Source organism: Neolamprologus multifasciatus, chromosome 7 (assembly GCF_963576455.1).
Source record: "Neolamprologus multifasciatus chromosome 7, fNeoMul1.2, whole genome shotgun sequence".
In the NCBI taxonomy this organism is placed as follows: Eukaryota; Metazoa; Chordata; class Actinopteri; order Cichliformes; family Cichlidae; genus Neolamprologus; species Neolamprologus multifasciatus.
The window spans coordinates 21,423,250-21,567,428 of record NC_140445.1 but is presented as its reverse complement, the minus strand read 5'-3'; the positions used below and the strand labels follow the sequence as shown (position 1 = coordinate 21,567,428).

At 38.8% G+C, this 144,179-nt stretch overlaps 1 protein-coding gene and 2 long non-coding RNA genes across 3 annotated transcripts; all 3 read right to left on the bottom strand.

The window, feature by feature from the left end:
• Positions 1 to 22,969: 22,969 nt before the first annotated feature.
• Positions 22,970 to 135,641, bottom strand: brinp1 (bone morphogenetic protein/retinoic acid inducible neural-specific 1). Its single transcript, XM_085165276.1, has 8 exons — positions 135,170 to 135,641; positions 104,524 to 104,791; positions 79,924 to 80,114; positions 69,709 to 69,878; positions 52,079 to 52,184; positions 38,395 to 38,631; positions 34,342 to 34,564; positions 22,970 to 27,654 (listed from the first exon to the last, which is right to left on the bottom strand). Exons 2-8 carry the CDS (start codon positions 104,739 to 104,741, stop codon positions 26,514 to 26,516), a joined length of 2,286 nt encoding a protein of 761 aa, XP_085021402.1. The 5' UTR covers positions 104,742 to 104,791; positions 135,170 to 135,641; the 3' UTR covers positions 22,970 to 26,513.
• LOC146514203 (uncharacterized) lies at positions 49,229 to 52,072 on the bottom strand. Its single transcript, XR_014874917.1, has 2 exons — positions 50,923 to 52,072; positions 49,229 to 50,878 (listed from the first exon to the last, which is right to left on the bottom strand). It is a non-coding gene; the product is annotated as an uncharacterized LOC146514203 (long non-coding RNA).
• Positions 81,290 to 104,517, bottom strand: LOC146514202 (uncharacterized). The gene is made up of 2 exons (XR_014874918.1): positions 81,488 to 104,517; positions 81,290 to 81,360 (listed from the first exon to the last, which is right to left on the bottom strand). It is a non-coding gene; the product is annotated as an uncharacterized LOC146514202 (long non-coding RNA).
• Positions 135,642 to 144,179: the final 8,538 nt, after the last annotated feature.

Genomic DNA, 144,179 nt, shown 5'->3' with positions numbered 1-144,179 from the left:
TTGCCTCCCCTGCTTCATCTCATTAACAAATTTGGACAACTCTCTGGTTTCACAATTAATTGGGACAAGTCCATTTTTATGCCATTGGCAGATGGGCTCGACTCTAGCTTCATCTCTAGCTTACCTTTTAAAACCACCAGCAGTCACTTTAAATACCTAGGTATTAACATTCCCAGAAACCGTAAGCTGCTATTTAAATTGAACTTTCAGGTACTTATTGATAGTATTAAAGCTAAGATAGATAAATGGACTCTTCTCCCACTTTCTTTAATTGGACGTGTCAATATTATTAAAATTGTAGTACTTCCTAAATTTATTCATCTTTTCCAAAACATACCCATTTTTCTCACCTCATCCTTTTTTAAAACTATCGACTCTATCATTTTGTCTTTTATCTGGGCAAATAAACCCCATAGAATTTCAAAGGCACACTTGCAGAAACCCTCCTCTGAGGGCGGATTAGGCCTCCCAGTTTTCAGGCACTACTATTGGGCTTGCAATGCCAGAACGTGGGTTTTCTGGGAGAGTGTTTCAGCTGTTCCTGCTGTTCAGAAGGGAGGCGGTCCTTCTTGGCCTTTGATAGAGGCACACAATGCTAAATCAATTTTTGGTACATCACTTTGATGGCATTCTGTTTTCTAAGCCCAACATACATACCAAACTTTTAAGTAATGATTTTGTCCTAGGTCATTCTCTTAGGATCTTAAAGCAAGTTAGGGGTGCTTTGTGCCTTCCAGACCTATCCATTTTTTCTCCCATAACTGAAAACCTTTCTTTTTCACCTGGCTTGATGGACCCTGTGTTTAAGCATTGGTCAGCATTAGGTCTTCACACTATTAAGGATCTCTACATCGACACTTGTTTTGCTTCATTTGCTCAGCTGCAATCAAAATTTATGCTCTCCTCTGCTCATTTATTTAGATACTTACAAATTAGGAATTTTGTTAAACACTCTTTTACCCATCTGGATAAGCCCCCTGCTCATAGTGACTTTTATGATTATTTGATTAAAAATCCCACTTCCAAACACCTAATCAGCCAATTTACTACACTTTTTACACTTATACCACCTACTAACCACATCAAGGATGCTTGGGTTAAGGACTCGGAAGCAGACATATCGGATGCTTTGTGGGCCAATGGGTTGAAGAAGTTTAAAGAATTCTCTGTTAATGCCAGACTACAACTTATACAGTTCAAGGTCCTTCATCGTTTGCATTTTTCTAAAACAAAGCTATGCAGCATTTTTCCGTCTATTTCGTCTTTGTGTGACAGATGCAAAGCAATGGATGGAACCCTTGGTCACCTTTTCTGGTCTTGCCCCACACTCAGGAGTTTCTGGGCAGAGATATTTAATATATATAACCGGATTTATGACTTAAAATTAGAGCCGGATGGTGTACTTGCAGTGCTAGGCTGCTCCCTAACCTCATTGGCCCTCAGACGTCCTCTTCAGAAAGCCTTAATGTTTGGCATGATTGTAGCTAAAAGACTTCTTAGAGCCTGGAAATCACCATCTCCTCCATTGTTCAGGGTTTGGCTACGTGAGATGATTGCTTGTTTTATATTGAAGAGGTTCGTTATCGTTTGGCTGACACCCATTTTAAGTTTGTCGAAATCTGGGGCCCTTTTCTCAATCATATTAATGGGAATTTAACATAAACTTTAACCCATTTGACTGCACTTTGTGTTTGTGTGAAACTGCAGCTCTGCCGGACCCTGATTCCTTCCTGGACATGTTTCCCACATCTTCTGGTCTTAGTGAACTCTCTGTTGCCCTGTCTAAACTCACACAGAAGATCATCTTCTTTGGACAATGGTGTTTCTTTTGAACTTTCTATTTGTACTGGCTAACTGGTGTATTTTTATTTATTTATCTATTTATTTATTTATTTTGGGTTTTTTTTCCTTTTCTTTCCTGTTTTCCTGTTTGGGTTTTTGTTTTTTTTTGTTGTGTCTTGTTTCTGATTTTTCTTTTTTTTCTGTGCTTAAATGTTATTGTTTTTGAATCTTATGTCCTTTGTCTGGTGTGACGTTATGTAACTTTGAACTTAAAATCTTATAAATAAACATTTTTTAAAAAAATTCTTAGTACAAAGACTACGCTTACAAAATTATGAACATGGTAATAAATCCGGTCAATTTCTAGCAAACCAGCTAAAAATAAATAAAGAAAAAACAACTATATGTGCTGTTCAAGATTTACCTGGGAACACAATATATGACCCGAAACAAATAAACAACAGGGATTTCTATAAAACGTTGTATTCACCACAAATAAACCCATCTAAAAAGGAAATTGATCAGTTTTTGGACAGCATAACTCTTCCAAAATTATTAGACACTCAAGCAATGGCACTGGATTCGCCACTGATGCCAGGTGAACTCTAGGAGGCCCTGATAAGCATGCCCAATAATAAGGCTCCAGGTCCAGACGGCTTTCCTGCAGAATTCTACAAAGAATTCTGGATGATTCTAGCACCAGTTTTTTACAGAACGTTGTTGGAAATCAAAGAAAAGGGCAGACTTCCATCAAATATGAATTCTGCAAACATTAATCTCCTGCTAAAACCAGGAAAAGACCTTGTATATCCCTCAAGCTATCGTCCAATATCCCTTATAAATGTAGACCTTAAAATAATCTGCAAACCTCTCTCAAAGCGATTAGAGAAAATAACCCCCCTCTTTATTCATCCTGACCAAACTGGTTTCATAAAAGGTAGGCACTCATCAACAAATACACGTAGATTACTTAACCCTTTAAGACCTACCATAGAACCAAGGCCGCCAGAGCTTACTTTATATTTTTACATGCTGATGCCATTTTTGGGAGCATTTCAAGTTGCTATGCATCAATACAACTGTTATAGCCCATATTTTAATAATATGTATGCATTAAGTCCATAGTAACTACATTAATTGCAAAAAGTGCAATAAACTACCAACAAATTGAAAATCATTTTTGTTTTTTTTTACATATATTTCTACCTGGAGAAATTTAAGAGGTTTATCCCTCAAAACTTTAAATACAAAAAATAGTTTACAACAACAGGAAATTTATTTTGAGTGTCTTCATAGTTTTATTTTTGAGATACACCAATTTTTATATACTGCAGGAAAAACGAAAAACAATCCTATGATGCAAATTTGCAAAGAAAACAGCATGTGCATCAAAATAAACTATTTTAAGCAGTGCAATTCGAGTTCTAAGCATCCCAGCAACTATTCAGAAAAGCATAAAGTCAAACATGACTTATAAAAACACCAGTATAGGCTATTAAGGCCTACAAGTAAAAAAACTACATTTTCCGCGAAAATGACGTCACTTCCGGTTTCGGGCAGGTCATGGCGGACATGCAAAAGTTCGCGCTGACGTCTATTCCAATGTAGGAAGTGTTATGAACAGCTGATCGGATCGGCAAAGCGTGTTTCTGGAATATTATGTTTTTGTTGCTGCAAGTGCTTTTTATGCAGTTTTTGCAAAGCTATATGTGGAAGGAAACTGTGACCGAGGACAAGCTGATGGCATAAGATGTAAGTACAACTCCTCCGGTTTCATATGCAAAAAAAATTATTGCGCTAGCTTACGTGGTTGCAGAGCTACCGGGATTTAAAAATAGTTACGCAAAACAGAGCGTGCCCGCTCCGACCGGTTTTAAAGGGTTAAGAAGCTTTTCCTTATTTGCTTGATAACAATTAGCCTGATCTTTGTTGCTCACTCTATAAATGTACTTGCTGTTACACAAATAATACACATTGGCAACATAAACTAAGCATAAGTGTTTTTGTTGGCAACTGCTCTTTGACATGCAATAATTTTCTTTGACATTCTTACTTTTATTTTCCCCTACAATTAGCTACAAACATAGCTTTACTCTTATCTGAAATTAAGTGTTGTTAGCTTCCAAAACTTAATCTGTGAAGATGATGACAGATAACTTATTGATCCCAAAGGAAATTTAGAAATACTTAAGTCACAAATAGCGTACCTTCTGTTGATAATATTTTGATTTGAACATAAAACTTAAGTCTGACCTTTTGAAAAAACTTTTCACAAGTAATATACCTCTCTCAAAGCATATTTCCATGATACAGATGATTTTGAAACAATGTTCATACTTCTGCTACTTATATACTTATTCTATAGATAGTTACACAATGACCAGATAACCTTCAATTCCGTAAGCCCTCGATCGTTCGCGCTGATGTCTGTTTCAATGTGGGAAGTGTTACGAACAGCTGATCAGATCGGCAAAGCGTGTTTCTGGAATATTATGTTTTTGTTGCTGCAAGTGCTTTTTATGCAGTTTTTGCAAAGCTATATGTGGAAGGAAACTGTGACCGAGGACAAGCTGATGGCATAAGATGTAAGTACAACTCCTCCGGTTTCATATGCAAAAAAAATTATTGCGCTAGCTTACGCGGTTCCGGTTGTACAGGGATTTAAAAATAGTTACGCAAAACTGAGCGTGCCCGCTCCGACCGGCTTTAAAGGGTTAATTTGATAGACTACTCATACAGTAAAAACATCGAAACTACAATATTTTCTTTAGATGCAGAAAAAGCATTTTACAGAGTTAACTGGAAATTTCTATTTGCAACTTTACACAAATTTGGTTTTGGAACCTCTTTCATTAACTGGTTAAAAATATTATACAATTCCCCAACAAATGTGTCAAAACAAATGACCAAACATCCTCCAGCTTCTGTCTCCTGAGGGGCACCAGGCAGGGATGCCCACTCTCCCCTTCACTGTTTGCAATTTTTATTGAACCACTAGCAGCAGCAATTAGACAGAATTCAGTAATTAAGGGCATAAAATGCAAGAACGTGGAACATAAAATCAGCCTTTATGCGGATGATGTGTTACTTTTTCTCCAAAACTCACAAACCAATATCTCTGGGGTGATTGAATTGATAAACTCTTTTGCAAGAATATCAGATTACTCAATTAACTAGTCAAAATGTACAGTCCTTCTGATTAATTGCTCCTTCCATAATTCTTCTTCTACACCACTGCAATCGGGAAATATAAAATATTTAGGTGTTAATGTTTCTCCCAAGCTTGCAGATCTAACTAAATTAAACCATATCCCACTTTTAAAGAAAGTAGAAGGCGATCTGGCTAGATGGAAATCTCTACCCATATCACTCATGGGAAGGGTCGCCACTATAAAAATGATGGTCTTACCAAAAATAAATTATTTATTCTCAATGATCCCAACTAAACCACCACAAGATTGGTTCAGATCTCTAGATTCATATATGTCCAAATTCCTTTGGAAAAATAAACCCCCACGTATAAGCTTAAAAACACTACAAAAGACCAAGGATAAAGGAGGATTTAGAACTACCTAACTTTCAGCACTACTTCTTAGCCAACAGGCTTCAGTTTATCTCAGGATGGCTAAAACGTACCTTCTTAGATGAGCCCTGGCTAGATGTAGAACAAGCACTTTGCAATAATCTAGAGATTTCAGACCTACCATTTATCAGCTCAAACATCCAACAACATGAACGCTTCAAAAGCATCAGCATCAGCTCTTCTCTGACAGCATGATGGGAGTTTCTAAAATTAAATTCATTAATCCCATGCAAACGTACACCTATCTGGAACAACCCTGACATATTACAAAACAATAATATGATAAACTTTTCAGATTGGAGTGGTAAAGGAATCAAATACTTTGAACATATATTAGAAGGAACAGAATTTATTTCATTTGACAGACTAGTTACACAATATGGGATCAACAAGAAAAGATTTTTAGAATATCAACAAATTAAATCCATAGTAAAAAAGAAATTTAAACCCGGTCAAGTTGAACTACAAACACCACCAAGTGTGGTACAACTTCTTACTCTTAATACCCCCAAATTGCTTTCCAAAATATACAGAATGCTTTCTAAAACAGAAGAATCAATATCACTTCCTATTGCAAAATGGGAAGCGGATTTATGAGTTAACTTAGACCAAAACTTCTGGTCTCAGATATGCTTAAACACCTTTCATTTAATTAGAACTCCCAATCTTCAATTAATTCAGTAAAAAATACTACATAGAGTGCACTATACAGGTCATCGGATGTTCAAGATGGGCTTTACGTCTACCAACAACTGCTCACACTGCCAAACCAATTCACCGGACAGTTATATATATACTTTTTCTCTCTTGGCTCTCGGAGGAGGCGGACGCACTTTTTCTCCTCTCCTCTCCCTTATCTTCCCTGCTTATGTCCTTGTCTAGTCTCGTGTTTTTTTGTATTACTTTCCCTGGAACACTCTCTCACAGTCTGTTTCTAAAACCTAAAGAGAATTATGGATTTGATCAACTGGTCTCTGAATGCTATTTGACACCCTTTTCTCAACGAGAAGTCTGGGCTCGGGAGAGCCCGAGTGCCCTGGAGGGACTTTCCCTGCCGGATACACGATGGACAGGTGGCAGAAATGGAGGGCCGTGTGCCTGGCGGGACTGTCGATTGAGGACGCTGAAGATATCTACCTATTCGGAACCATGATAACAGGGTTCTTGCTGATCGGAGCTGGCTTGGCCCTGGCTTATCGGAGAATTAAGACAGGGGAACCGGCTGTTCAAACCTCCCCAAGGCTGCCCGCTGGGATTGAAACGACGGGACGAGGCGCAACTTCTCAGAACGGGCTCATTGAGAGCAGCATGGTTAAGACCTTGGAGACGCTTACAGCTGCCGTGAATACTCAAAATAACACCTCTGAACATATATTGGGTTACATCAAGGAGAGGCCTGCTCAAAATAACACCTTTGAGCGAAAGTTGGATTACATCGTAGAACAGACGTAGAACGTCGTGAGTTCTCAGAATCGGCTATCTGAGCAAAAGAATGACAACACCACGGAACGGAAGTTTGATACCATCATGGGGAAGCTCGCGGTTCTCCAACGGGAGATTGAGAGACCAGTGTCGGAGTGTGAAAGAACAGCTTTGAAATTCTCATGAGTTGTTGCAAAAGAAAAATTACCATCATAATCCGGCTACCCCTTCGGCGCCAGCTGTGGGCTCAAGGCTGGAGCCGAAAAAAAACTCCCTGATAACGACTGTGTTGAGTCTGTTCCTTCCCGTTCCATGCAAGGCCACCTGGGTTGGCTGGAAGACTGTTTACTTAGCCTGGCAGGGCGAAGGACACTGTCTCAGCTGAATTATGGACACGCACACACATACATATACTGATACTGATAAGCACTCACTGACGCATCACCCTCCCTACCCTGGATCCAACGCCACCTCCAACGCTTAGCTCCCCTCTGATGTGGACATCGGGTCAGCTGGAGGCGCAGTCGAAGATTTCAGCGGTCCCAGATCAGATGTACACACTGGAACACTTTCCCATGTTGTTTGTCTGTGTTTATTGTGCTATGGTGTGTTGATATCTGTGCATTCCTGTATTATTCTTTTGTGTTACACATTTTGATGTTCTTTTCCCCCGCTACCTAGCCTGACCTGTCTCCCCAATGTGATGTTTGTGTATTGTATGTACGGTCGGCAAGGTCTGTCATCTCGGTTGTGGGCAAAAGACCTGCAACTGACAAATAAAGGCTATCTCATCTCATATCCACCCTCTTTGGTTCTGTCCACCAGTTCAGATGCTGCCCCTGGGTGGGTCTGGGACGGGCGTGGGGTTCTGGGGGTGCTCCATCTCTTGGCTGCGGCCCTGGCTGGGCCTTGGGTCCTGGTTGGTGTGTCGCCGGGGTTGTGGGTGGGCAGGTGGGTGTATGGGGTGCCGTCAGTGCATCGAGCCACCTGGGGGGCTCTTCAACTGGTGGGGGAGGCTGTTACATCTTGCAGGAGGTCTCCTCTCTACAAGAACTCACTCTGTAGGAGGGGGAAGATATAGGAGAGGTGGAGGAAGATCCCTGCCTGGGCGTCTATTGTCTTGTGTAGTCTGGAAGATGAGTGGATGACGGGGTGGGTGCAGTTTTCTCTGTGGTGGGGTCGGGTGGGCTGTCCTGGGCTCTGTGGGGCTGGGCGGTGCTGCTGAACTGGGCCCCGATCCAGATGGGCCTGGGCCCCCTTTCCCTGGTGGGTTGCAGAGTATGGGGGTGCCTACTGGGGTCAGCGGGGGAGCTGGCCCCAGGGAGGGGTCACTTGCCCCTCCCTTCCTTCCCTCCCCATCTCCAGCTGCCTCCCTCTTCCCGCTCCACCACAATCACCCACACATGCAGGGCCTTGGGGTAAAGGTGTGTCACCAGGGTGCAGGGGAGGCATCCCCCCCTCTGTCCCCTTCTGGCTGCCTGTGTGTCAATTTTATCCCACAACCTAGATATTCACATTACTCACACTCTCATAACACATACATATAGGACCTTCGGGGTGGGCACGCTACACGGAATCCAAAAGACCATCAGGGTGTACAACCTCACCCCTGGCATCGTTGCCCACCTCTCAATTTTAAATACACGTAGACATTGAGGGCTATCAGGAGGGGCTATGCGCTTACCTGCTGCTCTCTGGCAGGTAGCTCCATGCCCTGCTGGGTTTTAAATGCACCTTAGAACACACATGCATCAACCCTACATATGAGCGGGTGGAGGGGGGTTTGGAATCTTCACACACCCCCGTTCTCTGCTGCCTGTTGGAGCGGGGGGGTCTAGGAGGAGGAGTTGGCCGTCCGATTGGTGTCTGGAATGTGGGGCCTCCCTGCTGCTGCCGAGTCGGGGCAGTCTGCTTCTCTCCACCTCAGGGAAAAGGGTAACACTACCTGGGTCTGGGTGCAGTTTCCCACTCCAGGGGCAAGGGTACCTAGACCTGGGGCTTAGAGTACGCTTGGGGAGTGTGATTGTGTGTATAGTGTCTATTTATGTCTGTCTCCACATTGGATGAGTGTTGAGTAATTGCATATGAGAGCATGAGGGTGGGAATGGATGTTTGTATCTGTTGTGCCTGTTTTTCTGTGTCTATATGTCAGGTCAGGTATCAGACGCCACCTCTCTGAGGACATCTCAGGCCCTCCAAGGTATGGAGGCCTATCTCCCCCCACCACTTCCCCTGCCAGTGGCAGACGCCCTCAGACATCGGTGCATTGGTGGTTTTTTGTGTCCGGGGATGGGCGTCCAGGTACACACCGGCTCACTCCTGGTGGCTGCTTGTCGGGGCCTGGAGCCTGGGGCTTGCTTGGGCCACTTCGGGGGTGGGGTGCCCTCGGCCTCTCGGCCTGGGGCTCGGTGACTCTGACACAGCTGGCTGCCAGCGGAGCTCACGGGCACGTCACTGCAACCCCCTCCTGCCTTCTGCTCCACGGCTGCTGAGTGACCCCTCATCTGGGACTCTCCTCAGCTCTTTCTGGGATAGTGGCGCGGCTGCCCCTCTGTTGGTCTTCCTTGTCTCTTGTGTTCTGAGAGCCTCTGGATGTCTGGAGTCTTGATCTCCTCCATACCTGCTTCATGCCCTGGAGGACGGGGCTGTGGCTCCCCACACCCTCTAACAGATCATTACATGAAGGAACCTTTAAATACAAGCGCGTTCATGCTCACAGATGTACACACTGGTGCTCACACACACAAACTACACCCTTTTTGGCTCCTACCTCAAAGCACACTGTGCGCTGTCGATCTTACGTGCTGCACAATAATGTTTAATATTTAGTATTTACTGTTATATTCCCATAGATCATTGTGATGTTGTTTATTATATTGCTCTTTTTTTTTCTTCTGCTTGTTTTCTCTTTTTTATTTCTCAACAGGTGATCCAGGTGATTGATATATGTATTTTTTGTCTGCTTATTTTGTTGGTTTTTGTGGTTTACCCTTTATCACATTTCCTCTTCCCCGCTGTTTTTCTTTCCCTCTTTCTTTCTCCCCTTTCTTTTCCCCAGTCAAGTCTGTCCCGTAATTAGCAAAGTGAAAATAAAATAAAATTGTGGCGGACCACTAGAGGGCTCCACTCACACCCACTGTTGAGGAAGTGTGTTCCTGTGTTTTGTGGCGCGATATGTTCAGTTGATGTTGGAGACTAATAAAGAAGGAGTGAGAACTGAGAGCTCTGTGTCGTTGATGCTTACCTCCACATTGGTGACCCCTGACTCGAGCATGCAACGGGCCGCAGATAACGCAGACTCCGCTATGGATGCATCAGCGGCCGCCGGACCTCCGCCTCCTGTTGCAGCTACGTTTGCTGTGGCGCTGAAACTGCCGGACTTTTGGCTCCATGACCCCCCGTCATGGTTCGTAAAAGTGGAGGCTCAGTTCGCCCTTTGCGGCATCTCAGCTGACGACACAAAGTATCACCATGTGGTGGCCTCGCTCGACCCGCTGGCCACCCGTCGCGCGATGACGCTCCTCCGGGACCCACCCGCCCAAGGGAAATACGCCGCCCTCAAAGAGCTGCTTCTTCGGCGCTATGCCCTCTCCGATGCTGAACGAGCCGAAAAGCTCCTCAACCTGTCGGGCTTGGGTGGCGGTACCGCGCTCGAGCTCATGGAGAACATGCTATCGTTGCTCGGGCCGGATGACGGTGGATTCCTCTTCGCCCACCTCTTCCTCCGCCAACTACCGGCCGCCGTGAGAGCTGTCCTCGCAAACTCCCCGCTTCTGCCTGCAAAGGATTATCGCTCCCTGGCTGAAGAAGCGGATCGCATTTTCCTGGCTAGCCGCACTTTCGACGTTCACGCCCTGGCTATGGACTCGCCGGCGGCACCTTCCACGCCTCCACCTGCCTCCCCCGGAGCATCCGCCCCCTTGCTGACGGCAGGGGTTGCTACACGCCGGCACCGCGGAAAGAGCATCTGTTTCTACCATCAGCATTTTGGCGACAGAGCGCGTCGCTGCCTGCCGCCTTGCGCTTTCACGGCCCAGGGAAACGGACCCGCCAGCGCGCCGTAGCAGCCGCGACCGCTGGCAATACAGAAAGGCTGCTATTCATAGAAGACTTGCGCTCCGGGAGACGTTTTCTCGTGGACTCCGGCTCCCAGAAGAGCCTCCTTCCCCCTACCGCTGCCGACGGACTAGCAGCGAACTGTGGGCCGCAGCTCATCGCAGCTAATGGCTCTCCCATCAAAACGTTTGGGGAAAGGTTGGTGACTGTTTGTTTTCATGGCCGGGATTTCCAGTGGAACTTTGTTGTTGCCGCTAGCTCTGTACCTATTTTAGGTGCTGATTTTCTGTGTGCTCATGGACTGCTTGTCGATGTTGCTAACAGACGTTTAATTGATGCTCTCTCGTTTTCTTCGCTACCCTGTTTTACTCGGGCCGCCGAGCCCCTGATTCGGGCTAATGTAGTGACCTCCGGGGATGCTTTTCAGCGTTTGCTTTTAGAGTTTCCATCGCTGTCTGTCCCTAATTTCTCTAGCACGGTAACGAAGCATGGGGTTGAGCATTATATTCCCACGGTCGGGCCCCCGGTGTTCGCGTGCGCGCGCCGCCTCGACCCCGCGAAACTGTCCGTCGCTCGGGAAGAGTTTGCAGCCATGGAGTGGCTTGGCATTGTACAGCGTTCGAACAGTGCATGGGCCTCTCCGCTTCACATGGTGCCCAAATCGGACGGTCGGTGGCGGCCATGCGGAGATTTCCGCCGTTTAAATAATGCCACGGAGAATGACCGTTACCCCATCCCCCACATTCAGGATTTTTCTGCCAATCTCGCCGGAACGTCGATTTTTTCTAAAATTGACTTGGTGCGGGGGTATCACCAAGTTCCCGTGCGCGCCGAAGACGTTCCTAAAACCGCTGTCATTACCCCCTTCGGCTTGTTCGAGTTTTTGCGCATGCCGTTTGGCCTGAAAGGTGCCGCCCAGACCTTTCAGCGGCTGATGGACTCCGTTTTGCGTGGGCTGCCGTTCGTTTTTGTTTATCTGGACGATATATTGGTGGCCAGCTGCTCAGCGAGCCAGCACGAGTCCCATCTGCGGCAGGTTTTCCAACGTTTGGCAGCGCACGGCCTGATTATCAACCCTTCCAAGTGCCAGTTTGGATTGCCTGTTCTGGATTTCCTCGGGCACTGCATTTCCGCTGAAGGTGTGGTTCCGTTGCCCGACAGAGTCCAGGCTGTTTCGGCTTTTCCGCGTCCCACGTCGGTTAAAGCGTTGCAGGAGTTCTTGGGGATGATAAATTTTTACAACCGCTTTCTCCCCAGAGCTGCCCACCTGCTACAGCCACTCTATGCTGCCTTAAAAGGTAAAACAGCCAAAGATCCGGTTGACTGGCTGCCGGAACGCGTCCATGCATTTTCCGCAGCCAAGTCTGCGCTGGCTGACGCCGCCCTGCTGGCCCACCCGTTTCCGTCGGCGGAGATCGCGTTGACCACCGATGCGTCCGACGTGGCAGTGGGTGGGGTGTTGGAACAGCGGGTTTCAGGTCTCTGGCAACCGCTCGCCTTTTTCAGTCGTACGCTCCGGGATGCTGAACGCAAGTACAGTGTTTTTGACAGGGAGTTGCTGGCCCTGCACCTCGCGACACGACATTTTCGTTTTTTCCTCGAGGGTCGCAACTTTACTGCGTACGTTGACCACAAACCTTTGACGTTTGCAATGTCCAAGGTCTCTGACCCATGGAGCGCACGCCAGCAGCGCCAGTTGGCGGCTATTTCAGAATTTACCACAGACATTCAGCATGTGGCTGGTAAGTCCAACCACGTCGCTGACTGTCTCTCACGTGTGCTGGTTTCTCCGGTGTATGTCGGCGTCGACTACGCTGCCATGGCCGCCGAGCAACGTGCTGACCCGGACGTCCTTGCCCTTCAGTCAGCAAAAACGGGCCTCGTGCTGGAGGACACCCCGGTGTGGGACGGCGGTCCGTGCCTTCTTTGCGACGTTTCCACCGGCCGCCCCCGCCTGGTGGTTCCCCTTTCGTGGCGTCGTCATGTTTTTGACTCGGTGCATGCCCTCTCTCATCCCGGCGTCCGGGCCTCAGTCAAGCTGGTCAGCGCCAGGTTCGTTTGGCCGGGCCTTCGCAAGACGGTGAAAGAATGGGCGGCGGTTTGTATCCCATGCCAACGCTCGAAAATCCACCAGCACACACAGGCACCCCTCGAACCTTTCCGTGTCCCGGGTAGGCGTTTCGATCACGTTCATGTGGACCTGGTTGGTCCCTTACCGCAGTCACAGGGTTTCACGCACCTTTTGACTGTGGTGGACCGCACGACCAGGTGGCCGGAGGCGGTACCCCTGGCGTCCACGACAGCGGTGACGGTGGCCAGAGCATTTTTGTCAACATGGGTTTCCCCAGTTTGTTTCTGAGCTTTGGTCTGCTATGGCTGACGGCCTGGGGGTCAAGGTCCACCGCACCACAGCATACCACCCGCAGGCTAACGGGATGTGCGAACGGTTTCACCGGTCACTTAAGGCCGCGCTCCGGGCTTCCTTAACAGGTGGCGACTGGGTCGACCGTCTTCCGTGGGTTTTGCTGGGATTGCGTAGCGCGGTTAAAGAAGACCTCGGGGTTTCCCCGGCTGAACTGGTCCTCGGCCAGCCTCTCCGGGTCCCCGGGGAATTCTTACCTGAGACCCCTCCCCCATGTTTCAATACCTCTTTGTTGCCTTTTCGCCCCCCAAGAGACTCATTTCCTGTTCCTTGTCCTGTGCACCACTGCCTGCCTGACACTTTTGTTCCGGGTTCGTTGGACTCTGCTCGTTTTGTTTTCGTCAGGCACGATGCTCATAGGACTCCGCTGCGTCCACCATATGACGGGCCATACAGGGTTCTTAAACCAGGCAACAAACATTTCATTTTGGACTTTGGCGGTCGGCAGGAGGTTGTCTCTGTTGACAGACTTAAGCCTGCACATGTTATGCAGGAGGATCAGGTGGTCCCGGCCCAGGCCCCTCGCCGCGGCCGCCCACCTGCCACCGGGCTGATGGATTCTGTTTTTTCCCCCAGGAGCGACCCAAAATCAACAGAGTCCGAGTCGTCTGCAGCTTTTTCTGACCGCCAGTGCCAGCCTCGCTCTCGGGCTGGGTTGCCCTCTGTCAGTTCCCCACCCCCCCCCCCGGTTCAGCCGTTCCGGCCGTTTACTTAAGCGCCGGGTCCTGGACTAGTTCTGCTGGGTGTTCGGGGGGGGCATGTGTGGCGGACCACTAGAGGGCTCCACTCACACCCACTGTTGAGGAAGTGTGTTCCTGTGTTTTGTGGCGCGATATGTTCAGTTGATGTTGGAGACTAATAAAGAAGGAGTGAGAACTGAGAGCTCTGTGTCGTTGATGCTTACCTCCACAAAATAAACAATAAAAGGTGAATCAAATAGACCATTACGGCAAGGCTGGGATGGTCCATTTAGTAAAGTAAATCCGTTGGGCATCTTTCTTCGCCTTTCGACAATAATTCTGATGGCAAAAGAGCCAAATGGGACAGGCAACAACAACAACAAGAAAAAAAAACAGTGGATAAGGTGCACTAATAACTACTTGTGGGCAAATATAAAAAATGGAATTTGGCAGGTGGGGGAACCCATGGTTTTAGTTGTGCAGTTTGAGAAAAAGAGTCAGTTAGAAATAAGTCACATATAGATTTGTGACTTGTCACATATAAAATATTTTTCTTTGTGTTGAGATAAACCTATTCTTTATTATTTAACAAGCTTAAATTCAAATTATTGGTGTCTATTACCCTTGATATAACTGTACATTGAAAGTGGGAGGTTAAATAAATCAGTAAGCTCAAAAAATCCCCTGACATATGGTGTGTAGGGTGGCATACGGGAATGTTTAAGTCACCAAGAATAAGAACTCTGACTTAAGAATAAGAATAAGAATTGCTGCATTTTGGGGGGTCTATAAACAAAAACACAAAACAAACGAACAATACTTGACCTGCCAGCCCATTGTTCCTTCATTGGTGCTAGTTTTAGTCATTATGCAAATGTTCTGTTTATAAGGTTGAGGAAACCTGCAGTCAGCTGAGACTGAAAAAGTCACTTGGATGAGTGACAAAACATTTTTCCCACTGAAAACGCTACATCATGATGAATGGAATCAACTTTTGGGGATTTACTTACCTGGATGATTGAGCATGCATCAAAACGAAAGGAACAATACCAATAATCATAATGTTAAGAATTTTAAGTGCAGTAAAAATACCTAAGGAAACAAAAGGACACTTAAACCATTCCTTATTAAGAAAAAATGCTAACTCCCCACCTTCAGCAGGCTTGAGAAAGATGGAGATCAATAAATTGTGCAGAGGAAGCAGCTAGATCTTGAACTTAGAAGGGCAATTCTTTTTTTGTGGAATTCAGAGCAACCAGAGTAGGAGTACAACAACAACTGATGTGACTTAATTTAAAAATATTTGCTCCCTTAGGAGGTCTGGAATAATATGCTCAGTTATTGCAAACTGGGATTATAGAGACAAGAGCAAGGATAGGCAGCACAATATAAAGGACTGGGTGGCTAAATAGAGGCACATATGAACCTCTTAGCATTTACAATGCAAAAAGAGTTCATGGGGATAAAGGTAGCTGATGCTTGACATAAAGGTAAATGCCTATACTATCTTGCTATCATGATTATAGCTTGTGTATGTATGTCTGTATCTACCCCTATCTCCTCCTAAACAGAGGGGTCAATCTGAACAAACCTTTGCACAAACATCATAACACAAACAGCAATTATTAAAATCTATAGTTTAAAAAAAGATTTGTTTTAACTTATTTTGATTTTCAGATTTATTTCATCAGGATATTTTAACCATCCCACTGTAAATTTGAGGGTCTCTGCTTGCATTTCTTTCATGTGTCACATTCAACATAATACTGTCTGTACTTAATGGTTACCAAAATGTGTGTCTGCAACAGAACTGCATCGCTAAATTTTGTGTCAAATTGTATTTTTATTTGAAATATTTTGTGGATGCTAATCATTTTTATAATATACATAATAGATATTCAGTGGAGGAAACAATAATTTAATACCCTGCTGATTTAAAGAACACTGTCCCATAGTCAAACACAGAAGTGGAAACAAGATGCTTTGGGGCTGCTTTTATTCTAAGGGTAGAGGATGACTTCACACTATTGAGAGGCTAATAGATGGGACCATGTACTGTAAAATCTTGAACACAAACCTCTTTCCCTCACCCAAAACACTGAAGGTGGGTCACGGATGGGTTTTCCAATATGACAGTGACCTAAACCATATTGCCAAACCAACCAAAGAGTGGCTAAAGAAGAAGCACATTCAGGTCATGGAGTAGCCTAGCCAGTCTCCAGACCTCAGCACTACAGAAAAAGTGTGGAGAGTTGCTAAGCGACAGGCAAGAAACCTAAAGTATCTGGAGAGTTTCTGTAAAGAAGAGTGGGTCAACATTCCCTCCTGAGATTTGTGTAAACCTGGTGGTCAACTATAAGAAATGTCTTACTGTTGTGCTTGTCAACAAGAGTTTGTCCATCAAGTATTAAGCCATGTTTTACTTGGGGATGAAATATTTATTTCATTCACTGACATGCAAAATAATTTATAACTTTTATATAATGTGTTAATAACGATCTCCCAGCTGTCTGCGTTTCAAATGAAAATTAATTACTATGAAGGCAGCAGCTTGAGGTTAAATGATCAGCCTGCAGGTAAATGATCAGCCTGCAGGTAAATTTAGATCGACAGACAAGATGTGAATCCAGCAGGGTAGAATGTGTATTAAAACCAGAGTCTTACATTTCCATGTAAACATTCCATTTCCATTGCCATTTGTATTTTCATTCCATGTAAACATATTACATGTATATATCATTCTGTTGTAAGGTGCCCAGCAGCAATATTTTTCACTTTGTGAGTTTATGTAGTGGTATAATGGAGAATAACTAGATAAACTAACCATACATGTCTATGCCATGATTGAGCAAAGTAACCAAGGTATTTCTAATGATCAAGTGACCAGTGATGAGAGTTGTAGCATGAGGTAAGCATGGTTTAATGAACTTGGACCTGGTCAGCTTTGTGAGGAATTCAAGCGGGGTGACTCCCAGCACTAGGGTCAACCCCAGAGACAGTTAACTTCAGGGTTGATCATTGGCAGGAGTTACCACTGGGTTAAATAGACATTTTAATCTTGCTTAGCACCTCGACCCTTTTAACCAATGAGACAGATCGCAGTGGTGGAATATATTTTTTTTTTTACTCATTCCTTCTCCTGTCTGGATGATGTCCATGGTTCTGAAGCACTAGGTGTGAAACGGTTCTAGGCATTAGGATTAGGAGCCTGCAAAATTGGACCACGGTCTTCCTCATGGATTGATGTGACCATCAGTGACTCGGATTATGTGTTTAGTGAAACACATAACCCCCTAACCCTAACCAACCCATGGATGTGTGGTGATAGACTGTAAAATGCTTCTACAGCAAAGAAAGAGTCAGCAATAGTTCATTCTCTAGGATTTGGCAGAGGATGGAGATCCGATGGTTTTCTCTGTCAAACAAAGGCATCCAGAACAGCCAGGAGGAGAGGTGAGCATTGGTACCAGCAGACTCTGCATGGCCTATGAGGCAAAATCTCTCTTTGTTTACAGAGTAGTCAACAACCAGAAATAGAACCACACAGTGGTTAACCACTAACAAAGAGAGTGTGTTTAAAAGCTAATTAATTGAAATGTTAGTTTTAGTATTAGTTTACAAACTATTTTATTTCAAACTTCAAAACAATGAAAGGTAAGTAGAATTAATTGGACAGCGGCCCAGTAGCATGACATGACTGCCCACATGTGGCATGCTTAAGGGACCCAAATAAAATGTTGCTAAAACATTGGTTGCAGTCTCCTCAATGGATATTTCAGGTTTCAAACCAAACTAACGGGTGTCTTCACTGCATTTTTTTTTTTTTGCCCACACTTCCCTCTGGTCTGCATTCGCAAGGAATACTGATGCAAAGGAGGTGCCAGTGAGGAAGTGCTCCAGGTGTAGTGATGGTGGGTAGAGAGGCCAAATGTTTACTTCACACCAAATAGCAAAACTACCTATTGAGGTGATATCCTGGCCTGCACAGATACATATATAAACATTTCCTGTAGGGGCCCTAGAGGCAGCCAGATCCTCTGAGAGAATGAGGGGCATCAGTGCATCATGGTCCATTTCCTGGTACCATTATTACCAGTACTGGGTAGCACTTCTCGCGTATTCAAAAGAGGTGTGAATGGTTGGTCTCAGTAGACACAAGATACTTTTACATTATTATACATTAAATCTGTACACCAATATGTGATATGGGAAATACAACCTGCATTTCTGTGTCACTTTTGAAGTGGGTGATTTGATTAGTTATTACTGAAGCATATCACAACTCCATTTACATGCAGTGCATTCCTTCAGTTAATATTGTTGTCAGTTTTGGAATTATTCTCAAATGGTACATGGCAATCTTAGGTGCATGCAAATACTAATATTCAAGAGAAAAGTTTAAAAACTGGAGTTTATCGTTTTGACTGCCGTTAACCCTGTTTTAGGAAAATGAGACTGAGCAGAACAGAAATACTCATCAAAGGAAACATTCAGGTACTGGAGTTGGCCATTGTGGGTGTTGAGGAGATGGGGGACCAGCACCCTTCTCCTGAATCCTTTTCTCTTAGGCAACAGGAGCTAGTGCGCTTGGCACCCTCTTTGCAGTTGTCTTTAATTTTCTTCTTAGAAAAGCATCTCAAGAAAGAGAGTTTTCTCTTTTGCTTTTTCTGAAATATAGGATCCCAAAAAGATGTCTGTAGTAGTAAACCCAACACTTCTTAGGACTGAGTGTGGCTTAAATACGATACAAGGGCTCCCTGGAGAAAGGACAATAATTACTGACTCCAATCAATTAAGGGTCTGTGACCTTTTAATAATTTGGCAGAAAGCATCGGCTGTCTGAGGTGGCCCAATTCCTCAGCAGTGTCAATATGACACTCAGTGTGGGATCTCACCAACAATGACATAAAGGTCATACACCCTGCTGTGCTCCAACAACTGAGCATCGTATAGATGAGACATCAGGCACATATCAGGCCACTTATTTTTCTTGGTCCCACATACAAATACAAGCACATTCAATGAAAATTATGTGCGACCTGGAGTTGGAAAATTAAGCAACCAAAATAACTTCAGTAACTACATCCATAACATTAAGGCTGCCTCTCCACAGTATTCAAATATTACAGTTAGAATCACAGTGTAGTCTTTTGTGACTTATTTAGACTGCTTTCTTAGAACTTATATATTCCTCGTTCAATTAGGTATAACCCAGAGAGACAGGAGGAAAGTGACTTAACCAAAATTACCTGGATATGTTTTTTTTTATGTTGACTTATTTATTTATGAATTTTTAATAAAGTAGCCTGGAATTTTCTGTGTGGCTTGAGTGCAAAGCTCTTTGGAGTGTGTCCTGTAACTGTTAGAACAGCTGCTTCACTTACATTGTATTTGAATCAAATTATCTTAAAAGCTTTCCTTCAGTTTCATTTTGTAAAACCTATCCTTTTAGTTCAAATCACAGACTAAGATGGCAGAACAATTTCTATAAAGGAACAACCTGTGGTGAATTAAACAAATATATCTTTTTGTTTAAAAACATGTCGTCCTTCCATACCTGCTGCAATCTTGCAACGCAGAAATTACAAAAAAAAAAAAAAAAGATTATGTGAATAGCAAATTTTAGAGTTGTTGTGTTAATTCCTTTTAAGATAATGACAATAGCTATAGGAAATATTTAAAAAATGGCTAGCAACTCACATTCACACATTTTTTTGTGATTTTAAATCCATTTTTATCTTTGCAGAATTTCTAACTCTCAGCAGGAAAGTTTTTCCTGACTGTAACTCTGTCCATCAAAAATAATTTTATTCCATTGGGTCTTCCATTCCAGAGTGAGATAAGTGACTAGGTGGATAATTAAAAACGTCCAACTTTGAGGCAGCTACTCATTCATTGTCTGAGAGTGTGCAAAACTAGCTGTTGGTGGTGTAGATAAGACAGAGATTACAAAGCTGGAAAGCAAATGAGGCATTTTAGGCAGTTTTCTTTTCTATGTCTTTTCCTCTTGTGTGTGTATGAAAAAACAACTTTGTGTGGAATTTAAGCTTGGCAACTTTGAAGACTTGTAGCATGCAGAAAACACAATAAACTAAATGTAAAGTGTCCCAAAGCAAACTATAGGCTCTTTAAACTTGGATTTTTTATTTTTTTGAAGCCATGTTTACTAGGGGTGCAACGATACTCGTATCGATATCGAACCGTTCGATACAGTGCTTTCGGTTCGGTACGCATATGTATCGAACGATACAACATTTTTAATTTATTTTATCAACTTTCCTTCTGACGATGCTGTCTGTGTTGAGCGCTCAGTGGATCTGCGCTCGACAGTGCAGCCTAGGCGGAGTAGTCGAACACAGATTCACTGAGCGCAGGGCAAGCTAGCGAGACAGAAGCTAGGCTAGTTGCAACATGGCAAATTGAACCTCCCCCACCCTCATTCAGATCTGGCGTTTGGAACTATTTTGGTTTTCATGTGATGTATGACCCTGAAGGTAAGCGCGTCATGGACAAAAGTAAAACAGTATGTTGGATGTGCCAGCAATGCTCAATTGGTGGGAACTAGTGTGTTAGCGCAGTTAGCTCGTTAATGTGTTGACGTCTTCCAGCCCCACTCATGAGGTGATCCGCGGTAGCTCGTTAACGGAGATTTGCCGTGTTGTGACGTTAATGTCATTTCAGATTAACGCTGACAGCACTAGTGGGAACACAACCAATATGACTGCACATTTACTCCGACATCATCCTAGTGCAAAGACAAGTGGAAGCAGACAAAAACAAGCAGGCATGCTACAAACTTTACCCGAGTCATTTAGACAGCCGTTAGCACATGATTCTCCTTATGGGGACCTGATATGTTTAATATGCTGCTGAGAATATAGCCCAGGAGAAGCGTATAGTATAGCTTTTATTTTGGAAAGAGACATTTCTCCATAATAAACTCTCTTTTCCAAAGATGAGTGATTCCTCAATCAGATACAGGGCTCGCAAAATCGCTAGCCCGACGTCCTGGGGCTTTTTTCCAGTCGGGCTACCAAAATCTATCTCTGCCCTGCCCGTCGGCCTATCGTAGGAAGGAAAACTATATGTCAATGCTTTTGCATTCTTTCGGAAATGTAGCTGGGTAATTATGTCATTGGCATCGGCCACTGTCAATATGTGACATACTGAAATTGCGTTTGAATTTGCGCTTGTTTTTTGCTTTCACTTTGCAATCGCGTGAACTGTGTATAGAAAGCGACAGTACTGATTGGTGAGTGATGATAATTTGCGCACCAATTCCTCTGACATCGTCTTATCAATCGTTAGCTTACTATGCAAACATGACAAGTGAAATCTCCCGCAGCTTAAACATGTGAGAGGTTGATCGCGCAGAGAATCGCTGAGCGTTATGTGAGTGCGTGTGTAAAAGCAGCAGGATATATATTTTAGTTCTGCTGAGCCAAATAAGACAGGTCAGGGTGAAGAAGTGACAGCCAAAGAAAAGCTAACCACAAAACGGAAAGGTTATGACAAATCAGACTATAAGGAAAAAAGAAAGTGCAGCTTTATGGTTTCATGGACAAAAGAATTTCTGTGGCTGCAATATGACGAGCTAAATAACCAGGGCTGCACATAAGTGGTCCGCAGGTGCGCATTCGCTGTCAAAATAAAAACCGGCACAAGATAAGAAGTTGCAACGCGTGTTTGCATACATAAGATTTTCAGGAGGAGGACAGACATTTGTTTAGAACTCTTAAAGATGTCGAAGAAGCTCCTTTAAGCAATTACTGTGATGTTCCTCCACCTCCAAAGAAATGTCAGAAGGAGTCCGAACCACAAAAGAAGCGCGTATTCTCGGAAAAGTGGTTGCAGGAGGTGAGCTGGCTTCAAACAAATGATGAACGCACAGAGATGTGGTGCAGAATGTGCCGTGAAAATTTAATAAATGACAAATTAATAAAAAGGCATGAACATTTTTTTTGTATCGAAAAAATATCGAACCGTGACACCAAAGTATCGAACCGAACCGAACCGTGAATTTTGTGTATCGTTGCACCCCTAATGTTTACCAGTTGCTTTATGTGTACTGAAGTATATTAAAGACTATTATTATTACTCCTTTTTCTCTTAAAGTGAACCACTAAATGCAAGGACTTGGAGCCTATCACTAATTAGTTCTATGTTTAGAATTTTGTAAATATATGTATTTGTAATGCATTTTTACCCCGTGTCATATCACCTTTGACCTCTGACCTCTCTTTTAAGGTCAATAGATTGATATGATAACAAAGAGGTAATAATGCCATATTTCTTACTACCATTCTTTGCAATGACAACATATAAGCACGTATAAGGGATGTATAAGGATTCAAAATATCATATTACTTTGAACTTTTTCTTAAAGGTCAAACAAAGTTAGACTTTCATAAAATGTCTTTATCCTTAAAACTATGCCTGAAGCACTATTGTCTTTATTTGTATTAGCATCATTTAGGATGATAAATATCTCAAAAAGCTGCATTCAAATATCATGTTCCATTTGATCTCTGATTTCGCTTTTACATTTCACATCTGCCTTTCTTTCAAGATTATCACAGAATTTTTATTGTACTACAAAATTCTTAAAGTACTTTTAAAAGACCAAAGAAAACTAAATGAATATATACAAAATACAATACTATTCCCTTAAAGGTTTTTTTTCTTAAAAGTGAGACTGCATCTTCTATGCTTTTGTGTGGTCTCACAGAGGCCTTTAACAAATCAAACCCAAAACATTTTCTACCAACTTTGTGTTAGCACCACTTTTAGCCACAGAATGCTTTTACAAAAGTTCAGCAGATGAACACACCAGTTTGATTTGTATGATAAGAGAAAAAAAAAAACACTGAGGTTAAGCAACAAGCAAACAAAAAAATAAAAATGTAGCCAAACAAATAACTTATTATCCAGCCGTTCATTTACCATTGCAACTATGGCAAAACTAGGTTACTTTAAAGATGTGCAAAAAACTTCATATAGGAAATTTGTACAAACAAGCATTGCTCTTCTTATTAAATATAGCATTTTAATGAGAAATAGATTATTATATGAAACATTCATTTAAAATAAGCTGATAATGATCCCAAAAGAATAGCAAAATAAGTACATAGGCAAGGTATTAGGTGTAAAAATCATTATCAGACATATCCATGGATACATATACAATAAGCAACACTGTGGTAGCATAATGCCATACAAGAAAATGTGCTTGTTTTATAGATCTTGCAAGTGGTTCAAAACGAAATTTTAATATACACTTTGACAATATAAAAACAGTCATAAATGATCATGATTCTAATTAGATACATAAGACATGAGTGCCCTGTACTTTGTGCTAATGTACTCAAATGGAGGGCCTTTTTGAAGTAGTCTTTGTATTCCCTTTCAATACTGTTATATTTTATAATATTGTTACTGTAGCAGAGCAATGTTACTGTAACAGTGTTCATATTTACAGATATATTGTACAGCAGGAGACAATAAATATCCACCATTACTTTGAGTCATCTGTTGTCTCTGTCTGGTGGTCAGCTTCCCCACATGCGCACACCTGACGGTGTAGCTGCCAGGAGGACAATAAAAGAGTATATTTCAACATGTATGGTCTTAAATTCTGAAAGTAATTCAGTGTCATTCTTCTGTTTAATATCTCAAAGTTTTACTCCAGGTCTAAACATGTTAAAGGGATCAATAACAGGCACTTAATAATAATAATAATAATAATAATAATAATAATAATAATAATAATAATAATAATAATGAAATGGAGACAATTCATTTGGATAGTCCAATAATGATGCTAAACAATCAAGAAATGTGTATATATGGGGCCATTTTGGGGCATCACCTTGTCAGCCTCAGCTCTGTTTGATATTTGCCTAAAGTTTTCCACATGCATGAAAATATGCCAATGATGATATTCTCCTGACATCACTGACAATCACAAATGGATGCCTAGTCCATTGTTGCTATGTACGGGCATCTGGAGTTATATGATTTAACTTCTTTTATACAGAAACTGAAAACGTTAGATAAACCTTGGAGAACAGTAGACTGAATTATGGGATTCTGGTCAATTCTGAACATATGTGATTCTGCTTGAGTTTGCTCTGAACACACCATTACCATGTGAACATGAACTAACTGACCTAGTGCTACAACACAACTTGTTTTTATGACACAGCCTCGATTAATTCACCAAAACAGAGCAAAGGCTGACAAGCTGAGCTGTTGTTATCCAAACTTATACAAATCAACCTATTCCGCTATTAACAATTATATCTCCTGAATGTAATTTTAGTTTGTAATAATGCTTTATAGTCAGTTGTGATTAAAAAAAGAAAAAGAAAAAAAAAAGCACCTCCCAGGCAATAAACATGCTTCACAAGACTGGCAACATAATAAGAAAACATACGAATAATCTTTGTAAAACAAAGTTAGATGAGATACTGATACTATTCAAGTTGGAATTCTGAAGCAGTGAAATCTAAAGCTGAGTAAGTGTAATGACATGTTAGTCCAGGGCTTGGTTTAGGAATTACACCTTCATTGTCGTTGTCACCCAGATGAAAATCATAACTCATTACCACTGTCTACACTTACGACTGACCCCATAGACTAGTGTCATTACAATGTAAGAACCAAGTTAGGTTAAAAGAACATATAATTGAACTAAAGTACTAATACTGCTAAACTATCTACATCAAGAGACTAGCACATAAAAAAAATAATATTAATGTTGGCGGAACACTTGGAAAAATATGGATTTTTGACAGCTTTTACACCGGGAGGAATGGTTTTTTTTCTGTTTTTGTTTTATTTTACAGAGTTTGGCTTAGATGACAGCAACTACTCAATGTCCCCCGTTTTTTTTTTTTTTTTTTTTTCCCGAAAATGGCCAGACCAACTTGGTTGTACAACATCTTTGTTAACAAACATCCAAGCAAAGGACTAGACCTACAAAAAGTTAACAGTAGTAGAAATATTTCAGCATTGGATTACCCAAATAAAGTTTGACCATTAATACATAGGTAGTGTTTTATATTTCATTTGGATGATGAGAGTTGTTGATGCTTCCAGCAACATGCAAAAAATGTTATTGATTTCATATCGCAAAAGGAAAACAGACATTTATACACATGGCCATCAAAAGCGTACAGATTAAACACTGCCAAAAGGGTATTTTATACTTTAGTATTCAACCATTTCTTCATATTTTTCTTTTTTTTTTTTTTCCCCGCTGTGTAACAACATGAAAAATCAATGGCTTTACAAGACATTCCTATTCAATATAATATACACTCTCCTCTGTCAACTTCCCTTTTGCTGTGCTCTTATCTGAAATCAGCTGAGGGACTAAAACAAAAACATATAACTTGAACATTTTTTCCATGTGTTATGAAGTGAATAAAGGTTATGAACTTACTTTACTTTATGTCTACCTCAGGGAAGTGTATGGCTTTAAATTGTCTTGCAAACGTGCCTGAATGATGAATGCTTACATTTTTCTCTTGGTGCTGAAAAGCTCCACAAATCAGCAGTCACAACATGTACATTTTGCAAAGCTGTACAAAATAGCATTGATTGTTAAATCTTCAGACCACAATATTGCACTCACGCACCAGGAGGTACTGCCTTGTGGAAAACACAGCTTGAATTTCAAACACGGGAAGAAGCGCTCCAAATGCAAGAATTAGCAAAGACTGGAGTCAATCTCAAATGACACATTCAATTAACAAACAGCAATAAGCATCAAGCCAAATAATAATAATAATAATAATAATAATAAAAAGGATATACACAAGCGCACGCTCTCGCATACACACACATTCAACCACATATGTATATATAAACAGCTGGCTTTTGTTTTGACATGACTATCCATTACTGCCCTGCTGTGTGCCTTATGTGTCAGAACAATGACAGAGTGCCTCATAACTCACAAAGAGCAATGCAGATTCACCGTGGGTCTGAAATGTAATAAAGTCTATCAGTAATGTGTTGACTACTTACTCACTAGGGATACTTAATCCTTACGATGTATAAACATTTTGAATATTAAACTGTCGTTTAGCTCATTAGCTAGAATGAAGTGATATCTGGTCTGCCCTTGTGTTATCATTATTTCTTTTAAAAATGTTTTTTTTCCTTTTTTTTCAATAAAGAATGGCAGTTTCAGATGTAACCTTTGATCCCTCAGAGTAAAATCAAGGCCTCTTTTTTACCAGTACATAAATGTCATGTTTTTTGTTTTGTTGTTTTTTTTCTGTCTCTTTCTCATTTTAAGTTCTTTTAGGGATTTACAGACATGCTGGGACAAATATGATACAGTCCTTATAGTTGTTTCAGTATTCTTCTTAATATGCCAGAAAAGCTTTTCATCACTGCCTTTTCCTTTTTCTCTTTAAGAATTATGCTTACAAAGTTAATATTACATCAAAAGGCAGAAAAGGTCAAAAAATGAAAAAGAGAAAAAAGTAAGAGTAATATACCCCCATAGTTCATTTGTCGGGTGTTTCTGTTAAATTTGCTGTCCTTATGTGAATGTTCAACAGAGTTTAGCAGTCAGGTGATCAGACTGTTTTAATATCTCTGTGCTGTACATGTCCAATGCATGATTCACTCGAATCATCTCGCTGTTGTTGAGCTTGAGCCTATGCTTTAGCATACAAGAGAAGAGGTCCAGCTGGGGTTTGCCAGGTGCAGAGGGAGGCGCTAGACGGTTTATCCGATCCCTAATGTCCAATAAGAGGAGCATAACAGATGAGGAGGAGTAAAACTGTGTACCTTGTGTGTATGACTGGTTAACCTGCTGCACAGCACTACGAAGCAAGTCTGCATTAAAGCGCAGGCTGTAACCAAAAACTTGGATATCAGAAATTTTTATGTAGATCTGGCGCTTGTTCGGGTCTGCAAGGTCCACCGGGCCCTGTCCTGTATCATTGCGGAGGCCAGATGGGACCTTGGCACGACTACGCAAATAAATGTGCACCGTCTCAAAGAAGGTCTTCCACCGGTTACCCAGTACAAGAGTCCAGTTGAAGCACTGGGAGTTCTGCAGCCGTACCTTTTCCCAGCGTGGGTAACCATGCTCACCAAAGGGCATGCTCCAGCCTTCAGAGTGGCTACCACTAAATGGGTTGACATAAACAAAGAACATGGGGTCAATGCTGCTGTTTCGCATCTGGCAGATCTTCATTGATAAACCAATTATCATGTGGAGGTAGTCCATCCTGTTTTTGTTACTTTTGAGAGTCAGGGACATGCGCTTACGCCAGCGTGGGTCAAAGAATGTCTCTAGTCGGATCTCATTACTAATGAAAGTAGTATGAATGTACAAACGTGAATCCATTTTCTGTAACAGGTATTTGAGCTCCAAGTCCTGAAAGTCCAGATCAGTTTCAAAGCTGATGAACTGCTCGCTACGTTCTGAGTCCACATTCTGAGGTTCACAGCGACCACGATACAACTTGTAGCCCTTGTTGCATGAGCCACATTGTGAGATGTTTGCCAGGCTGCACATGGCACAGCTGTTGTTTCCACCTATGACACATGGTATGGGTCGCTGGCACAGTGTGACACCTGTGTGGCACACACACGTCCTTTGGCTCTCCAGGAAGGTCCCCCAAAACCCATTCTCATTGCAGTACAGGAAAGACTGAACCCTGTTGAGCCACTGCATCACAGATCTAAAGAGGCAAAAGACAGAAAAAAGGCATAAGAGCATTAGCAGTGATCAGGAAATTTTAATCTCAATCTAGTGTGACAAGAACAGCGAAAAGAACGCACACCAGTAACCTTTTAAAGTTAAAATGTATACATGTTAAATTCTCATCAGGAAAAGAAAGTATATTTTCTCTCCAAGAAAAGGCCAGCATATTAAAGAGAACCCCGAGGAGCTGATGGAGTGAATGAGGCATGTGTGAGGCATAATTTCACCCTGGTAACTTGGGTTTGTCTTCCTCAATAGGACTATTACTATTTTCACTTAATTTTGTATTACTGTTTGACTTCTACATTACATTTTCACTTGCTGTTTTTGATTAACTAAATGTACTTTTTTGGGTTGTGAAAAATATCATTGCTAGAGTTAGAACAGATACATTCGTAATATTAACTCCAATTGATCTGATATAAGACTAGAAAATGTGTTTGCTTTGCAGCATAATTTACAGTGCCTTGGGGTTGGATAGGGACATAATTTTTAGTAGATAGGGCCGGTTATTTCCCTTTTCCCTTTTTCCCGTGGAAAGCATTGCTTGATATTCCTGTCTTGTCTTTGCCCCCCACCAGACATCCTTCCTTGTCATCCTGACAGTACTGGAACTTCTTTTCTGACTGTAGAAGATGGAATCTGAATTTTGATTTGAGAAAGTATTGCTGGTCAAGGTTAGTTTGACAAGTAAATTATTTACTTGTCAAACTAAGTACTATTTAAGTACTGACAATGATATATGACATTGCCACAAGTGATACCATAACAAGAAAAGATCAACCAAAGAGAACAATGGAAGCACATACTTTGATTTCTCTATAATGAGCTCCAAACTGAGAGAGATAGATAGATAGACAGACAGACAGACAGACAGACTTTATGGCAATCCCTCATCAACATACAATGACACATAACATTTCTTTCCTGAAGAATGCTGTAGAGGCATGAACACAAAAGTAGGTGAATGGGTTAGACAAAGGCGAAAAGGAATAACGATATCTGGTCAAAATGGCAGAGTAAAATAAGGAATACCAGATATAATAAAGAATACTTCTGACTCGAGTCAGAAAACAAACCCAGCAAAGACCATGCAGGTGGAAAACCCAGGATCTTCTCCAAAGCAGTAAATAAGCTGACTTGTCGTTGCAATTCATACAGCATACTACTTCCTTGATGATGTTTGGCTGAATTTTTTAAGCTCTCTTGGTCACAAAATATTCTGCATGGTGCAAAAGGTTAGCTGAATCTGTGTTATTTTGATAAGAATGCCTTTGTTTTCCTAAAATACTATACCCGTGTCAAAAATCTGTATAAATTTGTATATCGGAAAAAGTCCTTAGCAACTCTTCATTTCTTCACATTTTGCTTCCAAGAAAGCAGTCTTGAGCAACAGTTCTTCAGGCTTCCTGAAGGTCTTTCAAAGGTTTATCTGTAGACATTGCCTACTTTTTTGATCAATTTAGTACTTGGAACTTTATTTTATGTACTAATTTCAGAGAAATATTTCACTTTGTAACTGTCTACAGGAGATAAACAGCAGCTATAAGCCATGTCCCTAAGAAATGGGAAAAAATCCAGCAAAGACACAGGACCTGAGAGATGCATCTGGCCCTTCAGCTGATCCAGCTACTGGTCGCTGAAGCCTCATCAGAAATGGCCTCAGTGGAAGGGTGGCTGTCAAGAAGCCATTCTTCAGGAGGGAAACAGGGAGAAAAGGCTGAGGCATGCCAAATTACACAAGATCGGTGGCAACAGGTCTGATGGAGTAATAAATCAAAATTTAAAATGTTTGATTCAAAGTGGAAATATGTAGAATGGTGGGTGTCTACAGCCATATGTAAAACACAGTGAAGGCTATGTCATGGTTTGCACCTCCAGGCAGCTGTTGTGATCTGGTGCTATATAAATAAAATTCAGTTGAATCAAACTGAATGGCTTGGAGCTGCATTTCAGTCAGTGGTGTTGGGAATCTTGTCAAAAATTCCCCAACACCACAGAACACAAAAAAGCACCATCAGATTTTAATTCACCATTTAATACCATCTGAAAACATCTGACTGGCAACAGCTTCATTTTCAGCATGACATTGATCCCAAACATACTGCTCATGCAGTAAAAGCATACCTGGATAGATAAACACACAATAGAACAGTCAAGGATTGGCCTCTCCAGAGCCGGACCTCAGAATTAGCAGTGTGGGAACAGCTTGACAGAAAATGGAACAAAAGGTAGCTGACATTCAAAGAAGAGCCTTGGAATTTCCTTCAGGAAGCCTGGAGGACTATTTTTGAAAACTGCTTAAACATTAGAAAACTTGCGTAGTTCAGGTTGTGTTAAAAAAAACCCTGTACAATACAAACTCTATTTTGCCTTGTTTACGGTATTTTTCATGTATGATCATACATGTTTCAATAAATTGTTCCAGGTGTTTCTTGTTTTCCAACCAAAATATAAAGAAATGAGCGTTGGGTAAAAACTTTAGTACAGTATTGTATACTGTATAAACTCGTCATGTCAAATAAAAATCCTATCAGATATTCAGAATATCTGTAAGTATATGTTAATAAGAAATGAGATGTGTTCATTTTCCTGTCTTTGTATGTATAAATGTGTTTATTGTTTGGGTTTATGTAGCAAGCACTAGTAAAGGGACAACGCAGATCAAAATGTATTAAATGTTTTGGTAAGTTAATATTAACAAGTTTTTATTATCATTACTTGGACTCAGAAATAAGTAGACCTTCATCCTTTCAGACTGATTATCACCAGCTATAGATAAATATCCCCCTCTCCTTTAAGTTATATGTGTATGTGTTATGTTTGCATTTCTGCACTATGAATGTTTGCGTGATCCCAAATTAGATTACAGATTTTACTTCACGTTTTCACATCTAATCTCCTTTTCTCTCACTCCACCATATTGCAAAAAACACGCAGCCACAGCCTTCTCATAAATTACCAATCTAATATCATCTTTGTATTACATATTGGTATTTGCAGCTAAGATACTGATATTAGATTTGTCTTATTAGCGTTAACAAATCTAATGGAATGATTTCCCTTTCTCCCTTTCTAATCTTTCACTGAGATACTTGTAATTTAATAGCATTAACTCTGCTGTCACATTGCTGTATTTCTCCTTCCCAACAACAGGTAGCGCCTCATAATGCTCAATATTAAAAAGTAGTTTATGAAACTTTTGTCAGTAGCGTGTCATTTGTTTTAATTGTTGACAGACAATAAAATGAGAATGAATGTTTAGTCATTTGTGATGTTTGAATTTATGCTTACTTGTTATATTTTATGATACAAATTTAGTAATTAATTAATTATAGTTACTAGTTACTTCTTCAAAAAAGGAACTGAGTTAGTAACTGAGTTACAAGATTATAAAAGTAATTAATTACTTGAAAAGTAACTATTGCGTTACTTAAAAAAAAATGTTTTAACCCTCTGGGGTCCAGGGTATAATTGGCCATTTTTACTAACTTTTGATTTGACCTCTACCTTTCACCTTTAAAAACTATTTACTTTGCCATGTTTGGTATCATTCTTTGCAGCACAACCTCACGTGTCTGAAGTTACAGTTATGTTTTCATTTTGACATACTGTATTAACACAATTGATCTGAAAGCAGGCAAAAAACATAAAATCCGAGTAGAAAGTTATATTTTTACTGTAACAACCACAAACATGTGTAATGAATCATATTTCATAACTTTAAATGCAAATATAAATTGACAATTTTAAAATCCTATGTACAAGTTTTGCAAACAACAAAGTTGTTTGCAGCCATTTACCTTACCCCTTTTTTAAATAACCATTTCAAACTATTTACATAACAATCAGGTGTTCTCCATTAAATAAGATGCCACACAAATTATTTGTGCCACTCCAAAAAATAATTTCTGTCCACTATAAAAGAGAACATCACAACCTGATACCTGCAGGTCTGACAGCAGCAGGTGTATCACTCCTGTTTTTTACCTGGAGACAGCAGTCGCCTCATTGTTCTGACACACAACACAAAACTATCCACAACACTACACACTAACTACACAAGACAACACATTAACTACACACTCCAAACACGCTAAATGTCACAAATCTCTCACATCTCCAAACTCACTCTCTCTCTTTTTCTGCTGTCTTTCTCTCTCTCTCTCTCTATCTCTCTCGCCGTCACTCCTGAAACTTCCCCCTCTCCCTAAACAACCAAATTTTTTCGATTGGTCGACATGGTGCATTTTTCCACCAACAGGAACGGGCTGTTTTTTGGTTCATTTTTTTTTTTTTTTTTTTTTTGCTCATAAGCAGAGAGTGCTTGCTAGCGCTGTCCATAGACAGTAAAAGTGACGAAATGATTGAGGAAAAAACACCGCGTATATATTGTTTATCATGACTCTGGTTTTACGTGGCCTATCCACACAATTTAAAAACTGGTATATATCACCTTGTTGCTTTGTCATCTTGAAGTGGTCATGTGATTGGCTTACCACGACTACTTTATTCTTCCTCAGTCAAACAGCAGCACTCATGCGATTGTTTTGCCCCCTAGCTCGAGGTGTTGTGCCAAAAAGTAATTGTCTGCCAGAAAGTGATAACTGCCCGCGGGGGCCCGCGCAGCTGCTTAAAGCTGTAGCATCCAGATTTATTTCAGCTACTTTCGTGCAACTGATATAAGATGCGGTAAGCTGAAGACAGCTTCAACCGCCGTTATTCCTATCACTGGTTAAAATGTATCAGGTATTGCGTCATAATCCTGATAAGCGACAGTAACAATTACCTGAAGTATATTCTTTGTCAATTTTATGCATTTCACTGTTATTAAGGCTTCATAATGAAGATTTACATGGCATGACAAAGAACAAAAGTGAAGTCTGAATGCACTACCCTGCATCTTAAGCCTGCATCTTAAGCCATCTCAAGCCATCTTAACCCTGCATCTTAAGCCATGCAGGGTTAAAAACCATTTACCGTGATCTTTTCCTTAACCTAACCAAACAACTAAACTAAAGAAAAGCAAAAGTGAATCCTGACTAGATGTATATAAAAAAGAAATACAATAGTAGTGAAAAAAGCAGTTCCAGGTTTATTCAGGTTCACAGTCCAGCCACCCCCTCATATGCTTTTAAACAATTGTAAACTTTAACTTAATATCAGCTGAAATAATGTTTATAGGATTTGTTAACCTTTCACAAACTATTAACTGTTAACCTTAATTTATCAGTTACATATTGATGATGGGTATTATCAAGATTTACCTTCGTTACACTGAATCATAGTTTGGTAAGGTTAAAAACATTCTGGGTTAAAAGCAAGCTTGTACAAATACAATTCTTTCTTCAGTAAAATATCTCGGAGGTTGATGAACACAACTCTCAAAGTAGAATAATGCAAAGTAGCAAGTGGATCCTTCCCACTAGGGGTCTGATATACAGTATGAACTGGAGAGGGGCCAAATGATCTCTCACAAGGGATGTGTGTTGCTGTCATTTCAAATCCCGATGCACCAGTTTTTCATCTCTGGAACCAAGCAATATAGTTTTTTTTTCACATCTTCATCAACTCACAGCCTCACTGACATGAAGATGCGTTGGAACACATCTTAAACACACAGGCCTTCAACTTTGCCTCAGTCTCTTCATTGACTGATTATCTGTTATAGTTTGACTGGAAAAAATGGAAGGACTTGAGTCCTTGTTGGTAATATCTTAACGGAAAGGAAAATCTTAATGTTTTATATATATATGTAGCGCAAATGCACACGGTTATAATAAAACTAGATAATTCCTCCATCTGATGCAAAGTTGTCTTACACAAGCAAGCAAATAAACATGCAGCTCTTATTTCCAGTGCCATCAGGCACTCTTGATGCATACTCCATGGACAGGGAAGCGCATACTGCAGCTCTTTGATAACACTTCAGAACAAACCTTTGCCAACTCTCACGCACAAATGTGGGTGTGCTCTTTTTCTGTCAGTGACAGTTGACAGCGGCTCATTTTCAGACCACTTAAATGAATATTTTACGGATTCTGTTTCCATTTATGTGGTGACATCCCCTACACATAACAGTTTTGGGGGTGTTTCATGTGGAAGCCAGGAACTTTGCATATTTTGCATAGTGTTTTCTGATATTTGCTAGAGTGGATGGTTGAAAATTCCTGGCATTTCATGCAGCGCTGACACAATGGCATATCCGCAGCAAGGCTCTTAAGCTGCAACTGCAGTAGGTGGTGACAGATGTGTGCAATGACCTATCAAGAAAACTCCCACAGCTATTTTTCCCCCCCCTTTTAGATTGCAAAGTGAAATACAAGAGTGAGGTAGAGTGTTTTCGGCATGTGCAAGCCTCAGCACTAAGTTGACTTGATGGACAGAAACAACAGAACCATAAGTTAAAATGTATAATGGATGTCATCCTCACTGTGCACGCTTCAAGGAGCACCAAATAAAACAGAACCCATACATCAATCCAAAAGGGAAATTTCCCTGAAAGATGTCACTCCTCTGCAAGATACATTTGAATATCTTCTTTTACTTTTAAAAAAGCAGATATCCCAAAAATGTTAAGACCAGAAACAGCACCTTAGGCTTGTCCGTGTAAATTCATAGCTAATTTTGAACAGAACATTGAATTATTATTTTTTTTACCCACCTCTCCCTAGGCATCTGGTGGTTGGGATTGTGGTGACAGCGGATGCTGAGGCTGAAGAGCTTGCGGGCGGTGCGCTGGATCTTCAGTCGCTGCACCTCCAGGGAGCTCTGAAGAAGCCTGTAGCGGGCCTGCAAATCCCAGTCGCTGCCCCAGAGAAGATGCACACTGCTGATGGGGAGGAAATGAGTGGAGGGCAGCCTCTTCAGAAATGACTTGAACTCATCTAGGTGACAGAGAGGGAACCGTTAAAAGAACAAAAATCAACAAAAAAACAGCTGGAGACAACTGTTATTGTAATATTTGCAACAAAGTACATTTTATAAGTTATAGTTTCCAAGTTTATATCTTCAAACGTGAGTTTTGACATGTTTTTTTTTCATGTCTGTACTTTGCTTTTTGTACTTCGACTGCTGTGAGTATCTGAAGAGAAATGAGACTCTCAGCGCAGTAAACACCCTCTCACTCTGTGCTCCCCGACACCTTTTCAAGATTGCTGCCTCAACAAATTTGTTCCAACCAGTGGTGATGATTGTCCTTGTGTCCCTCTTTCTGCCTCTAATAATTCTTGTTTGTCTCCTCCATAGACAACTGCTGTTTTCAACGATAGCTTCAATTTTTGGCAACAATGAGCATGAAGATGCTTGAAAAATACAAATGGACAAAAATACACATGGACAAAAAGGCTTTTATTTGGCGTGCTAATCAACTGAGTCAGTTAATTCAGATTAACTCATTGTTCATCCATCCTTAATACTAAGCTCATTAATTAAACATTTTAATTCCTACAGTTTAAACTGAATACAGTTCAAAAGTAGACGAACAACAAGAGCAATAATTTTGCATTTATAGTGTTTGTTATAAATGCAAAAAGTTTGTTAAAGCTATAAACTTGATGCAATAGTCTACCATGAAAAGTATGACATAAATATTATTGGACACAGTTAAAAACTTTGCTCCACTCTGTTCGTGAACAACAAATCCCATATTCAAGAGATGCAGTTGTACAGCTGAACCCTCCTGCAGTCCTCCTCAAGACAGTTTAACAGAATTAACCACAGTTGAGAACCCCTTTTCAACCATTGCCGTGAAATGTCAGAATTTCCTCCACCCTCCACACAGGCATATCAGAGCTCCTTTCCTCTTCTTCTTCAAAGAAGCCAGATTTCTTCTCCTCCCCTGTTTTGAACTTGCCATATCCCTCCACCCAGCTTTCAGAGATGTCAGGTACCTCCCTTTTCCTAGAAAAGCCGGGTGTCTCCAGCACTCAGTATTCAGATATATCTGATTCTCCCACCAAAAAACATCGCTTTTATTGAGTCACTCCCAATGCCAGTTTAATAGTTGCCAAGTCCTTTTATACAGGCTTCAAAGCCGTCAAGGACTCCTTCCTTGAAAGTGCTTCCACATAGTCCTTATCTTAAGCCATCCAGCACACCTTATCTAGAGATTAAAGCTCTCACAATGTAACCATACTTCACTCATTGTGCCATTACATTTCACTTTGTTGTTTTGTATCACATGTATTTTTCACCAGATTTTATGGATATCCAATGCCATTTGTATAAAAAAGTGAAAATAAAAAATGAAAGACAATCAAAGAAAATCTATTGATGTGGCATTAGATAAATTAAACCATGTAGCAGCAGCTTGTAGATTTTAAAAAATTACCTTAAATTATAGTCAGATGTAGAACTTTATGGTACTGTAAAAAGTATTTCCCCTCTTGTTGATTTTGTAATTTTAATATATTTGTCACACTTAACTGTTTCAGATCACTGGGTAAGTTTAATTATTATACACAGATAACCCAACTACATTAAAAAAATGTTTTTTATTCATGATTTCATTTATAAAAAGGAGAAAAAAAAAGATATCCAAACCTAACAAGCCCTACAGAAAAAAAACAACAACAACAAAAAAACAAATGTCCCCATTTCTAGCAAGATCCAGACCTGATTACTACCAGCACGTTGAATCAAAGAGTCAAATATAACCTGTCAGACAAAGTGAAGTAGATTTAAATGTCTCAAGAAGCAACACATCATGCCACAATTTAAAGAAACAGCTGAGAAGCAAAGTCATTGACATTGACATCTAACAATTTGAAAAGGGCTACAAGTCATTTCTAAGGTTTTTGGACTCAAGCAAACCATGATGACAGCCATTATCCACAAATGAAGAAAACAGTGGTGAAGCTTCCGAAGAGCGGCTGGCCTACTGAAAATATTCCAAGACTACATCAACAACTCATCCAGGAGGTCTTAAAAGAAGCCAAAACAACAACTAAAGAACTGCAGGGCTCTCTTGCCTCAGTTAAGGTCAGTGTTCATGATTCAACAAGAAAGATAAGAAAGAGACTGCAGAAAAATGGCATCCATGGGAGAATTCCAAGGTGAAAACCAGAAGACAAAGGCTCATGTCACATTTGCCAAAAACTCATCTTTAGGGTCCCCAAGGGTTTTTGGAAAACATACTTAATTTTGTAAAAATTCATTTTGCATTTACTTGGGTTATCTTTGTGTATGTTAACATTTGTTTTGGATCCCATAGGACAAAGTTTACTTCACACTAAAATTGCACTTTGCAATAACTTGCGTATTGGCTCATTGCCTAGGTTTTATCTTCAGCCACAATAATGTCTGCATAGCCTATTTCACTGTAGCTAGCTAAATAAGTAGATAAACCAGTTTGTTCAGTGCTCTCACTCAGTGCTGAGGCAGTATATACCTAGATAAACTACCTACATACTAACCACATACAGGCATTGTTTGATAGCCTGACTGTTGTTTTATATCTGAAAAAAAAAACTATTGTAAAATCCAAGCATGTATTGCATAATTATGTTTTTCTTGACTAAGTTTAATGAGAGAAATTCACTGAATACATTCAACTACAAATGCAGCTGAGTCTGAGCAATATCAACAAAGCAACAGTCACAGCTTCAATGAGCATAAGCATAGCAGCTGCACCTTTTCTCACAGCCAGTAATGTTATACTGCCACAGCTCTGTATTTTGAAAGGAATGCTAAGCAATAAATGAATCATGTAGTGTCACATCAGCTCTCTTTTCTATAGTACCTACAGAACATTTCCACAAACCAATGTTGGTGTGCCATTTAGTTTAAGCAGCAGAATACTCCAGTGCTGCAAATATTAGCAGGCACTGAATGTGCCCTGTCATTACGTTTACACATGCTGAATTATACAGATTGTCTATATCATATGTCAATCTGATGCTTTGAGGTTTTTGAACCTGTTCTCAAGCATTTATTTTTCAAATGTTTAGCAGAGGCTGCACAACTCTTTGTGCTTTGGTCTGAAAAGAAGTTATGTTCTTTTATTTGGCTTCTTCCAGTGTTCTTTCTTTTCAAGTACTTCTTTGAAGATGAACTGCACTCAGTGACCTTCATGACTAACATTAACTTGCCCCTATGGTGCATAAATATATTTATCTGTTGCTGGCAGGTTGTATCGAGACACTTTTATTTTTTATTAATAATAGATATACATGGTGCCTTGCCATAAAACAATAAGGCACAATATGTGTTTTTTCCTCTGCTGTGTCCAAAATTCTACTGTCGCCTTTGTGCCTGCATTTGCACTCACTTCTACAAACACCTTTACATTGTGTAATTAGCATCTGGTTACGTGATCATTTTGCTATTTACTGTCATTAAAAAAAAGAAGTCACTCTTCCTAAATGTATCGATGTAGTTGAGGATGAAGACTGATCACCAAGATTGCCAAGGCTACTGACCCTTTGCAGCGGCATAATATAAATGTATGCTAGTTTTAAAGGTGCTCATTATTTTTCATTAATATGGGTTGGTGGGGAGGGGGGGGGGGTTTGGAAAAAACACGGAGCTGCCTCAGCTCAAATTTTGATAAGCACTTCAGAATTAAAGGGGCTAAATGTATGACAGTTTGTCTCTCATAGAAAATTGTAAAACTGAACAAAACAAAAAAGAAGAAATTTTAAAAAGATTAATTTTTAAATGCATGGACATGAGATCTGATGATTCTTATCATATTTAGAAGGATATTCAAGCTTACCAGAGCTTTCAAAGTCTTTGTAGGAGGCTGCCCATGACTCATACATCCCCAGCAGGGTGTTCTCCATGATCTGGATGTCGGTTATAGGACAGTTGCATTGGGGATACTCCTCGGCACACTGACAGATGCATTGGTTGTTATGGCACACATATTCCCCCTCTCCATTGCACATAATGTAGCTCAGAGCTGACTGGACAAATTTCTCTTGCAGGTATTCTGGGAAAATAACCTGCAGGCCTGAAACACAGATAAATGTGAAACAATGGTTTAAAAAAAAAACATAATGGGATAATAAATAAAATACAGAAGAAAATATAATAGAAGAAACCGTCTTGAAAAAGACAATATCTAAAAATATGCTGAAAAATATGAGGTAAATGTTGTCTGTCATGCTGCTGTATCTTGAGATGTATACGGCATCTCTCCACAGACCAAGTTACCAGAAAAGAGGGAAAAAGCAATGAAATGACTGACTGCTCTACTAAGATTGCTTTGTGTCATAAGTACTCATTTATTTTTTCTAAAGGATGTGCTCCAGCAATCTTCTCTATTCAGCTAGAACTGCTTGTTCTATGGTGGGTCGCTCATGATGACAATGTATAAATCCTTGATTTATGCGTGCTCTTGTATGTCATATTGGTTCGCATATAACAGTGAATCTATCTCCCACGGCATTCGTTTTCTAGCATGCATGCATGTACATACTTGCTTGTGGTTTGCATACCCAAACTATGCAGCATTCTGCTAATTATAGAGAAATCTCAATAGCTGAATGTGTGTTCTTCAGCCCAATTTAGAGCTGAAGCTGAACCTCTTCAGCCTTCACTATCACTGACAAGGTATTTATAATTTCTAGACTCCAAGCCAATCCATATCTCACCCTGGGGATCTCACACAACTGAAGCCTGGACAACTAACAGTACAGGCTTTCTCTTCAGTCCAAGCCTGGGGAAAATAAATCCCTAGCTCTACAAGCCACTGGATTGGAAAAGAACTAAATAGATTTTTTTTCCTTCTTGTATGAAACAGAATCTTGGCGAGGCCATATTTTCTTAATGGCTTTTACTTGAGCACAAACAGCGCTTCAGCAGAAAATATGCAACCAGGAACCTGAACAAAACATGTTATTGAATGATGAATGATTGCATTATTTTTGCCACACACATATTATTTTCACCTTTCTGTGAAAACTGAAATCCATTTATGCAAAGTCAACATAATGTTGCTAAAATGAAAGGGAAAGTAAGCATATAATTTCACACTGTGCTCATGAATCATTTTCAATGTGTTGTCAGGGAGTCAAACAGTGTCCCTTATTATGTATGCACATGCAGCAATTAATCCTCCTTATTTCTACCTGCAACATACTCTACAATAAACGTATAACTGTGTGCAATTGAGAAACAGATTACGACCTTAATAAGTGGGATCTAAAACATAAGCTGATTTCAGGTAAAAGAATTAAAACTAATGCACGCTGTGTTTAGTTATTTCAATCTGCAGTGTTTTATAATTTGTATAAAGGTTGATATTCAGGGGTATTTTTGTTTAGAAACATGATGCGAATGCAGTTAAATAAGATTATGTTACTTTAGATCAAATGTCGGGCTTCTGCAAGTAGTTTTACCTTTTGCAATAATTTAATTACTTGCATATTCTTTGTCCTAGAGTCTGTACTTGTAATATGTACCTATTTAATAATAAGTGCCTTTCTCCTGCACAGCTCATCAGAACCACTGCCTATCAGGGAAGAGGAGAACAGAAGGAAGAAGGGATGGTGGGAGTAAAGAGGATGAATAGATCATGTCTGACCACAAAAGAGCTGGGTTGCACAGGGCTTTTTCTCCATCAGGCCTGTCTGGATCCAATATTCATTTAGCTTGATGTATTCCTGGGCTTGAAACTTTAATGTGATTTGTGGGAAAATCCAGATGGCAAGTTCACGGATCAACGCTGCTCACTGACAGTGCTGGTGCCAGCGGCCGGGTGCACAATAACACCGAGTGCCTCAGCCCTCCCCCCTTCCCTCGTCTGTCTAACCATACCTCATACCTCAATCTCTGCATCAACATGTACATATTTTCTTTTTCCGATATCACTCTTGCAACAGGACAATTGCAGCAGAAACTATTTGTCTTCCAGTTTCTTGTTTTCCAGTCTCTTCTTTCACTGTTTATGTCCCGTTCTCTCTGCCTCCCACAGATCTCCACTGTCTTACTTCATTACACTCACTCCTACTGGCCACACACATGCACATACCCTTTGACTCTTCTCCATCATCCTTTGGCTCGTATTCCCTCCATCAATCACTCTCCTCATTCCCGTTTCTTCACCTCGTCTGCTCTCCTCTACATTCTCGCACTGAGCATAAACTCAAGAATTGTAAATGTGGTGTCTTGTCCTTTTACTCGTGTGCAGAATGATGTCATGAACAGAAAGTAAATCCATCAGCGTTTGTTAGTGCATTGCAGAATGAGAGAGAGAATTAAAACCCGCAGGCCAAAAATGAAATGAGAAACTAATCAGAGTAAAAACATTTATCTTTGTGACTTACTCGGCTTTGCTGTGTTATCGCAACAACACGTGAATACACTCAAAATGAATGAGGTTTAAACCTTCTGTCTATGTGGCTCTGAGGCAGGTGCATGTCAAGGAAAACACTACATACTGGAGCTACACTTACCATGATTAAGGAGGAGATGCTGAAATGAAACTGTACTGTATTGGAATTCCTGTGCAGCTCTTTGATAACCCCCAACTTCATGCTCTGTCAGTGCAAATAATTCCCTGCAACCCATGTGCCTGGCTTGCTCTAAATAAATAAATAGCACCTCAAAATGGCAGTTAATCTCATTGCATACATCCGAGGCTGATATATTTTCTTCACGTAGTTTGGAAGATATAGGCCCGCTACCGTTCCATGAATGCTAAAATTGGAGACTCTGCAAGTGTGACTTCGCCTTTTCATTGTGTCTTTTTCGAGAGTGCTCTATTTTTACATGGTGATAGATAGGGTGTGTAGGCCGCAACTGAGGCTTGTAACTGCTTTGGCAAGCAGTTGCCTGCTTATTGGAAAGCCACGCTCCGCCTCATAAGTTACAGTTTCATTAAAGATTAATTGACCATTGTGTGGCCACAATTTCACAAAATAATCATTACTTAATCCACTGGTGCAATAAAGTGCATTACTTCAATGGAGGCATTAAATTACCATTGGAGGTTATCGGTACAGCCATGATACAAAACCAAAGACCTCTGAACTGGATAAGAGTCTGTTTCTCCTCAGTCTAGGCCTACCCAGCCATTCTTGCTGATCCTATATACTTAATACACCATATGAGATTTGCTGCGTTTGCCTATTTCTTAGCAAGCTATGAGGTAAAGGTGCAGCTGAAGTAGCTATTTATCCACTTTTCATTACTTTGCATAAAGCGCTTTAGGTCTCTGCCTCTATGTGTCTAGGTGTATGTGTGTGTTGGGCCTGACAGAGGATAACATGTTCCACTGGAGCTATTCTAAGCTCTCAGAATATGTTAGCATTTTTTAAAGTTCTGAATGAGGTGTACTTAGCATTCAAATGGATAATGTGTTGGTGTATCTTTGGTGAGTAGATTATCGCAGATTATCGTAAGTGTTCTAAGCACTTTAGAAGGAAGCAGCTTGAGATGTCAAAATTTAGCGTTACAGTAAGTTTTAAAAAAAATGTTGTGGAGAATAATTGTTTGTGAAAGTTTAATTAGTATTTACACATTTGAAATGTTTTTTCCTCCCTTTCCTATGGTTTTTGTGGTACAGAAGTATACAATAAAATGTGTATATTTGAAATAGCAAAAAAAAAAAGATATTTCATGACATGACAACATATCTTATGATGTACTGAGATGCAAGAGCCTGCAAATCTAAGATATGTGTCCGTGAAAAGACCAAACATATGTCCCACATAATATCTCTATATAAGTTTAGCTTTGATGAAAAGCCACCTATTTAATTTTAACACAAAAAGCAGGCAAGGACGCAGGTGCAGCAATCATTGTAAAAGCATAAATTACTTATAAAAATGGTCTTGGCCTTCAGAGCTCGCTGTCCCTGCTATCTGAAAAAAGAGGAATTGCTGAAATTGCATGCTGAAGCAGTGGCTGAATTGAGCAGGGCAGGCGGTCTAGAGAGGTGGATGAGCTCGACATGATGCTGAATTATTGTCAGTTGTGCTGCACACAGAACACAGATATACATGATGGGTCAGAGTAAAAGGTAATTTGGTGATTGCCTTTCTTTGCCCACCTTTGACTTTGTAAACCATCACAACAGGACACCAATGCAGACTTGTAGTGTTTCTTTTTTTTCACTTTAACACTTTAACAGTGTTCATTCATTTAAGTAGAATTTAGAAATGATTTTTAGTCCTAATACAAAATCGGCTTCAGCAAGTAATTAGATAGGTGGTTGCTGTTGGCTGCATGTGCACTTCAGCTGCGCTGTTCAAGCTGTTCTGTCATGTGCTGCCTTGTATCCCTGCACAGCAGTTCTAGTAGTAGGCTTCGGCTGGTGAGATATTGTATTAGTCACACAATCGTGCGCATGCACACAGAGAAACGCATACGCCCATGTACATGCGCACATGCACACCCTTTGCAGCCTCTTGCAGAAATCACATGTTTTACAAGAACCCCAGAGAGGAGGGGGGCAGACATATGACAAGCTCTGACATTCCCATTTCAGTTATAAAACATACAACTGCCCTCAAAGTGTCACGATGGGCTGTGTACACACATCAGATCAAAAGTCCAAATTTTACATCAAACGTCCCTAAACGCAGACATATTGTTCATCTATTTGTATTGAGAAATGCCTTTTTGCTTTACACTCTTCTTATAATAAATAAACCTACTACTACTGTACTACTACTACTGTACAATAACTTAAATGAGCCATGTGTTTTCAGGGCTGTATTTTAATTATTTCAAGACAGCTTTCAAGACAGCCGAGATAATATCAGGAAAATTACAGTTATATGTACTCCTAATAGTCTAACAGCATTAACACAAATGGACATTGCAGTTTCTGACTTCATAGGAAATAATTTAAAGTGTTCCTCATTATTATAAAGTAACTACTTTTCTGTAAATGCACATCAAGATTTCTTTCCATTTGAGCAAATACAAAAAGTGTTTGCAAAAGCACTTCCCGTGCTGTATGGGTCTTTCCAAATGCAATAATAAATAAATAAATGAATAAATATATAAATAAAATTCTAACCAAACTGATGAGAAAAATTATTTTTAAAAAAATGACTGTGTGAAAAACCACAGCATTTTCAAAAGCGGCAGCTAGCAAGACTAAGCAGAAAAGAAAAAGAGATTTATGATCATGCTAGCCCAAATCGAAACTTTCTCCTGAATGGCCACTTCCAATTGAAAGCTGACCTCCAGGTCAACATGGAAAGATTTCATCAGGTTTGGGGTTTTAGCATGTTAGAGAGAAGTGAAAAACGTGTTGGCAGCCATCCACTTTTAAAATGATCCTATGTTATAGCTTGTCTTGCCAAGAAGCATGTGTGTTTTGATAAAGGGGAGAGTTGCCTCAGGAAAAATGCATGGGTCCTTCTGAGAGGCAATTCAACAGACATTCGTGACAAAGCATGGGGTATAGCCAAAGTTACCGTGTAATTTCTAAACGTCGTCAAATAATTTTAGTTTTGCAGGACCCAGCGAGAAACAGATGAATGTAGCAGGACTACTATCTCTGTGCGTACAGAAAAAGAAGCAGAGCAAAGAGAGAGGCTGACTGAGTTGGGGGGGAAGATGATGAAAACGCCTCTGTAGATTTATTGTTGTGCTCCTCTCTCTTTATGATTTACATCAGATATTTTTCTTTAGTAAATTATTCACTGGTAACCAGAACAGTGTGTTTACTAATATACTTATAGTCCCCAAATCCATTTCTCAACAAGTCCATCATCAAAGAAACTTAATTGATTTGTATGCTTGTTTGTCTTTCCCCGTTTGCAGCATTTTCACTTGAAAAGAGGGACAGGCATCGAGCGACAGAGCAATGAGTATCTAATTCATCACTCGGTGCACGACTTGCCTACAGGGCCAGTTTAATTTATTTTCACTTCACCACTTTGAAAACTGTTGGCTCAGGCTATTCTAACATATTCATAAATCTTCCAAGATAGGCTCATGGCTCTTCCAATTTAGGCTCTTGAGGAAACCGGAGAAAGAGAAAAGCATGCAGTGGGGACTGAAAGAGGCAAATTAGTTTGCTTTTGTTTTGGTGCTAATTTATGACAGCCATACTGGAGGTGATTGGATCCTTGCAGGGTAATGGGTTGTGGAGGTTGCTGGGCCTTTTATCGTTCGTTGATGCAGTTAATATACGTTACCAATTTGCAATTTTCAGCCCCAGTACACGTTTTGTCGCTCTGTATAGGATATCACATTGCACAAACAATATTCTATGACTTTGCCCTAATGCATTTAAAGCTCCTACTGGTTTGCCACTTAAAAATACATTTTCTAAATTAATAAACTATAAATACTATCAAATGGCGGGAAATAGATTTGTTATTCCTGTCTCGCTACCTGAAACACACTCTGCAAGAGTTTAAGAAAACCATTCAAATCTAGACTATTTACCTGCCATGTGTTAATCCCCTCTTTCATTTAATTCTCATTCCTCAGTAAGCTATTTTTACTTCTAGGTCCCAGAGGAGTCTGAAAGTGAGAATTCAGCCAAAACCAATATCATCAGGTTTTTAAGCGTTAGCCTAGAGAGAGGACAAACAAATAAAAAACAAATTGATGAGGAAGAATAAAAGCATATTTAACTCCCAGCTGTAGTAAAACTAAATAGTGTGCATCTTTCAGTCAGATCTAAAATAAAAATTAAAAAAACAAGCCAATTCCTAAAAAGTATATGTTCCAATCATTCAAAAGATTCATTAAAGGTGAAAGCCTTTGTAGGTTTTATGTTATAATATGATTATTAATTATAATTGATTAGGTTGTAACAAAAAATACAACTGTATCATGCCAAATATCATCACTGTCTGCAACTTAATACCATAATTGATGTTGAATCTATGATTTCATCATGGGTGTCTAGAAAAAACACTTTTTTATAACTCGTCCTCCAAGGACTGCCAATAAAATACTCCATATAGCATGCACTCAGATGCCAAACCAGGCAAAATGTAATACTGAAACCTTCACGGTGATATTACATTTAAGCAATGGGAGGGTACATATTTAACAGATAAAAGCTTTGCTAAGTCATGCATGAATTTTAATTCTGGTGATTGCTGAAAAGGAAAGTGAGAAAATAAGGAGAGTGAGTACAAGAGTTATTTGAAAAATATTGTACAAAGCAAAACTGTGGGAGAAAACTGAGTTTAGGCTTTGATAGGTAGCTGCCTTGATGTGAGATTACACTACAACATTCTAATCTAAATTTAAGTTAAAGCAAAGGGAATATCCAGGGAGTGTCATATCCGCAATGTGTTATCTTTGGCTCACAGCCCCACAGCTTACAAAGAGCAGACCACAGGGGTGGGAAGGAGGGGAAAAACATTCCTCCTTGAAAATTCCTTTATTTTGGAAAGGCAGTCTAGGTGTCTTTAGGAGAAATTGTGACCACAACTAGATTCACTAGCTTGTATATTACTTGCTTCCTTTCATTTTTTAAACTTTTTTTTTCCAAGTCAGAGTGTGGTTCTGGACCAATTTAAACCTAATCCTACCGAAGCAAATTACTAAAAAAAAAAAAAAAAAAAAAACTGAAAAAAAAAATAGATCACAGGTTTGTAATTGGTCATTTTTACATATGGCATGTATGCCTGTAACCTGATAAAGTACAGAGGTCTGGATTAAAAAAAAACCCAATAGTAAAACCAGAAAAAAGTCATGATTAAAAGTTTAATTAGAAGAATGAAATAGAGTGGGTTTTCTATTAATGCATCTGTGTTGTAACTCATGTGGCCCTGCATATTAATATGATCCCTTTATTTAATTCATAAGCAATTAAAATGGCTGGTCTAGATTACCCTTTTTTCATTTCCGTCTATTCATTCACATAAAATGAAGAAGACGTGGCATAAGCATCACACATAAATGCCCAGTGTACACAATATGGAATATGATTTGGATTGCTGAAGAGTTAAAGTAAAAAATAGCATGAAAACAATGGTAAAAAAGACAGAGTGGAGAAACTGAGAAAAAGGTGAGTTAAGACAAATGAACACAAATATAATAACACAAAAAAACACAAAACTGAGAACAAAATGTACTTGAAAAGTCTTATTTGGAACATCACAAATGACTACAGTTTCATCACTTACACATTAAATAGACCGCAAACAGGAATTCTGGAGGTGTACCATCTAAAAGTGTCATTCAGAATTGCTTTCTGTAGCCAGCTCCTTCAAAAGCACTTTCCCCATGCACTTCTAGTGCAGATAGTAGAGAAAATATATGTAAACAGGAGAAGCTACATGGAAAAATCATAAAAACTTGAATAATGGAAATGAACCACTTTGCGTATGTTATCTTTCTTACCATCCAGACTTCATCAGGATGCAAAAAGATTCAGGCTGAGTCAGGCTCTTTTTTTTATTTTTAGAGAGAAGAGATTTTCTCCTGGCATCTCAAACTAACAACTATGCTTGTTCAGTCATTTTCTAACTGTACTGTTATGAACTTTTACATTTAACATGCTAACTGAGGCCTGTAGAGTCTGAAAAGCAGCTCTTAGGTTTTTTGCAATTTCTTTGAGGATTGCAGGGTCTGATCTTCGGGTGAATTTGCTGGGATGTTTACTCCTGGGATGAATATTGCGTTAACACACACCTGAATGGTTCAGGCCAGCAAACTGCCAAAATGTCTGCTTTTATAGAGGTGCTCACACTTCCCGCTGATAAATGAATCAAGTACGTTTGATTAAGACCACCTGTTTGCCACTTCCTCTTCCTCTGGAAGCAATACTTCCAGTACTTAGTGCCCCGTGTCCTTTGAAGACTTATTTTTTTAATGACTGTATGCATGTTCACATACTATTGTGATATTCTTATCTTACATTGTACAGATGAATATTTTTCAACAAATGTACAATAACAAATACACTTTTTAACACTAGACAGTGTATCCTCCATCAAGGCCAGTTTGGGTCCAATGTTGGAGAAATTGGGTTTTCATAAAGATATATGAAGACCATATATATATATATATATATATATATATATACATGGTCTTTATGTATATATATATATATATATATATATATATATATATATATATATATATATATATATATATATATATATGTATACCTTGAACTCATCAAAGAATTTCTATATGCAGAAATTAGGTAGTTTACCATTTTGTTTGACCTTCAACTATTGTCACATCAGGCAACTAGGTATAGACATGAATGCATTAAATTAAAAAAAAAAACTACGCTGCTAATATTACTTGTTGAAAATACTTTTAGTAATAACTAGAAATAAGATCATTTCAAACTAGATGTTGCATGGTGATGTGTATTTTCATATTAGATAGCAGGCAGTGATCTGCGATCTTCCACATTGGCCAGTTGTGACTCCTCCCCACAGTTTAAATGCCAAAAGTTAGCATTTTAGCTAATTGTCTGGTAAAAGGTCAATAGGCATTTGTAAATGAGACACATTGTGGGCATTCATTAGATGTGCTGAGAGCTGCTAGTGCTTATTAGAATAGCACTGGACCCAGCCAATGTCATCTTCCTCAAGGGACAGTCTGAGAAGTTCATTTATGGTGTATTGTAAAAAGAGGACAATGCTGTCAAAGCTGTTATTTTTTGGGCCACTCAATGTAAAGGCCAGTCTAGGGACACAGTAAATCTTGCAGAGAATTGAACTGTGTTTGTCTAAAGAGGAAAAAAATGCTTTTGGAGCCACCATGACACTTACAGTCCTCCCTTACAGTGGAGAAACAAGAAAAACATGCTGCTGAGATGACAATTTATATTTCGTGTGTTCTGATTATGTATGTCACTTCCACTTATCTAAATGTCATCGGTATCGGTTTAGCTGAAGGAACAGCAGAACAATGAAAGCAATTATCCCACTGAACCCATGGGGCTCCTGGATTTTATATGCATTGTCGTTTTTTTTCTGCTGAATATGTTGTTTGCTTGATGTGGGTGGTGGGATTAGGAGAATCCAGGATCATTTACACATTCATTACCCCTTCATTTATTAAGAGTTGGTCCGAGACAGGCTAAATCACGGCTACTCACTCAGCTCATCTCTTGAAAACCAGTGTTCTCCCCACCGTGTGGTACTTGAAACTAGTTATAATTCATCACTTCCCACCTGCAGTTGAGACCAAAGCCAGTTCTAAGTGCCTACTCTCCTTCACAAATACTCTTTTGGTCATAATAATGATTTTGGTAATTTACACCAAGACCTTTCTTCTTTTTTTTTGATGAACCCTCCACCAAAGAGAGATGTCCATAAAGACTTCACTTTATATTAATATAACCTAAACTGTTTGAGTTTTAAAGCAACACACTGGCATGGTTTTTGTTTTTGTTTTGTTTTTAATCTGACCATCATGTGACAAACATTTAAATATATATATAGACATAATACAATCCTCGCACTAGCAGCAATGTGAAATAACCTAACTAGCTGAAAAATAAGTAGTATACCCTAGCAGCCATATATTAGTCACAAAAATATGTTCAGCCATTTATTTGCTAAACTATTAATCCGCTACAGAGCAACACTCCTGGTATTGTCTATTTCTAGCTATACATTTTTTGCTTATTGACTTCTTTTATAATTGAAAAAATAATATTATTTTTATTTAGAATCATACATGAATTGTATTACAATTATGGATTGATTGTTTTAATCCCTACACGTTATTTCCACTGTAAAATTACTTTATAAATCCATAATTTTCCCCACATTAACTGTGCTATCCCTGCATGTACAACAAGTTAAACATACAGTCACTGTGCATACATCAAGCAAAGGCCACTGTGCAATGACATCAGAAGACCAGTTGCTGGGCTTTTTAAAGAGGAATGCCGTCCCATTTATGTTTGATAATTCTAGAGGCGCTATAGTACCAAGTCTTCTTAGTCATATTTATTTATTTATTTTATGATGTATCGAATGTTTTGAGTCGATATAAGTTCTGGACTGCGGGCAGACCAGTTCAGCACCTGGACAAAGCCACAGTGGTGTAACAGCTGCACCATGCATTTAGCATTGTCTTGCTGAACTATGCAAGACCTTCCCTATATAAGACATTGTCTGGACGGAAGGAAGTGCTACTTTAAAACCTGCATACTCCTTTCAGCACTGATGTTGCCTTTCCAGATGTGCAACGCAATAGTACCATAAGCACTCACACACCTCCATACCTTCAGAGATGCAGGCTTATGAAGTGAGTGCTGATAATCTGGAGTACAAGGCATCCATGTTTTCCAAAAAGACTTTTACATTTAACATGTAGAAGACAGTGGTGTTACTGGACATACGGCATCTTCTTTGCATGAGAGAGCTTTCACCAGCATTTATGGATGGCACAGCGAACTCTGCTCACAGAGATTGATTCCCGATAGTGTTTTCTGAGCCCATGCAGTGATTTCCATGACAGAATCATACATGTTTTAAATGCCATGCTGCCATGCTGCCAGAGCCTGCAGACCACAGACACCCAACACTAATTTTCCACTTCATCTCTCAGAAAGGCAAAACTCTCTTGCTGAATATATATATATACATTCATATTCTCAGTATCTTTTTATATTATGGACTATAGATGATGAAAGTCTTTGCAATTTTACACCGGGGAACATTATTCTGAAATTGTTCCACAATCTTTAAATGCAAATCATTGCATTCTGTTTTTATTTGTATTTTCCTCCAAGTCCAAACTTTTTCTGAATTAGGATGGCAAAGAGTCCAACTTTTTTGCAGCAGTGCCTCACAGATCAAGATCAAGACTACCTCGATGTTTGTGTTTATGTTGTTAATGAACGCATGTAGGCATGTAAAGTGAAGCCGTACCGACTTTTAGACTGCAAACAAATGTTGTTTACAAAAATAGATGGCTACTCTAATCTGAGAAAAATATATTGTTTAATAAGAGACAAAAAAAATAAAAAATAAACTACAACTAAACTAAAAAAATAAAGTCATCTAAACTGAACCATTTTCTTGACAACTATAAGTTGTATTAAATGGTTGGGTCTCATTATTAACATATTTGATCAGCATAGACCTTAAAAGCTCTCTACTGACTACATCCCTCTTCATGGGCTGAGTGAAGTGCCATCACTTTGAAGAGCACCACAGTTATTGAAGAAGTTACACCATCAGCTGTCCTCTAATTAAAAGCAGAAACAATGATTGCTCTCCAAAGAACACATTTTCAGACAAACTCTTAACACCCCCGCCACCACCACCGCTCTCTGGTACACATAAGCATACACACTACACACACACACACACACACACACACACACACACACACACACACACACACACACACACACACACACCAATATAATTTAGTTTAATAAAAATTGCTAAGCCTGTAACCAATCATAAAAGCATTCGCTTTCTAGTGGAGTTATTATCAAACCAAAAGAAAGAATCTTTTCCGGGCCTGTCATCTATCAATTCCGTGACAAAGCACTCTTCAAAGCACAAGGCTAATACATTTGGTGCATGACAATAAAGCTTTTCCCAAAACCTATAGAGTGCTTTGAGTAAGTGGCAGCCAAGGACTTAAAAGTGTTTCTTTGACAAACCACTTAGTTTTCTGACTTTGGAGAAGGAATAATGATCCCTTCTGAGAGGGAGATGGAGATGTGTGGATTAAAAATAGGCCTATGTGATTTTCAAACTAGTTCTAATAACCTGCATAAACTGAAATAAATCAAAGAAGCAATCACACTTCTCAAACACTTGACCACAGTTACAGAGTCTTTCATCATTCGTTTTCCCCAGGGTGACTGACACTGCATGTAATTCCTCTCTTAAGCTAATTGTTACTTCTGTTAGAAAGACAGACCTATTTTAATTTAAAAGAACATTCACCATTCATAGGTAAATTTGCTGTGTGCACTGACCAACGTATGATCCATGAGCAAAGTAGATTCATTTTCAAATACTGACAAATCCTAATGAAAGAAACTCCTGTATAAATAGCGAGCTTGTTCCTATAAACCATAATATGGCTCTAGCACTGTCAAGCATAAAAAACACTGTCTAAACACCTTGTTTCATTTGTCCTTTTACACATTGCAGCTACACAGAAAGTGCTACTTTATACTCTCATGACTGATTAGTTTGCACTGTTCAAACAACTGTTTTGGAGACCTGTCTTTGATCAAAGCTTAGAAAGACTTAAGACACAATCACATTAGAACACAAGCGCACGTCTATAACCAGAACATTGTGCTGAAATCCCCAGATGGGAATGGGGAGCAATTCTATCCCCATCCCAGTGCCAATTAAAAAATGCATTGACTTTCAATTCTTCAGAAACCACAAGCCATTTCTTTAGTCCACCTCAGACTATTTCATCTAAGTGTATAGATGTCATTTCATTTTAGAGGTCAAGCGAGAGTTTGACCCTCCTTCTTTGTGACAGCCAGCAATCTGGGGATGAATGTGGGCAGTGTTTACCTTGTAGATGAAGCTTGCTCTCAGGGCTCTGTAGAAGGATTGAGCTAACTGAGTCCAGATTGTCATAGCTACTGCATCCCAGCGGGCCTGTCCGTGTCTCTGTCACCTGCAAGAGAATTAGGACTCAAATGAAAAACACATATCAGATTCACTTTCTGTACTTGTGTGCGTGCGGGCATGCAAACGTCTGCGTGCCCGTTGTGTTTAAGTATTACTACACTATTACACGACTACATATCTTTGTTTCATCTATTGTGCTTTCACTCTACTCTGCTCGATGTAGTATTCCTCATTTAAAAGCAGCCATCACACAACAAACCACCCTTTAACAATGTTTAGGTGTATTATTATGTCTGAGCTACTTAGACTCTCATATGTACAGACTGTACAGCATTCACACTATTGTTATTACACCAACAGGCAAATAATGTATTGATAACTAACCAACTAACTGACTCAGTTATTTTTCCACAAGGCTGATGATCATCTTGCCACAAGGATGTGATTTTTATTTTATTTTATTTTAACAATGTAAGCATAACAGAAAGTATTGAAATCAGAAATCTGTCCAGGCTTAGTTAAACCTGTGTCAAGGATTTTGAAAGAATCTTTTTATCTCAGAGGCATAACAAATAAATCAATAAATATAAAGAAATTAAAACAAAGCAACAAAATTTGCAAACAGTGATCCACACGTTTGTTCACCAGACTTAATGAAATCTCTCTGCTTTGCAAGTCCTCAAATTAGTAATTTTTATACATTCCGACATCTGAAATGATTGAAGGGCTTCTGAAACTACCCATTTAAGCAAAAAGATCCCTAAAATTCCTGACATAAAAGACTGTTTCCAGTTTTAAATAGTGCAATAATATTTGTTAGGAGGTATGTGGGGTAGAGGAGGCGCAGACAAACCTGCCTTTGAACAGTGAAAAATGTTTGGATTGAGAATATATCACAGTTTGGATTGAAATGCAACTTTTTAGAATATTTTACATATTGTATCAATGCTTCATTTTTAGATTTGGTTTGAGATTATGCCAATTTAAAACCCACAGGGTGGATAATTAAAGTTTTGTGCCTTTACGAGATTATATATTGCAAACAAAAATGATTTAAAATTGAACTCATTAAAATGTGTGAAAAACAAGGTGAGCTTTTGTATCCACAGAGGGCTTTAGACAGGCTGGGGAGGCTGAGGGAACATTGAAGACAAAACACAGAGACTAAGGCAAAGATGACATGACATGACAACAAGACTGACATCTACAGGACACACTGAGGACAAAACACAGGGAAAGGGAAACACTAAAGGGAACTAAACCAAAACCACAGAGATAAACGCAATAATCAGAAAACTCATAAGTGCAAGAAAGCTAAACGAGGAAATACAAGATACTCACACAATAATGATTAAACAAGATTCAAAACACTGGGTCAAGACGCAGAACCATGACATTCATACCTGTTGTGAGATGAATTTTCACCACAGACAGCTTCAGTAACTTATGTTCCACATTTGTGTGTGTGTGTGATTGACAGTGTGATATCATTTTTTCCTGTCTTTAATTTTGATACCATACCAGATGGTGGGCTGACAAGCACGAAATTAGACAGATGTAAATCTACCCCTGGCATCAGGCGGCAAGACAGGGACAGACTGGAGGAGAAATATATAATCTTCATATTCAATCAATATGCTCTTGAATAAATCTTGCTATATTAGGGCACATGCTAGAGATGCAATAGCTTTTTGTTTTTGTTTTGTTTGTTCTTCATATTTGACGATAACACTGACATTCTTTATCTGTAGATTACGGTATGCCACTGTTGCACATTATTTGTTAAAGATATAAAACATTTTAATTAAATGAATGGAGTGTGAAAGAAACATACAGAGATTGGAAATACTATTTAAAAATGTCGCGCTAGCATTCTGGTATTGCTACCACCAAATGTTTTACTGGTCTTTTCCTTTAAGATACAAATGGGAAAAAGTGGTTGATCCACTGAAGCTTTACTATTTTAAATTAAAACGCATACGGTACCTGCTGTTTACAGCACTGTAAGTAACTGAACTCCTGCTTTGCAGATTAGAAATTCACATTTTACTGTCTTCATAATATAAGGGCTTATTCCAGTTTAATTTTAATCACATTCAAAGAAATTTCCTTTCAACAAAGGTTAGCATTCATGACTTTTAAGAACTATTAATGAGGTAATAATGATCACCTCCTTGCAGTTTTTAGCCACAATTCATTAGTTTGGTTAAAAGAAATAAAGAATTGAATGGCAAAGGTTTTGAAGTTTTGAGGTGCTGATGTGAACTTGACTAATGTGTGCATCTGAACTGATAACAGAACGACGCAGTCACACTGTGCCATTCACACTTTTGCTAACCCAGCTCTTTTCCTCCCTTTTTTTGTTGCTCTTATTGTGAAATGAATGACCTCCTTCAAAAGGTTGTATTGCATGACACAGGGTGACTGAACAAAGGTGGATATCTGTCCCCTGTCACTTCGGGACATCTCCCATGTGACAAAATAGGTGATTTCATGGGCAAGCTAAGGGATATTTAGATCTGTACTTTCACACAAATTGTGTGCATATATATGAACACTTGCTTCTTGCCATTTTTCTTCACAGCAGTTTTCTATAGAGTTATTTGCTCCAAGAATTATGGTTCCAAATTAAGAGCACACCCAGCTTTAAGGATTAGAGACTGACCCTTGTAATCTGGATGACCTTAGGAGAGCGTAGTGCATTACTTGTTAGGCTCTGTCTTTTCATTTTCTCCACCACACACCATAAGAATGCTATGCACCAGATTATGAAAATGGAGTGTAACGTAATAAAAATACAAGGCGCAATCAAAGGACTGAAGTGGGCCAAGGGGGACTTAGAGGATTTGGATTATTAAGCAGAACACAACAGTGGAATCCCACTGGGCCCGGACTGTATAACAGTCCACAGACAGAAACCATAGTTCTGGAACAACCATCTAATTGTCATCTGTCACCAAGAAAATCATCTAACCAAGTAAATAAGAGATGATGCACAGGAGATCTAAAGTTGCAGGTTCTGTTGGTGACTTAATGCACATATATTATTCCCTGAGCCCCATTTATTAAAAAAAAAAAAAAAACCTACGTTTTTCCTGTGCAAAGTTCTCTGTATTTCAAAATGCAAAATATAGCTTCATGATATACATACCAGGCAGCTGCAGTACATCAGGTGCATGTAGGAGTATGTGTGGGTACTTGTGGGTAACGTGTGTGTTTGCATACAGTGTGTCTGTGCATTCAGACTCAATCATGTTGCTTGTTTCTTGGGAACCAGTTGCATATGTAATGATCAGTGGCTAAGTAGCTACCCCATGAAACATTTTGACCACAAGCACATCTGAAAATTTTGATTTGCATGTTTACATCTCAAGCTATGTATTTCTAGTCCGTCATCTTTCTCACTTTATTTGATTTGAATTGGCCTAGTTAACTTGCTTTAATTGGGTATCTGCCTTTCCAGCACACAGGCCCTTTCACTTCACATCTATAGCTGACCTTTCTAATGCACCTGCCTTTCATTAAGCGCCAATTGGAATTTCTTTAATACAAAGAGGAACATTTGGCAGTTAACATCATAGGTAAAGGTCATTTCGTGAAAACTGTGCAATGGAAAAAAAGAATCTCATATAAAATTATTATACAAAATAGACTCTAAAGCACTGTGAATTATTAGGGATAAAACACGGAAAAGGTAGCTGTAAAACTGCTATTATGTGAGCTTTGCTCATACTTTGTGCACACATGTATCAAAAGGTAAATGCATCCATGAGTTTAGGCCAGTGTATACCTATCTTTTTATTAATACATCTCTCCAGATGTATCATAATACAGTCCCCTTATGCCTTGTATTAGAGAACTTTGTCATTTGTCACCTAGAACATCTCCCTATCTCTACATATGATTCACTGTGTATCGACTGCTTCAGCGTGCAATAAAACCACTTTTTGTCAGGTTCATTAAAACCACACAGCATAGGAAGCTGTCATTATTTCTACAATTCCTTGAAGTTGTCATGGGAGTAGTATGATCTTACTTCTATACTGCTATACTGAAAAGGATGTTTCTCTGAAACCAAACCACACATTAGTCTCCGTTGCAAGAAAGAACAAGAAGAAATAAAAGGTGGTTTGAAGCTATGTGAGATAAGGAAAACAATGTATGAGGCAATAAGATGGGTGAGTGGGACAGGGAAGATTACTGTAAGGTTCAACTGTCTTCATTACACGTCTCTTCTGCTGCACCATTCTAATCTGCCCATCACATGCCATTTTCTTAATGACTTGCTATTTATGGCTACATAGAAAAGAAGAGACGTGCTCCTCTGTAATTCTTCACCCTGGTAGTGAAAACTCTCTCAGGACACTTTTCTTCCTTCTTCATATAATTTTTTGTGTGGCTAGAGTGTTCCTCTAAGTCACACTGGAGGCACGGAGCAACCACATTTTTTTTCTGTAGTAGCACATTTCCCTTGAACATTTATAAAATTCTATGTATGAATATTTAAATATCTAAATGTGTCAAGTGTAAAAGACATTGTTAATGTAACTCTTTAGTTTTAAGTGATATTGAAAAAAAAAGATCAACTTTAGGGCATTTCTAATTATAAACTTGGCACCCTCGAGTGTTGTAACTCAAGCAACACTGAATATAAAATCTGTCATGCTTGCTTGTGGCAAATGCAAATTAGATGTAAACTGCTCTGAACTTGGCTTCTGCAGACGACAGAAATCTGGGTCATATTGTATACATGTTAAATTTCTCTTGCCCTACACAAGGCTCACAAGACTAGACTGAGAGATGAGAAAAAGGATCATATGACTCTTGCTGGTACACTACCACCACCCACAGCACTGCAGCATCATCAGGAAATATGCATATTGATTGCTGGTGTAAATCTGCCCAGAGTAACTATATGGATAGGTGACCTTGTGAGGGATGCAGTAAGCACACCCTGTAGGAATGCACACTTGCACACTTCATGCATGAATGACTATAGAGTACGCGACACAGTCAGCCGCTCAGTCACATGCAGACTCATATACAGTCAAGATAGCATGCAAGCACACATTCACACAGCCAGTTCCTCATCATACGTCTTGCTGCATAATCACACATTTCCACGGGAACACACTCATTCGTAAAATTGACATTTTCTTTCTATTAAAACACTCCATTGGGTATCTTATTTTCATTCCTAAATGACCCTCCCTCCCCACTGGAGTCCTAGCTTGCAGCAATGAAGTTCAGCCACACAAAGACAAACAACCATATGTCATCTTTTTTCTATCAGCAAGGTATGATTTTATGCACAGTGGGAAAAAACCTCACTAACGGTTTGTATGAAGGTCATATAAATACATATAAGTACCTTAAAAATAATGATAGTAATGCATTGATATATGATTGAAAAAATGTTTATATCCATTAATGGAAGCTTTTAGCAAAGTTTTAATAGTGTAACTGGTTGAAATAACATATGTATAAGTTTAGGATTGCACTGCTTTTAGGTAGCATTATTCTACATATGCAGCAAATATATTTATCATATAATTGCTAATAACCATTACATAGTGCCTAGAAATATTTATATAATTGCATTTCTAAAGTAATTCATTTGACTCGAACTTTACTTTCAAACTATATTGCCGACTTACACTCATCATAAAGTCTCATTAATGATCACAGGACATTACAATTACATTAACCAAAAGTATTTTAGATGCCATATAATATCTAAAGAATGAGCTTAAATGTTCAGTATAGCCATTACATTTTTTATGAAGACAACTCTTTGCACTGAAACATCCCAGTGGATCACAAACTAAACGATAAACCTAAATAACCATACATGCTCAATGTATGATACAGTTAAACAGTTAACATTTGGATAGATGCTGTGTCATGGATGAAATGCTTAGCTGCCCAAAGGGATTCTGGTCTTGTCTCAAGATGCAAGAGTGAAAGACTTTGAAAGAGGGTTTATTGTTGGGGCACAGATGGCATGAGTTTCAATCACAAACACAGCTGGACTGGCTAGAGTTTCAACTTGAAAAGCGGCTAAATTAAATCTGCAAATAGATCTATGGGAATTGCTTCAAGGGTTGGATGTTGGAGATGATGCTTGTGTGAAAAAGAACAACTGAATGAACTCTGTGCAGGGCATGATCAGATGACTGCCAGGAAGAACAGTGTTGACACTTACATAGAGGGAAATGGTTAGTAGTGAACAACTTATGCATTGGGGGTTTTGCTGGCATGAACTGGATTCGCTATCCCTTTAGAGGAAATGGTTATTACAAATTAATAGGATGTTTTTCTGAGTTATCACATGTATCCTATTTCCTGTCTGTGTGCAGGTATCCCATGCAACCGCCTGTATGCCAGGGTATATTTCAGAAGATGTAAATCTCCCACTTACTGGCTGCACGGTCAAGAGCTGCACTCACATAGCAGCAAGACAGTCTTTTGTCATCCAAGTGTTGCAGGTCATGTTAGCAAGTTTCCATTGCTGTAAGCATGTCATTGTCTAACAGGTCATTCCACTACTGCTTTTTGTCCAAGATTTGGTAAAAAAGAACCTTGACCCTCATAGTAAAACCTGTGAGAAATGGGGGCAAAGGGAGGAAAGCAATTTAGTTTATAGCACAGCGTATCTGTGGGATGTGGGATGACCAGCACAGTCCCAGGGCAGGTGTAGGGGGTACATGTCTGTATGTTTAGCTGATGATCTTCTTGGGTAAACGGCTAATGACATAGCTAACAGTTTGTCCACTGTCAAAGCTAACAAGTCATTAATAAGTTAATAAGCCCCTCTGTTTGTTGATGACATCTTTGGCCTTTCTGGCAAACAGAAGCTAGTTGTTTACTTTGAAGTGCTTGATAGAACAGTCATCATTTCCCTGATGGTTGTGATAATGGATAGCCATTAGCTATGGAGTATATATAGGGCACCACCTGGTGAACACATATTCCCAAACAGGAGGATCAACTCATACACTCTAGGTAGGAGAGTCTCTCACACCCAAGAAATCACTATATAGGCCGATCTTCAGGCAGCAATCTCACCTGATGAAATACTTCTTTGATACATCCCCAGGAGAGGGATGGGCCTGGCAATAGCCGCTCATTTGGGATTTGGTGGTTATAGGTGAAGGAACACTAAAACACAACTCAGTTTTTGCATGTGCCTTGCAGTTCTTTCAGTGTCTTGGCAGTAAAGAGATTTACATTGTGGAGCACGTCAAAAGGGTTTCCCATGCATGTACTACAGTGAATACTCAACCAGTAATGTGTGGTGGTGCTAACCACAGTGCCAGGAGCAGTTGTTCGTCTTTACCTGTGTAGTCTTCTGCTGTCTTGCCAGGTGCCTTAAGTTCGTGCAATGATCCAGAAAGTGCTGTGTATTGTAATGATAATTAGTTTTCAGCTTGTTGAGAATTTGGGGGGGATTTGAAGAATCATTAGGGTACACACTGTAGGAGTGGGGGGGTCTATCATGTCTTCCACCCTGCGGTCTTTTTAGTAGCAATCTTATACCGTTTCCATTGCTTCTTGAGTGTGTTTCTCTTTATTTGCACAAAATAATCGATCTTGTTGAGCATTTCCCCAACCTCTTGATAACCATTTCATTCACGAGTTCCGTTGCCACTTTGCTATCTATGTTATAGCTTGTAGTCTGTGGTAGGTTTGTCCCCTTTAATCATCTATCCAAGTCAACATATTTTTCTACATCTTCACTTCAGGGAGTATAATCCATCTCCAACTCATAATAGCTGCATTGGACTCAAAGGACCGGTTTGTGGCAGAGGCGCTAAAATGTCATACTCACGGCACTATGTCACAGTTGTGGAGTGGGCATCTGTAAGAATTCAGTGCCTATGTTCCTCTAAGACTGGATGTATACAAAAACCTCTGACACAACTGACACAAGTAACAGGCTAACTGCTAAAATAAATTGGCAAGACAGCACTTAGCTAAGCCGCCAACCATGCCGCTTTACAGCTAGGCTGGCAAACAAGTTGTCCTACTCTATCTTCTAAACATTTGCAGTTACTAGATCTCAAATTAATTGAACATTTTGAGCTGACATGTATGTAACAGCGGTAACCTCAGCCAAACCCAGCCAAATGAGTAAAAACTTCATGGAAACATGCTCAGTCCATTCGGTAGAGTTTTAGAGACATATAGAATCAGTGCCATGCTGTTGGGCTTTTTTTTTTCCTATGATAAATTTCACCATTAGACCATGTCTACTTTAGCCAAATGTAACCATTTTTCCATCAGTGATTTTGATTACCAAATTTTATTTAGCAATACAATCAGTGGTCCTAGGGAAAATTTATTATTAAGGATTAATAGTGTTCTATGTGTTTTAGTATTCCAACCATTGTAACTTGCACAGCATGTGCAACCTGTAGGAGTCCAATAACAATCAAACAACTGTTTGTATTTCTCATTGATAAAAAAAAACTACGTTTATAATGAGGAAGCTTTGCATTAGTGCCTGCACAGATGTCTGATGTCATCAAAGATTGATTGTGATATACCCTGCTGGCTGTCCTGATGTTCACGTGCTGTTCTGCCGCCTCATTAGTAGTCTGATAATGACACAGTTAATCAAGTATTGCTTGCCAAAGTCATACACAGCATAAATTCTGATTTGGTGTGCTGCAGATCATTGATTTTTTTTTTCTTTCTTACTTAAAATCCTATGAGGATTTAGGTATGGAATCAGTGTATCTGGTAGCATTCTATATCTGTATAATGTGTATACCTGTATAACTTAATAGAGAGTGTATTCAGAGTGTATAAGAGTACGGTGTTTTAAAAATGTTTGCGTCTTATTTCTCGTAGTAATTCTGATGTTTGCAAGTGATTACATTTTCTAGAATACTTTTGTTACCTTTCCTGTTGATATGAATCCTATCAAAGACAATGTGAGTGAGAGTGAAACAAAAACAAAGAAACAACAGCAATGAAAAAGTAGGGAAGAAAAAAAACAACTTTTTATCGTCTTGATCAAACTAAATGAAAATATACAAAATAGACACATGTTCAAGGTCATTTGCTGTCTTCATAGGGAAATTTGTATTTGACTCATATAATAATATATCATGGTAAGAAACACATACAAGACTTTAGAAGCTGCCGCACTTCTCTGGTGATTCTCTGAGCAGGGCAGTCAGGGCACCAGCATCTTTCTCATGAATGCCCGTCACAACGAATATCCATATAAACACTGTTGATGGAGCTGTTCTACTTCTGGCTGAGGGTCTGTCTCATCCTCTTTGTTAAATTGGCTATTCGATTAGGCAGACAATTGACAGAAACATGGTTTTCATTTTAAGAAAGGACAGTTCTTTCAGTAGAGACACATTAGTTGTCTGTAGCTTTCATAATCATTTCAATTGTGTCTTAAGGATACAGTTGTTTTGCCATCTATCGTTCCAGACTTATACACTGTGGAAATATGTCACATAATACAAATACAATACAAAGCTACTTATTTATTTTGCCCTTCACATTAGAAATTTAAGTATAATATTAAATCCATGAATTCATAGTTCAAAATAATTGATACATTTAAACATGTTTTTAATATATACAGTGCTTTGAAAACATATTTGTGTCCTAAGATTAGATATTTTTCATATTCATTAAACAAATTCTAATATTTGTTTGAATTTGCGCGATCAAACAAATTCTACTAGTACAAAAAGATAACCCAGGTAAGAATAAAAAATACGTTTTCATGAGACTGTGTGTATTCAAGCTACTATAAATACTCTGGGTAATAAAAGTGTTAGACAGATGCTGAATGAACTAATAGTGAATAAATGTATTAAATATTGAATCCCACAGAGGTCAAATTTTGAACATTTTACAAACTATTTCAACGGAACTGACTTTCAACCTGCTTACTTGCAGATGGGAAATGTGGAAAACATTTCTGCTGTATTGATGCATGTTTTTTTTATCCTGATTGTAAGTTTGCACTCCAAAGCAGGACTTACAGCCATACTAAATCAATATTGGAGGAGCAAAGCCCTTGTTCTCTGTGTTTATAGATCCGTGCCTTCTGATGGACTTTGCTTCCACTGCACATTTTGATCACTGTCTGTCTGCAGCCGACGTGACTGGAGAACTGCAATTTAGGCTGCCTTTATTTATAGTCAAGTAAAAGGAAAATACAGATTCATCCTAAATGCATTTTGTTTTGAATATGTTTTGCATTTTGAATATCAGACAAGGTTAACATATATTACCAATGTTATTAGTATTACTAAAAATATATATAATGCTGAATGTATTTTTACATTTTTTAGCACATGCTCAGCCACTGTTTTAGGTGCTTTTAACACAGATTTCCCTAAAAATAATACAATTAAGTATGCACCTCTTTACTCTTAAAAGATGTGCAAATGTGTGTGCATTAAAAAGCAAATAATAGCATACAATAGAATATAGTAAACAGCTTTCATGTGAGAGAAAGTGCTCTTGATTCTACATGGGTCCATCAGAAAACAGTCTGCTACTTCTCAAACATGATGCTAGTATCATGGGCCATTAATAGGGCTGCCACAAACGATTATTTTGATAGTCGACTAGTCACCGATTATTTTTGCGATTAGTCGACTAATCAGATCATGCATCCATTGGACGTAAAACGTACAGCTTATTGCACCAGCATGCATCTGCTCTTATATAACTATCATTAGCTTACAGCTTTAAGTGTTTAAGGTATGTGCTAACTAAAAATAAAGACAAGAAGATAGTTTTTTAAACTTTTAATGAAATTTGCAGATTGTCTTGGTGGAGTTTAATAAACGCGGCCGTCTGTTCTTTCTATGTAAAACATAACAGGACACTGGAGTAAATTCTCTACCATTTCACACTTTTGTTTAATCAGTTCTCTGTCTGGCGTTTATTCAGCTGTGTAAAAACTATAACTTTAATCTCAGCCAAACTGAGTTACTGAGGAACAAATAAAACACTGAAAAAAGCCAAACAATAAAATTTTTAAGTAATCTAAGTGCCTTATATATCATGTTTACCCTGAGTAGCGAAAGACGGCGGTGGGGTTTGAAAATGATGTGCCAGGAGTACGCTGTTCTCGCCGGCTCTAGTGTGTCTCGAACCCTCTAGCTATCGAGCTGGTGGGTAACAGACGTCTCCGAAAACGTCAGAGCACTTTTGTAAATATGTGATGTCTTGATAAACCGAGCAGATATTTGAAGGTTACACAGCTACATTCTCGCCTGAAAATGTGTTAAAAGTTTATTTTGTGACCCAGAAAGAGTAATAAGAGTAATATTAAAACTAAGTAGCTGGCCTACAAATGTGGCCTCCGAAGGAAATTTGGACACAGCTATGAAAGCGGTAGTGATGTGCGGATTGATCCTGAAATATCGATTCCTCCGATACCAGTCATTTATGTTCTAGAGTCGATTCTCACATTAAAATATCGATATTTTAGTAATTTGGGGTAAATTTCTAGTTTATCATTAACAGGAACACAGTGGAAAGAAACTATAACATTCGGATTGTCTACATTTGAAGGAACTACTTCCTCTTCCGCCTTTCATAGTCATGTGCGAAATACGGCTGTATAAATGTCTCGCAGCCCCTTGGCGTGCGCACTTGCGCACTCAAAACAATGGCCGAACGCAAGCGAAGTCATGTGTGGACATATTTTACCTCCACAAACAGCCAAGACGCGGTTTGTGATGTATGTGGCAAGACAGTGAGGTGTTGTGGCAACACCACTAACCTCGTAAAACACCTCAGAATTAATCATAACACAGAATGTGATGAGGTCATGTCGAGGCGAACCGAAGAGGAGGAGAGGAGAGGGACAGGTGCTGCTAGGGCGAGACAGACGTCTCTCGCGGAGTCATTTAGTGCTGCAGGCAGGCACTATCCAGGTACAGAGGAGGAAAATGCCGGGTACATAGGCTAGGTCGCATTAAAATATACAGAGTACTTGCAGTAAAACAGGCATTGTAGTCTTTAAAACATAAAAATTCAGTTGAAGATTATTTCATAGATAAGAGAAACGTTTTATAGATACTATTATTATCTATTAGCTTTATTATTATTTTCACCCAGTTTAATTTTTTTGACTGAGTTATTTGAATATTTTAAAATGCAGGTATTGACAAACTTATTTATTCCTTTAATTATGTATTATACTGACAATTTCATTCACACAGCATTCTGTGTAAAACAGTAAGTATATGTAAACTATCAATTCCTTTCCCCTTAGGCTATTTTAACAGACTGCATACATGACTCTAAAAAGATTAAACATTCAGTGCAGTATACCCCAACTTTTGTTTTGCCCTTTGTATTTTATTTTCTTTGTAGATGATTCCCCAAGAGCAGCAACACTCACAAGATGCCTTGTAGAGATGATTGTGAAGGACCTCCAGCCTCTGTCCATAGTGGAGGACCAGGGTTTCCAGGGATTTGTGAGAGCTCTTGACTCAAAATATAAACTCCCAGGAAGAAAATCACTGACTGAGACTCATCTTGTAAATTTGTTTGATGAATGTAAAGGCAAAGTAAGAGCATCTTTGCAAAATGCTTCCAGTGTTGTTCTCACCACTGATATGTGGACCTCAGTGTCCACAGAGGCATATTTGATGGTAACATGCCATCTCATTGAAAACTGGCAAATGAGAGAATTAGTCCTGGAAACCCACTCTTTCCATGGGCAACATACAGCAGATAATATCAGCTCAGCACTTAAGCAAATCACAGAAGAATGGGACATAACTGAGAAGGTGGTTGCAGTTGTCACAGACAATGGTGCAAATATGGTTGCTGCAGTGCACAAAGCTGGATGGAGGCATTTTCCATGTTTTGCACACACACTGAATTTAGTTGTAAAGGACAGTGTAAAAGCTGTCCCAGAAGTGGTGCAGGTGCTGGAAAAATGCCGTGCGATCGTGTCCTTTTTTCACCACAGCACAAAGGCTACTGAGAAGCTTAAGGATATTCAGCAACAGTTGAAAGTGGCAGAGCACAAGCTAATTCAGTCAGTAGATACCCGCTGGAACGCTGAAGCCGTGACCACATCCCTCTGCCTTTTAGGGAAGAATCAATTATGCTTAAATGCGGGAGAATTATCCCTGATCAAGGAAACAGTTGTTGCACTACGGCCGTTTGAAGAAGTAACACAGGAAGTTTCATCTGAAAAACATGTTTCAGTCTCCAAAGTTATTCCACTTGTGTCACTCATTCACAGGGCTGTAGCAGCCTGTGAACATCAGGGCAGCTCCCTTGCCACACAGCTGGCACAGCAATGCCAGCGCAGATTCAGGGGTATTGAGAGCATTCACTGTCTAGCTGCAAGTACATTTCTGGATGTTAGGTTTAAACACCTTGGTTTTCGTGACAAAGACAATGTTGAAGTATTAAAGAAACGTCTCCACACTGAAATGCAAGAAGTCTATCAGACAGGACAGTCTGCTCCTACTCTAACTGTAAGCTCAACGCCTACTGTTAGCTCTGCCTCAGGGCCTTCTACTTCAGGGTCTATGCCGAGTCCTCCACCCGCAGGTCCAGCTGCAACAAAAGGAGGGATATGGACAGATTTTGACATGCAGGTTGTGTCAAGCCAACATCACCGGTCAGCTTCCAGTGATGTACTCATTGAAATACGCCGGTACTCAGAGGAAAAACTGATTCCCCGAGATAAGGATCCATTGGTTTGGTGGCAAGAGCATGAACAAACCTTCCCATCCCTAAGCAGACTTGCAGTGAGATACCTAGGAATTGTTGCTTCTTCTGTACCTGCAGAGAGAATCTTTTCAAAAGCAGGAGAGGTTGTGAGCAAAAAACGGAGCAGACTTAAAGGGAAAACTGTAAATATGCTGTTGTTCCTAAACAAAAACCTGTGAATAAGGGAAAGTGTTACTGTCAAATGTTTTTGTTCAAATTACACTCTTAAATCCTAGTTCTTATTCCTGCGTCTTTCGGGATCTTACAAAGCTTCAAACAACACGTCCACTATTAAATTTGTCGTCGACGATTTTAATAGTCGACGTAATCGTAACTAGTCGACTAATCGTGGCAGCCCTAGCCATTAAGACAAGCTATCCGGACAATCTCCAGTTATAATATTCCTAAACAAAAGTACAGATTATACCCGATTCCTACTCTGTGGAGTAAAAAAGAAAGAAGTTGATATTCTTAAAAAGTCTCCCCCTCACACCCCAAGCACTCTTACTTGCTGGGTGTAACACACCCACTGCAGAAAGGTTGATGCCCAAATAGTTCCAGTAAATCAATATAATAATAAAATAGGAAACTACATGCAAATGACAAGGACTCTAATCTAGTCACCACATATTTCTATTGGGTTATAAGTGATAGTTGAGAATGACTACATTGAATCTATGCATTTGTTTTGTTCTTTTTACGATATATATATATATATATATACATATTGACAAAACTTAAGAACATCTGAGTTGAGCTGTTGTTCTACTTGATGATAAAGGTTGAAGATATTTAACAGTACAATGAAAGCATTGTATGTTCAAAAATACTAATAGGTATGAATGTTTTAACCCAGACCTTCCCAAAGTGTGGGGCCTGCCCCCTGGGGAGGGGGGGGGGGGGCAGAGCCATTGCAGAGGGGGCGCGGTATGAAAAGGGGAAAAAAAATGCTTGGACACTGCTAGCACAGGCGCCCACACAAATGCAAAGCAGGAGATGAAGCATAGCTGAATATGTTTCCAAACCAACTTCATTCTAAGCCAAAGACTAGAAAATATGGTGAAGCATATCTGCCCTTTGGTTTCACCTGCACAAGTGCCAAGGTAGGTCTCCCCTGCAGAATTGGTTTTCCCTTTGTCGGGAGCACGCGCTGGGCTGTTCAAATCACGGACAAACAGTATCCCACAGCTGTTTATGTCTTTGAACCCATTTTGCACTGAGAAGCATTTTTTGAAAAATGTATTGATAGCAATGTTGAATATTATTACACAGGAAAAAAACACATAAAATAATTACATTGTGACGCCTCTGCCTTTGTAAATGGAGGGACAGTAACTGTGTGTATATGTAAGCGTTTAAAAACTGAAGATAGTCAGATTAGAAGTATTTTGTCTCTATCTGCCATTCTGCAATTCATCTCATGTAAACAATAATGTGGCACACAGCGTGACGTAAAAAAAAGCACATACCTTTGACGTTGCGTGACGAACTCTGTATTCCTCGTCCACACGTAAACGCAAAAAAGGAGTTTTAAAAAATCTCAGTTTCGGTGATTCCAAACGCCGTTTACGTGTGGACGAAACAGCTGCATTTCGGGGGGTGAACATTTTTCTTGTAAAACAAAGGGGGGCCTAGCAAAAAGAGCTTGGGAACCACTGTTTTAACCAATAAAAGCATGGATTTGTGTTCCATTCTTTTATGTAACTGCTGGATTGCACCACCCACGCTACAAGTTCACTGCCATTCTGACTGTGCACAGCCATGTTTGTTTCACTTGATAGAACAGACCTATTAGGTGGCTATTTTATCCTGTTAAAAAGCAAAAGACATCAATTTTGTGTCTAAGACAACTCATTACTAACCCTCATGCAGTACGTGATAAGCACAAGAAACCCTTCTTGCATGACATTAGCTCCTTAACTTCCATTCAATCAATCAATCCATTCCCACCCCTTTCTTAAGTTAAAAAAAACCCCCTCTCCTCTTGAAATACGCTATTGGTCCATCGGTTTGGATCAGAAGACATGTAACCCTCTCAGCTTTTGATGTGTGTGTTTGTGCGTGCGCGTGTGTGTTTGTGAGTGTGTGTGTGTGTGTGTGTGTGTGTGCCTTTGTGTATGTGTGCTATATGGATGGTCTCTCTTCTCCACACGCCCTGCCTTCCTTTCCTGAGAAACTGACTCAGCAGCCACTGTCAGGTCTGCTTAATTTTGTCATGCTTGACTTCCTGCTACCTGGACTCTCATCTGCCAAACCCCCTTAATCCACTTGTCACTCACAACAACAAAAAGCTCAGGATCTGCTCCTTGAATGAAGATAGGGAGGTGGAGCATTGGTGGGTGTATAAGAGAGTTATCCTGCAGATTTTAGTGCAGGTGTGCAAGCACAGGTGCATTGCAACTGCTGTGGGAATTTTAGAGTTATGGGGATTTCAACACTATTTCTAGCCATTACCCAGAATAAGGCAAAGAATCTGTCAAAGAATTTGTCAATATATATATATATATATCTATATATCTATATATATATATATATATAGATAGATAGATAGATAGATAGATAGATAGATAGATAGATAGATAGATAGATAGATAGATAGATAGATAGATAGATTCGGGCACACATTTTGAAACAGGCCTTCACAAATGAAAATGCAAAATTTGTCCAGCTGACCTTGTATAGTTATATCTTCGATGACATTTACAAGACAACATCCTATTTATATATTAGGTAGCATTCGCTGCCTAATTTCTCATCTTTTCATCAAGCTTTTTTTTCACTAAGAATTGTGTGATTGCAAATGCCTGGAAAACTAGAGAAGTCTAAATAAGTATGATCAGCTGGGCTTGAAATTAACACCAGCTAACTCACTCAGAGTAGTTAATATTTGACTGCAGCAGACACAGTTTTACCTCAGGGCTTGTTAGCTTCCTGCTCTATTTCCAAACAAACACAACTTTTCTCAGTTCTTTCTCAGATTGGTATGATTTTATATGGTCCTTCCCAATCTACAATTTCTGTTAAATAAACATACATATTTGTACAGCTGTCATTTCAGGGCACATCTACATGTTTTTACAACTGCTGCTCCTAGCCCCCTCTCCTCACTGAAAGGGTGAATCAGTCTGAATAAACAGTGAGCAAGCAGTTCCATGCAGCAGGCTCACACTACAAATACAGTTGTGTGTTTGTTTTTCCTTTGTTGCTGTTGTTTCAGTTATTCAGTGAACACTGATGAAAACAAATATATTGTCTTTAGCAGTAAAATCATTCCTGTGCACTAATGCACATTATCATGTGTGTATGTGTTGCAGATTATCATCTGACCCTGACTTCTCATAAGCATCCATATAGGAAACTTGTCTGTCCAATCAAAGGGTTTACTACTGTATGTGTATAGTATATCTACTTTCAGTCTTCAGCCTGTGGTGCCATCATTAACACCGGTTATCTATCGTCGTGCTTGCTCCTCTATACTTTGGCAAAATATGCTAATTAAGACACCCAGTATTACATTCAGATTATTTCCACCATCCTTACAATGGCTAATGTATATTCATGAAATGCACTGTTTGTGTTTTTGTCTTTTCACTTTAATTTATTTGTATTATGCAACATATGTCTCTCTAGAGGAAGAGAAAGTAAGTGTTTCTCTGACTGTCTAAGTGAGCACACGGGTTATTTATTCCCTATGAAATTCACTTGTCAATTTCACGCACTGCCTTTGCACTGAATATCACAATACATCTATGCATGTATTATGAAAAAGCATAAATTCATGCACAACAAATCAGGAACCAAACATATTTGCATGTGAATGTGCATGTTTAAAATCTGCTAACCTTGATGGCATTGGTGGAAATCTGGATCTCATGCAGCTTCCTCATTGTACCGTCACGGTCAATGAAGTAAGACGAAGCCAACTGATGAAGGGCTTCCACATTCTGAGTAGCGTTGGCAAGCTTTCTGTCCAGCTTGTTTTTGGCCAGGTACATTGTCAGTGCCTCCTCCCCTGCAAGTGGCAAAAAGAAATGGAATTATATAAGCATGCTTTTTAAGAACTTTTTAAGGCAATGAAGACATTATTTTTTTATTCAGTGTACTACAAAAGTGAAGCAAGAGCTGTACATATATTGAATGTGAAAGTTGTCATATTCAGTCTTATCTTGGCTGCCGGTGGAACTCTCAATATAACAGAGAAGTCAGAGATGAATACCAATGCTAGGAGCTTTAGCTTGAGAAACCAGATGCCTTAGGTTTCCCAGAACAGTCACATATTTGCTGCTTCATCCCCAGCTGGCACCATCCCCGGAAAATGGCCTTAGATTTACCCCTATTGGGATTGCATTATTTCCACAAGAGGTGTAGTGATATAGAATTTTTACCACAATACAACAGGAATTTCATCCTGTGGTGTTGTGGTAAATATATCACATCCGAATTTTTCTTGGAAAAGAACCCAAAAGGGAAAAGGATAGGCATGATACACACACAAATAATTGATGATCAGCATTTAAGAATGCAAATATTTTAAAAGAAAAATACGAAAAGGGTAAGTAAGTAGTGGAACCAGTTTAGCTACCTCAAGAAGACTGCACAAATCCCAGATCCTCCCCCAGTTATATATTTTTACAAAAATACTGTATTCAGTTCAATCACATTACTGATACTATACTGATTACATACTTCATAATTTAAATGCTATTATTATCAAAGATGGCAAAGTAAGTCCGTCTTTACACTTCAGAAAACACTTGAAAAAGAGAAGTAGGTCTGTCAACTCACTGAATTCAACCTGATCTTGCAGAAAGTGTCTGTAAGGTCAAGAATATGAAAGTCTGGATCAGCAAAGGGCCTAAATATTTACAGAGCACCAGACAACCATTTCAGTTTGCATGTCTTGTGCTCGTTTGTTGACTCACTAAAAAGAGCTGAGCTGCTCAATCAGTACACATCATATTTCTCAGTCTTTCATTCCCACAAGGAGAAACAGATTCATAAAAAGCAAACAAGCAAATATCAGTTCACTTCTGCAAGCTCACACAATCTATCCTGCAAAGATTACTGTTCAAATGGCAAACCATATGCTTGGAACTATTTCAAGAGCGTGTCACATATGTTCAGGTTTACAGTGCTGTGAATAGTTATTTGGCCCCAAGCAATGCATTGGAATTGGTCATTTAACTTGTGGTGACCGTGACTAGGGGTGGGTAGCAGTCAGGGCCAATGTCTCATGCCTGGTTAGAGTACAAACACTGAGGGGACGAGGGCCGATTCTCCGATGCTGCAATGCTCTCTCTCCCTCAGGGGTTAGCAAAGTTACTTACATACACTCGACTTACACCACTGCACAAGAATAATAGTCCCACATTAAGCCCTTGATCTGCCATTTTTTATCACTATTTCAACTTAGTGTGGCATAAAGGTCTTCTATACATAAATATTTTGTGGTTATTGCTAGCTGGCCAGGAAAAATCATTACCTCTCTGGCTTTAAAAAAGTCATTTGTGTGCACCTTTCTATAAGTAATACATTGTGCTACATTATTGCGGGGCATCTCGCTGGCACATTGCCAGAAATAATCAGCTCGTGTAGGGTGTATGTGTTTACAGCTGAGAGGTATTTTAAATTGTTTCATCTCAAATCAGTGTTTCCGTACATGTGTACAAGCATGTTTTCTGAATATCTTTTTTTTTTCACTTTCCTTGTGTTTGCATGAATGTAGAGGTCATGGAGGATATGTGACTGCCTAGTGTAATGGAATGGTAGGGAGAGCCCCGTTTTATGCCAGTGGTACATGTGTGGGAAACCTTTTCAAAGGACCTAAGTGAGTGCTTTCAAATGACTTCATAACCTAGTCACAGATTCACAGGACACACACACATACACGCAAACATACCCTGCATTTGCTGTTTGGTGCTGCTATCTTCAGTTATTTTAGTTACTTCCTTAATCTTCTTCAGTTACAGAAAAATTACATCTATTTTTTTGTACTTAACTATATATACATATGTTTGATGACAAAAATTGTGTCAATAATAAACCAATATAGGATGAATTCTATTTCACAACCCAACAACTACTCAGCTCTATTGTAAACATCTTACTTATCTTATGAATAATCTCGTCATTAAAATAGGTTAACGCTTATAATAAAATGTGCATGTAACACTCACAACCAATTTTCTACCCTTCTCTTCAGCGGCATAACGCTATTGCCAGTTACACATTTGCTTCGGGTTTATGCAAGATATATTCTGGTATAATGGAGTAAAATATATTGTTGTTGACAGAAGCGTTGGCAAGTTTCACTGGGCAGTTTTACTCTACAACCAGAGGCACAGCCATAGTTCTGCATATGAACTTTAGCCTTGGGCAACCACAAGTCATTTCAATAAACTATTTCTTCTTTTTCATGGCAGAAGATATGAGACACTGAATAAGTCTCATTCAGTCAGTCTGTGTATTCACAACAGAGTGTTGGTGGGCAAAGGAGTCTCCTCAGCTAACATGCAGTTATTAGTGCAACAGCTCTAACAGAGCGTAAAGTAAATGCACTTTCTCAGTTAACTACAAATACATTTTTTTTAAATGCACTGTGGTTGTTGTTAATGTAGATTAGTTCTTAGTGGCAAAAGCTAGGCAGAAATGAATGTTGTCAATTAAAGCGACAGTGTTTGCTGTTTTGCAAAATGTTTGAGCAGAACGTGTATTTTTTTTAATCCCTCCACACAGATGTATGTAGGACAATGAACTCTCCAAAGTAGCTATAGTTGTCTGCTGAATTTAATTGGATGTGTCTCCTTTTAAGCTTTTTTTCTCTATTCCCTGACTCAACTCAGATGCTCTATAGTTGGCTGTACACACACCCATGGAAGTCACAGTGAAACAGCAGTTCTCTCACTTAAAGTGGAAAAGTGATTTCAAGCATGTGAAGGATAGAAAATGACAGATGTGCTAAAATATATTCCTTACAGCTTTAGCAAAATGCAAATCTGTCCTTCACATTCCCTAAAAGCAATACCTCCTCTAGCATTTATATACAGCCTTACTTTTGCAGACGTCTTCACTACTGACACACGGAAAGGTTGACTTTTCCTGTCAGCAAATGTGCTTCACTTACACTATTGTTCTCAGGCAAAAAGCCTGAGGTGTTAAATATTTGTGCCAACTGTTTTATGTACATATTATTTACTTAATTATTAATTTATTTATTTCATCTTCAAATTCAGTTAAAACATAAACTGAGGTATATTTTCACTTTAACTGCTTCAAGTCTTTTAACCGCAGTGAGTAGGCTAAACTCAGATCTAGGGCTGCCACAAACGATTATTTTGATAGTCGACTAGTCACCGATTATTTTTGCAATTAGTCGACTAATCCGATCATGCGTCCATTGGATGTAAAACGTACAGCTTATTGCACCAGCATGCATCTGATCTTATATAACTATCATTAGCTTACAGCTTGAAGTGTTTAAGGTATGTGCTAACTAAAAACAAAGACAAGAAGATAGTTTATTAAATTTTAATGAAATTTGCAGATTGTTTCGGTGAAGTTTAATAAACTCCTTGCTATACCATACCATACCATACCATACCACCTTTATTTATAAAGCACTTTAACATAAAACCAGAGTTCACAAAGTGCTGTACATGCTAATAGCATAAGTAAATAAAAATTAAAATGAGATAAGATAAGATAAAATAAAAAACTAAAATAAATTGAAACATGTTAAAACAAATAGAGTCAACCCCTCTAATCAATGCCAAAGGCTTCAGCAAATAAATATGTTTTAAGAAAACTTTTAAATTCAGAAAAAGAAGAAGCCTGCCTAACATGCAAAGGTAGATCATTCCACAACTTTGGAGCAACTACAGCAAAAGCACGATCACCTTTAAATTTAAACTTGGTTTTCGGTACCTTAAGGAGCTGCTGATTGGCGGACCTAAGGCAACGGGCAGGTGTATATGGTTGTAGTAGCTCCGAGAGGTAGGGGGGGGCCAGGCCATTAAGAGACTTAAAAGCAAATAAGAGAATTTTAAAAACAATCCTAAAATGTACAGGTAGCCAGTGGAGTGAAATTAAAATTGGGGTAATGTGCTCAGACTTTTTTGTTCCAGTTAAAAGACGTGCTGCAGCATTTTGCACAACCTGCAGGCGCCTAATGGACGCATCACTAACCCCAAAATAAAGTGCGTTACAATAATCCAGCCTAGAAGTAACAAAGGCATGGATTACTGTCTCAAAATGCTGTTTCGATAAGATAGGCTTTATTTTGGCTAATTCTCTCAAATGAAAAAAGCTAGATCTTACAACAGCTCTGACCTGGCTTTCAAATTTGTGCTATCTAAAATATAACAGAGTATATTCTCGAGCATCTCACACTTCTGATAATCAGTTGTCTGCTTGACGTTTATTCAGCTGTGTAAAAACTATAACTTTAATCTCAGCCAAACCGATTTACTCAGGAACAAATAAAATACTAAAAAAAAGCCAAACAATAACATTTTTAAATGGCCTGCATTTGTATAGCGCTTTACTCAGTCCCTAAGGACCCCAAAGCGCTTTACACTACATTCAGTCATTTTTAAGTTATCTAAGTGACTTATATATGTTTAACCTGAGTAGCGGAAGACGGCGGTGGGTTTGAAAACGATTTGCCGGGAGTCCGGTGTTCTCACGGGCTCTAGTGAGCCTTGCCCCTGGCGAGCTATCGAGCTAGTGGGTAACAGACGTCGGAGCGCTTTTAAAATATGTGGTGTCTTGATAAACTGAGCAGATATTTGAGGTTTACACAGTTACATTCTCGCCTGAAAATATGTTAAACGTTTATTTTGTGACCCAGAAAGAATAATAAGAGTAATATTAAAACTAACTAGCTGCCGCCATTGTTGGAAACTGGCTGCGCTATGAATTCTGGGGTTTAACGGCAGCTTGCATCCTTGTACATGCAGTGCTGCCATCTTCTGTTTCATTCCGTTATTACACTCTTACTAGTAGTGATGTGCGATACCACTGATTTCCTTTCCGATCCAATACCAAGTAATATTCAGGGTGGTAGCAACGATACTGATCCGATACCGATACTTTATACAAAAACTTATTTTATTTATTGTATCTCAAATTATAGCGTCATAATGATTATGACTATTTGAACACCTTGCCTGCCTGCTGCACTAAAGGACTCCGTGAGAGACGTCTGTCTCGCCCTAGCAGCACCTGTCCCTCTCATCCTCTTCAGTTCGTCTCAACATAAGCTCGTCATTTTCCTTGATATGATTTACTCTAAGGTGTTTGACAAGGTTAGTGATGTTGCCACAACCATACATGCCAACCCTCCCGATTTTTCCGGGAGAATCCCGGAGCCACCATTCTCCCGAATTTCTCCCGAATTTCCACCTGGACAACAAAATTGAAAAACCATATTGCAGAATTCATAGCGCGGCCCAGCCTATTCCAGTTTCCAACAATGGCGGCAGCTATTTAGTTTTAATATTACTCTTATTTCTCTTTCTGGGTCGCAAAAAAAAAAACTTTTAACATATTTTCAGGTGAGAATGTAGCTGTGTAAACTTCAAATATCTGAGCCGACCGACACGTCATCTTAAAACCCCCGCGGTCTTTCACTACTCGGGTTAAACATGAGATATAAGTCACTTTGATAACTTAAAAATGTTATTGTTTGGTTTTTTCAGTGTTTTATTTATTCGTGAGTAAATTGGTTTGGCTGAGATTAAAGTTATTAGATTAGATTAAATTACATTTAACTTTATTAATCCCTCGGGAGGTTCCTCCGGGGTTTTCACACAGCTAAATAAACGTCAAACGGAAAATGATTAAACAGAAGAGTTTACGTCAGCGCCCGGTTATATTTTAGATAGCAAGGAGCAGACGGCAGAGTTTCACTCCACCGAGGGAGCCTGTGACGTACTACCCGGCTTTCTTTAGACCACGAAGGCCGGGTCCTCAGATGGAAGCGGCCTCTGAATTTGGACACCCCCGCTGTTTCCGGACCGGCCAATAATAACAGTGACATTTAACGTATTTTATCCGATAAATAAACACTGTAAAATGTATGTATCACCTCCCCCCCAACAGCCCTTTTGAATGTCTCCCTAATTCTGAGGTCTCAATGTTGGGAAAGTAAGGCCACAACACCTCACTTTTTTGCCACATGTATCGCAAACCACGTCTCAGCTGTTTGTGGAGGTAAAATACGTCCGCACAATTACGCTCAGCCATTGTTGTGAGTGCGCACGCCAAGGGGCTGCGAGACATTTATACAGCTGTATTTCGCACATGACTATGAAAGGCGGAAGAGGAAGTAGTTCCTTTGAATGTAGACAACCCGAATGTTATAGTTTCTTTCCACTGTGTTCCTGTTAATGATAAACTACAAATTTACCCTAAATTACTTAAATATCAATATTTTAATGTGAGAATCGATTCTAGAACATAAATGACTGGTATCGGAGGAATCGATATTTCAGGATCGATCCGCACATCACTACCTACTACTTATTCCTGCGTCTTTTGTGATCTTACAAAGCTTCAAACGACGTGTCGACTATTAAATCAGTCGTCGAGACTAGTCGACTAATCGTGGCAGCCCTACTCAGATCATATGCTACACTTCAAAATACACATCACTTGATACTCATTAAAAAAAAGTCAAACAAACGAACAAAATGTAAAAAATGTGCCACAAACTGAGATCTAATTAAAACAGTCAAAATATTCAGACAACAAATGTTTTCCCTTGACGCTGTCAGTCAGTGCTCAGATAAGAATATCTGCTTCTTAGAATACAGTTAACCCTGTCATTATCACAGCACCATACTTGCAGGCAGTTAGTAACACAGAAAGCTAGTTCATTAGCATTCATTAGCATAGCATTGATCCTACCTCTTTTATTACATGAAATTCTTTAACAACAACAAATATAAATGACAAACTACCCAACTGAATTCATTTTGCCTTTAATTAAAAAAAGTAAAAACAAAAGATATTGAGAAGAGGCTGTAACTATATACACCTTTTTATTAGCTCTTTAGAGCTCAAAGACAAAGAAAGAAAGAAGTAACGACTCATGCTAGGTGACATAACAATGGTAATTCATTGCAACATTTTCTTTCAGTTTCCGGGTGAGGCGGAGGGGCTCTAATGGCGCTCTTCACACTTGAACACTCAACTTTAAGTTGCCTGGGAGAAGGAGAATTCATTTCTTTCCTCTCAAGTGTATAATGACTCATGAGACCACAAAGTGTAGGTGGCTAAAGAGAGAATTAGCCTCCTCTTCTTACTTCATCTCTAGTATTGAATGCACATTTCTTGGTTCATATAACTGTGTTCTTTAATGGGCAATTCCAAGATTGACATAAGAGTGTGCGGACCCATAACTTGAAACAAAGGCCTGAAGGTTAAAGAAAACATGATGATAACTCAGGGGCAAAGTAGATGAGCTCGAGGATATCTGTAAAAATGTAGAGGAACCACATATGGTGATGCAATTCAATCACCTTAAGGAGGATGCTGTGGGTGAAAATGATGCTGTGGTTATTTTCAACTGTTTTAGCCATCTGATGTACCTGCTGTATTAGGATTCTTCCTAATTTTATTTCACCCCCATATGATGTTTCAGCTCAATATTGTATTTCCAATTTCCAAAAAAAAAGGTGTTGCAGGATGAATCACTTTACAGGGTGGGTTATACAATATCCCAGTTCTAACTCTTCACATCTAATATTCATCTGCACAGTGTAACTAAATAATTAAAGCCGACTTTATATTTGAAAGTAAAGAAATCTGCTACCAGATTAATTTTTTCCCCTTAATGCTTAAGCATCAGTTCCACTTGAAGATATCACTTCTGACATACAAATATAGTTTGAGGTTACATAATTAAAAATTAAATTAAAAGACACCAGTACTCTCTGAATAATTGATACTGGGGTACATAAATGCACATTTCCCAAGCTTTGGCAAGTCTGGAGCAACATGACCCAAGCCTGTTGAACAGCATCATAATAATGACAAAAGTATAAAGAATATTTTTCAGAGGCATTCGATCATGAGATTACAAAGCTACAATACAAATGGCAATCTACACAAGTGAAGCGACTACTTGGCAATGTTTCATGCATGCAATTATATAATTCAAGGTTTGAATAACAGCAGATTATCTTACTAATTATATCTTTAAAATGCAGTTGGGAACATAATCACAGTTAGCTGCCTTCATCCATCCCTCCGAGCTTGTGATAAGATAAGAGATAGCGAGAAGAAAGCATTTATTGTTAGGCTAGGAGAGCACAGGTGCTTACCTTTTTTTTTTTTTAGGGTGAAGTACATTCAATATACTTTTGATGCTTTTTTTCTTTTCTTTTTCACTGTAAATTAATTGAATTGATTAATTCTTTAGAAATTTAGAACAGTGTTGATATAATTCATAGTAACTAACAGTAGCTATAGAATGAATCTTCTATAATATATGCAATCTACATTGAAAAGTTCTATTTGATGATGTCATGCTTATAGATTAATCACAGAAGTGCACATGGGGTCCCTTAAAGTAAAGGTAAGTTTGAAGATCATATGTAAGTTGAATTATACTTTTTGCAAGGGTTTCTGATTCAGCTACACCTCCCCTTACACCTCAGCTCTTGCTATGTTTATTTATGTATTTTTTGGTGCAACAGCAGCTTACCTTCCCTACTTAACTTCTTCGGGATTCCTTTACTAATACCTTTCAAGTGCCCATGTAAAGCATCATCATAATCACATTTATTGGTTTTTATACAGACTGATAATCTGTTTTCTGAGAAAATTGTTCACTGAAATGATCAATTACCATGAACTGAAAATAGAAATAGGGTATGTAGAGCTTGTTTTCAACATTTTGCCCCATGTAAGGAATCTAAATATTTTTATGAAGTTCTTGTGTCTTTGTCTCTCTACTTAATACATGTTTCTGAAATTGTTTCCAGATGGAAAATCTAGCAGACAGCATGCCATTTCCGTTTGGTTGATTGCCTGCAATTCTGTACAAGTTACTAACCATGGACAGCTGACAAATCAAGACACCTGGCAATTTCCTGTAATTTTCTTCTTAATGTTTTGTCTTTCATATAGTCATATACTGTTTATATATATTCTTAACTCTTTCCCCCCTGGATGCCTACTAGAGTAACCCTTGTTTCTGTTTTCTGAACTGAGCGGCTGCTGTCATATTTCAGACCTGCCTCCAGAACAAAATGACTGGGTGCACAAGTTAGTGAAAGTGATTTCTGCCTATACAGCTTACTAGGGCTACCCTTGGAAAAACCTTCTCTAGTGCTCATCAAACCACGTCTTTAATGACACATTCGGAGGTGTCAAAACTCTTCATCATAAAGGACACAGGGGAGGTCGTCAAATGTCATGTTCATGGGAGAAAGAGTTAAAGGTTATATTTTCTCTGTAATGAAACAGCTACACTTTAATGGAAACACGTATGCTCTTGTTTGTTTGAATGAATTCAGCACCCCCACCCCCATCATGTCTATGAATAAGTCTATCAAATGGTCAGTAGTCACTTGAAAATCCCAGCTTTTTTGATTTGGTTGGAGAACATTTTCACGTCCGCTTTCTTCTGCTCTTTTGTGATGTAGCTGCGGCTGAGTTTTTCAAAATCACGAAGAAAGAGTTGGCCTCAAGCTGCTTCACTGAGTTGATGTGACATTGTTAGCAAGCTGGTAAATAAATAATCCTGGACAATATTAGGTTGAATTTTCACAGTGGAAATCATGCAGGGGCATTTGATTGTAATATTAACAAAAAGGAATAAAACTTACCAAATACTTGATTTTTTTTGTTATACTGTATATCATCAGACTCCTAACAGACCAGAAAGACTTTTCTTGAAAGAAATCCTCCCTTACATATAAATTCTTTCATTGACATGAACCATTTAAGCAAGCCATGTGTAATAAGCTTTTTCAGCCAGTGTGGAAAAACAAGTAATATTGTTAATCAAGCATGGAAGTGAGCAAATGAAACATGTGAACCTCTCTTACCTCCCAGGGTGGCTGAGATGAGAATGTGAGTTCCATATTTCTTAATGATAGTGTCAATGAACTGCTGAGTAGTGGGCCTGCGTCCCAGCAGGCGTACACTGCGCTGGAACTCAGGCATGAGTGGCACAGGGTTCCGAATAAGATCCCTCCTTTCAATTGCAGTGTTCCTCACCTTCCAACGTGCAAATTCCCTGCAAAACACCAGGAAAAAAATGCTCTCAACAACATACCTTATATTACACTACTAACATTAACAATTAACATTAACAATGCAGCTACATTACTTATAGAAACTCTATCTGAAAAGCTAGTGCACACTGGGGTCTTTCATGTGAATACAACTGTATGAGGCAATAAAACATTTAAAAAAAATTAAAAAACAGAGGCCAATAATGAAGATGCACTGTATTCTCTTGTGTTTATTCAGTCTGGCACAACCATGCATAATCATTGTTGCTTAGTTTGTAATCTGACCAGCTTTCTGCGATGTTCCTCTGTAATGCAGTATGTTTTCCTGAAAACTGCTCAAGGTCATTTCCTCTTCATCATGCTCTGACTTAATTCTCGAGAAAGAAAATATAAAAATACACAGTGCACAAAAAAAAGCAACACTGACTTAACTACAACTCATTCTGCCCTTGATGTTTTCGTGTTTTTGCAGTGTAAAAAGATCATGGAGAATAAGTGTGAATGTTTATGAAGCTTGTTTCTATCCATCGAGACCCACATCAAGAAAAGATTTCACCGAAAACATTACAAATATCTCTATTCAAGAATTCCTGGTGTAATTTTTAACTGTAATTGATTGTTTATTGCTATTTTAATCAGAAAATGCCATTATCATCTTACATTCTTTCTGTAAATACAAAATCATTTCATCCTTTCATTGCATACATTTCTTTTATGTGAATGTGTATCTAGAGGTTTATTTAGAATTTAGGAAAAACACTTTTTTGATTACTGCGGTGTGTTCTAATCGTCAAATGCTGCAAATGTCCATATGGCTTTGACAGATTACATCATTACATAGTTATGACCTTTTTTTCTGTTCAGTGCATCTCTGAGAAACAGCAGCTCTGCCACCGATTTTGTTTGTCATATACTTCATCTTAGATTATTTAAAAACAACGTGATAATTTGATTGGTCTGACATCCAGCGTCTCTCTCTGGTGGAAAATATACGTCTAATGAGGCCATGTTTGGTCCCAGTGCCTCCACTTGTTCCTAAACCCATGAGGATTTCCAGCTTTCTCACTGGATCTTGGAGAGCAAGTCCCTGCAGGGAAAACTAATGTCACCTCATTTGGTCATTACCAAATTTCACGAGATCCTAATGACTAAGCTTTTTAAAAAAAAAACAACAACAAACAAACAAACAAAAAACCTCTTGGGTCCAACATGTCTGTGAAGGTTCTTAGACATCCAGGTCATCGTAGTCTAAGCACCTTGGAAAGAGACTTTGCCTTTACTCCCAGACGCTTTAACGCCCACTCACATCCTGGACCATTTGACCTCAGGAAATCACATGATAGGGTGGGGGGCTAGGTTTTCACTGTGGGTTCACACAGTGAACCCACACCCGTTTTCACACCTTGGCTCGTGTGATTAGGTAGAGGATCAATAGGGGGTCCACGACCCCCTTGGGGACATTCCCATAGGACTTAAAAATCGTGGATTCTCCTCCAATTGCTCTTAGAACTGAAGACGCTTCTCGGATGAGAGTTGAAATGTCTTCAAGAAAATTAAATAAGTCCAGTTGCTTTCCTTTCCAAGCTCCTTAGACTCTTGGCTCTGACACTTCCCAAATGAAATCATGGAATATAAATGACAGAAACTGTTCTTAGAAAGTAAAATATTACAAGCTTGATATTAGGAATCCAGGTTTTTGAAACATGCAGATTTGGCAGGTGTGTGTAAAAAAATGTCAAAATGTTGCCTTTGTTTTGTTTTGTTTTTTAGATTGAATACGATAGTATACAGCTTTGTTATCACATTTGAAAAATGCATTGTTGAATATTCAGTTAAAAAGTAAGTGCTATGAATAAAAATTACACAAGAACGCTTTATAATAGCCTAATCACAAGCTTTCCTCCTGAATATGTGGGCCCACTCCAATTGATCGGTCACTTAGTTTGATTTTTCTGACATGTAGTCAGCAATGTGTCTGGCTTGATGGAAGCAATTTTTACTACTCTGTTCAGCACTTATTAGCATTTAAAGTTCAATTTCTTTTCTGCCAGTGGACTGTTATGTAATTTGTAATGTATCAGACATTTCACAGGTAATATCTTGACAGTGTCCTCATAAGGCACAATTTTTTTTATACATTTTGAACGCTTCAAACTAATTGAAAAGCATTGCTAACCATATATTTTTATGCATTGTCTTAAAGCCAGAAATTAAATAAATAGAGGTATTTGCTGCTGATTTGCAGAAGTCTTTCTTATGAACTTTTCAATTCCTTTACGCAGCAAAGACACAAGTGCTCATCTGGCAGGACAGGACACACCACTAAAGCTAGTACATGCTGATTCAGCTTCCACTCTTGTTCCATGACTTAGCTCTTTAAGGGGTACACGTTGCTGTTGTACCTCAAATCTAGAGCAAACTTTTAAGCTGAAATAACTTTTATTTGTAGTTATGCAACTGTGGTACCAAATTTTATCTCTCTCCACTGCCTGCCAGGCTCGCTCACTGTGTCTGTTATTCGTTTCTTTCTCTCTGTCATAGATGTCAGTTGATTGTCACAGAATGTCTCTCATAGTTTGGTCACTATCCATTTTAATATAAAACTATATAAGGCAGCCATGTATGCTTCGGCCTTTCTGCCCCAGATAAGAAATGCCAGAAGATGGAACCTACAGCATGACATGATTCAGTGCTTTGTTTCACAGCTCCAAGACCAGGTTTAATGACCTATCAAAGAAAGTTAAGAGGAGATAAATGGTATCGTAGCTGCATGGAAGGAAGACAGGGATATATGTGATTATTGCTTTATGGTGTTTAAGTAACTCATTTGGGAGGTTGGGTAGATTATGTCTGTCTGTATGAAATAAAGGATAAAATATAAGGGATAATATGGACATCCACAAATACTTAATCTATGTAATAACAATTAGATTGAATGAAACTATAAGTCCAATATTTTGAGTAAAAAATGCATACATTGAGGCAAGAAAAGGAAACCCAAAGGTTGCACAAGTAGCATTGATTTGTTTGGGTTTCTTGCCTGAAATATTGATATGTCCAGTATGTTCTGTCTGTAATATAGTCTGCCCTTGCTACAGCCAAGGTATAGAGATTGCACATAGATATGAAAACCATAATTTAATGATCAACTGGATGGGAAATACAATGTGCAACAGATTTACACAGAATTATAGTAAAATTTAACTGAATGAATTAATGAATGAATACATTTCGTCCAGCAACAGTCAGTCAGTTCAATTATATCTGTTTGCTAAAGAAAATAAAGGAGATTAATTTCTCATATGTTTGGTCTATGTTCAACCTGAAATATGCTCACATAAACTAATAGTAACCAATTCAAACCAATCAAACAACTGATTAAACTTTATAACTGATGGCTTTTTTCCCTGTAAAATTGGTGCTATTTCACTGCCATTTTTCTGAAAAGTTGACTTTTCTAGCTCTCACCTACAGAGGTAAGTTAATCCAGTCAAGGTGTTTAACTGGAACACAGTTGATTTTATTGTGGAACAGTAAAATGAAAGTGTATTGTATTTTTATTTGTTAAAAAAACATTTAAATGTTCTATAATGTTTACAGAAATTAGAAAAAAATGGCTTTGTCCATATGGAGAGAGAGATTGTTAAGAACAATGTTGCAGCTGCATTTCTGTGTCCTGTTTTTGCCCAACTTGCAGTTTCCAGGAGATATTTAAATATTGTTTGATTCATCAGGTGGTACATTTAACATTTGATCTTTGTGAATTCAATACTAAATGCCATGAATAAAGCCTCTACAAAATGGAATGACACCACAAAATTCAGCAAAACTATCCTATACATAGACAGCTGTTGGGAAATGTAGAAACAAATATAATTGGATCTAAAAGGGGAAGAAGAACTGATCCTTTTATTTGTCAGATGACTATCAGCTTTACCAATGAAATGCAGAAATATCAGGGGTTATTGCATACTTTTTAGCCTTGGGGACTTGTGTTGTTTCATGAAGATGCGTCTTTAGTTTTTAGGTTTTTTTTTTTTTTTTTTTAATATATATGTTTGTTCATTATTGTTCCTTTATCAGCCTGTGTTGTTGTTTTAGAAAAAAAGAGGTCAGGTCGCTACCATAACTCATAACCAAAATTAACAAAAATTTGCAAGCAAGACCTATTTTTGTTTCAACCTGGTGCTTGAAGATGATAAAGCTGGCTAAATTGTTACAAATCAATGCATGTTGGGCTTCACAACAACGCTTTTATAAGTAAGATTTATTTGCAGTGCTTACTGTAATTGTTAACATAGTATTTATATGTTTTGAATGACTCAATAAGTGGTATGACTATTATGATGCACCCTGAAAACATAGTGGTGGAAAGTGAGAATATGGCATGTCATAACAAGTTCCAGGCAGCATGTCATCTGCTTCAATTAGAGTTGGGGGCTGTATTGACATCCACTGAATATTCCCTAAAGCTCTCGCAGGGGCAGGAAAAGACCATCATACAGTGTGTCACCACAGGCACTTAGTTGATTTTGATGCTGTAGCCCAGATTAAAAAACCTTGAGAGAGCATGACAGACATTCAAAGTAGAAGTGTGGAAGCAAAGAATAAAGAGAGACACATCTTTGTTGAAAATATCTAACTAATTGAGTGGGAAACTGGCAAGGCCCATACACAAAATGTTCTTTGGAGCCTCATAAATGACATGGAAAAAACACAACAAAAAGTAGGACTGTCAGTGAAACACAGAGCTTGTCATGCCGAGCTTCCTCTTTCCCTTTGCCCTCATCTAATACTATAGATCAAAGCCTTTACAGTCAAATGCATTCATCTATATTTACATCTTGACCTATGTCGGTGTGAGGTATAAATCACATTTGCATCTGTTCTGCTATCTAAAACTGTGTCATGTGTCTGTGTCATTTTATCTTCAATTAAAGCAAACAATACTGACTGATCATGAAACAACAAAAAATCCGGCACCAACTGTAAAAGTGTTATCAACAACTTTATTTGGAATAGATATGATGCTGTCAGAAAGGGTAGCACTATGACCCTCAGCATTTGACAAACATGATTTAAACTGCAACGATAAAAAGAGGCCAGAATATTATTTTTGACTGGCTATAGATGTTTAACAGTTGCAACTGAGAGTACTGTGGTGTTTAAAAGAACCCTGCCCACGTAGATATGTAAAGCCTATTATATTCAGACTAATGTCACCAATTAAAATGAAATATAAATAATTCATAGGCAGCTGTTTACGTTGCTGGGTATGTCAAATGGTTGCAAAGGCCCCAAATTCTTGACCCTACAGTCAGATAAATATGCATTCTGTTTAACCTTTTCAATTTGAGCCAGATCATAACAATGAGAACAACAAAAAAATGAAGATGATCGCTAATACAAGTAGGCAATGACAGGGCAAAATCTTGGAAGTCTGTTTGGAAACTGCTCCTCTGTGTTTTAGAAAGTGACTGGGTTTGTTGTTTGATGGAAAAAGTTGTTTGTGGCACCATATGGATTATTTTATGTATTCCACTAATGAGGAATTCCAGACGTTAGCATCCGCCACCGTTACATTAGGCTACTTTATAAAATACATTTTTTTTAATAGAAGAGAAACAAGCCACAGCTTTTGTTTTGTGTTTATAGATGTCTTTTGCATTATGATGAACAAGGATTTTTAGGCAGATTTGCGACAATTGTGATGTTTTATGTGTTGATCTCATCAGTCTTCATGATTGGGAGAATGCAGGCCTACAACAACACAAATACAAACACTATTGTTTAGAGATTTATGTTACAACAGAAATGGATGGATATTGCTAAAGAAAACTGCCGAAAGTCAGTTTCACTCTGTTGTGGTCCTACTCAGAATAGAGTGAGAACACCATTTGCCATATCCTAGGATTGGAAGTCTGCTCTACTGTTTTATCCAACTCAGTTTCATGTTCACATGTGTAACCATGGTCCATAATTACCACTTAATGCAAATCACCTGGCAATTGTATGGCATCTGACATGTCTGTAGTCATTTCTGTCTAGCTGTTGTACTAAGACTACATTTACATACAGATTGTTGAGCTGACTAAACTGGCAGATTGTCAGGTTCCTCATGTTATTGTGATCGTTGGTTCACTTTCACAAACACCAACTGGCAGTCTACTGTTTGCAGAACATCAACTAATATTTTCTGTCTTTTGTGTTTCTCAAAGTGATTTTCAATTACTCCCCCCAAGAGTGTTTAGAGTTTTTTGACAATTTTAGGCACAGTGTTGGTTTAGTTGCTGCTTAGTGGACTAAATGCATCAGATGTTTTGGGAGAGAAGTGTCGAGAACGTAACTGCAGGTCTTTTGGAAGTTGTCTTTGTCTACAAGCACTTTCCCACTCTTTTCTCCTCTCCTCTTCAACAGTGAAGCCGTTAAGCCTAATATCACTTTCATTTTTAACTTTCAACCAGAAATTACAACCAAACAAGAGACAGCGTGACTGTTTTTTTCTTTTCTTTTTGATACTTTGTGTTCTCTGGGCTTTAAGAAATAAAAGCTTTATAACATAAGCAACCAGTTTAATAAGGACATTTTTAGCACATTAAGTCACACCGGTTAGTACCAGATCAGAAAATTGTAATTAAATTAGTGTTTACGATGTTAAAAAACTATAATTTTACAGTAAAGTATATTTAACAGCACTGTTAATGTGTTTGGTTGTGTTTGATGTATATTGTTGCTTGAAATATGAGGTAACTTTTTTTTCTACTTAAAAATGTGTTAACAGATTTTACTTTATTGCATTTCTTAGATACTTACAGCCACTGAACTAAGGCTTTATTTCAAACCCTGTAAAAGACAGAAAAAATGAAATTGAATTGAATCTCAAAGTACAGGTCTGGGAATACCTCGAATGTCTTTCATCAGTACTTTCAGAAGAATGCATTGCTGTGATAATCCCTCAAATATGACACAGATGAGAGAGCAAGGAGAATCAGTGTCCTGTACATCCATACAGCGTTTACAGTTGTGAAGCTTATAATGGTGATTTTTCAGAGTATTTCAGAGAGGTGATGATTCAACCCTTTGTAATTTCTGTAGCTGCTTTTTGAGGTTATTGTACTGAATTACATCATAAATTAGGAGTAGCTCTATTTGTAGTAAGTCTTTCTATCAAAGACATGTGTCATTTAGTACACGTCTATTTTGTTTTGAAAATGTAATATTTAGAGTGCTTTGATGCTGCAATTAAACAGCAATAATCACTGCATGAAAGATGCTTCAATCTCTGTCTGTCTGATATTTTTAAAGGGTACAATGTAGATGACAGATATCAGCATTTGTTTGAATAATGAGACATTTGAAATCATCTTTAGTAATTATTCAAATATGCTCAATAATAGAACAAATATTCTGTTGAGTTCCGAATATTTAGAAATCAGTCAAACATGTCTACAAAAAACCTCCTTATTTTACAAAAATATTCTAAATGTTGTTAAATTACACTCAGCAGCCACTTTATAATCACTTTATAATCACTTTGCTAATACCAGGTTGGATCTCCTCTTGGCTCCAGATATGCCTAAATTTGTGGTATACAGTGAACAAAGTGCTGGAAAGCATCACGCAGGTGCTGCAGATTCATAATGCAAATCTCCTATTGCACCACAACACAAATATGCTCTATTAGATTGAGTTTTTGTGATTACAGAAGCCATTTGAATACTGCTAATTCACTGTCATGTTCCAGAAACCAGGTAGAGATTATTTGAGCTTTGTAGTATGCTGTGTTCACCCCACAAAAACAACCATAAGGAGATGGTTATGCTGTGGTCGTAAAAGGATGGCCATGGTCAATAACAATACTATGGTGTTTAAACAATGCTTAGTATTAAAGAGCACAAAATGGAGAGGAAAATATCACAAGCACCATATACCACCACCAGCATCCTGAATTATTGTGACGAGATAGGATCAATTGATGGGGTCCATTTTTTCATGTTGACCCTGCCATCTAAATGTTGCAGCACAAATCAAGACACATCAGACCAGGCAAATGATTTGCAACCTTCTATTGTCTAATTTCGATAAGTACGAATGAATTGTAGCATCATTTTCATGTTCCTAAGAAGACAGGAGTGATGCACAGTGTGGCTGTAGCTCCTTTGCTTCCAGGTTTGATTTGTTGTGTATTCAGTGATGCCCTTCTGCATACCCTGGCTGTAACAAATAGTTATTTGAATTACTTTTGCCTTCCTATCAGCTAGAAGCAATCTACTCATTCTACATTTACCTATAGCATCAACAGAAATTACTGCCCAGAGAACTGCAGCTCACTGGGTATTTTCTCTTTTTCTGACCATTGTAGATTTGTTTGTGTGAGAAAATCCAGCAGGGCATATCAACCATGTCTACATGTCTAAATGGTTATTGGCTAATTAGATACTTGCATTGAGCAAGTATACGTAGCAAAGTGGCTGGTGGCTGCATATATACAGATTTACATGATTTTGTAAATCCTTTTGCTCCTTTGCTTCTGCTGTAATATCTACTGAAAGCCTCCACAGACAGCAATTTCCTCCTCTCACATTTATTCTGGACTTGTTTCTAGTTTCTCACATCACCTTTAACACGCTGCTTTGTTTCATATCTGGTGAGTCAGTTGCTTTGCTATTGTTATCTATAGCCTTGTGATACATGCTGGAATGGTTACCAAAAAAAAAGAAATTCAAATGTGTTTGAACGATGAATAATTGTCATCCAGTGTTCAGATGCGAACATGAAAGTAATGCAATAGGCACTGGAAAAGGTCACGGATGTCAGAAGTTACTGATGAGTGCAATGATCAGCAGAATCAGCAGCCATCAGAAAAATCTTATTTTAACACGTAACTTTTCCGTTTAAGAATTTACTTGTTTTCTTTGTACTTGTCGCACACAACATGAATGAGGTGTGTGATTTTGGGGCTGCTGATGCAGTTTTGTACAAGTTCTTGTTCCTTCTGATGTGAGAAGGAACAGACTGTTTTCAAGCTTTGATAAAGGGTGAACCTTTCAATTTCAGCCGTTTGTTGCACTACTTTGTTTGTCAGGGATGACTTCATATTTGCAGTTGAAAATGATACGTTATTTTGAATTACCTATTTAGGTCTAATTCACTGCTATAAAAACAAATCACTCCAAGGGGTAACAGTCCATTTCTAACAGCCAATCAAAGCAAAGGTATTAACTGCTGTCTATCAAATCACTGACCTTAAAGTCTAACTTGAGTCGAGCCCATGAGTTATATCAAGATACTTTTGCACGTTAAAAAGAGATGCTTCCTGAGGATTGGAAGGCATGCATAGTTACTGTTTTACATGAGAATTTAACAACTACTTTTAAAAATACAGTGTTTATGCAAATGAGCTCCTGCTCTGATAATGAGCTATCAAAACAACCATTAAATGAAAAACAGAACACCAACAAAATAGCAGTGATCTGTGCTCCCAGTAAAAGGAGGCTCTGACATAGGCGGGTCATTTTGAATTTTGCATAATTAAGAGTGATGAGACAGAGGTGAGAAATCTTATCAGGTCTTGCAATGTATTTACCTGTTTACACTTACTCTGAACAGAAAGGAAACCCCATATGATTGATGTAGCTTTTTTTTTTTTTTTTAATGATGGGGTTTTGGTAGTATGAGCCAAATGACTGAGAGTGGAATAATGCTTATTAAAATTAATGAGTAAATTGTCCTACACACTGGGACTTTGTTTTATAGCATTCTACTTTGTTTTTTGTTTTTTTTACACCCATTAAACATTCCTGAGACATTGTTGATTGAATCTTTGCCACACTGTCTTTACAGAGAAATGCTCAGCTGAGTGATAGTGGTGCACCATGAGGGCTCAACAGAAAATGCTGGCAAAGTGCTAGGACGGGGGGAGACTTTGATCCAATAATGGAAATTCCCCCATGAATGACTTTGTGAAGCGATTCTGTCTTCCCACACAGTATTGACTTATTCTCTTTTATTCTGTATGTGGTGTTCTCACACAGTAACAGTGCTGCATGATCACATCCACTCAGATATGATATCTTTTCAGTGATATAGGATAAATGTTATTACATCTAGACCAATATGTGGCCCAGCAGGCTTTATGAATGTCCATATTTCAGAGACTGTCTTCTTTGAAGACCACTTGAACAAGAGGCTTTCATGAGTTACAGCTTGCGGCTTATTTAATTCGTCTAGTTCATGTGATTAACCAGTGATCCACACTTTAGAGTTGATATTGTTGGAGTTTGACCTCTAAAAGGTTGGACACCAGGGTTGTTCTCACCCAAAGCTGTCTGTGTCCCTTTTTCTGTTATGAATTTGCTAAGAGGCTAACTCCATTAAGCTAGCCTCTTTACTGTACTTCACTAAATCTTTGTGCTTACAACGCACTCATTGCCACTTGTGGCAGCAGTCCCAGGGTCAGACCTACATGAACTGCCGAACAGATCGGCCATAAAGTATAACACTGTTACCATTCTGAACCTATGTCTTTAAATTGTGGGATAACCAATGGACAAGGAAAATCGTGTCTTAGCAGTTTAATGTTCTGACAGATGAAGTGCCTAATAGGTTTTATCTATATGATCCAGCTAAACTAGGGTACAAAATACACTAATCATCAGCAGTGCATTAACTCAGATTTCCATGTTTCCGCTCCCTGATGGGCAATGATGCCAAAGTATTATGTAGCATTTTGACAGAATATACGGGAAAAAGGAGGCAGAGGAAGGGGTAGGGAGATATTACCGATAATAAAGAGGCAAAGCTTGGCAATAAATCAAATAGACAGAGATACAATTGAAGTCCTGCATGAATTTCAACCACTGAGAATTATTCAGAATAGACAAAATCTTAATCCTATGCTCCAGTGCACAGTGAAGGACTATGCAGAGCTGTTTGCTTGTTCTTGATTTATTTATTTACTCTTCAGTACAGACATAGGCTGGATTTTTCCCTTCTTTTTTAATAGAGTAAATAGTATGGGGAAATTGGAGGAGTTATACGGAAATAGTGGTATACCATCAGAGAGTTCATATAAGAAACCCAAGAGACTTATCCTTGCAGATAGATTTAGATACAATTAGGTGTTAAAAGTGAACCAATTAAAATTAACTGTCAGTCTTCTACCTTCTCTTAGGGTAGTTACAATGGTTGATAATCCAAATGTACTTATGTACTATTCTATGAATGTATATGCCCTCTCACTGGCTGTGGTGTACTGTAGTACAGCTCTAAAACATTATTGCTGTATTGTAATTATGGTTTTGAATACAAAAAGTATTATTATTTTTAAAAGTATTAAAGTAGTTGTAATTTGTTGCTATCCTAACGGAATAACAGTAGGGAAAATCAACAGTGCAGGTTGAATATGTTTTGGTAAAATAAAACCAAAAATTCTCAGTCTCCAAAAGAGGAATGCTTGAAGATGCAACATCATGCGTGTTCCTGCAGACGTCATCTGTGTGAAATGTTTGTATTTGACTGGTAATGAGGACAGTGAGATGAAAAAGTACATAATCAGTTGTGAAGGAAAATTATATCAGCTGTGATGTGCAAGAGCAACACCCAGCAACTGAAACGCAGTATTAGATTTTTTTATTTCTTCGGGTAGATTTTGCTCGAGCTAACATAATTCAGTTTCACTGTTGTTTTGTTTCTAAAGCAAAATCAGCAGTAATCTGCACAGAAAAGTCAGAGAAAGGGAGGATAATGAAATACATGTGTTTTTCTCAATCATTCTTACATGATTGTGGAAATGATTTTTCATCCATTCTTTCCAGTGAATCTGCGGCTGTTGGAATAAAGCCTCTCAGAAAATCATTTGACTCGGTCATGATTTTATTCACTTCGGTGTCTGCAGAATAATGGGCTGACCCTAGAAAAGAATCTCAATAGTTTGGGTTAAAGTAAGGGGGGGAAAAAAACTATAAATTGAATTAACTTGTAACCACAATAACAGTTAATGCAATGAAATCTGTTCAGTGGCAGCATAGTGAGAATGTATACAAAAGTTATTTTTAGTTGTTTTTTCATAGAAATAAGTTTCGAAGCTATGAAATCATACTCTTTATTTACTGAAAGACAAAAATAAATAAATAAATAAATACAAGCTTTCGAGGGCTATGCCATAATACCTAAATTCCATCTCCATATTCACATGTAAGCTTCTCTGTTAATAACTATTAATTAGAGCATATCAGCAAATGGAACATGATTGTCTAAATGGAATATGATTGCTGGTATAATAGCTTTGTTAGTACACTTTGTAATTGTGATGAGGCAATGAAATGAAAATTGATCTAATCAAAAACAATCTCTTAATTCGCTTTAATCTCAAGAATTTGATGGGACATTGTGCCAGAAGCGAATGCATGGGTGAGTGACATGAGCATGTGTTTGAATCTAATTAACTGTGTAATGTGAGAAGTACTGCTGATGAACTAGTCTCAATGTGTGGGCAGGGAAGAAATGGAAATTATTACTAGCTCACGCAGCATACAACTGGATGAGAGAGAGCGCTTGCACAGAAATTAAAGCCATATAGAATCTCTAAATATCTTCATAGTCTTATAAACACATTTTCTAGATTGCTATCCTTTGTTTGCGTGTTTGTTTGACATATAAAGTCCCTTTGTATGCAGATAATAAAACACTTCATCATCTGCTCTATCCTGTAAACAGTGACAAACAATGCTCCCCCACTCTACACGTAATGAAAACCTTCAAAGGTCAAAACATTCATGCAGTAAAAAGAATCAGCTGGTATTGTTAGATGCCGCTTACTGTATCATATCCATTTACTGCTGAACTCAGCTGACCCCATATTAACTGTCAGTCACAGCTCAAATTAAAAAAATAAAAGCATTATGTTGATGGTTTTTGTGGACTGCATTTGTTAAGAGTGTAATGGATAAAATTACTAAGCTAATTCATTTCTGTAATCCCAATGATCTTTTTTACCTGCTGGAAAAAAATATTGCAATTTACCTTCCTTATTCCATCGAAATTGCCGTATGAATGAAGAATTTGAGACCAATTTGAATACGGTTTAGATTTTGTCTTGCAGTGATATAAATAAGTGATAAACTGTCGCCTTTATGAGAACTGCAAATAAAACTGTGACGAATTTTGAGGCAAATAAGATGTTTCAGGATATTTTTTAAGCACTTTGGCCACTATTACAGCTCTAAAAATAAAATAACTTTGAATTAATATCACCAGCATTTAGCATTTAATATCACGTAGGTTGACAAACCAAGGGGGGAAACAGATAAACAAAATAGATCATAGGTTTTATAGTGACAAAACAACATGCAGGAATTAATTCTTCTGTGTCATCTCTGTGTCCTTTTTTAGACACTTGACCTCCAGTTAAAAGTACTTTTCTCCTGCGCTTTGAAATCATACTTCAGCTAGATATCATGTCACAAGCATGCGCTTGTCAGTAGTCTTTAATATCATTCCTGCTTCACTGCTTCAAGTCTGAAAATGAGAAACATGTCATTACTTGTTAAACCCACTTATCAGGCCTTTGCTATGTGAGCCCCAAGAGATGAAAACAACCTTCCAGAGGTTGTCAGGTTATCTAACTCGGTGTCCTCCTTCTAAAACTTCCCTTACACACACATTTTAGTAAAAGAACTATTCTTTAAAGCAAATTGGCTTTGGTTTTATATTTGTGAAGAATATGTACAACAACATGCTTTCCCTGTGCACAGATGCTTCAGCACCTCAATAAATGCATGAAATTAACTGATTTCCCTTAGGTCAGCTTAATATTTAGACTCTCTAACGACAAACAGCGTGTACGGTTTTATCTACAAACGACAGAGAAAATCTGAAGGTATTTATGTTTTCTACTGATTATAAAAAATAGGCTGAATGTTACAACATTAGGAGCATTTTAATATAAGAAATAATATAAAGACTAAGTGCTGACAATATCTAAACAGACAGTTTCATTTCCCAGCAGTATATCCAGTCTTTGAATGATCATGAATCCAACTTGCAAAACGGCTACTTTAAAAATAAATCGAGTACATGCGTCCACTGGTGGTGTATCCCCTGGATCACCATGCAAACTGACACAATATTGCAGTAGGTAGCAAATAAAAACCCACTTGAAAATAATTTTAGACATGTAACACACAGTATAAGAAAAACCTGTGATGCTACATTTCTAAGGCAGCCCAGATAACAAGCCCAACAGATTCAGTGTTTTGCTGCAAGTGAACTGACTCAGATGTTCTGCAGGAGGCTGAGAATAAACCTTTTTTTGTGTTTGCGTAGGTCACAAAAAAAAGGGAAAAAAAAAACCCCCACCAAAGCTGTGTGCTGACTACAGGACAGAGGGTAGCAGAGGAAAGACACCTCTGATGAGGTGTTTTAGAGAGGCGATGCTGTGCACTGGAACATATTGAGGTTGTGTATTTTAGATATTCAGACTTTATCATACAGTATTGTTTGTTAAGTGAGTAATTTTGCCTGCGATTATTGTTGATTAGAACTATTATTTGCAAGATAAATGGCAAATAATCTTGAATTCATTCTAGCATTTGAAAAATGCAAAGATACAATGACGATACCAAAATATTATTTAACTGAGTCAAATTCCGGTTCACTCAATAGAAACAAACTACCGTAGAAATAAACTACTGTCTCTGTACACATCCACACAAATGTTTTCTGTTCGTTTGCTTGATTAGAGCTTTAGAGCTTTTCTCTGTATGTTGAAGGCTCTTTGTAGACTTTATATTTGACTAACATTTCTATCTTAGCTTGATTGTGCTATCCATGTTTGCTCTGTTACATATATATAATTGGATTTTAAATTCTTAAAACACAAATGAAATGTTTCAAAATGCAGTTGGTGAATACTTTAAGTTTATGAAGTTTATGAATCTTACAGTCAGCAATAGTGGGCCGTGTCCTATAAAACTGAAATCCACTCCCCAGAGTTTGTGTCCTGGAACTTGTATTAAGTGAACAGCTTTCTTTGAGCATCTAGTGTGACTAGGCAGCGTGGATCACTATATCAGAAAAATAGTCATTCGATGCATGGTTGCGCTGTTATCTCGTCTTCAGTGCTTGTTGCTGCCTGTTGATGTTATATTGCCAGTCTCAAGGGAGAGGGGCACAGGCGTCCCACACAGTGAATTAGTCAGTACTTAACCCTGACAGTTTCTTCTAGCCTCCTGTTTCCCCTCTAATTACCATCCCTTCCTAGCCAGTAATTAAGTCATCCCACAGCGGGGGCTTTTTACCACTAGGTTGGAGAAGGAAAGTGGCATAAAGTCCCTCCCCAGATCAGCTCCTGTTGATTTTCCCAAACCTATATAAAGCTGAAAAATGCAGATCAACGCCCAGTTTCTGCAGTACTCCAGTGATTGTAATTGCAATAGCCCCAAGATGACTTTGTGTTGTGTGTGTATGTGCGTGTTTGTGTCTTCCAAGTGTGTATAAAAGAAACAGATTAGAGTAGAGGGAATAAAGACAGATTAAAGTTAAACTGATATTTTCTGTGCCCCACAGTAAACAACGCTTCCAGTGTGTCTGTCACATAAAAGTTTTTCAAAAGAAGTTTTAAAAAGAAAATAATTGCTCATCGATGCACAACAGTGATAATGGCAACTCGAGAGATTTTAGCAGTGCTGGATTTTCAGCTTGCCTGATTGGCTGAGACGAGTGCTCGAAATCCAAGTGCTGGAAGTCGTTACTGCTTCAGTCAGCAAATGGGAATTCGTGTATGCTGCCAAAGCACGAGAAGGCAGCCAAAATCCTTTTGGTGACAACATGTTCGTGAGTCATCTAATTTGCTCAATCACTAAAGCATCACTAGGAAATGTGAAATATTTATATATACATTACAGCATTTATCTGTGATTTTTTTTTTTTTTTTTTAACGTAGGCAGCCAACTGTGGAGAGCTGTCAGAAAGTGAGAGATGACTTGCAAGTGGAATCCATGGCTGGACTTGGGGACATTGCAATTACATGGTCAGCATCTTAAACCTTGAGGCCACCTGGATGCACTTTTACTGTGTTCTGCTCAATGACAATACAATAGAACAGGTGACATACGGCTTCAGACTGTACACAATAATACTGCAAAGGTGCAATATAGTGCTGTTCAATTGTTGATTAACAGAAAAAAACAACACTAAGCTCTCTCTTTGCTTCATATTGCAGGTGGCATTGTTATTTATCTTATTATGTTTTCTCATTACATTCATTCTGTCTGCGCACACAGTCTGTCATTATTAGACGGTCTCTGTCACTGCCTCACAGCTAAAAACAATAAATGAGTAGCAGTTACATGAAAAAAGTGTACGTGTATTGGTAGAGAAGTGCATGGATGAATAGAGATAGCCGAAACTCGACGCAATTTTCTCCTGGTCCACAGAATCTGTGTCTAAGTGAATGTAAGTTTAAAAAATGTTGGCAGATGAAAAACCCATCATTTTCTAAGTAGAAACATGATTAGATGCAGAGAATGTGTTAATAATGCAGGCTTTGGTTGTTGTTGGGTTTTTTTGTTTTTGTTTTTTCAGTGCTGCACTTTGCTTCATGGTATTTGTGAGTCATCTGAACCACTCCAGTGTGTCTGTGTTCATCCTCACCTTGACTATGACCTCACTGCCAGTTTACCTGTCTGCTCCCCTCTTCCTTGTTTTGATGCTGAACTCAGCGGATCCCCTTCAGTGTCTCTAACACTTATATACATTTTCTTTATCACACACTTTTAGCACCTTCCTGTCTCCCTGCCTAATGGCAATCCAGACCCCTCAATGTCTCTGTCCTCTTTCTTCAGTCTGTTTCATCCTTCCTGACTTCCCGTCTGCCTCCCTCCATCACTTCCTTTGGCTACAGCATGCTGAATTAAACATTTCTGCAGCCTCTCTCAGCAAATCTGCCGACTACATCAAATCCTCCTTTGCTCACTCTATCGAATTACAGATGGCTCATCCAAACTAATTTGAAACCTGAGTCGGACAAATGTAACACCTTTATATATTTTTAAAAAACAAATGAGGTACATATCAGCACATTTAAATATTCAGTCTTGATGTATGAGTTAAGTTTTTCTTTTAAAATGTACAGATGTTAAGATATTGCAATTGAAAAAAAAAAAAACGTAGGGGTGGGAGTGTGGTCCGAGATTCAGAGCTTTCTGTTTGATGAATTGTTTAATTTTAGAAACGGAGGAAAATGAGTTTGCACATGCAAATTAGAATAGCAGATTATTCATTTTAGTGCTGATCAAGTGGTCGTCTAAAAAGTGATTACATTTAGGAATAATTAACACCATGAAGGAAATTTCCTTTGAGAAGTATTCCTGGTAAATTTAATTAAATAAAAGCCTATCGTGGTTGCAAACCCTAAATCAAACTAGCCAAACTGGGGAACATAAACTTCAAAAAAAGAAGGAAAAAAGCCAAACAAAAACAAGCTATGATGGTGATCATGGCTCAGTGCAAATTCGTTTTAGTTGTTATGTTTGGTATGGTGAAATACATGATATTTAATGATAACACAGTTGAGCTCCAAGCTACTCATATCATTAAATGTGTATCCTTTTGTTATTAGCTAGGATTAGTAAACCATTAGTGACCTGACATTAGACCTCGTATAATTCAATAACTTTTTTTTTCACTCAGCACTCAGCTCTCTGAGATTCCTCAAAGTATTTATCTGCTTTTGTAGAAAGAGTTTCATACAGTATGATGAACAAATGCTTTAGTGGGAAATTTTGTCATATTTCTGTACGACCTTGTAGTCAAAGTGTTGTTGCAGACTCACTGTGGAGATGTGTGTTTGTCTAATTGCCACAGTAACATGAGAGTGCTGCAGCTGCGTAACAAAAACAAAGCATTGAAAATAATAATGCCATTTGGAGTGCACAGCACGTAATATTGTCTCGGAACAGTCAAAATATGTGTAATGAGTCGCTAAAAGGGAAATGAGACTCGGTGAGGAAATCACACATGTAGCTATGACACTTTGGCGCAAGTAGTTCTCCAAACCAAATTTCCAACTTGGAAAGCATGAGGATCTCTGGGAAATTATTGCCATTGAGCTCCTGCTGCCACAGGTAAGGAAAAGAGAAGAATTGCTACGTCTACCAGATGCTGATGGTTTGTCCAGATGTCCAGATTTACAAGCAGCTTTTACTGCTGGATTATCTTAACAGTCAAGAATCTCATGAATTAAGGAACAAAGGAAAAACACTTGCAATAAGAGGCAAATACTTTCATGTTTTTACATGAACCTAAGCACACAACTTTGGACAATGTCGAAAAAATCAGGTCAGGACACTGTTTGAAGTTGCCCTTTTCACATGTAGCTCACAACAGGAGATATTGTGCTTCAGAGGCATTCTCACTACTGATTTAGGTGCCCACCAACAAGCTGTAAATTCTTTAGACACTGACTCAATAGGGTATTGCACAGACTTTGTAGGCAGCCGAAAGCAAGTTTGATTAAGATTCAATCTGACTGAGCAGGACATTTCTTAAATAGAGCTTTGACCGATGATGATGAGACAGATGTAGGGCTGGAAGGGACAAAAGTACAGTGAAAGTGGATTTTATAGTGGTTTTTTTTTTTTCAAAAGGCTTTACTAAGTCAGTATAGAGACAGAGTACAACAGAGGAGTGCAACAAAGAAAATCTAAATTTCCTTTGTGAAATAAGTTATAATACTTGTGTTCAACATTTTTGAAACAAAGTCCAAAAATTGAACTTCCTTTGTTATGAGATTTTAATTTAATTTAGCATAATATTTTCGCAGGTCACTGCAGGATTTAGATCGGATCCTTGGATACATTTTGAGGGTTGCTGAGCTCTGACTTAGTGACAAGAGAAGCTCTATCAGACCTCTCTATTCATCCTGCACAGCTTTTCAGAGTACAATCTATGAGAGCCATGCATTTTAATAAATATTTTTTATTCTAAATAACAACCCTCATCCTGCTTCTTTGATTACAGTGCAATGCTGATTTGAAGCCTTTAAAATGCATTAATGGCTACCAGATTTGCATTTATATTGGATTTTTTTCCCCCAAACACGCAAGAACCTGAGATTGAGCTCTGCGAACAAAGACCAGACAGAGAACACGCATCATCTGAAACACATTCGACCCTATAATAGAGTACAAGCAGGAGCACGAGTGATGCTAGTGTGAGCAAAACAGGCCATCGAATTTCACCACTAACACCTTATTCAGCTGAGCTCTGATATAAAAAACTGTATGCAGCCAGCAGTTAAAGTGGCTTTTTTGACCAAAATACAATAAAGGAAATATATATGACAAAGAGTAAGATTCTGTTTAAAGACTGCAATCAGCAGGGAGAGAGTGGCGACAATTACTCATACAAAGAACACTCCAATAATTTCTTTAAGACACATAAGTCTAGAGGGAGCGGATAATTGGTGCCTTCCGGTGTGCGTGTCTCTCCCCTTGAAGCGGCAATGACCTTTTCAGAGCACTAGACGCAGGGCTGGAACCTTCTAATTCCGTGTTTATCCTTCAAATTAGGCACACTGCCCATGTTATTAAAGATGGGGGAGATTTGTTTGTTGCTGATCAGGTTGGCATTGTCCACACCGCGTGCCTCCGGGGTAATCTCTCTTGATAAGTGAACCTGAAAGGAATGGATGCTTTGTCTCTCCCCAAATCTGATTCAACCACTTTCCACCACTAAATTGTTGAGGCAGAGAAAGTCCCCGGGGAAATTTACAAAGCGATTCAGTCCTCATTGGTTGTTAGAGCAGAGCACGCCTGGGCAATCATGTGCCAAGCAGGACCAAGGCTATGTATGATTTCATTCCAAACAAACACTACATCAGTCGATGTCACTCCACCTTCCTGGTTGAAGATGCGCTAATCACTGAAATTATCTGAAGGTTGAGGTTGGAATGATTAAAAGCTCTTGACCTTTGGCGACAATTTCATGCATTCCCCTTAAATACGTTGTTTGTTTGTTTGTTTTTTGCAAAATGTATATGCTGTGCCTAGAAGTATTTCTCATTTTTGTACACTAATAGACAGCACAAGATCATTTAAATGTCAGACGGAAATAAAAAAAGATCTATCAAAGTTTGAATTGTTTACAGATGCCTCGTATAGGTATGGATGGTTGATTGTTTTAATGAGAAACACATCCTTTTTTCATACTTTAGGTTTAATTGACTTGTCATGATGAAGGGGATATCTAGAACTCATGGCTGAATTTGATGCCACTAATGGTTTGTTAAGTGTGAAAAACAACAGGAACCACCTGGGCCCACCAATAGTCCCAGAAGCACCTGACATACATACACACACTCTGTTTTAATAAATCACTGCAGCATCACAGACAGGACTCGACGGCTGTACAGTGTCTGCGGAAAGCAGCTTCTGAAGTTTTGCCTCTGAGATTCATGTCTCTGTGCAACATCCTGCTCTGTCAAGTTACACATTATGCAAATGCATTGTTTACCGTTCATGTGACAATATCAAGGAGTGAAAGTCAGTGGGGACCAAGGGCTGTGGCAAGTTACCAAGTGAGACGAAGGAAAGCGAGACAAGCAAGTCTGTGAAAGAACTGCCAAAGAATGAGGCAAATGATTCTCTTACTCTGTTTGCAGTCTTTCTATAATTCCAACTTAGCAGACTGTAGGGGGATGATTGGAAATCAAAGCACATCATTCTGAGAAAGATAGATTTAAGCCATCCAAATTTTGTACTTTTGCTTCTTCGTGTGAGCACTGAGGAGGCTGGTGATGTAAAGCGACAGAATGTATGTTGCATGTTATGGATTATGTTGCAACCAATGAATGTCAAACTCTATGATTTGGGCATAAATAAGTAAGTGGTGCAAAATTAATATTTAATTGAACTGAACGGATTTGAACTGGGCTGAATCAAAGTGAACTGCAGTGCAATGAGTTTCATTAAATTGAGTGAATAATACATTTTTGTGGGCCTAATTGCTCAGTCAAACTAGAATAAAAATAGGATATTAACATTCGTGAGAGTTTGAAAAATTAGTGGTTGTTTACAGAATTGCTGGAATTGCTGAGGTCTTGGGACAGATTGGCAACAAGTCCACGCTGTACCCTCGCCACGAGGTTAAGTGTGCAACACCCTTAATTTCTGGGTGATTGCTTTTGATCGCAAGGTGATTGCCCAAGTCACCTTTGTCTGAGGCATCTTGTCTCCAAACGCAAATGCAGCAAATAATGACCATCTAATTCATAAACAAAGACAGATCTATCAGACAATTGATGAGTCCAGCTCATCTGTGACATAAGTCTTTGCAATAGAGGACTCGACTAATCTGGCTGCCAACTAGTTGTATACTATTGTATATTTAAAGCAAGCTTGCCAAGCACCTATGTTATTTTGCAGTTAAATATTTTTGCAGTTAAACAAGACGTTGAAGAAATTGAGCTGGTATTTCTCTAATTATGAATAAGATTTGAGTAAATATAATGGGGAAAATGATTCATTATTCCCCTACTGAATTTGTTAGTTTGCCCACTTACAAAGACATGAACAGTCTCCAATTTTTATGGCAGTTTCACTTTACTAGTGAGAGGCAAAATATCAACCACAAATCCAGAAAAAGCACATTACATAAAAATTATGAATTGATTTGCACGTTATTTAGTGAAATAAGTATTTGGTCTTTAAGCAAAACATAGCTTAGTACTTTTTGGAGAAACCCTTGCTGGCAAGCAAAGCAGTAAGCCATTTCTTATAGTTTGTCACCAGGTTTGCACATATCTCTTTTTGATACTCTCAAAACTCTCCCTTTAGCTTTTTGGCTGCCCCTTGTCAACTTCAAGCTTTCACACCCTCCTTTTGTGTTCTGGCTGAGAGAAATAGGTTTGTCATCCAGGATTTTATGGTAGATGGCCCCATCCATTGGCTTCTCAATGCAATAAAGTTGTCCTATACCCTTATAAGAAAAACAGCATAAGGTTTCCACATTTGTGCTTGACTGTGAAGGATAGTATTCTTTGGGTCAAATTAAGCATGTCTCTTCCTCCCAACATGGCGGTTCAAGTTGAAGCAAAAGAGCTCAGTTTTGGTTTCATCTGACTGCACCATTTTATCCCAGCCCTTTTCTGAATCATTTAGATGTTCACTGGCAAGCATAAGACAGGCCTGTACATGTGCCTTCTTGAGCAGAGGGACCTTGTGGACTTTGCAAGATTTCAACTAATTATGCTGTTATGTGTTATGTAGTTCTGGGATAATCCAACACCTTTCTCACATTCTCATGATCATCCTCACCCCACAAAGCAAGATCTTGAATGGAGCTCCAGAATGAAGGTGACTGACAGTCATTTTATTTCTAATTCTCAACAAGCTTTTTGCTGTCTTTGAGCACATTACAGTCTTGTCTCCGACATCCTTTGACTGCTCTTTGGTCTTTCCCATGGTGGTGGAGAGGTTGTAATGTAAGAAAGTGAATCTGTTGACAGGTTTTCTTTTATGGACATAATGAGTTATGAATCAAGATCATGAGTATCTGTATTTGACTGATTCTTTGTGATCTGTTTATCACACGGGCACACGACCAATCCGTTGGAGCCAGAAATCTGTCTGGTTTGAAGGGGCTCAAATACTTACTTCACTCAATGACATGCCAATCTATTCATAATGTTTATGGAGCGTTCTGTCTGGGTTTTTGGTTGATGTTCTGTCTGTCTCAACTGAAATGAAACTACAATAAAAAATAGAAAAGTTAAAAATTTGTATTTCAATTAACTAATAGAAATGGCTCACAACATCACACAATAATTTCACTATTGCAGATGAACAGTATGGAAAACCTAAAAGATTATTTTTGCGAAACAGGTGGTATTAGTTACATTAAAATTTAAAAAAAGCGCTCACTGTGAAACAGACTGAACCAGCCATTGCCTACATTTAAAAAATAATCACAGAGTTACTGTAAAAGTACAGCAGTCAAAGTTTATCACACCATTCACATCTGCCTCTACTTTACCTGACCTGCATCTCTGTCATCCACTGTCCACACTGCTCAATCCACACCCCTCCTCAGCCAGGCTCATCAGGCTGAAACCCATCCGATTCGGCTGCTCTGCTCTGGATTTCACTCTTTATTTCCTAGGATTAGTACTCCACACTCTGGACTCTCTGCTCAGTTCAGCTACAGTTCCCCTGCTGCTCTGCACAGCCGGTAACTTGCCCGGTTCTCCATGTGTACCGTCACGCGCTCCCCCACTCTGACCCAGCTCAACATCCCATTGGTGACCTGTTTTGCCCTGCAGTAATTATTCTTCTTTTCTCTTGATATACACTTCACACAGTCTTGTAAGTGTACGAGTAAGCAATCTATGTTGCCAAGCAGTTTGGCATGCCACAATTGCTGTTTTAAATGAATTTCTGTGGGGTCAAAATAACGTCCTTGAAGTTTCTAGGTATATGTGGCTGCATTTTTTCTTTTTATCCCACAGACCCCAAAAATTGACTTAATGATAAATAAACTAATTTTAGGAAACGTTTTGCAGTATGTTGACGGACTAATTTTAAAATATCAATTCCAACCCAGTTGGTATTCCTATATATGTAGATGACAACAAATTTACAATTTCTAATGATTTATCACAATTAATCACCATGTGATTCAATTCAATTCAATTCAACAGTAACCTCATGACCCTTTATTTCTTAACGCAAAGACCTAAATATATTATAGAAAAAAAACCACATTCAGATAACCCCCTGTCAGCAAAAACTTGGTGATGACGGGAAGGAAAAACTCCCTTTTAACAGGAAGAAGCTTCTGCTAGGATCTTGCTCAGGGACGGCCAATCATATACTGCATTCGGTTTGCGGTGAAAGGAGGATGACAGGACAAACAGACTGGATGTAAATGCCAAGTTTTGCCTATGTTATTGTAGGGTCAATATAAAGCCCCTTGAGACAACTGTTGCTGTGATTCAGTGGTATGTAAATAAAATTTAAATAAATTACATTGAAAATTAAAATTAAAATTCACCAGAAACTGATAGCTGACTGACTCCATTATCTTGCCTTTTTTGGTGTCTTAGCACTAAAGTCATTTTAGGAATACTGCTTCAACATTAAAAACCTACTCTGTTGTCTACAGTGTATTGGTCTACAGTAGCAAGCTAAAGCAAGGAGTCTTATCCACACTTCATTAATATAATAAAACAATTTCACGGGGGTGAGAGTGGCTGCATCTAAATATAAAAAAGTACACTTAATGGGTTAAAGATGTACAGAGTTCAGCTTTTTGCAACTAAAATCTCAAAATCTGAAAATAGCAAAGCCATAAAAAAGATATTCCCCTAAAAAGCATGAGTGGCATCAGTACACAGGCTGAAAGTGAACTCACCTATAAATTTTATATCTAGTCGTAAATCCTTGGCGGAATCTTTCCACAAAGGACAGATAACTCCGAGAGTGGTGGAAAGGTCCGCGGTCAGAGATGAGCCAGTCATATTGCTTGGTGACATGTTGTTCAGTGGCCAACGGATCCTGGCGGGAAGACTGAACTGTTATATGGTCCCATATAAACAGGAAGCAGATGACCTCAATAAACCTCCAGTTCATGCTTTTTTTTAAGCCGCTCTCTGTTCATTCTCGCTCCATTATGTGGAGACCTGATGGGAGAGAAGAGCAGAGGGAAGAGGGGGAAGGAGATGCAGAGAAAGAGAGTTGTTACATGACAAAGTCTATTTTAGCGGTACAAGAAGATGTCATAGAGTTAGGTTAATTGTCTTGTACGGAACAAATAAGACAGTGCCCTTGTCATTGTCACTTCACTGTGACATGGTGTATATTTATTTTCTGCTCTTTCTTAGCTTTGCGCCCCCTTTATGTCTGGATTTTTTTTTCTTTGTTCTTAGGAAAACATGCACATTCTGCCTCTTCATACATAGACTGTTTTTTGGTTTTGGTTTTTATTAACACTTTCTCCAGTTATGTAATAGCTGTCATTATAATTTCTGACAGGGTTAGAGGCAACTTTATGACTTGTTATGACACTCATCCACTAACGTGCAAGATCAACATCTCCCTTTGACCAATGGTGGCAGCTATTACCAGAAGAAACTTTCAGTTAGACCACTGCTTTTGTCATCACACAAATCTTATTATTACATATAATGTTGTTCTGTAAATATGTCACAAACAATACACAATAAAAGCAAAAGAATCAATAGGAAAAGTTCATCTAAAAGCACCAGCCAGAAACCTGCCTCTCATTGGGAAGCATATACATAACACATGCATGCTATAGCATTACTAACCCAGTTTAATACTTAAATACTGTTAAATTAAAAGTGGGGGAAAAAAATTTGGACATTAAAAATTATTCATTTTCTCCTTGTGCTTTTGAATGAAAATATCTATTTGACACTGAAATTATGCCTTGCGGTTTCCGATAAGAAAAAAAAAAAGATTTTCATCAGTAATTGCATTTAAGAACTCTGGCCCCTGGCCGTGGAGCAACAGTGTGCTATTAAGTGCTACTCTATGCAAAAATTTCCCCTCCCTTCATGGTTTATTACACAATAACACATCATAAAAGAGCAGGGAAAATTTAATGGGCCTAATCTTTTCCAGTTAAATACATGATGAACTGTTTGATTGCCAAAGTTAAACTAATCATAGTATACGGATGGGGAGGGTTTTTTCTTTTTTTAAATTATTATTATTATATTTCTTTTTCTTCTTTCAAGTTGTGGCTCAAATTAGCATGTCAGTTAAATTAATTCTATATTTTTTATTATTTAAACAATGTTTCATCTCCTTGCAAAAATACTTGGCAGAATCAGAGATCATTTGAATATCAACTGATATAACTAGCAATAATCACACTGCCATATTTGAAGTATAAGCTGATTGTAATGAAATTTCAACTTTCCTCCAATAACACTTTATTCCCGTTTTAATAGCAGTCATGTTTTATGTTAATTACGTTAGACTAATTTGAGCTTGGCTGTCAGAATGAAACAATATAATGAGACAGAGAGAGGAAATACTGACCAGGGATTAATACTTTTGTGATTGTGCTAAAATGGGCAGTGAGCATTTTTGTAATGCCATGTCAAAAGAAAATGTGAGAATTTTCAATTTCATATATAAATTAAATTCTTTTAAACGGTTTATAGGAGTGCTGTCTGCATACAGCAGTCTACTTTATAATTAATAACAATTCTTTAATGAGTTATGAGTTATATTGTTATCTGAGACCTAAATGCACATCCAGCACGACAGGCCAATAAATAATGGAAATGACAAATCAAAGTTTCTCCATTTTTAATTGCACAACTAATGTAGAGACAAATGCTGCTCGCATGATGCATTTTCATGGAAGTTTGTGCGTAGCTCTTTGTGCACATTACTATGGTTGGAGAGTGCATTGCTTCCTTCACAATTGTGTTTGCTTTTGAGTTATTCATATACATAAAATCAGTGGATATTTTTCCTATAAAGTAGCTAGTATAGTGGTTTTCAGATAAAGGCTGACCTGCTGTGACGGCTCTGTGCATAATGCTCATGGACGTTTTAAAGTTTTAATTTATTACTAATTAATTAATTCGAATTAATTATATATTCTGGTCATGAATGAATCAAAATGCAACTAAATTGAAAATTGGTAGAAAGTAATATTATTATTATGTAGTTAATAGGAATATTCTATACTGTTTGGCATGTGTATTTTCTGTATACTGTATATACATATAACATTTCATACATGTGTATGTATATGTTACATACACCAAACACAGCAAGCATAATTTGGCAAGTTGGGGATTTGTGAAGAATCACAGGATCGCTGTACAGTAAAAATATACATCTTCTTCATGTACAGAATTCACCTTAGATGTCCTTATATGGCTATTTATTATATTAATGACTAACTGGTTGTCTTTCTCACTATTACTTACTGAACACTTGATTTAGTTACTTTGTGCTCTTAGCAGTTGCACTACCATAAAAACCATGTCTACAGCTGACCCAGTACTCTGTCATTTCCACCACCTGGAGCATTAGTCTGAAACCTCTTAGTGAGCGCATTTACATTCATATGGCCACCTCAGTAAATCCTCAGTAAGGTTTATTCATACGTAGATAGCTGTCTCTCTTGTACTGCCAAAAAAAATTATCTCACGACAGATTTTTTTTTCCTGCTGGCTTTGTGAGTTTCCCATCTGAACATTTTCACACTCTGTACTAAAATGTATTACCTGATAAAACTGAGTCTCGACCGAGCACGAGTAAGTGGTTATACTAAATGCTGAGTAACTATGTGTAGGTCAATTTATATTAAATTTCTTATGATGCTTTTTATTAGTAGTACTGTGTTAAAATAATAGTTTACGCCTTGACTGTGTGAAGCCTTTAAAATGTGAGGACCGCGCCTTCATGAATCAGTGCTCATTGGTGAAAAGCAATGTCCACATGGGGCAAGGTGATGGACTTGTGGTATTTGAGGGGCTGAGCCATGTGGTGCAGTGAACCAGCTGCACAGCTGGAAATGTGATGGGATTAGGAATCAGATACACTCTTTTTTGAAGGTTTAAAAGTCTTTCAGTTTATATGTGAAAGCTATAGAGAGCTTTTGCCACACAAACATTTCTCCCATGAACACGCTTATCCTCACGTGCATGAAATGCTGATTCACAAGGAGCAAATCAAAGTAAATAAGCCACTAAGGACGGTGATGTTAAATTAGCTTGGGAGGAGATAACATACTTGGTTAATCACTATTACCCAGGTCCTAAGAGAACTGTTCAGTGTAGGAAACCGATGAATGTCATCACAAGGAGAGCCAAATAATTTGGAAGAGAACCACAGGGAGGGTTTAACAACTGGATGGGGTGTCAACCATCCAGTCCCTCATTGACACAGAGATACTGGATGCATTTGCATGCACTAAATTCTGTGAGGGAATATGAGGATTTTGAGAACAAATATCAGAGATAGCCTTAAGGCAAGAAAATACAAATGGCACGTTGTCATACATCACAGAGGTCTAGCTCTAATAACTTACTTTTAGGATTATGTTAGACTGTATTTAAACATTACCCACAAGAGAAAATAAAACATCATGGCCTCACTGATGATTTTTTTCAAACATCTCATAACGATTCTCCATGTTTTGATAGATAGATAGATAGATAGATAGATAGATAGATAGATAGATAGATAGATAGATAGATAGATAGATAGATAGATAGATAGATAGATAGATAGATAGATAGATAGATAGATAGATAGATAGATTGATTTTTCCAGTCGGGCTACCAAAATCTAACTCAGCCCTGCCCGTCGGGCTATCGTAGGAAGGAAAATATATGTCTGCATGCTTGCTTTGCATTCTTTCGCCAATGTAGCTGAGTAATTATGTCATTGGCATCGATGAGCCACTGTCAATATGTGACATATTGAAATCGCGTTTGAATTTGCGCTTGCTTTTTGCTTTCACTTTCATTTTGCAATCGCGCGAACGGTGTGTAGAGAGCAGCAGCACTGATTGGTGAGTGACGATTAATTGCGCACCAATTCCTCTGACATCGTCTTATCACTCATTAGCTTACTATTCAAACGCGACAAGTGCAATCTCTCGCAGCAAGCTTAAACATGTGAGAGGTTGAGTGCGCAAAGAATCGCTGACCATTATGTAAGTACGTGTGTAAAAGCAGCAGGATTTACGCTGGTATTTTAGTTCTGCTCAGCCAAATAAGACAGGTCAGGGTGAAGAAGGGACAGCCAAAGAAAAGCCTACCGCAAAACGGAAAGGTTATAACAAATCAGACTATGAGGCAAAAAGAAAGCGCAGCTTTTTTGGTTTCATGGACAAAAGAATTTCTGTGGCTGGAATATGGCAAGCTAAATAACATGATGTTCTGCCAGGTGTGTTGTGAGTTTCATTTGATTTCTGAGTTGACAAGCGCCTTTGTTACTGGGACCAGTAATTTTAAGAAAGAACCCATGAGAAATGCATTATTGCCCAGTCTGCAGTATCTTTCCCAGAACAAACAGCAATTGCAAAAAAATAAACATACTAAAAATAAACCAAGCACAACAAGAATTCCTGAAAAATCTGTTTAGAACAGCGTACTATGTTGCAAAGAGTGAACTACCATTGGCAAAATTTAGCAGTCTGTGCAAACTTCAAAAAGCAAATGGCCTAGATCTTGGTTCCACTTGCCTCTTACCCGTGACTTCAGTGGAAATTTCAGATTCAGGATCTGACACAGACTGATTCATGTTCTACACAGTTCTTACAAGTTCATAGAAATTTCTGTTCAATTTGAACCAAGTATTTGAGTTGATGATTGTAATTTTTATACAGTTGTTGTGATTTGTATTTGTATTTTTTTGATTAACTTTTGTTTCCGTTACAATATTATACTTTAATGTATAATATTGTAAACGAAACAAAACATAAAAAAAGCTTTCTTTTTTATTCGGGCTACTTAAATTTATTTTGGGCTACCAAAATCTGAAGAATGCCTGCCCAAAGGGCTACCAGAGATTTTGAAACTTTGCGAGCCTTGATAGCAGACAAAAACAATGCAGACAGAACTACAGATTGTTAGTAGATTTCCAGCATCCTTGTGAAAACACCAAAAAATCTGAGTACATAGTATGCATCTGCACAACCATGGTGTTGCTCCTTCAATCCTGTTGATTGTTCAAATCGAATCCCAAACACTAGTAGTTCTGAATTATTCCAGCCTCCTCACCTGTGCTTTTTACGGGCTTGGTCACAATTCTTTTCCCCCTAAAATCAGCCATCATTTCCTCTCTCTTGTTATATTTAGGAGCAGACAATCATACTCTCTGAGTCAGCACTTTAAAATTGTTAAAGAACTTCAGCAGATTGGGAAGTTATAATAGAAATCTGAGATGTACAAAGAAATAGAACCAAGGACTGAGCAGTCCCAGTGGCACTCCTGTGTTACTAACCACCACGTCAAGCTGGCACTTCCCCTGCCACACAATCTGAGACCTGTCCAACAGACAGTCAGCAGTCTACAAGATAGTAGATTGCTGACCCCTATCTTGCGTAACCTCTGACTCAGTGGAAATAAAGGCACTGAAAGAAAAAAAAAATCGGTGCCATCGTTATCACTGATGTTAGAGACACCATGTTGCTGCATGTGACAGGCAAACCGGAGATGGTCTTTAGCATGTGGTCCAAGGTACGACAATTTTAGTCTCTTTGATACTTAAATTACATTTGACTTTAGGGCAACTTGATGCAGGATACCAGATATCTATGCAGCACATAAGTTTAGGACACTGGGACTGATAGAATAAGGGCCTGTAGCCGTGTGCCTGAGGAGGTGTTAATACAGAACCTGAGCTGGGTCTTCTTGCACTACTGCATGGGAAGACCCAGCTCAGGGTCCTGTGCCCTTGTAAAACAGACTCAGCTCACTGATTCAGTCCAGATTGCATTGCTGCCGCCAACACTCACAAAAAGAAAGCCATATGAAAACTGTTAAATGGCAGAGGTCACCCCAACTGTCCCATGTCACTTTGATTATATATGTATGTATTTCTTTGTTAAGAACCTGGGCCTCACATGCTCAATACACATGCAACTCTATTCCTGTACCAAGGGTCACAATTTGCAGGGCTGGCCAAGTCAATCAATTTTAATCCATGAATGGGAGCAAATTACATTTGTTCTCATGTCAAGAGTGCTTGTAACTGATGAAAAGATGTGTGTACCAGCAATGCACAACAACACACTATCCTTGATAATGCATTTATGCAAAGGTAGAGCATGAGATCAAAACAAATGGCAATCTAAAATCATACTCACATTTGCTTGGTCATCTGCACAAATATATGTAGGGTTTGTTTTCACTTTCTGTTATATTAAATATATGCATATATAGATAATTTGACGTATTTATTTTTGGGGTGGATTAACAGAACTGAGAGGGGAAGAGACAGCGAGTGGATCACGTTTACCCTTGAATAGCAGGGTAAAAAGGGGAGGATGTCTGCTTCAGGAAATCACAAGACAGGACAAGGGAGGCTTGTTTTCTCCATCCTCTTTTTAAACAGCCTTATTCATACTGCAACTCCTCCTCCATTCTGCTTCTTTCAAGGGGATTCAATCCCCATTCTGGTCCCGTCACTAGCTTTGCCAATCAATTCCTCTCTCCCTAGTGTGGGGCCCTAAGTGTCTCTCTTTATTCTATAAAGTTCATAAGAATGGGGAGGCTTGTTCTGCTTATTTGTATTCTAAATCCCAGGGAGGCAAGAGATCAGGATAGAAAGAAGCCTACTGCAGGGACAGGTAGACTCACTGGAATTAGAACAGATAGTGTATTCTGTATTTTTACACTGTCCATTGTTCATATGTGACATCTTGTCACCAGTATGTAATATTTATTTTCTACATTTTCAGTCAAAGGAATTGTATGGATATTAGCAGATGGGATTCTCTCTGAACTCTTATCAGCACAGCTGCCTCAGAGTGAATTTATTCCCAGTGATACAGGTATAATGCGCGTAGTGAAGCAAAACCTTTGACGCGAGGTTATGGATGGCTGGCAGCCTATGAATTTTTATACTCCTCTGGGTTATTTTACCATAGTTCATATTAATATGACCTCAATGGGACCAAAGGCTATGCAGGATTCATGCTGGGGAATGACAGAATGAGGAGTGAGAGAGCAGAGTTGCATCTATATGCCAAACCACTGTCGTCTGAATTTGGAGAATTATTATTGCAGAGCTCACAGTCATGTCTGGAAAGGCGTGGCAATGGTCTGCCACTTGCAATTGCTGGGAATCAACAGAGGAATGGGAGGAGCAGCCGTGGCTAACTTCATTTGTACTGGATTCTTCCTCCCACCCAATCTCTCGCCTTGGTCCTTCCGTTTCTTTAAAAAGGACTGCAGTGGCACCCTGACCTTCAGAAAACATGGCTGAGCAAGCAACACTCTGTTTGATAATTAAATTCTCTGGTTGGTCAGCAACCAATCAGCTCAGCTCAGGGATCAATGGCTGATTTTAAAGAGCAAACTAATTCACTAATGGTCAGAGTTATTCCAATTTACCTGGCTGCTGAATTATTGTGTCCACATCTATTCTGGGAGGGGAACGATCAATGCAAACAGGGGAGAGGAGTAGCAGAGGAGAGCATCCGTCATGTGATGTAGTGCACAGAGTGTGCATCGAGGTTGATTTGATGACTGCCCAGCTGAACAGAAGCTATGCGGGGGCAGTTTATGAGATGTTTCTAAACAGGGAATGTCTCTGTCATAAAGCAAGCTAATTAATAAGGTTTCAGTTTAAGTGTGAGCGCGAAGACCACGGATGGTCTTAGACACTGGGGTGTGTGATTGGGGTGTCAAATAAATTAAGCAAGCTGGCAAACCACAGGGCACAGAAATTTAGCATGAAATAAAAATGGAATTCATTTACATCCTGGGGGATTTCTGAGCAATGGAAATAAAAATATTGTGACAGTTGAATCATTTTTTTTTGCTCTGAGTTTTTTTTTCCTTCACTCATATTAATACCTTACCTTTCTATTAACATTGCGAATGGGAGTGCTAACATGATTATCAACAGAGTATGTCTCTTAAATAGCACTATTAGGCAAAAAGGAGCATAGCATTACTGATTTACTTCCATGTTCATCTCATTCCAGGAAAACGTGTTTTAAGCTGATAGGGAAAAACAGCAGGATTCTACCTCTTTAGCCAGAATCACAGTCGTTCACCAAAGAAAATTAGATGGTACAACATGCGAGCCATTTGTCACCACATCCACCACCGATGTTGCTGGCTACTGTGGCTGCATTACAGATGAAGATTGATCATTTGTCAACTTGCAAATTGGCTTTCAAGTGCTTTCTCTAATTACTCTGTGGTTTTATTGATGAGAAACCACTAACTGCTTTCCTTCGATTTACCTCGCTGGGCACAGTCGTTGTTTTGAATATGTCGTCTCTCACCTTCCAATAAGCCTTTAAAGGGGAAAATAAAAAAGGGCGCAATCCTCCAAGCGTAACAGAATTTGTATGCTACTTCTTGTTCAAAAGTTCGACTGAAGGGATATGAGAATGAAGGCAAAAATGCCAGAATTAATTTCAGTCCCCGAGCTGGTCATACTCAAAATGCACCCAGAGGAGCCCCTGACATGAATCAGAGCCTGAACAGGAGTTGCTGGGAGGATGTAAATGACACTGTTCGCACTGCAGACCTTCCGTGCTCATGCATGTAAATGTCAAGTGATGTTATCCACTGTATGGTTTCCAGTGACTAGCCCTAAAAGGTCTAGACCAAAGCAATGGACGAGCAGGGAGGAAAAAAATAAATCTCTTAGAAGGCTGTTTATCTGAGATCAGCTGATATAAGCTGCTCTAAGATAAGAGTGATGTAAATCTACCTAACCTGCTATCGTGCTTTACTGTTTTTTCACGTATGCACACATTTGTTTTACTCAAAAATCTGAAACAATTTAATTTATGCATTTGTTTGAAGAGAACGACCGTAAACTCTCACCGAATTAAACAGCTGATCCTCCTTCGTTGTTTCTCCGTCCTGTGACTGATTTGTCATAATTGCCAGTGACTGTAACATTATTTTTTTTCCCAAATCACACTATGAGGGTAGGGTGCGAAGAAGTGTTGTTGCGAGGCAACTGTGAGACTGCAATTGGATCGCAGAACTGCATTTTATTTTAGAAAGACATATGTGAGGAAGTATCATCTTATCAAGGTGAGAGCATGATTTCCTCATCCCATTTCAATATGTGTGCTACAGGACTCTGGCAGGAAAAGTAATGTTTTCTATATACTTTATCACTGTGCTCCTTATCAGCTCTAGCAAAAGATTAAGCTCAGACAGAATGATGTGTTTCACTCTTAGTCCCGCCACCCCACCTTAACCTCCTAAAACTGTCTTTTTCTACTTACAGATGTCCATATATCAAGTTTGCAACAAAAAAAAAGAAAGAGAAGAAAATGTTTTGCCAGCATAGTTCTAAGAGTTAATGCTGTTTCACCTTTTCACAGCAACATTCCCCTTTTATACTTTTTTTTTTATGGGGAGCTTCTTCTGAGAGAAATACATAACAGCTGCTGTCTTCTCAAGAGAATGGACCACTGGCATTATGTGGAGAGAGGTTTACTCCAGCTGCAGTGGGTTATTTTTGTTTGCTCTTGCAATCCCCATTTGCTCCCTGCACTCTGATGCAATGCCATCTCTGAATTTATTGACCTCATTTTCTTTCCATTTTGATGTCGACTTCCTAATTCAGTATTCGACAAATTGTAAATCACGAGACTTTGGCAAGAGTTCCCTCTCTGACCGGCAGCCTTGCTCTTCAGCAGCAGAAGGAATGGGACATTTAGGCGACGGTCACCGGTCCTATTGTTTCTAATTCAAATCCATATATTTGTGTCAGGGAAGGGGGGGAAAGGAGGAGGAAACACAGACTGTGTTCCATAAATCAGCAAAATCTGCAGAGACGTAGAGCAGATGGTGAAATTTTATTTTTAAAAAAAAGTTATCCCATCTCAATTCATTGCAGACTAAGCACTGCAAAGCTAAACTGTTCCATATTATGCATGGCTTGGGTCAGTACTATTATCAACATTCTAAAGATATTTTTGCTCGGTGCCAAGCTTGTTCTCCCACACAGTTAGAACGAGCCTACCCACTGCTGAGTGAACTGTATTAATCTATCAACATACATAATATATGGCTTTTGTTGGATTCTAGCCTCCAGATGAACTGGACAGATTTACCGTTTGACCCAGGGAGTATGTATAGTCACTGTCCTAAAGTAGGGGCGCTCAAGTGAAGAAACGGACTTGAAATATTTGATATAACTGCAGAACATTTCCATTTGCAGATGTGAATATCATGAAGCAATAAACAGAAAGGGAACATCACTGGTACGAATGGGGTTAAAAGGATATACAGCTTCTGTATTTATAACGGTTCAGTTTTGCTCCGCTTCAACCTGTGCTGATACTTGTTGTCACATTATGTGTTTGGGGAATTTGCGGGGGGGGTACAAAAATGAAAGAAAGAAAGGAGTGCTTTGGGAAATGCTCTATCACATACACACACTCAGTCATGCAGTGTATACAGCAGATCCCCATGCACAAAGGCATCCCGAGCAGACATTTTCAGGACTGATATGACTAAAAGGATAGTGGAATTTTGCTGAGAAAAGCAATTTTCTTTCCGCACCATACTTCGTCTGCTCTTCTTGGGAGGTTATCGTTTGCAAAAATGTGCCCTTGATACGGGTTAGTGCAGCCAAAATGTACCTATTCCCCATGTTAAGTTTGAAAATAGAGTGCTCTTGACCTCTTGCCTTTGAAATTCTTCCACTGTCACTATATTCCGCTCGTAAGCTGTCCTCTTTTTATGCCGTAGCTCAGAGGCTTTCGCTACAAGGTTAGCGTTTTATTTTTCCCATCCTCCTTTGCTTCTTTGACCTCCTTCCTTTCCAAGACAGAAGCAAACTTTGTCACAAGCCTTGTAAAATGCATGGCTTTATACACCAATTCAAGTCAGCTGTTGTTATATGCACCTCAGTGCATGATTGCCAATAACAGCATTTCCTTTTGCTGCTGAATAATTAACAGGCCTCTTTTGCCAAAATTGCGGTATGAGCCTCAGAAGAACAGGAGTAAATTCCTGAGGTCTTTTTCAAATGTTTACATTAAGTAAACACAGGAAGTGCTTCTTCACGATTTAATATTTAATGAGTTGGTTTAGATATAGGTAATCCTTTCCCTATAGGGTATAAAGGATTTAACTCTGCTAATAATAATTAAATCAAGGCTACAGAAATTGAAAAGTCAGCCTTCTCTTTAGCGATGGTTGAAATTACAGGTTTTTATATAAATGCATCAAAAATGTTTTCATAGAGATCAAAATCTAAAAATAGACGGATTGACACATAAAATATATTTGCATATATAGAAGAAAGGAGAAGGAAGGTCAGCTGACACAAATGAGGCACTGGTAAATGTAGATGATGCTCTCATTCAAGTAATAAAATTATAAAATGTGCTCTACCTTTTCCACAGATAAGTAGGTTTTACATTCATACAGTAGGTTTTTCTAAAACATTCCAATAACACCATAAAATAGGCTAGTTGGAATGTCAATGATGTTTTCTGCTGACAATCTTATACCCAGTTAGGGCAGGGAAATATGGCCAAAAATATTTATCACGATATATATTTGAAAATTTGAGGTAACAATATAACCGACGATATAATTGAAGCAAGACAAAATACAACTCCACAACTTTGATGTTTTTTTTTGCACTAATAATGTATTTTCACTTAAACAAGCAGGTTTTTTATGTGCATTAAAGCCATGTAAAGATGTAACAGTGCAAATGCAAATTCCTTGCTGACAGTTTAACCAAAAGGCATTTCCAATGGAAACTGGCCGACATATCCTCAGTATAACCGTGTGTAATATCCACAAAACTTAAAAAGAGGTTATACACACACATACGCTAATATTATGTTGAAGCACAACTGACTACGATAGCCATAATGCTCCGACAATCGAGTGGTGTGGCTTCGTAGCTTAGCAAAGTCCTACTAAAACGTTTTTTGACAAATTTTTGAGCGCCGTGTACCACATAAAATTGGTTCGGTAATAACGACGGCCTGCTAGCATGCTCTACCAAAAAATGTGCTTTGGTGTGTATCTGACGGACAAAAGCTAAACTAGTTCCACACCACTGAAGTTGCACCATTTTTACAACCCAGTTCTGGTTCATCTGTTTCATTCAACGATTCGCTTTCACCCTTCTCATTCTCCGTCGCTGCCATGCTTTTTCTGCCATGTGCGTATGAAAACAAAGGCCCTGCGCATGCACGTTTTAAACATATTTTATTGCAATATTTCATTTTCTTATCATTGACTAACATTATACCGGTATTACCGTGAACGGTATGATATGGCCCAGCCCTATACCCAGTCATTTATTTTTACAGTTAAAAAGACATAACTGCATATGTTTCTACATCTATGACATCAGCTACAGAGAAAACATTTTGCTTTATTGAAAAATGCTTTGCTTTTTTAAAAACATGCCTAAGTGAATTCCACAGTAGCAGAAAAATGGTCTGCAATTAAAAAAAAGCTTATTTTTCTTGCAACCCTCTTTTTCGATTGAGCGCTTTTTGTGTTTGTGTTTTTGCAGTGTGTGTGTGTGTGTGTGTGTGTGTGTGGTATAAGGGTCTGGTATAACTTATGACTGGAGAAGCAAGCTTGTTTTGGTAAAGTGGAAAAGAGGACATGGTAGTCACTCGGAAGGAATGACCTCATAGTTGAACGTGTTAATCAAGAGAACACTGATTAGTGATTAGCTCCCATGTGGGTAAGAGAGAAGGAGTGAATTTTAGGCTTGCTTGATTGGATGATGAACTAAGAGGAGTTTGCCTCTTGAATTTTAAACTGATAGGATAATGGAGGGAGGTGGAAAAGAACGGATGTCAGCTGAGAGGTGTGGCTTAGAAGGAGTACTAATGAATGAAAGAGTAGCCTAGAGGTGAAAGAATTAAAAATGAAGTAGTCTCCTTTATTAAACTTTTGCTAAGCTCAATTACAGTGATGAAAGACTTCCCTGCTGAACCATCTGAACCAAAGAACGGGGGGAAGCATCAAAGTAAAAGCACATTTTGTGAAATCTCACCTAATCCCAATTATACATTGACAGGTCACAATCCACTTTTCTTTCAAATGTGATTTGTTTTCAAGAGTTACATTCAGATTAGTGTAGTCAGATTCCAGTCCAGGAAAAACTACAACGATTGCACTTTTATTGCTCGCAAGTGTGACTTGAATGTGCCATGTTGCCTCTTCCATGCCCTACATTGTTGTCTTGTTGGTGTGCTGAGAGCACAAAAAGCACCAGAGAGGATACTGCACAGGCAAGCTTCACCTGGACTGGCCTCTCCATCATTAAAATTAACTACATCAGCTCCATCAGCAACACACCACTGAGCTGTTTGGGGATGGTATGCATTTTTCTGCTTTTTGATAATAAGTAGGTACAAAAAAGTGCTTTTTTTGCCCCCTAAGACTCAACCTTTTTTTTGTGGCACACACACTGTACAGAGTGTATAGTAATTTTGTAGTTGAGTGAGCAGTGATACAAAATAAAAACGGGATCAATGAAACACACACTGGTTCATGACAAAGCATAGACAAACACCTACATGGATCATCTGATGCATGATGAAGTAACACAAATTTGAAGTTCCCATATCAATAATAATTCTGTTGTCTTTGATTACTTTAGGAAAAATTATTGTAATTATTGAAATCACCTCTAAAACTACAGCCACATAGGTTCTGAGGTTAATTTAGGTTTGTGAAAATAAATTGCTAAATAATCATTGTAGCATTATATACATCACTGATTTGATGGGAATTTATATTAAAATATGTTCATATTTAAAGAGACTAATGAAAGCATATGAGGTACTTAATAGGGGTGCAACGATACACAAAATTCACGGTTCGGTTCGGTTCGATACTTTGGTGTCACGGTTCGATATTTTTTCGATACAAAAAAAATGTTCATGCCTTTTTATTAATTTGTCATTTATTAAATTTTCACGGCACATTCTGCACCACATCTCTGTGCGTTCATCATTTGTTTGAAGCCAGCTCACCTCCTGCAACCACTTTTCCGAGAATACGCGCTTCTTTTGTGGTTCGGACTCCTTCTGACATTTCTTTGGAGGTGGAGGAACATCACAGTAATTGCTTAAAGGAGCTTCTTCGACATCTTTAAGAGTTCTAAACAAATGTCTGTCCTCCTCCTGAAAATCTTATGTATGCAAACACGCGTTGCAACTTCTTATCTTGTGCCGGTTTTTATTTTGACAGCGAATGCGCACCTGCGGACCACTTATGTGCAGCCCTGGTTATTTAGCTCGTCATATTGCAGCCACAGAAATTCTTTTGTCCATGAAACCATAAAGCTGCACTTTCTTTTTTCCTTATAGTCTGATTTGTCATAACCTTTCCGTTTTGTGGTTAGCTTTTCTTTGGCTGTCACTTCTTCACCCTGACCTGTCTTATTTGGCTCAGCAGAACTAAAATATATATCCTGCTGCTTTTACACACGCACTCACATAACGCTCAGCGATTCTCTGCGCGATCAACCTCTCACATGTTTAAGCTGCGGGAGATTTCACTTGTCATGTTTGCATAGTAAGCTAATGATTGATAAGACGATGTCAGAGGAATTGGTGCGCAAATTATCATCACTCACCAATCAGTACTGTCGCTTTCTATACACAGTTCACGCGATTGCAAAGTGAAAGCAAAAAACAAGCGCAAATTCAAACGCAATTTCAGTATGTCACATATTGACAGTGGCCGATGCCAATGACATAATTACCCAGCTACATTTCCGAAAGAATGCAAAAGCATTGACATATAGTTTTCCTTCCTACGATAGGCCGACGGGCAGGGCAGAGATAGATTTTGGTAGCCCGACTGGAAAAAAGCCCCAGGACGTCGGGCTAGCGATTTTGCGAGCCCTGTATCTGATTGAGGAATCACTCATCTTTGGAAAAGAGAGTTTATTATGGAGAAATGTCTCTTTCCAAAATAAAAGCTATACTATACGCTTCTCCTGGGCTATATTCTCAGCAGCATATTAAACATATCAGGTCCCCATAAGGAGAATCATGTGCTAACGGCTGTCTAAATGACTCGGGTAAAGTTTGTAGCATGCCTGCTTGTTTTTGTCTGCTTCCACTTGTCTTTGCACTAGGATGATGTCGGAGTAAATGTGCAGTCATATTGGTTGTGTTCCCACTAGTGCTGTCAGCGTTAATCTGAAATGACATTAACGTCACAACACGGCAAATCTCCGTTAACGAGCTACCGCGGATCACCTCATGAGTGGGGCTGGAAGACGTCAACACATTAACGAGCTAACTGCGCTAACACACTAGTTCCCACCAATTGAGCATTGCTGGCACATCCAACATACTGTTTTACTTTTGTCCATGACGCGCTTACCTTCAGGGTCATACATCACATGAAAACCAAAATAGTTCCAAACGCCAGATCTGAATGAGGGTGGGGGAGGTTCAATTTGCCATGTTGCAACTAGCCTAGCTTCTGTCTCGCTAGCTTGCCCTGCGCTCAGTGAATCTGTGTTCGACTACTCCGCCTAGGCTGCACTGTCGAGCGCAGATCCACTGAGCGCTCAACACAGACAGCATCGTCAGAAGGAAAGTTGATAAAATAAATTAAAAATGTTGTATCGTTCGATACATATGCGTACCGAACCGAAAGCACTGTATCGAACGGTTCGATATCGATACGAGTATCGTTGCACCCCTAGTACTTAAGTATTTATAATGCACATCACGCACCATCTCTCTGTCAGGATACTGTTTAATATAAACACACACACACACACACACACAACTCCCCCTGTCTGGCTCAGGCATGCTTGTCGGACTTTGTAGTGGTTTTGTGCTAAAATTGCATTTCAGCATAATAAATAGGTCCACAGTGTGATGATCTGGGATTTGTGATTTTTTTTCTTATTTTAAACACTTACTATTATATATCTGTCTCCTCTGTCTAAAGAAAATGTTAATACTGACCTCAAAAAATGCTGGCATTGATCATTTCATGTTACTCCACAATTAGGAGAGAAGTGTTAATGGAGTGAGGTGCCAGATTGGCACAGCATCGGCAGCACTGCACTCAATTGAGGAGACAAATTATTCATAGTAAGAGACTCAATCAATGTGTATTTCCAATGTCTCTGATTTTTTTTTTCTAGAAGGCAGTAAGTGTATCACCCTCTGAAGTGTTTCAGAAATAATCAAATTGGGTATGGTTTGATGTATTGTTTCCTGCATATGGATCGACATACCAGAGCAATTATCCTGGAACATTTTTTTAAAAATGAGCTGTACAGTCTGGCTTCTTGGGTCTGAATGTGAAAATGGTGTTTGTTTTACTGAAGCGTTCAGTCTACCAGGTGTAGACTTGAACTCAGATCAAATACAGCGTTTAGTCTTGTCTGAATCGCCATCACCTGATTATGTTATCTGATACACAATCATCCCAAAGCAAAGTATAATTACTTCCAACATTGTCTAGACTGTGTTTGACTCAGTGTAAAGCAAGCCCAGAGGTAACAGCACAAAGACCTGCTCTACTTAACCACTACAGTTCACATTTTTCACATCCTTTCCCAACCTCTCTCTTACACACACACAAATATACATATATATACAGCTTCACTTCTGCACAAATCCTCTGAAGTTTTAAAAGCCAGTTCTGTATATTGTCGACACTACTTCAGCCTCCATCTCATGTCAGAGCCTCTTTCCCTTCCTCTTACTCATGTATCCCTATACTCACCTTTTCTGTCACCCCAAACACCCCTAAAATCAGGTGAGAGGTCCCCTTCAATTTCTCTCCACCTCTAATAGGCACTTCCTTGTGTTACATGATCACTGGGTGTCAAGATTAAAGAATGGCTACTGCTTCCCAGGGCAGACATAGATGGGAGACAGAGAAAATAGCACTCCATAATTACTGATAAATCGAGCACACAGCCTCCTCTCCTTCCACTTCCTCCCTATCCACCTGGCCCTGATGTCAATGTGAGGGGCTGAGCAAGTTAAACCGAGAAAAACTTGACCACGCCAGCCACTTTTTTGCACTGCTGATATTGCAGTTAAGTTCAGGCAATTCAGAGCCAATTGACTGACTTGGAGCTTTTATTCAGCCTCCAATCATCACTTCTTTGAAGTGGGACACACAGTGCTGGACTAAAACAGCTGCAGCCAAAATACAATGCACCAGTCTACAGCCTGGGAGAATATACCACACTACGCTCTCGACCAAACACAGGTAAGCTGCCATACAGCACATTTTCCTTTAATCTCTGACAGGGTTATAACCTACAGAGAATGATGAATGCACCACAGATCAAGCATTTCCCATTTACTAAACACCACACATGTGCATTGTAAGTGACAGTCGCTGGAACAAGTGGTAAAAGAATAAAGAAAAGGCCAGATGGCTGGGTCTCACCCCACCACCAGGCAGTTGTGATGGATTCCCCAGTTGCAACCCTTTGCCATTGTTTGTTAGCAATCCTAATAGAATTGGTGGAAAGCAAAGCCTTTTCTGCAGTGACAGTGTTTTGCTTTCTAGTAGTATTGTATAGTAATTTGAATATTTATTTTAACAGGCAAGGAACCAGGTGGTAATAAGACTCTGGAGATTAAACATTTTTCCTGTAGTAATGATATACATGTGCCACAAAGCTTTATTCCGAGTAGCTTAGTTAGGCAAAATCACGCTCACTTAATAGGTGTATGAGCTTTATTAGACTGATCGTCAGTCTGAAGGGCCACCTCATTTCACTGTGATATACAGCTTAATTTGATATTCATCTGTGCCACTTTAAGCTTAGGACAGGGAGGAGTGATCAAGACCTACATGAATCGCTGAATAAGATAATTAGATGTGGGAGGTTAATTAGCGATATGGAACCAGGCATTTGAACTTCCAAGTGCCCCAGATCTGACTGGTAACTTGTATGTTAGGAAACAATACGGCTGACTAACCCTGAATTGTTTGGCAGCATAATGATGTTAATGATAAATGATGTGATTTACTTTCATTTACATGCATCAAAAGAGAGTAAAGTGTGAACTATAAGTACTCTGGCATTTTAAAGGATGCCTCCCTTTCTCTTGCACTGACCCTCTTCATTGCTATCGATTTTATGCCATGTGAAAAACTGTGCAATGGATCTGGGGAATATATGACAGTGAAAAGAGCAGTTGCTGCCGCAGAGCATAAACCTTTGACCTCAGCGCTAAGGACTTTCATGGTCAGAAGGAAATACCAAAATTACTAAGCATAGAGCTTAAAACATAAAAGAATACATCTGAACAACTCCCCAGTGTGACCCATAAACGTATCCTACAAAGTTTGCAGTTAATTATATTCAACATCTGTTTATTATCGCTAGTTCTCTGGCGACACTTCCCCTTCTACATTTAGATACCCAGATGCTTCATCCTCCTTTCCAGAAACCATGCTGACAATTGACCTAACTGTTTTTCCTGCAAAATGTGGGTGCTTTTATAGATTAATCTTTGGATTGAGGGATTAGAAAGAAAACAACAAAAAAATAACACACAAAAAAGCATTAATAACACAGCTGGTTGTATGTCTGATTGACACTCGTCACATAATGATTTATGGTCAGGAAACCTCATCATCATTTGAATCCATTGGCTACCTTTCTAGAGTTTTTTTGGTTAGGTATAAGAAACAAGTTTACTTTAAGGATTTGGAAAACATCATGGTTTAGACTGAAATACAGCTTTTTTGTCTTAACATTAACACTTTTCCCAAGTGTAACAAGCTTCTCAACTGTTGTCCTTGTTTCTATGGTGACGGAGCACCGATGATAATTATTCTAAGAGGGCGCACATTAAGCTTAAATGTGACACCAATGGCTCCTGATCAAGAGGCAGTATCTGACCAGTTGAGAGCAAGCCGAGCTGGAAAATAATACTTTTTCAATAATTGTTGAAGAAAGAGGCACTCCACTGTGTCTCAAAATGAACAGTGACTTTTTGTTAGGGAATACAATTAAGTTGTTAGATTTATGCATTTTACAAATACGGCCAAATCAAAAGGTTGTTTCTGAGTGTAAGACTTTTTCTTGAGAAACTGTGTTGGTTTAAGATACTTTCTCAACATCTGCCTCTTTGCTTCTTCTTCAGCAGGCACTGCATTTGGGATTCGGTAGGGATCATTTTTAGAACTTGCTTTTATAAGATGTTTAATCCCAGTTCATTCGATTTCAAATGTAAAATGTCATTAAAAAGCTAAGCATTTTTTTTTGAAAAAAGAAAAAAGGTACAACTTTTTGCCTTTTAACCCCACTGCATTTCTTGTCCATTTTTTTCCGTCCCTTCTACAACTTTTAAATGTCACTGGAAGCATTTTAAAAGCAGAGCATTTAATTTGAACAAGGTCTTTAATTTTGAAAACTGACTCACTATGTAATTCCTGTGTATGATAAGTAGGAACACTGCGTAGCTTGGAGGGGTAAAAAGAGCAAAGGTGGGAAGTATAGAGAGAGGTATGACATAACCAACCAATGGTACTGTTACAACTATTTGCATCTCAAGCCATCTTCACAGTTACTTGTTAGCTTGATAACTGAAGTGTATCAAGCAGCGTTAAGAGTAGGGCTGTTCGATATAACGATATATATCGGATGACAATATAAAAACGTCTATCATTTCATTTTACGCTATCATTTGTTTCGTGGTGTCGCAAAATAAACTGTTTACGGCAATATTTTTTCATCGTTTTGATGGTCACTGTAGTGGCTATATTAATTAGAATTAGAATTCTTATATCGGGATATGAGATTTTGGTCATATCGCACAGCCCTACTTAAGAGCATCTAGGCACACACTGCCTGTTTAGCAGAATGATGCCCTGCAGCTAGTCCCCAATTTATAAATTCCAAAACATGCATTCAATTTAGCAGGTTTCACTTGCTGTCTGTAAATGTATGCATTTCAATGCCATGGTTACATGGCATGTTGGGTGTACACAGTAATCTTTAAAAAAAAAAAAGAAAAAAAGAAAAAGAAAGTCAAACTATAAATAAAATATGAAGTATTTACCAAAACACAGACAGCATTTAGAGGCCAAGTAGAGACATAATATATTAGGAGGGCACGCAGACACAAAGAATCCTGAAATATGTCAGGGAAATGAAGATGATTGTTGTACTACCACTGCCCTCAAAGACCTAATCAACCGTTAAAATTGAAAATCTGATGTGGCGGTTACTACATTAGATGGTAGTCAGTGTAGTCTCACAGGTTTTAAAAGCTGTGTTGAAAAATTTTACACCTCAACCTTACTGGATTTTAATGGCAATTCTGTATATGTTGTTTTTAAGTCCCAGTGACCACTAAGTTATAGCTTTTCGTTTCCCATTCATTTATATACAGGCATCAAATAACCACCTGGATTCGATCCAAACTGGCTGACGAGCTCCAGGTGAAACTTCTGGAAGGGCTTCTGGCCAAGCAATACCACCAACATATAGAGGCCTTGAAAATGGCATATTTTATTTACTAGCTTTTAATCATATTCTCCATCTTGGGGCAAAACTGGTTCATATTTAATAATCCGCAACAATATTGTAGCCTTCAGGTGCAAATTTGCCTCTAAAACATAAGTAGTCATCGGAAAAGACAGGTCATTATAGGAATTAGATATTTATTTATTTTAAATGAATGCATCCAGTAAATTAAATATAAGAATTCCATGAATAATAAAAGTAAAATAAGGCCGACCAAATGTAAGAATGCCAGTTAAAGATATGAGGTTGCAAGAGCTAACAGAGAAAATGCCTTAAAGGCGATGTCAAATGATAACAAATATGCATAAGTCTGTAGTCAATCAATGTTTTCCAAGCTAAATGTGACAGGAAGTGGTGCTTAGGCAGTCAAGCTCTCATGCCAGGAATGCAAATGTATGCATTGGGACATGTAAGATTGACATTAGTGTACACAGAGCTTCTATGTTTAGAATTCTAATTAATAGACATGTCTGCTGTTATACCTGATTTTGGGCCTCAGGAATTCAAAAAGATGCTTAATGTGCAAGAGACAAACACACACACACGCACAAATTCTGTCACAGGCAAGGCAAGGGCAGCTATATAAAAAAAAAATCTATAGGTCGGTACTTTTGTGAAAATGCTGTGTCAGGTCATTTCATGTGCTACTTCTGGAGTAGCCCAACGCCTTTTACAGCTCAGAGTTGTTGAGGAAAATGAAAGCTGTGTTATCCAACTAAATATGCTCATGTTGTTTAATGACTTACATTTAAGGGGAAACACACTAATGCTATTATTGCACTTACCGGCCACATCATTAGATACACCTTACTAGTACTGCACTGGAGTCCCTTTGCATTCAGAACTGCCTGAATTCATCTGCCATAGATTCAACAACGTCCTGAAAACATTTCTCTGAGATTTTGGTCCATGTTGATACAACAGCATCACACATTTGCGACAGACTTGTTAGCTACACATCCATATATGAATCTCCCATTAAGCCACTTCCTATAAGAGCTCCATTAGATTGAGATCTGGTAACTGTGGAGGCTATTTGATTAAGCTGAGCTCACTGTCATGTTAAAAAAAATGTTTGGGATGATTGGAGCAGTCTAACTGGTGCACTATGGTCATGAAGGGATGGATATGATCAGCAACAACACGCTTTGTGGCATTTAAATGGTCATTTTGTACTAAGGGGTCCAAAGTGTGCTGAGAAAATATTTTCCACACCATAACACCGCCAGCAGCACCCTGAACTGTTGATACAAGGCAAGATGGATCCATACTTTCATGTTGTTCATGCCAAATTCTGACCCTATCATCCGAATGTTGCAGTAGCAATCAAGGTTCATCAAACCAGGCAATGTTTTTCCAGACTTCAATTGTTCAATTTTGGTGAGCCTGTGCAAACTATAGCCTCAGTTTCCTGTTCTTAGCTGACAAGAGAGGCACCTGGTGTAGTCCTCCACTGCTGTACCGAAGGTTTTGTGCATTCAGAGATGCTCATCTGCACATCTTGGTCGTAACAAGCAGTCATATGAAATTTAGTAAACATAATAGTAAACACTGAGTTTACACCAAGCATATTTTCGTTAGTGAATAAATAGACCTTTGATTTTATATTTCAGTTGTTCAAAATTCTTGAGTCATTGTTTAAGTAAAAACAAACACAAATGCCGAACCAGTAGATTTATGTAGGAAAGGCATAGCTAGAGAAGAATATAAAAAATCTTTTTGCACCTCATCTTCAATATTCTCCTCTGATCAGCGATCTGCTGGTGTGTAGGTTGCCACTGCCCAGGGCTGCAATATAGGTCAGTGATGCTGCGATCTTCTGGCATGGGCCAACAGCACATTGACTCACCAGCATCACAAAGGTCATGGGTCAGTCCATGACTCCACTCTCTCTCCAAAAAAGCCCCCACTGTTTAATTTTTCAAAATTGGGCCATGGTAAATCTACTGAGAATGGCAGCTTCTAATCTCAATTCAAGCTTCACGTGATAAATGCCAGAGAATTTGAAATGCTTGTTTGAAATATTTTTTATCTTCTTAAGAAATAATTAGGGGGTACCTAAAGTGCTCCAGTAGGGAGTACTTTACACTTGTTAGTCAGCACAAGGAAGGATGAAAAAGATTAAAACCTTCTCTGTGTGAAATCCAATTAACATTTTTTTATTCAGAAAGATTATCTTCCCGTGATTGTTCACATTTAAATTATGACTTTTACGTTGATAGGCAATTCAGTGGAACAATTGAAATTGTATGTTTGTTTATCCATGTGAATGTGAACTAGAATGTGAATTACTTATTTATGGCAGGAAAACTGAAGGTTCTTTGGGTGACTTTAGCCTTTTGTGATAATTTTTCATGGGCGAAAATACAAGTGGTCAGGCAAGCGGCTGTGACACACTTCAAAATGACTAAGAATCTTTTTGTAAGTTTATGGTCAATCAAATCTGACCTGCTCAGTCCTTTAAAAGTTAGTAGTGACAGTTACAAATGAGTCACACAAAGGTCACACTGATTGCTTTTTCAACATGGGTTCAATTTTCTCAAGATGTTGAAATCTGCATTATAAGCTTTCCCAGAATCAATTGTGAAAGACAAAATCACAATACATTTGATTTGTAGTTAAAATATCAGCATTGTTTTGCTGAAGGTGAAGAACACAAGTTATATCTGCATGCATGCAATGACTCACATCATCCAAACAAGTAATGTGGATACCTGATGGAACATCCAAGTATAATTTATATTTAATAGTTTAAGTAGTTGCTTCTGTTCCCTTCCCATGGTATAAAGAGACTCCCATCTTTTAGGCATTCATTTGTTTTGGTTTTCCCAAAATGTAAAAATTTGGTTTTAACCCAGGTAGTGGGTATCAAGCTATCAGGGGGATATGGAGATTTCACCAAAACCTATACTTCATGTACCTTTCAATGCAATTATTTAAGTTCTTTTTTTTTTAAATCAAAAAGTAGGCTGCTTAATAGGAAAAAAAAAATATTAAGCTGCAAGCTATTAAAGCAAAATAGTGAACCATATTAAGCTGAGGAGAAACGAGATGGACAGTAATTCTCTATGCCTAATGGTTTTGTGTTATAAAGTACAGGTAACTCAATCCATTCTTGATATTAAAAGTATTTATTAATGCAGATTTATTTAGTTATCAGATGTGGCTAGTATACACCTTAGAGCTGAAAAACAATAACTTTTGTAGGTAAGCACGTACGTAAACACATATGACGCGTCAATATACCGATAGAGAACATATGCCACACCAAACTCAATTATGGAACACACTTAACAGCAAATGGCTGCACAGTTATGTTGCTGCCCACAAATTTACCAAGGATTTGCAAGTGAGGAGGAAAATCTCAGCAACAAAACAAAACTGCCAATTACTGGCCAGAATTGCACATTATTGCTATACAAACCAGACCCAGAAGCTATACTGGGAGGTTTGCATTTTGCAAAATACCTCAGACACATCTTCTAGACAAGAGCAGGTCAAATTATATAGCATGGGAGGCTGGAGTGAAGCAAATTAAGTTAAAGGCTCTATGTATAATCGTCGACCAATGCAGACCTCTGCAAATCAAAACATCTTTCTCCTTCTCCACAAAAAAATCAAGTAGATGTACAACACCGCTGTCACCAAGCCAGCAAAGACCAAGGCAATGTCAGGCAAAATAAATTACTGTAGTTATTACTGTGTTGTCCGAGTTATCATATTTTAGGGAGTAATAACTAAGCTTCCTGGCAGTGTTTAATGACACACAGGTCAGGGTTGCGGAGGCTCAATTTAGCATCACTTTTCTATCTAGTGTCTCCTACTTGGCAAACACCAAGTGCTAGGTCAAGATGCATGGTGTGCAGAGGAGTGAGAGTGTGTTAACCCAATGTGAAAAGGCCACTTTTGCACTTTTGAAGGCAAAAGCACTGGGAGCAAGTATATGAGAAAAACTGTTATAGTGATTTTTATGCCATCCATGCTAGCATTCCACAGGTGATCTGCAGAGAGTGAGACATCTTTTTTTTGTGAAAGCAGCTTGTGCAAATAGAATTGATCTGTAATGATTGTTAGAGCTGCTCAGCTGGGCAATTAGCTATATCTACTAAATTATAAGTGGCTGGGAAACAAATGCTTCATTAGCAGCCTTTAGAGTGGATCCTTTATTCTGCAACTTTACCCAATGAAATATAGCCAGATAACCCCAACTTCTTTAGTGTTTATGTTTCCTAAATGTTTATTCAGACTTGGCTCTAAACTAAATGACACCAGCGTTAAAAGAAGACACTTCAACCATCCACATGCAATATCATCTAAAAATGGTAGGCTCACTTGTTTGCATTAGGATAATGACAACTTTAGTTTTTGGTACTTGGGGCTTTGAGCGTGAATGTTTCCGAATTAGCATATGTCAATATATTTGGTCTAATAAATGTTTTATAAGGCAGCTTCACCCGCTACAGCAACAACCAGTAGCAGCAGCTACACCCAGACCAAAGTCGATGTGGAGCCTCCTCTTCCCTCAGTGCATAAAAATTGTATCGCATTGGATTTGTCAAATTCCTTGCTTGGTGAATGAGGTTAATTAGCATTACTATTCAATGATGCTTGTGCACAGCGGCTGATTAAGATATCTTTTCAGAATTTATATGAATGAAAGCAGGTAATTTGCTTCAGGTCTGTTGTTCATTTTAGTATAAAAAAAAATTGGTTAAAATGATTTTATATGCTGCCAACACCGACCACAATCAGTACACGTTAACTAGTGAATTAAATCAAAGGATGATGCCCTGATTTTTTTTTTTTGCTCATCACCCAATTTCTTTCTTTCAAATTTTTATGCAGTCAAGATACTCTTTGGTATATCTATCTATCTATCTATCTATCTATCTATCTATCTATCTATCTATCTATCTATCTATCAACATATGGTCAGCATATATATATATATATATATATATATATATATATATATATATATATATTAGGGGTGCAACGATACACAAAATTCACGGTTCGGTTCGGTTCGATACTTTGGTGTCACGGTTCGATATTTTTTCGATACAAAAAAAATGTTCATGCCTTTTTATTAATTTGTCATTTATTAAATTTTCACGGCACATTCTGCACCACATCTCTGTGCGTTCATCATTTGTTTGAAGCCAGCTCACCTCCTGCAACCACTTTTCCGAGAATACGCGCTTCTTTTGTGGTTCGGACTCCTTCTGACATTTCTTTGGAGGTGGAGGAACATCACAGTAATTGCTTAAAGGAGCTTCTTCGACATCTTTAAGAGTTCTAAACAAATGTCTGTCCTCCTCCTGAAAATCTTATGTATGCAAACACGCGTTGCAACTTCTTATCTTGTGCCGGTTTTTATTTTGACAGCGAATGCGCACCTGCGGACCACTTATGTGCAGCCCTGGTTATTTAGCTCGTCATATTGCAGCCACAGAAATTCTTTTGTCCATGAAACCATAAAGCTGCACTTTCTTTTTTCCTTATAGTCTGTTTTGTCATAACCTTTCCGTTTTGTGGTTAGCTTTTCTTTGGCTGTCACTTCTTCACCCTGACCTGTCTTATTTGGCTCAGCAGAACTAAAATATATATCCTGCTGCTTTTACACACGCACTCACATAACGCTCAGCGATTCTCTGCGCGATCAACCTCTCACATGTTTAAGCTGCGGGAGATTTCACTTGTCATGTTTGCATAGTAAGCTAATGATTGATAAGACGATGTCAGAGGAATTGGTGCGCAAATTATCATCACTCACCAATCAGTACTGTCGCTTTCTATACACAGTTCACGCGATTGCAAAGTGAAAGCAAAAAACAAGCGCAAATTCAAACGCAATTTCAGTATGTCACATATTGACAGTGGCCGATGCCAATGACATAATTACCCAGCTACATTTCCGAAAGAATGCAAAAGCATTGACATATAGTTTTCCTTCCTACGATAGGCCGACGGGCAGGGCAGAGATAGATTTTGGTAGCCCGACTGGAAAAAAGCCCCAGGACGTCGGGCTAGCGATTTTGCGAGCCCTGTATCTGATTGAGGAATCACTCATCTTTGGAAAAGAGAGTTTATTATGGAGAAATGTCTCTTTCCAAAATAAAAGCTATACTATACGCTTCTCCTGGGCTATATTCTCAGCAGCATATTAAACATATCAGGTCCCCATAAGGAGAATCATGTGCTAACGGCTGTCTAAATGACTCGGGTAAAGTTTGTAGCATGCCTGCTTGTTTTTGTCTGCTTCCACTTGTCTTTGCACTAGGATGATGTCGGAGTAAATGTGCAGTCATATTGGTTGTGTTCCCACTAGTGCTGTCAGCGTTAATCTGAAATGACATTAACGTCACAACATGGCAAATCTCCGTTAACGAGCTACCGCGGATCACCTCATGAGTGGGGCTGGAAGACGTCAACACATTAACGAGCTAACTGCGCTAACACACTAGTTCCCACCAATTGAGCATTGCTGGCACATCCAACATACTGTTTTACTTTTGTCCATGACGCGCTTACCTTCAGGGTCATACATCACATGAAAACCAAAATAGTTCCAAACGCCAGATCTGAATGAGGGTGGGGGAGGTTCAATTTGCCATGTTGCAACTAGCCTAGCTTCTGTCTCGCTAGCTTGCCCTGCGCTCAGTGAATCTGTGTTCGACTACTCCGCCTAGGCTGCACTGTCGAGCGCAGATCCACTGAGCGCTCAACACAGACAGCATCGTCAGAAGGAAAGTTGATAAAATAAATTAAAAATGTTGTATCGTTCGATACATATGCGTACCGAACCGAAAGCACTGTATCGAACGGTTCGATATCGATACGAGTATCGTTGCACCCCTAATATATATATATATATATATATATATATATAAAATTACCTCCAGATTCATCAGTTGTCAGAAAGCAAGCCACATTAGACTTGCATTAATTTAATAAATAATGTTTTCTGTTTGCTTTTGAGGTTTTGATGTATTATTTAATTCTTGAATGCAACATAAAATGGTATTTGTGTTCAGTCGCAGCTATTCAGACTCTGGCCCCATGCTGTGAATAAAGCAAGAAGGAGATAGAGAGAAACCAGAGACAGGCCACTTTACTTAGTTGAAGAATTACGTGTACTGAATGCCTAAATAGTTTATAAAAATAAAACTGTCACTGTTATGGTGCTCCCCTGAGGCTTTGCACAACACCCATATTTTTCTTCACAAAACTATGGAGACCTTCTTTGCAGGTTTGTGTCACTCCATGCAAACATTGAGATAAACGTTGTCTTTAATAGCCATCCAATAAGTAAAGTAAAAATTCCTTCTGAAACTGTGAAATCCTCCTAAGCATTAATATTTCATGATATGCAAGAATAAGCACTAGTAATCATCTTTAATTATGAGCCTGTGGCTGCGAACGGCTTTTTGAACACTGCATTATAAGAAAAGCATGTTTAGACCCATGTAGTTTTGGGACTGATAGCACCAGCACACGGGTCAGAAAACCTTCAGTGGAGATCAGCTGCATTTCCAAAATACTGTAAACGTGCCAGGATTTCTGGTAGAGTTTGTCACATGTCATTGTGTGACCCTGTTGTTTGTTTCTGATAAAAACAGATTTTCTTTTCCTCCAAACCTCTTAGGAGGCAGCCTTCTGGTCACTACAGCTGCAGCCAGCACCCACATAAAAACAATGCTGTGCCAATACAAGAATACAAAGAGAGAGATACACAGAGAGGAAAAGCAGGAGAGAGCTGGTGCCAGTACAAGACTGGTACTGTTCTCTATCCAGCACACAGACAGTTGGAAAAGTAATATCCTTATCTTTACACAGAGTGATAAAGAAATGCTGTGCACATATGGTCAATGTATTAAGTCTGTCATCATTTCCTCCTAATTATGTTCATGGGTGTTTATTTCCTTGTCTTTTAGAATCACAGTCACATGATTTGCAGACAATTTATCAGTAAGTTGCACTGCCAAGCTCTGTAAAAGGACCTCTGCTGCTGAATGTTCTCTTTTCAGTCCTTGAAAGCATTATCAACATTGGGTCATCTAAAGCCACGACACAAATATAGCTTTAAGCCACTGCAGGCATTTTCATTTTGGCAGCGTGATTTAGAATGCTTTCCCTCTGAATATGATTACATGTTGCCAGCATTTTGCCATTGAAAAGGCCACCAGATTGAATGAAGCATTCGGAATGAGGGAGCTTTTCTTCTGCAATTTCCGCTGCCAGTGCAATTTTCTCTACTGTACATGCAGAGGAGAAGGCAGAACAATATCACAGAGTTAAAGCACTTGCTTTTAGCGTAATGCTCATTTAAGAAAAAATAATAATAAATAAAGCTCAACTTACATTTCAAATTCAGTATGCAGGGTTAGTTACAGTGGGGTGCCAAACAGACCCTTTTCTAGCATGCTCATCAAAGGCGTGATTGTGCAGTATAGACTGAGATCCTGCATTGTTCATTACTCATATGTGTGACTTCAGTATTATGAAACTAATGCTTTGCACTCTCAGCCTGGTAATTATAACTGCAACTGCGGGGGTTTTTTTCTGTTTTCTTTTTTTTTCTATGTACATTTGATCAAGTTCCTTAAAGCTACTTTGGCTAGCATTTCAAAAAGAAACATTGACAAACAAAGCAAAATTTGCAGTGGCAGCCGTGGAATTGCAGATAAATGTTTCCGGACTAATTTCAAACAGAAGCTGCTCCTCTAATTTCATAGACTTGGTATCAGTATCACACACAGTAATCTTGCCTTTAGCCACACAATGACACCTATAGTGTAAAAGAGCATGAGCTCCCCTCGCAGTTAGCCGGTGGAACAGCAATCAAAGCAACTTGAGGGAACACGGAACGGCAACTTTGCCTCACTGGTGACACGCGCGCGCGCACACTTACAACAAAACAAACACGTACGTGCTTGCTCTCATGTACGCGCACCCTCATGCGTCCAAAGCTACGTACAGGACGGGCCAGCGGGCGCGCACAAACGCTGATCCGTCTCATATCAGGCAGTGAGACGAAACAATGGGAAAATATTCATAATCATTAATAACATGCAAATAAAAACACTAGTAATAACAGAAAGAATGGACGCGATTGATTTACTCTTTATTATTATCATTATTATTATTTTTAATAAATATGGTGACTCTCATTTAAAGTTAAGAGCAAATGCAGCTTTCAGAGTGAACTAATCATCGCTAGATCTGGACTCCAAAGAGAGAGAAAAAGAAGCTTGAGTACAAATGTTGACGCTCACTACTGCAGGCCTGATTTACACCCCTACTCTGAATGTTGCCCCCCGGACTGCCACTCACTGAAACAGGTCTGCGTAATGTGCCAACCCCGAATACTGAGATCATTGATTCCCTCAGTGTTTCGTGCTCCTTTTACATCCGCACTTCTGCAGCATCACCTGGGGAAGATGCTGCCTCACAACGTGCAGCGAGAACGCATGCGAACGCATGCAATTTGTGAGAATAAGTCATTTGCCTGGTGGTCTAAAATGAAGGCTTTATACGGCAAAATGTTTCAATTTTAATACCCTCGGAAGGGCTACGTCGACATATAGTCCGGGCGGAGCTTGAAAGGTAGCTTCGCCGTGAGAAAGGGGGAAAATTACCTCCATCCTGAAAAGGACACCACCGGCCACCCTAGTTACATGCTGACCACGCAACATCGCCATAATTGTGCCACAATATAGCCCTGCCTACCAGACCACTTCCTCGTGGTTAGTGATAGACAGGAAAAAATATACATAAGATATCTTCACATTATGTTAGAGGTCTAAGCCAGCATATACCGTACTTACCTAAAACTGACTCTCCCCTCTTAGCTGTATTTGTGGTCCAAGATTTCTTAGTTCTCTCGCCAACAACTTCTGCTGGAGCATATGTATCCAGTGCTCATGCTGGTGGCTCAGTCGGTGATGTTGGATTGCGGATGATTTGGCAATCCTTTTCATGCTCAAGGGAAAAAAATCCTCCGTTTCTGCGTGGTCTCGAGCATTGGCGCGCAGATGAATAAAGTAATGAAGTCCGTCAGGAGGGAAAGGAGAAAAGGGAGCTGTAGAAGTGGGATTTATGTCGACGTGTTTGAAACAGTTCTGCTCTCTTTTTTTGTCACACTAGGAGCCGTTTGCGGGTAGAGAGGTGTGGATGGATATCTAGGAAGGGAGGCTGGGATCCACAGACGGAGGGCGAGAAAGGGGAGGTACAAAGAATACAGTCTCGTATTGTAGAGGACGGTCATGGCAGGCAGTGAGGGGTGGGTCTGGACTGTATGAGGCGGAAGGCGAGGTAACTGAGGGTGGATGAGGATAAGAAGCCGCGTCGTGACTTTTTTCAGCTGATAGGTATGCTAATTCTTTACACCGAGGCTACAGGATGAAACCCATAAATAGCCTGGTCATTGCTCATTAAGGTGTCAACATTTGGGTACGGTGTGGGCTCAGAAGGACACAGGCTTATTAAGCATACAAGGATTTTTGTTGGGGTTTTTTGTTTTGTTTTTTTGAGACAACTGAAAGCGCAACAAAGTGAGAAGGCGTTGAGTTGCGCAGAAGGTGTCATACAATACCACGTATAGGCTGTGTTCTTTACATAAAAAAAAACAACGTGACTGTATGTCTGTGTTAATGTGAACTTATGATGACTTGCTGAGAAACTCATCTTCATAAAAATTCAGCATAGCTCTGTGGACCCCGTTTCACGTTGCATTGGAAGCGAAACCTTGGCAATTTATGCACACATTTTTGTGGAGCAAAATTTGCTCTGCTGTCCCAGGTGCTGAAACACAACTGAAGTGAAGTTCTGGTTACTGTCCATGGTTCTGAAAAGCAGCAGGGGAGATTCTGTTGTTCTGTCGATGGCTGCGAAACCTGCTCAGTAGATCTGTGGCGATGTGTGTCAGGTAATAATGTTAACTCAAAGTGGCAGGTGTCATGGCTGCTGAATTCATTAATGCAAACACTGTATTAAACGTATAAATTCACTTCATTAATGACTGATAAGGTCACGGCTGCTCAATGTAGTGGCTTTAACAGACAGTTAGGGCTTATATTCTATAATAACACTGTGGGGGCTACATCAAATTTGTATAGGCATGTTGGTGTTAGACTAGGGAACCTCTGGCATCATTCTAAAATCCTTGCTATGGTGCTGGTGAGTGGTGTATTCTGACAACATATGGTCAGCAAATGCATGACATAAGATCATATTTCCTTAGACCAAAGGCTTAGCCAAAAGCGCTCTATTCTACTGCGTTAGATATTACATCAAAATTATATCAGCTTGTACCTCACTTCATGAGGACATCTCCAGCACTGCAAAATGTAGTGCAGAGTAATAGGTAGAATCTGCAGTCAAATTTCAAAACAAAGACTTTTGAGAGGTTTTACAAGCCGTCTACAATTCTTAACATAAAAATGGAACAAATCCTCCTCAGGTCATTATGTATTCTTCTACATCAGCATTCATCTTAGCACAGCTTGCTCTGTCTTTCTGTCTCCTTCACATACATTGTAACTGCTGAGATTCAATAAATATAAACATGAACTGTGCATTGAATCTGGTAACATAGCTGCTAAAATTTTGCCTCAAACCATCTTTGGTCAGGTCAGCTAAGGTTACTTAATATTTAAGGTACCTTGTGGGCAGTTTTTTTTTCTTTTGAATGTTAAAGGTTCCATTAGTTTGGCAGTATCATCCTGATTTAGTGGAAATATGTATAGGTGTGAATAGATATAACCTGAAAAACCACAGATGGATTATGCCTGATTTATTCGGTTGAACCCACCAGTGTACTTATTAGTTAAGTTTACTCTTCCTCTCCCAATGTAATAGTTTTCAGAAATGCAAAGCACAAACAAACACACACACACACACACACACACACGCAAAAGAAGAAATGGATAGTAGACATTAACAGCTTGGCATACTACAGTGTGTCATGGGAGCTAATACTCTATTTAATAATCCAAAACAGATACTTTAAAAGTATATCTGACACAGGTTATTAGATGTGGGGTTTTGGGTTTTTTTTTTGGTTTTCTTTTTTTTTTTGGGGGGGGGGGGGGGTATATTTTGTAAGCTCACAGTCTTTATTGTAGCTCAAAGCTGGAGCATGTCAAATGGATAACCTTTGAACTGATTTTGACATCACTATATCCACTGCTGTCACAGAGAGTTTTGCAACTCACTAGCTCTCCAATGGTCCACTTGCAGTGAAGTACTTGAAGCATCCACCATCGGCTAAAGAACCTGGCGGGTCCAACATTGCATGGAACTCAATGAGGCTAAATGGATAAATGGTGCCATTACAAAGTCATTAGCCTGGAAGTGGTGGTGACACATGACAAGTTTCTTTTGCAGTTGCAGTCATAAAATGCTCCAGGGATCATTGATGTTACATTTCACGATTCAATTGATAATAGCTTTTAATTTGAAATTTCCCCCCCTTTCCTGCCAAGATTTACTGTCACCGAGGGAAATTACTGACATGTTCAAGACGGCTCTTACATTTAATTATTCTCACTTTGTTTTGAAAATCTGGATTCCTGCTGTCTGCGGTGGAGTAACACTATAATATCAAACAATAACTGAACAACTCACACCTTTTGTCAGTGGTTACGTTCCAACAAAGTAAATATCAGCCAGTCTGGGATACATAAGCCACCTGATTTTCAGTGGCACTTTCTGAAAGTGTGTAGTTGCATACTGTATTGCTATCAAAGCTTCATCAAACAGAATAAAGCAAGCAAAGTGCTTGATGTGGATTTGTAGGTATGCGTTATTCCATGTGTTGCTGCAATACTGCAGACAAAAGCTGAATGCTGGTCATGAATACCACACAAAAAAAGTACCACTGTTGCTTTGGGTTTACCTATGATGAAATATGTACTACTCTAGAGTGTTTGTGTGACTGGGTCATGGCAAGAGTGTTGGATAGATGCATATCTTGAGTTCCCCTACGTCCATAGGGTCAATGCTAGCAGAGCTGTTGGCCTACTGTAAAGAAAGAGGCAATGAAAGAAAATCAATCTTTTATTTGAAATCTGTGGTCAGAAGAAAATTGTGTCCAGCACAGTAACACAATATCTTGGAATCAAAATGCTTCTTAACAGACTTTATTTCAAAAGTAGTTTGATTGAAGACTCAAATTAAACCGAAATCCAAACAAAATTAGACTGTGCAGCATTTTTCCATCTGCTTTCTTGTTTTGTTTTATTTGTTCACTTCAGATTTTCTCAGTAAATTACATGCAATTTAAGCATATTCGATAAATCCAGGCACTTTTGGTCTCAGACTATATAAATCCCACAAGAATAAATATAATCAGACTTTGAAGACAAACACAAACACAACATACTAATATAATTATTGGGTCACAGAAAATCAAAACCGTGGATACTCAGAGAGAAAAGTCCCCTTTTCTTTGTGTATTGAGATCAGTTTTGTTTTTGGAGAAAAAGCAGTTACCCAGTTAAGCTTTTGGCAGAAACTAAACTTAAGTTATTGCCAAGTGCAGTTCATAAAAGGATATCATTCACCATTCAATTCCTTCAACTCAGTCTGCTTTAACAGTCTGTAATTATGAAAGTTATGGAATCACTGACACATTCTTCAATAATGAATGGTGAAAATAAAGAAAATTTACTTAAGGCTTTAAAGAATGTTGTAATTACACCTTTGCCAATGTCTTTAAAGTTAGTTTAAGTAATCACACTTTTAGAAGAAAATCAGCCCCCTCTATTGTTTCTAACTATTGGCTTCATTGGTTTCACTTCTTCCTTTTTTTCTCCACAACATTAGAAAGATAGTTTTCAAAAGAATGGAAAAATATATAATATGTTAATATATTTGATATATTTATCATTTATTATACAACTAAATCTCAAAAAATGTGAATATTGTGGAAAAATACACTTTCACTTTACCTCATTAAACTAAAAAAAACTGTTTCTCTATTACAATATTTCCTAAGATCAATCAAAATCATGTATAATAGGGATATGTCCACCTTATGAGAAGGATGTTTATTTATACACTCATTACTTGGCTGGGGCTACATTACAGCAAATTACTGCATCAGTGCAGCCTGGCATGGAAATGATCAGCTTGTGGCACTACAGAGGTGTTACTGAGACCCAGGTTGCATCAATAATGGTCTTCAGCTCGTCTGGAATTTGGGGTCAAGTCGTTCTCACCTTTTTCCTGGCGAATACCCCACAGACTCTCTGAGGCTCACATCAGATGAGTTGGCTGGCCAGTCAAGCACAGCAATATCGTGGTCAGCAAACCATTTGGTCGTACTTTTGGCACTGTGGGCAGGTGCTAAGTCCTGCTGGAAAACAAAATTGGCATCTCTATAAAGCATTACAGCAGATGGAAGCATAAACTGCTCTGAATCTTCTTGTAGACAACTGTATTGACTTTGGATTTGACAAAACACAGTGGACTGACCACCACCAACTTCAGCAGATGACCTGGCACTCCAATTCCTTGCAGACTGCAAAAACTTCACGCTGGACTTCAAACACCTTGGATTGAGTGCCTGTACAGACTGCAGTAGCCTGATTTCCAAAGTAAATGCAAAGTTTTCTTTCTTCTGAAACAGGCTTTGAACCACAGAGCAACAACTACAATTTTCTTATCCCAGGTAAGACACTTCTGATATTGTCTCAGTCCCAGGAGACAGCTGATCTTGGAAATGCAACAATTGGGAATGCAACAGTTGTAGGCACCTTCCTGAAGATTTCTTTGAATCGTGGCTTTTCAAATGGAAAGGTCGAATCTCCAGCAACACTTGAAGTATAAATAAATCCTGATAATCTATCCAGTTATAATGGAAATAGAATATAGTTTAATAGATGGAGCGATCGTGGCTCAAGAGTTGGGAGTTCGCCTTGTAATCGAAAGGTTGCCAGTTCGAGCCCCGGCTTGGACAGTCTCGGTTGTTGTGTCCTTGGGCAAGACTGGCCTGTGGTGGTCAGAGGGCCCGGTGGCGCCAGTGTCCGGCAGCCTCGCCTCTGTCAGTGCGCCCCAGGGTGGCTGTGGCTACAATGTAGCTTGCCATCACCAGTGTGTGAATGGGTGGATATGTAAAGCGCTTTGGGGTCCGTAGGGACTAGTAAAGCGCTATACAAATACAGGCCATTTACCATTTAGATTTACATTGCAGACAGAACTGTGATGTACTCATTTTAAAAAAAGTCTTTCACATCTGTAGTATAACCTGTGGTGCCTCAGTCTTGTGTAATTATTTTCTGATCACAGTATTCCTAATAGTTTTTGCGGCTTCGTATTTATCCTTTAGGGTACTGAACATTGTACATGCAGAGTTACATAAAATTATAAAAATATTACTATAATGATTGTAACGTATGTATATCTCTTCCCTAAATCCTCCTAGGTTAGTCTGTCTGGATGAAACTTACTTATTTAAACTGCCTAGAATACAGGATTATAACCATCTATATAGCTTTTGGAAATTATGTTTTTGATATTCAAATCCTTTCTATTTCTGTATATCAAGTGTAGTAACTGATCTCAAAACAAACTGTGACAGCACGTGTAGGCGCTGAAATTACATGCATGTAACGTGTATGTTGTTGCTGTTTGTAAATACATTTTGCTAGACAAATTTTGATTCCAGTGGCACTTTGGGGTAACTGGAATGTGTTTTAATGCATATCTCTAAATATAAGTGTTAATCAAACAGTGATTCTAATAGTGCCTGTCATTAATTACTTTGTCTTATACAACCAATATTTAGCTTAAAATTAAGGAGACATATACTTATTTATTATTCTTTTGTTTGGTCATTTTTGTCATCTGACTAAATACAGTAAGAATGAAGATAAAAAAGAATAAAATGATAAACTAACATAGATATTGGTCTTTTAATACATGAGGGAAGCCAACAAGCACAATAGGCCTGGCAGAAAGTGCCCATAGGGCACGTTTTTACAAGTAATAATAATGTTATCAGTTGTCATTAGGATTAAGCGTTATTATAATACTTAAGAAAAGGCAAGTGTGCTCAATTCAACAAAACCGGATGACCTCTCAAACATTTTGAAATTGATGAACTACATCATCAGCACTTGTACATGATACTATTAATGTGTAATGTTCACCTGTTTGATTATTGATATTGAAACAGGTTTTAATCAGGTTGGCACAGTTGCTGTTCTTAGTGGCACTGCAGCATGTGACAATTAAAAGCTACGCTTTGGCTATTAGCAGCGGGTCATGGTCAAAGTAGCCATTCATTCTACCTGAGTCCTTGAATCTCTCCCTTCCTAATTATCTCCCTCCATCTATTTTCTTACCACGTTAATTTCACCTTCTCCACAGCTGGTGGTAGCAGTAGAAGCCTCTCGTGACTGTGAGGCCTGGTTACTGGTTGTTGCTGGTGTTACTGGTGCTGCAGCCCCAACAACTAACATGCCAGTTAATTTGACACATTCTGCTGCATCTATTTTTAGTTTCTTTTCATTGTTTTCTCTCAGCTTTCCAGCTCCACATTCTCGCCACTTCTTCCATACTAAACTTTTTTACAAGGTGCGAAGCTAGGGTAGGGGCTGGTCGTGTTAAGAGATTTGATTGGGCAATCCGCTGTCAATCCATCAGCCCAAAAGTGCGTACCGGGTATGCCAGATTACCAGTCCTGCCCTGCACCTTTCCAGTCTAAATAAACACTCTAAGTGCTTTTACCTACAAGATACAGTCCCATAATACAGTGCTTTTTGCATCTGCCACACACTAATGCTTCAGTGGATGCATCAGAAGCAATATAGGGTTCTGCATTTTGCCCAAGGACACCTAGACATGTGCACCGGAGGAGCCAAACCACCAACCTTCCAATCTCTACACAACATGTCCTGCATCCTAAACTACTAATTCTACTGCAAAAAACAAATAAACAAACTACAGTCTAGAATAAAAAAACAAATAGGATTTAATTTGGAATCACTCCATTGCAAAAACTTTCTTGGATATACACATTTAATCTCTCTTAATAATATCCTTAAAAGCAACATGCTTCCATGCACCATTACTCAACATTCAATTATTTGTCAGCATGAGTTCCTCATTGTCGAAGTTTACCAAAGTTTGTACAATGCAGCATTATGGGTGTGAAGGATATCACTGTTAGTTAAAAATATACTTTGCAGATTTGACTCCATTAGCCACATAACTACAGTAATTGGGTCATATTCAACAGCAACCCAGGCACAAAACCCTTACAGGTGCTAAATTTATCAGGACTGTAATGATTTCACATCTACCTCCTTGTTGGAAGCCATGGGTTGAATCTTCCTCCTAGCTGCCCAGAAGACTATTACTGCATGCTAGATTGACAACTTACTAATGGCTGATCTCTATGGCTTAGGCCACAGAAATGTAACTACCCTGGTGTTAGTACACGCTGTTGTGGAAGCCTGTCACACTGTACCCAGACCTCTCCCTGCCAGTGCTATGAAGGAGAAGACAGATGTCCAAATAGCCAGCAGGTCCATCAGTCATGAGTTTGTGTTTTTTTTCTCTCGCAAGGCCCAGAAAAGGGGGGTCAAATTGGAGAAACACAGATGAATGAAGATGACACCATTCGAGCCTTACTGCTACTATAATGAAAAACATACTCGGTTTTTGTGAAGCTTCTAGATAATAAGACAGCCAGATGGATTCACACACAATAGCAACAACTTTTAATACTTTTACTTACATGAAAACTGATGTAAAAATCTGTATAAGAGTGATTATTTGTTAATTGAACAGCACTTTAACTTCACCCAAAAACAACAATTAAATCTATTTATTAACTGCAAAAGAAAGAAAATACCAAGAAACATAAGTACAGATTGGTGACTTTAGTAGGGTGTAGCCCAGCCTTGTATTGTACAAACTGGACATAAAGAATTGATTAATGGCCAATTAAAATGAAAGAAAAAAGAGGAGCTAACGTAACACTAAAGCCTTGTGTTTAAATGTAAAGCCTGGCAAAGGCCGCGCTAAATACATTCTGTTACAGAAGCAGGGACACATATGTGTTGTGTTGTACTTTATAGCTATATGCAAACATGATATGGAACTGATGGCACTTCAGTGTTAGACATCCTTCTGTGGTATGAGGCATCACCAACACAGACGTGTGGTATTTCATTTCAATTTCAGTTTGTCCTTGTGATCCATACAATTAGAAAAATGTTTCACAGAGATCCAAACTAATTGACATTAAGCTTCACTCTAAATGGCAGTGTATTGCTTCAAATCAACATTGGTGACGCAGTCATCAGTTGAGCGTGTGTGGTGTAGAAGGCTGCAGAACTTTAAACAATTTGCTTCTAGACTGATTACCTTTCACAGGAAGGTAGATGTATGAACTAAAAGCTAGTGTAATAAGTTTTTTTTTTCCTACGCAGTGTTTAATGTTAAATTGCAAATCAAAGAAAAATATATTTTCATCCAAAGTAACATCTATTTAAAACCTGCTGTGACAATTCGAAGAAAGTTTTAACTTCGTTCCAAAGAATGAATGAGGCATAAAATATAGTAAGAGTGCTGTTACAGGTTAGCTCACCACATGTGGCAATGTTGCAACCCGTATGTGGGTGGCTGCTCAGCATGCACTTACCATACATCTAATTGCCCATCTGGCACAAAAGCAAAGGACTGAGCACAGTGTGGGTGCTCGCCACCTTAGGGTGTTGCAAATAATTAAATGAAAATTTTAAGGGCTTCTTTGAAGATGTATTTTTGAATGTCTGTCAGAATTTTAACAGTTAAAATAAAGTACATGGCTGCTCAGTTTTCATG

What these genes read in the sequence shown, in the direction of transcription:
- brinp1 (XM_085165276.1), bottom strand. Translation starts at nt 104,741, where the DNA reads ATGAACTGGAGGTTTATTGAGGTCATCTGCTTCCTGTTTATATGGGAC. An exon ending in TTTCCACCAATGCCATCAAG is followed by an intron (nt 52,185 to 69,708) that starts GTTAGCAGATTT and finishes ATTCTCTTGCAG; the next exon opens with GTGACAGAGACACGGACAGG. An exon ending in CACCAGATGCCTAGGGAGAG is followed by an intron (nt 27,655 to 34,341) that starts GTGGGTAAAAAA and finishes TTGCCTCTTTAG; the next exon opens with ATCTGTGATGCAGTGGCTCA.